Here is a 144,179-nt window from a genome sequence, read left to right as displayed (position 1 = left end):
CAAGGTCCTGAGAAATCAGATTATTATAAGATTATCAAGCCCCACAACACATGCGTCTTTCCTATGTTACAGAAGGTCTCCGAATGAACTCCCAGGAAGGAAAAAGCCAGGCAGGCTGAAGCCCACTCGACATTCTCTCTGTTGCCAAGGCCCCGGTCCCCACACCTTTAATTATGGAGGACTCTCACTCTGTCCTAGTAACAGGACAGGGGCCTCACCCTTGTCAGGGATGACTGTATTTATTAGCTACTGGGTGCCTCTCTGAGCCCTTCTTGCTGAAAGAATAATTATATTTGGTAACAACCAAGGAGACACTTTTGCCTTTCTCTTGTCATGAGGAACATTTTAAAAGAAACTTGCAATATCCATTCTTGTGTAAGATTCATGTACCAGCAGCTCTCAGAGGGGATGGTACTTCTTTCTATCTGCTTTGGCAACATTACAGAAATGTGAGGCCTCTTTTCTGCCTGAGAGAAGGCCACCTCCTCAAAACTTTGCTACATAAAAATAATCTCTTATTTAAATACTGACTCATGAAAGCTCAGAGTTCAGAAGGATAGCAGGAATCATCTAGTCAAACCCAACAGGGATCCATGACAAGTAGTCATCCAGAATCCAATAAAACTGAGAGTGATTTGTGGGTACCATTTTATGCCTCATCAATTTGATGGTTGGATTTTTCTAAACATACTTTAATTTTCATTACATTCACTGTTGCCTCCATGGATGAAATTGCTGTGCACCCCATACTGCTTCCATTTTATTGGAGGCTTCACCTTCCTTGGACAATGAAATTTTCAAACATCTCCTCATGATGTCAACATGATCATGAAACTAAAGTTGGAAACTTTCAGGAAAATTGGTTCTTAGACTAAGGACACTATAATATCTAGAGGTCAGACTTCTAATAACTCCACCTATGTGGACATAACCAAGAACCTAGAAGTAACTGAAAGAAGCCTCTCAGTGATTTGTGAACCACTAAAATGGTTATTTGTAGGAGATTGCCCACAACCCCAACTGCTTTGTTTTTCTGGTTTCTAAGTCCATAGAACCTTTAGAAGTGACCTATCAGGAAAATGTGGTGAGGACATTTGAGCACAATTGAGAATAAAAACTAATAACCTGATAGGAGAAAGAAAAACTACAAAAAAGCAAACTGAAGAATTCAAAATCATAGCAGTCTTCCAAGGGTCATGTATTGTAGGGCCAAAGAGACTTATTGTTCCTGAAGGCTCTACTCTACCATAATTGATGCTTAGTATAAGAACCAATGCTTATACAGAGTGGTTGTTGTTTCATTGTTTTTCAGTCATGTCCGACTCTTCATGATTCCATTGGGGTTTTCTTGGCAAAGATACTGGAGTGGTTTGCCATTTCCTTCTCCAGCTCACTTTATAGAGAAGGAAACTGAGCAAACAGGGTTAAGTGACTTGCCCAGAGTCACACAGCTAGTAAATTTCTGAGGCCAGATTTGAACTCAGAAAGATGAGTCTTCCTGACTCTGGGCAGGGCACTCTATCCACTGCACCACCTAGCTGCCACCTTATACAAAACAATAATTTAATAAAGCATAGCAAAATTTGATAATTGATGCTCATGACTGCCTTTAGTTGTCAAGCAGGAATTAAATTTTGGTGAGTATATTCCGTTAAAGGAAGCAGGAACATGTGTAATTTATATATGAAAGATGTCCATCCAAAATGGTTGCAATAAAATAAAAAACCTGAATTTTCAAAGGGTTCAATTTTCTGGATAATATCTATTTTGGGTACTCCAGCCCCCTAAGAGCATTAGATTCAAGTCAATTAATTGACTTGATACTTATTTAGTAATAATATTTAATTAATAAATATTATTAATTAATTTTACTTAATAAAATTAATAATAAATAATAATATTTATTAAGTATCTACTATGCCCTCAAGAAGTTTATGATCTAATGAGGGGCTAAGAGAGAATTCAAGTTATATAAGAGGCTAAGTGAACTGGAAAAGCCCAAACCTATTGTAAAAAAAATTTAGAAGGTCACTTATAGGTGGGTGGATCAATGAAGCTGGGCTTTAAAGAAGGGAATGATTTTAACAGACAAAAGTGTGTATGTGTGTGTTGGGGGACATAGGAGTAGGGATGAGGGTATTCTAGCCATAGGAAACAGCATACACAGAAGCACAAAATTGAGAAAAAAAGGTAAAATGAGATACAGGTAGAAAGTCATCTGGTTTGGATGAAATCTAGAATTCATGAAGCATGGGCAATGGCATAATAGCCAGTTACAGTACATTCATTTTTAACAATTAACCCTCCTTCCAATACTGCTTTGGATTTTTTGTAACTCACCACTTATTAAAAAGTAGCTTATACAGAAATAAACAGATCTAATGATTCCATTGATCCACTGGTACAGTTAGGTAGTGCAGTGGATAGAGCCCCCAGTTTGAAGTCAGGAAGACCTAAATTCAAATCTAGCCTCAAATGCTTATTAATTGTGTGACCATAGGGAAGTCACCTAACCCTGTTTGCCTCAGTTTCTTCATCTATAAAATGGGGATAATAATAACTCCTACCTCCCAAGGTTGTTATTAAGATCAAATGAGATAAAAATGATTAACATAGTGCCTGGCATATAGTAAGTGCCATATAAATAGTAAAGGTACAGCTATAGGTAAGTATAACATTTATCTAGCACATTTGTATCTACATATAGATATCCATTTAGATATCCATTAATCAAGAGTAGATTGGCTGAAACACCCCTGAACCCTGAGTCAGCTAGCAATTGCATGGTTATGGTGCTAGGTCTTTCCCTGTGACCTGAAAGTCAGGATTAGTCCTGACTGAATATAATTACAAAGTTCTAATGTGTTCTAGATGTAGGAGGAGGTGTGATAGAATATTCCAGGGCCAATCTGCCCCCAAATTGAGGGATGCTCCAAAATAGGCATGTCACTTAATCTATATTTGCCCCTGTTTCTCCATATGTACAATGAGGACATTAATAGCCCCTACCTCCCCAGTCATTGTGAGGATCAAAATGAGATATTTATAAAGCGCTTAGCACAGTGCCTGGCACACAGCAGGTGCTATATGTATGTTTGTTGACATCATCACCATCATTGCCATCTTCATCATTATCAGCCAATTCTTCATTTTGGAATGAGGGAGAAGGGACAAAATTTTAGGCCTTTTCTATAAAAACTCAGAGGCCACTAGATGGCTCAGTGGCTAGAGTAATGAGCACGGAGTCAGGAAAATGTGAGTTCAAATCCAGCCTCAGACACTCACTAGCTGTGTGACCCAGGGCAAGTCAGTTAACTTCTGTTTGCCTTAATCTGCTGCAGAAAGAAATGGCAAACTACTCCAGTATTTTTGCCAAGAAAACCCATGGATAGTCTTGGTGTGCTATGGTCCACAGGGTCACAAAAAGTTGGACATGACTGAACTATAATAATTCATAGTTTAAAAGCACTTTAAAATTGACAGAGTGCTGTGTGTCCCCAGAACAACCCCGAGAAGTAGATAGTACATGCATGGTTATCCATATTTGGCAGATGGGGAAACCAAGGTTGATACTAGTCAAGAAACTAGGAAATCTAAGGTATTTTCCAACTCTGGGTGTATGATTACATAATTTGCTCGAGGTCATATAGCTAGAAAGTGTTGGAGCCAGGACTCCTCACCCTTTCCACTCACTACCCCAGGAATGATATAGTGACAGCCACATGGAGTCAATTCTTCATAGTTTGGTTGATTTCTCATGTCCTTTCAAGAAGGCCTTAGGTTGGTAAGTCTCAAAGCCATTGGCCAGTGCCTGTTTTCTAGAAAGTAGGAACAGCGGGATTGCAGAAGGCCAGAACTTACAGTTGGGATGGGCCCCAGTGGCCCTCTAGGTCAGCTCTGTTATTTTGCTGTTGTTTGTCCATTTTCAAAGAGGGCCAATGACATTATTTTGTAGTGCAGAGGCCAATGTTATACAGGTTAGGAATCACAGCGTGTCTGGTCCTCAGACTCCTATCTCCTGCACTACATTTCCTCCGAAGAAGACTTCCCAAGAAGTCTATGGGAAGAGATGACTGAAGACTGGCAGTAGTAAATGGGGGAAGGTTAAGGAATATTCAAAATAGGCAAATATTTTGACAAATCTTTCATTTCAGGGACCCACTTTGCCAAGCCAGCGCTTTATGCTGCAATGAAAGCGTGACTGAATGGGCCGGGTAGTTGAATTCTTGAAAATACTGAGATGAAATAACAAATATATTTCTTGTGAGAGCCATTGTTGAACAAGTGTTTGGACCCAAGGGAATACAATGCCTCCTGCAAAACAGTAATTTCTATTCATAAAAGACACGTATAATGACAACTTGAAAAACGGAAATTAAAGCAACCATAACAAAGCTATTCTGTGCTTATTGAACTAAGAAATACATTCGAGGCTTTTGCTGGTTTCCAAATCTATTTTGGTCCCATGAGTGGAGAAGATACACGATTTGGTTGCTTTGTCGAGACTGTCCTCACAAGCGCCACGATCATAATGAAATTGATTGTTATTCATGTGCATGCCGTGTTTACGTCTGCTGCCTCCCCGTCTTATTCTGTGCCAGCTAATGGGCACTTACGGCTCTATTCATAAAGAAATTATGGGTGTGTATAGCAGGGTGGGGGGTGGAAGGGCGAGGGAGTTCCTGTGGAGTTTCCACAGGCCAGCAGACGATTGACATCTAAAAGAATAGTGTCTCCAATAAAAGATGGGGGCTACAAAAAGCCTGGTCAAAGGGTCCAGTCTTCACTCATCTTCCACGTTTTTGTAGGAGTTTGAAAATAGCAATTTCTCAGACTCTCCATCAGGTAACATCAGAAAAATAAGGATTATAAGGATTATGTTTATTTTGAACATGAAGGAACTTGAAGTAATCATCTAGTCTAAAGCTCAGGGCAGCTAGGTGGTACAGTGGATAGAGAGCTGGGCTTGGAATCAAGAAGACTCATATTTATGAGTTCAAATCAGGTCTTGGACTAGCTGTGCGACCCTGGACAAATCATTTAACTTTGTTTGCCTCAGTTCCTCATCTGTAAAATGAACTGGATAAGGAAATGGCAACCCACATGGTCCTTCTAGCTCATGGTGCACAGGTTCTAGACCTAGGAGCCAAGAGGCCTCAGTTCCAATCCCAGTTCTGCCACTAATAATGTATGTGATGCCTTAGGCCTCTATTTCTTCATCTGTCAAATGAGGATAATGCTTATCCTCTTTGTCATGATTGGGATGAAGATAACAGACTAGAGGACAAGTCCAGGCTTCTTTTTGGCCAATCCTGGGCCCTTCCTTGAAATGTCTTAGGTTACTTCTTCCTCCAAATGTTGGCTATGTTTAGCACTGTTGACTTGTTGAATTGACCCAGACCATATCTGATGATTCTTTCCTTCTGGGGCCTTTGGTTGTCCAAGGAACATATTTGGCAGATAGCAAGAGGAGCCTGACAGTACTTGGAAGCCTCACTATGATATATGTTCTAACTCTATTAAGCTGAACCTTGACCACAATCCTATTGTTTTGCTCTATCATAGTTTATAGGTAACTGCAGGTTCACAAAGGTCATCTCAATGAAGCTGGATCTCCAGAAGATCTTACTAAGCTAGAATAACTTTAAATATATGTGTATATATAACAATCCCATGGAACATGCATCTAGTTCCTAGGTCCTGGACGCTGATTTTCCTAGCACTTAGCACGTCTGGCCCAAAGTAAGTACTTAATAATTGATTGTTGACTGACATATATTTGCTCTCACTGGAGCACTTCCATAGGGTGCTGGGACTATCCCGAGGCTATTTCCATGATGGAAATTCTCCATGCTGATGGATTTGATGCTCTCAGATGGCACAGAGGGCTCTAGATGTTCCCTTCCAGACTGCAAGACCCACTGGACCAGGGGAAGTTGCCCACCTGGTGGTTCTGCTCTATGGGTCCTTTGATTGCCTATTATCTCTCTGGTATAGGCATTCTCAGCCTTTCTGTGTGTCATAGATACCTTTCAAAGTCTAGTGAAGCCTATGGACCACTTTCTCAGAATGTTAGATGCATAAAAATTTTTTAAAATAGGATTTTAAAGAAACCAATGATACTGAAATACAGGTATTAAAATATTATCTAAAACAAGGACACAGAAGCCAGGTTAAGCCTTGCTCTTGTCTAGAATGTGGCAAATTCTCTCTGGAATTCCTTTTGGGACCAGGATCTGGACCCAGTGATGGATAGGATCATATTCTTAGAGCTGAAAGATACTGAAAGGGACTTAGAGCTGAAAGAGAAGCAACCCCTTCATTTCAGAGAAAATTTTACTCAGAAAACTGAGGCTCAGAGAGATGCCATAGAGCTAAAAAGTGTGGTAACTGAAATTAGAAGCCTGGTCTTCTTGACTCCAAGGTTAGCCCTCTGTCCACTCTACCTTGCTGCCTTTCTAGTGAGACCCTGAAGAGCCAGAAACTGTCCTTTGCCTTTCTTTGTATCCACAGTACCTAGCATATACTGGGCACCTAATAAATGTTTATTGTCTAACTGACTAGCTAAGTTCAGGAAAAGCTCAGCCTCTAGGTGTTTAATCATTTTTTATTACAACAGGTCTTGAGCACTGTGTGCTAAGTATGTTTGGACCCAAATTCACACTTACCAGATCTTGAGATCAGACTTTGATCTGAAATAGAGTTCAGAACCCATTTAGTCCAATCCCCTCACTTTTCAGGTGTTGAAACTAAGACCCAAGAAAGTTAAGTGACTTTCCCAAGGTCAAATGGGCAGGAAGAGTCAGAAGTAGAATTTGAACCCAAGACCTCTGACTCCACAGCTAGTGTTCTGTACTGCGTTTCACTGGACTATGTTCTAAGTCCACTTATGCCCCACTCTCCTGGGTCCTGAACTTTCTTTTTCCTAGATAAAGACCACTGAGAATCAGAAATGTACCATTCATATATTCAATAACTATTCTAGATTCATCACTGCTCCCAGAATTCTGTTATGGCTGTGGAAACCTGAGGACCCAGCACACACACACACACACACATGCATGCACACACACACTTGCACACATGCATACAGAGACACACACACCAATCTCACCTGCTAGCTGCCAAAGTTGGTGCCCTAATCCTCACTGTCTGTATGCTTCTTAACCCAATGTTTACCCCAGGGCAATCCACCCAGACTGACTCAGAAACCTTCAAGGATGCATACTTAAACACAGACAGGATTCCTTATGCTAACTCAGTCCTGTTCAGCTTCCTAAGCTGTCCTGTTACTTGTGAATTCCCTCTGCCTCACAGAATAATGCTATGATTTGATCTCACCATCTCTCTCCCACCACTGACTTCTGAACAATTCAGTACCCCTCTGCACACCTCTACTCCATGCCACATGGGATTAACAATGGTAAGAGAATGACTTGATCCTCTTTTATAATCCAAGATGTAATTGATCACTAGAGACAGCTGCGGACTCCCTTCTTCTTCCATGCACAGCTGTCTGATTTTTAAATCAGTCATTCCCAGAGTCTAAGGTATGAAGAGATTACAACTTGTCAGTAGAGAGAACTCTCATAGATTAGATAAAGCATTTATGAAGCCCTCTATCCACTGGGCTATCTGGCTGCTAAGAAGGGTCACTTCTAATGAGATCCTCAAAGCATCTTGTCCCAGTAGCCTTCTCATATAGGCATAGCCTCAACTTCTATGACCTCCTCCTGGTTGATGAATTCCTCCCAAAAATCTCCATCTGAGAAAACGACCACCCCAGCCATGCTGATTTCTAACCCCAGATCCCCAGCTCCCCAGACTTCTTTCCATCTTGTTTCAGTAGGGTACTTTTTGCCCACCCCACCCCCAATATATAGCTTTCTGGTGTTGTTTACTCTCATTAGAATAGAAACATCTTGAGGGCATGAACTATTTTTCTTTCCACTTGTATTTATGCAGCACAGTGTCTGGCACATAGTAAGCACTTAATAAATGTTTGCTGTCTTGATTTGATCTCAAAAGGCTAGGGGTGTACCCTGATAGCCGTAATTTCACCACAGGGTAACCCATTATGGATCTATCCATCAGAAAATTAAACCAAATCAATGTTTACCAAGCTGTATTCTGTGCCCCTCCCCACTCTGATCTTCCATATGGTGTGAATGAGGACTCTGTGAGAAAAATTTGATACTACTGATGTATTTCTGCTCTAAAATATGAAATATAAAACTATGTATTCAAATATTTATTATGTAGAACAAATTTTCATTATTCTCTCTATTTTGCTTCAGAATTTCTCTGATCCTTTTTCTTCACATGCCCCTTAAGGCCTTTGGAATCAGTCAATCCAAAGATGCAAAAAAAGCAGAAAACAAAAACAAACAAAAACAACCAGTCCCTGCCCTCAGGGACCTTACATTCGAATGGGGGATAGCTTGCAATTAAATTGGAAATACAAGACACATGCTGAGGAGTAGATGGAAGGTAACCTTAAAAGGAAAGCACCAGGAAAGGCTTCCTGCAAACAGTGACATTTGAGCTGAGTCTTGAGGAAGATGAGGAATCTAAGAGGTGGAAGAGAGGAAGGGGAGGACATTGATGAATATGCGTTTCCACATTCCATCAAGAAAGTTTAAGCTCAAGTGCTCCATAGTCAAACTAATTTGGGAAACACTGATCTAAAACATTCCTGAACCTATTTTTATTTCATACCTGGCCACATGGTATCTAGAATATGGTACTGTGTTAACCTGGCATCTATTTCCACACAGACTCCTTTCTTTCCCTTCAGGGGACTGAGCACAGGGTGGACTCTCCACTTATCCTCTGTCTTTCATCATTCATAGCTTAGTTAATTCTAACTCAGGCAATTCTGTCTTGCAAATATACATATACACATCTCTTTAACCACCTACCTTGTAGACAGATAGATAGATTCCTATAAATGTACACCAATACCAAAAATATATCAGACCAACTTCCTACAAGAAATAAAATATATTTAGCAATCCTATATCTAGAGTTAGAAGGGATCCCATAGATCATCCAGTTCAGGGCTTCTTAAACTTTTTTCCACTTGTGATCTCTTTTTGGGTTTTGCCAGTGGCCTGAGAGCATGCACAGTGCAAAGTGTGCATGCTTTGTGTTCAGAACCAAGGCTGCAGTGAAGTTGCGTGATGTAACAGGGGCAAGTGCTGCCAGAAACACCTCGAATTCATAGCACATTTGATTTTTTATTAACTTTTGGTCATTGAGTGTTCAGAAACCTTTCACTGTTGTCAAATTTTTTGCCACCCCATATAAAGTTGTGATCCGCAGTTTAAGAAGCATTGATTCTAGTTCAACCCCCTCAGAATCCCCTGTATTGCTTCTAGTTTAACCAATCTTTTCAATGGCTCCAAAAATCTGAAGGGTAAGTATGCAATAGGAACCACTAAGGAGATCTTAATAGGCAAACTTACAAAGAAAGCTTAGGGATAAACCAGCCAACCAAATTAAAGGGAAAGGGCAGGTTACATAAGTAATAATAGAATTAGAAATCATTTAGGCTATGCTACCACTCAATTATTATAACATATTCTTGTGCTAAAACTACCCTTGCCCTTATCCCCCCTAATATCTATCATTGCCTTTAAGTATTTCCCAAGTTTGTTACAGAAAGGCAAGGAAATCTATCTATCTATCTGTCTATCTATCTATCTATCTATCTATCTATCTATCTATCTATCTATCTATCTACCTACCTACCTACCTACCTACCTATAATGATTTTAATGATAGAGGGGATATGATTCTTCTAAGGGTATGTAAGATAAAGAGTGGAGTGAAGGGTTGCTATACTGATCAACTTGGTAATGGAGATGAGTTACCAACAGATTAGCTATAATGTCCTAAATTTAATTATTCTTTCTTTTTGTTCCTCTTTTCTTTCATTTTTAGCATTTCCTGAAAATGAAATAGCCAAGAAATTATGTGTAGAATGGCACATAACTCTTATTATTATGGATAATTAAATAACACTCTCTGAGACATGTCATGGTAATTATCTCCTTTCTCCTCACTCTTCTTCTCCTGTTAATTTAGTCCTTAAATTTATTTCTGAACTGTGGACTTTAATAGATAGTTATTTTAATGAGTTTTTCAAAGCCTATGTTGTCGACAAGGTTTCACTTTGCTACTCTGTGTATGTGTGTGTGTGGAAAAACAAAACAGTCCTTGTCAGGTAATTTGAAGAAGGTTTTCAACATTTCTTGTAAAGCAAGACAAAAGAAATAGGAAGACAATGAATAGAAGACCTCAGAACATCCCTCTTAGACACGACTGGTGTTTTGTTCACCACCTATGATGCCGAACTCCATTCACATGCAAGTCTGATTCTTTCTAATCAGATTTCTTGGTCTCAGCCTGAGCCCCAAGTAGAGGCCCAAGGACCACAGAGCAAACTTCAAACCCATGCTCCATTCAGAATAAAAAAATATATATTAATTAGACACCAGTCCAATTTTGTCAATTAATTTTCTTTGGGTGCCCCCATCTTCCTCTTTTTGTGCCCTTTAGTACCTCCTCCCCATCACCTTCACATGTCCAGGCTGCCCTTGCTGTTTTCTTCTTGTCTTCCAACTGAATCAGAATCTGCCTTGAGGAAAAGACCCAAAACTCTCTGGTATAGTGACTTTGAACTGCTTAAAGTCTGAAGGACTTTGGATTTTCATAGAAATCTAACCCTTTCCTAAAAGAATGAAGCTTGAATGGTGGAATTTTGGGCACCAGTGAGAAAGTGAGGATGGTGTTTTGAGAGGGAAGGAACATGTGAATTACACATTATAGATAGCCATACACTTTGCCTATGAATGAGGCTGACCTTGATTCTTCTCCCCTCCAATTCTAAGCCAGTATAGAAAGAAAAAAAATGAATTGGGCTGCCCCAACCACTAAATTATTCTTTTATTAAAATTATTCTTAATTAAGAAATTTCTCATGGGGTACTCTTAGAAACATAATAAAAAAATCCATAGGTTAGCAGCCTTAAAAATGGGAAAGGCCTAAGGTTTGGGGGTTGACCATTAAACTAAGAGACATCGCATTATGTCAGATCTATGGCTCTGTTTCTGACAAAGAAACCAAGGAACACAGTCACAAGTGGGCCCAACATCCTTCTTACTGGTATAATAAAGTGTCTATTTATAGACTTTCCCATCAACGCAGAGTTTGACATGCAAAGCAAGCTGTAGATGAAAATGTTTGAGGTAATTTAAGGTTTAATAAAAAGAGGTTGAAAGTAAAGTTGAATTTAGTCTCAGAGCCTTAAACCTGCTCTCACAAATACTAATGAGAATGTTATAAAGTCCAACAAAGGGAAAACATAAATGTGAGAAAAAAGAGAGAGAGGAGTCTGTGGGAATTTTTCTGATGTCATCCACACGAAGGTCCCAGTCAGGTTAAAGGGTCAGGGGAAACATTATTGAACACAGATTCCATAGGCTCAGCTTTGCAAACTACAAATCACAAATATTGCTATGGCTATCCCAATGCCCTGGTTCCCTTGGGAGAGGGAAATTCCACACTCCAAATCAATGCCACTCCCCCAGCTTGAAATATATCCCTTTTTTGACTGGTTAATAACCAAGGTGTAGTGCTCTCAGCTTGCCCTCAGTGGATGACATCTGCTACATTTGCAACGTCTTGTTAACAGCTGGGCTTTCTCCCCTGAACATGTGAAAGATCTGTGATTTTCCATGTACGGGAACTCGTTCCTCTAACACAGATGATGACCTGGCTATGATTTAGTAGATAAGTCCTAGGAAGTTGTGTGAGGCTCATTGAGGGTTAAATGACTTGCCCCAGAGTTACTCAGTTGGTAAGTGTTAGAAACAAAGCTTGAACTGAAGAGTTCCTCACTATAAATTCAGCATTCTATGCTGTCTGGGTTGTATCAGAAAAATATAACTGAATTTCCTATGCCAATATTACGATCCCCCTTCTTGGACTGTCTTTCTCCATGTCCCCAAATGCTCTTTCCCTCCATGCTCTTCCTCTCAGATATCTTACCTGGTCTTATCGCTTACAACTTTTGTCCCAACGCAGATGACTTCCAACTTTATCTCAGTAATTCTGACCTCTTTCCCAAACTCTTATCCTAGGGTTCTGACTTGTCTTATGGATATTTCCATTAAGGTGCACTATAGTAACCAAAAACTCTAGTAGAGTCTAAGAAGGAAGTCATTATTTTCCTTTTTTCACCCAACCAGCTCCCCTCACATCTATCCCTATTCTTGTCAATGGCACCTTCATTCCCCAAGTCACCCAGGTTTGAAAGCTCAGAACCATATTTTGACTCATCTATCCCAGATTTTCTATGCCTAATCCATCACAAAGTGCTATTGATCTTTCTTGGTAATGGTTTTCACATCAGACCTTACTCCTGTGGTCACTATCCTTTCTACAGGCCCCTATTAACTCATACAGCTACCATGGCTGCTCAACTTCTATACTCTCTCCTTTCAATTCCATCCTGCATGGTGATGATACTACGTCATTCTTCATTGTGATGCTCCCTTTACCAAAAACCCTCAATGGAGTGAGAACTCTGGGAAAGTCTGTTTCCATGCCCCTATTGTTATGAGGGTATACTGGTACCTGTGAACCTATGCTGCTCTCAGAGGGACACCTGGAAGCATTTGACCACTCCCATACAGCAGAGGTGGGGGTTAGGGGGTGGGGCATTTGGGAATAAGACAAAAGCAAGCAGCCTTTGCCCTAGATCCAAGCTCCCATTCACTATGCAAGGCAATTCAATAAATATTTATCAAAGCATCTTACATGTGCCAAACAGTGTTCTACTAAAAAGATCTTATATTCTACTTGAGGGGTGGGAGATATATAACATGTTTATGTGCAATTAAGTACAAAGTATATACAGAATAATGGAGGAGAGAACTGATGACTAGAGGGACCAGGAAAGACTTTGTATGGGAGGTGCACCTGAGCTGTGCTTTGAAGGAAACTGAGGATCCCAGGGAGAAGAAATAGAGTGCCATATATGTGTATAGAGAGATATGGATAGATCTAGAGAGAGACAGGGATAGAGACAGACCTTTAGTTTTATTGGCATGTTTTGTTTTTACATTGCAGACATTTTCAGATTACTCCTATAATGGGATAGCTCTGATGTAAAAAAGTAAAATAATTAAGCAAAATTAACAATACAATGACCTCATCTGAAATTGTATACATTCCACATGTGAATGTGAAATTCCTCCCTCAACCTATTTTAAAGCTGTTTTAAAAAAAATAACAGAACTCGATGCCCCCTTCCTTCCATTCCCCATACCATTGAAAAAGAGAAAAAAACATATTCCTTATAACAAATATGCATAGTTGAGGAAAAAAAAATCCTTTGTTGGCTATATGCAACAATATTCATGTCTCATTCTGCATCCTAAATCTATCCATCACCTCTCTGCCTGGAGACAGAAAGTATGTTTCATCATTGGTCCTTTGGAATCATGGATGGCCATTGTATTAGTCATAGTTCTTGCAGCTTTCAAAGTTGTTTGTCTTTACATTGTTCTTATATAAATTTAAATAAATTGCTCTCCTGGTTTTGCTCACTTCATTCTTCATCCATTTATAAAAGACTTTGAAATTGTTCCTTTTTATAATATTAATGTCGTAGTATAAATTGACCTTCCAGGTCTGCTTTCTTCACTCTGCATCGATTCATTTAAATATTTCCACATCTCTTGGAAATCATCTATGTCTTCATTTCTTACAGCAGACCATCAAATTAATATCCTGCAATTTAGTTAGCATTTCCTCCACTGGGTAGAATACCTTTAGTTTGAAGGTGTGTTTGTTTGGGTTTTGCCACCATAGAAAGAGCTGCTGAAATATTTTTGTACCCACTGGACCTTTTCCTGTTTCTCTGATCTCTTTTAGGTAGAGTCTTAGCAGGCATAACTGAATCAAAGGGAATTCCCTGGTTAGTAATGTTTTGTGTATAATTTCAAATTATTTTATTCACAGTACATGGAAATGATTGTTTACCCATAGCCCCTCCAACATTTCTCCTTTCCCCTTTTTGTCATCTTTGTCAATGTGATGGGTATGAGGTAGAATATCTGCATTATTTTAATGTGTTTACTGCATTTGGGGAGCCACCTGTGCAAAATAAAGAGGTGAGGAAGATGGGAAGTATAGAGAACATTTAGTTCACCAGGTTGACCAGAATAGAACATATGTGAATGGGAGTAACATGAAATAAGACCAGAAAGGCAGGTGGGAGCCAGATTGTAAAGAGTTTAGAATGCCAAGCAAAGGAGCTTATATTTTATCTTAGAATAAAAAAGAAGCCAGTGAGGATTTTTGAGTAGAAGAGTCATATGATCAGATCTGTGTATTAGGAATATTGATTTGGCAGTTGTATGGAGGCTGGGTCAAAGAGGGGAGAAAATAGAAGCTGGTAGATCAATGAGGAGGCTATGGCAACAGGCCAGGTGAAAAATGATAAAATCTGGATTAAGAGACGTGTAAGTAGAGGAAAAGGGATAAATGTAAGATGTGGTGTGGAGGGAGTCAACTATGCTTGACAAATGATTGGATATGGGAGGGTAAGGGAAAGGGAAGAGTCACAGATGGCTCCAAAATTGTGAAGGTAGCTGTCTGGAGAGATAATGGCACTCTTGTCAATAGCAGAAAAGGTCCAAAGGCAAGTGGAATTGGGGAAAATAAGCAGCTGGTGACGTTGGGCTATAGCTCAAAAGAAAGGAAAAGGCTGGTTCTATAATTGACATCATTCTTGTAAGTCTTTATTTATTTTCCTTGACCTTGGACTCAGCTCACGTAGTGTATATTCCTGGGCCCAACTTTCTACTTTAACAGATGACAAAGCCTCCAAATTTTGCTTTCCTGTTTGTGTCTATATTACTCACTTGTTCTGTTTACTAACCCGCTCCCCGGCCTCAACTCCACTGTCAGCCTAGACCTGAGGTGCCATTATGATCCCTCTTGCTTACCTATATTCCTGCTTATGTCCCCTTGACCTGCCCCATTCCATCATCACTCATGCACAATAAATGAACATATGGCAGATTATTGTTTGTTGCCAAATCTAATAGTGTTCATCCTTCTCGACCTCCCTGAAGCCTTGGGAACCGTTGATTATTTTCACCATGTGGATAATTACTCTTCCCTAGGTTTTTGTGACACTCTTCTCCACATGTTCTTCTCCTATCTCTGTGACCACTCCTCAGTCTCCTTTGCTGGTTCTTCATTATATCACACTCATTAACTATGGGTATCCCCCACATCTCTGGTCTGGGCTCTGTTCTCTTTTCAATCTAAACCATCTCACTTGATGATCTCATTAGCTCCCATAGGTTTAATGATAATATCTATGCAAATGGTTCCCAGCTCTCTATATACATCCTTAATCTTTCTCCTGAGCTCCAGTCTTACATCACCTATTGGACATCTTCAATGGGATATACTGTAGGTACCTCAAAGTCAATATTTCCAAAACAGAACCCATTATTTTTCCTCAAAACAATCCACTCTTCCAAACCTCTGTTACTGTTACACCATTCTCTCAGCCATCAGCTTCACAATCTCAGTGTCATCTTCAACTCTGGACTTTCACTCTCCCCCCCCATATCCAATCTGTTGCTGAATCCTTTTATTTCCCAACATCTCTAAGATATGTTCCCTTTCCTCCATTCACACAGCCATAATCCTAGTTCAATCCCTCACAACTTTTCACCTGGACTATTGTGAGAGCCTTCTGATTAGTCTTCCTGCCTTAAAGTTCTTTCTATCCTAATCCATTGTCCTTACTTTTGCCAAGTTGATTTTTCTAAACTATAGATTTGAACATGTCCCCATCCCTATTCAATGAATTTCTAGAATCAAATATATCCTCCTGTGTTTGTTATTTGAAGATCTTCCCTACTCAGCCTCTTTCTACATTTCCAGTCTTTTTTTATGCTAATTTGCCTCCACTAACTCTACAATTTGCTTCTACTGATCTCCTTGAAATGACTCATTCACAGCACTCCATCTCCACCTCCATTTATATGCACTGACCCCACACCTGGAATGTTTTGCCCCTTATTTTTGCCTTTTAATTTCCCTGGATTCCTTCAAGATCCAGCTCACCTTCTGTAAGAGACCTTTCCCACACCCACCTCCCCAGTTGTTAGTGCTTTCCTTTCTCAGATGATCTTCCATCTATTCTGTATAGATCTTATATGTTACTTATATTCTGTCTCATCCTATAGGAATTGTGTTTGCCTTTGTATACCCAGCACTTAACACAGTAAATGTTTAATAAAGGCTTATTTATTGACTGAATGCCTGGTTCTGTACAACTTAGTCTCAAACATTAAATTGGGGCAAAGATTGCCTTTTGTCTCTTTTTGTATCCCTAGTGCTTAGCAGTGGCACATGGTAGGTGCTTAATAAATGTTTATTGATGGATTGAAACTACCTTCCTATACTGAGTTCCTATTTGCTCTACACAAACTCTCTACTTTAGCTAATCAGGTCTGCTCAGTATCCTGAACATGGCTTATTTTTCACTTTCTCCTTTCCTATGCCCCTTCCTCAGAAGACCCTTCTTCTTCCTCTCTGCCTACGTAAATCTTATCCACCCTTCAAAACCTAACTCAAATTCATGGAACGCTCTACCCCACCATAATCACATTTAGAAAATGCTCTGGCACTTTCTAAACCAGTTATTAGGCACTTAATAATGCACTGGCTTAGATTGTCATTTCACTTTTCATATGTGCTTTGTATAGAGTAGGTGTTTGATAGGTGATTGTTAGATTGGTTGTCTTAACAACAACCAATTAACTCAAGCTTTCCTGGTCTACATCAAAACATCTTGGCCTACAGCATCTCCCCACAATTTCAAGATGAAGCTTATTATTCCTCTCATGAACATCACTGTATCTTGTTCATTTATTACTGAGGGGAATGCCCTCTGATTGTAGACTTACAGTGTTGCCCTGTCCTTGCTAGGGTAGGCAAGCTTATATTACTAGCCATAATTCCCCAATATTTGTGGAATAACCTGCATTTAAAAAATGAGTACCTATACAGCTGAGTACGGAAGAGGGTGTAGCAGCAGTCTGCTACTCCTAGAATGATTCCCTACCTCCTAAACTTTGGAGGTCATTGAAGCAAGGTTGGAACACATGAGTGCTGTCATCTATATTGGACTAGCTCTTTACATTAGACAATCCCATATATGCTGTAGTTCATAGATTTTAAGATTAGAGACTGAAAGATCTTGAAGGAAGATCTAACCCAACCCTTTGATTTTATAGATGAGGAAGCTGAGGCTCAGAGAGTTTAAGTGCCTTGCCCAAGATCAAATAGCTAGTAAGTAGGCTACCAGAATTTAAACCCAACTCTTCTTAGCACAGTGCCAGGCATTTAGTGAGTACTTAATGAATGTTTAGTGCTCTTTCCACTGTTTCACTCAAGGCATTTCACAGTTTTATCTAAGGTCATTCCTTCCAAGAGAATTGCAAGCACGATTCAACAAAGGCAGAAAAACCATTTTTGGAACTGATTTTATGACCTCTTGAGGACAGAGCAGATACAGTTAGGTGGTCTGAAAGTCAAGAATATGGGAAAAGCATGGCTCTCTGAGCCAATGAGGGTTGCCAGAAAGTATAAGATTCCTTTCACAGTCAATTATTGTAGTGGTAATTGGAGAACTTTCCCTGGAGACTAAAAATCTTTTCAGAAGGTCAAGTCCATTTAGCAGAACAAAATTAAATTCAGAGTTTCAATACAGTTACATGACTCAGTCCAAATGGCTTCTCTGTGAAGTTGGTAGAAATGATAGAAATATCAATCTTCTGGCAAAGGCATCAACTCCAAAGTTATTCTTTGTAATGGCCATGGTTATCTTCCCATTACGAAAGGTTGGGAAGATCATTAGGGCAACCAAGCAGTTAAAGGAACCAGCAGGGCTTATCTTGCATGGTGCCATGTTTTCAGGTCTTCCAAAGCTTTCCAAAATAGAAACAAGAGCTTTTCTGTGCCTGATCCTAATTTTGCCTCCAAACACATATTTTACAACTACTTTAAGAGAACATTTTTCTGTCATGCATTTGGGGACATGACTTCCTATATCCACATCCATTAACAGTTTTGGTTATATGGACAGCACATGAATAAAGCAGGGCTTGTACAAAATCAGTTAGCCTAACTCTGTGGCTTTTCAACTTCTGGGAATGTTTGATTATCTGTGCTAATGGAAGGAAGCAATGGCATGGATAACTCTACACTTCAGATAATCCAAAAATCACTGATACTCAGCTTTGAAAAGCACTTTGGTATTTACATTTGAAAATGGGCGTCTGGTGTTCTGGGAATTCACAACTTATTATTATTATAATTATTATTATTGTATCTTTAAAAGTCAGATGGATCTGATATAAACTCATAATAACACCATGGGTCCTATTGGGATAGCGAATTATCATAATCTGTTGTGGGTATAGAAATCTCTTAGTGATAATAGCAAGTATCTGGCAGTGCCACTTTTTTTTTTTTAAGTGCCGTTGAGATGTGATGGATCCCAGTTTCATAAGACGTCTCACTAGTGTGCACGAAACCACCCCGGTTGCTGAGATGATAATTGGCTTTTCTTTGATGTTCATCAATTTCCATGTTTGCTTTAGATGATGTTCCAGAGAGACATACATACTGTGTATAAATGTCCAACTGGTAATTGTATGCTATTTCCACCAAGATGAAAAGTTATCTATCTAAATCAATTACATTATAATATTAATTGTTTCATATAATAGAAAAATAAGAAAAAGGTAGTTGATAATCAAGTATACATAGAGGACATTCTTGCTGGAGATGACATAATTGGGAGCAAATTCAAGTATGGGTTCACAAAACTTATAAGAAGGAGGAGATAACAAAGGTGTGAAAAATCATTGACTTTATTTATATAAAAAGGGCAAGTGAGAGAATATCGGCGACTACCAATCTATATGCCTATTTTCCCATGTATATAAATTTTTATGACAGTAACACCCACACATCAAGGGTACCCTTAATGAGCTTATTAGTAGGGAATAGACAGGCTTTCACAAGCAATATTACCCTATAGACCACACCTTTACCATCACACAATTGCCTGAAAGGCATAAAGGCTAAAAAACCATTCTCTGATTATTGTTTGTTTAAATTTTTTTTAAAAGCTTTTGATTTGTTAGAGCAAGACACCAGCTTAAAACCTCTCTTCCTGGGCGGAGCCAAGATGGCAGAGTAAAAGCAATGACTTGCTTGAGCTCTCCCCCAAACCCCTCCAAATACCTATAAAAAATGGCTATAAACAAATTCTAAAGCGGCAGAACCCACAAAAAGACAAAGTGAAACAAATTTCCAGCCCAAGACAACCTGGATGGCTGATCAGAAAGGTATATCGTACCATGTGGGTAGAGAGTGCAGTTCAGCGTGGGCGCACAGGCCACAGCGAACCTGGAACAGGCCTCAGAGGACTGAATCACAGGCAGCTATGGTGGTTTCCAGACTTCTCAACTCAGGAATGCCAAAGACAACCTAGAAGGTCAGTGTTTCTGCAGTGGTGATAGAGGAGTGTGGGATCTCAGCTCTATTCCCCAAGCGTGGCCCTAAGGCGGGGGGCTGCCTCCTGAGCTTCTGGCCCACACACTGAGGGGGAATCAAGTGGCTGACCAGAGGGGTATTGCAGGGATCTGTCTGCTGGTGCAGGGTTCTCTTGCTCTGTCCATGCTTGGATCTGGGTCACAGTACTTGGTGGCAGTCCTGGGGCGAGGAGGAGCATTGGCATGCTGGAGCTTGTAGTGGCTGTTGAGAGGAAACTCTCACAGTTCCAAGACAGAAAAGACTGCTTGTGGTCACTCATAGACCAGAGCACAGGCCAGGAAAGGAGTAAACACTTCACCCTTGATCATAGCACCTTGGAACAACTGAAAATTTACAGGTCCCTAGAAGTATCTCTGAAAACAGCTGCACAAAGTCCCTGAAGCTTGGGACAGTACGTTCTCCACACTGGAAACAGACTCCTACCTTAACAAAGAGTTTATAACTCACATAATTGTCCAGGATCATGAGCAAGCAGCACAAAAAGAGTCGGACTATATTATCTTACTTTGGTGACAAAGATCAAAATGTACAACCAGAAGAAGACAATGAAGCCAAAGCTCCTACATCCAAAGCCTCCAAGGAAAATATGAATTGGTCCCAGGCCAGGGGAGAGACCAGAAAGGATTTTGAGAAGCAAGTAAGAGAAGTAGAGGAAAAACTGAAAGTGATGCTAAAGGAGACCCAAAAAAATACTGAAGAAAATGACACCTTAAAAAATAGCCTAACCCAAATGGCAAAAGAGGTCCAAAAGCCAATGAGAAGAATGACCTAAAAAGCAAAATTGGCCAAATGGAAAAGGGAGTCCAAAAGCTTACTGAAGAAAATACTTCCTTAAAAATTAGAATGGAGAAATTGGAAGCTAGTGACAATTTGAGAAATAAAGGCACTGTAACACTAATCCAAAAGAATGAAAAAATAGAAGAGAATTTGAAACATCTCACTGGAAAAACAGCTGACCTGGAAAATAGATCCAGGAGAGAGAATTTAAAAATTATTGGACTATCTGAAAGCCATGATCAAAAAAAGAGCCTAGATATCATCTGATATTTTAGAACCAGAGGGCAAAATAGAAATTGAAAGAATCTATCAATCACCTCCTGAAAGAGATCTCCAAAGGAAAACTCCTAGGAATATTGTAGCCAAATTCCAGAGTTCCCAGGTCAAGGAGAAAATATTACAAGCAGCCAGAAAGCAACAATTCAAGTACTGTGGAAACACAATCAGGATAATACAATATCTAGCAGCTTTTACATTAAGGGACTGCAGGGCATGGAATATAATATTTTGGAGGGCAAAGGAGATAGGACTACAACCAAGAATCACCCACCCAGCAAAACTGAGTATAATCCTTCAGGGTAAAAAATGATGATTCAATGAAGCAGGGGACTTTCAAGCATTCCTGAGGAAAAGACCAGAGCTGAATATAAAATCTGACTTTCAAACACAAGACTCAAGTGAAACATGGAAGAGGTAAACAGGAAAAAGAAATCCTAAGAGACTTATTAAGGTTGAACTGTTTACATTCCTGCATGGAAAGATGATATTTGTAACTCATGAGTCCTTTGTCAATATTAGGGTAGTGGGAGGGAAAAAAATTTATGTATATACATAGATAGAGGGCACAGGGTGAGTTGAAGATGAAGGAGTGATATCTGGAAAATAAAATTAAGGGGTGAGAGAGGATTATACTGGGAGAAGGAGAAAGGGAGAAGTAGAATGCGGTAAATTATCTCACATGAAACAGACAAGAAAAGGCTTTTACAGTGGAGGGGAAATGGGGGATGGTGAGAGGGAATGAGTGAATCTTATTCTCATAGGATTTGGCTTAAGGAGGGAATAACACATACAATGGGGTATGGAAATCTATCTTACCCTACAGGAAAATAAGGGGGTAAGGGGACAAGAGAGCAGGGGGTTGATAGAGAGGAGGGCAGACTGGGGAGGGGATAATCAAAAGCAAACACTTCTAGAGAGGGACAGGGTCAAAAGAGAAAATAGAATAAATGGTTAGGATAGGATAAAGGGAAATATACTTAGTTTTTTACAACATGACTACTATGGAAGTGTTTTGCATGACTACACATCTATAACCTGCATCGAGATACTTGCCTTTTCAATGAGGGTGGGTGGGAGGGAGGAAGGGAGAAAATTTGAAACTCAAAGTTTTAAAAACATATGTTAAAAATTTTTTAAAAATTTTAAAAATCTCTCTTCCAACAAGCTGTCTCTTATACGTACATTAAAATTATTCAGTATCTCTTGAAAGATAACTGAGATATTCTTGTTTTGCAACCTTCTGATCATTAGTATCTGGTGAGGCAAAAAATGAGAAGATATGTCTTTACCAAAGGCATTCACCACTGTAATAGAAGAGTTCCAAGTTGAAGGTATGATCCTCCAGATACTCCTATTTACAAATGACATTGTGCTTCTTCTAGAAGCTTGCAGAACCTTCTGGAAGAGATGCACGACCATGCCAAAGAATCTATCCTAACAATCCACATAGGAAAAGTCAAGTGGATGACAAAAAGCTATTGTCCAGATTATGACATGCAATTAGATAAGCAGCCTATAGAGTTCATCCATGAATACAAATTATTTTTGGCAGACTCTGTAGATAGAGAACGGGTTGGGTGCAAAACTAAAACAAATGGAGGACTAAATTGCCTTTAGAAAATTGCAATGTTCCTCTAATGACCTGGAACATCTCCCTGAAACAAAGCTCCATATTTTTCATAGCAATATTCTGCTGGTTTTGCATGGCTGCATGCCATGGAACACTACAATTTCCAAAGAGTTAAAATTAAAAATTATTCAGAAGGCATTGGAGAAGTGCATGGTAGACATAAGTGGATTGCAGTGCTTAACAATTAAAGAACCAAGAACTGGCATGAAGATGTATACAGGGATGTGCTAAAGGAACAGCATGAATCAGCTCCAAGAGCCAATTGTTAAATTTCCATTTATACCCTTGTGTGTCACCAAAGAAATGTTTGATTTAAAAAAACAAAAACAAACAAAAAAAAAACAGATGAGCTGGTCACATGGCACAAGCAAGGATGGGAAATAATGGATGGGCAGCACATGTACTCCACTGGTATCCTCATAATGGCAATGGAGAGTAAAAAATGTGCCCAACCTGTTGGAGGAATACACTGTAGTGAACTTATGGAGAGATCCAGGCAATGGGCAGACATGAAAGGGCTGCACTGGGCTTTATTGGCAAAAACAGCCACCTCAATGAGATCACGGAACCATTTTAGTATTTGAGTATCATATGACAATGCGTAGTCTGTTGATTAAGAGCTAAAACTCTGTTATGGTTCTATCTTAGGACACCTTGTTTTAGTTATGAATTGAATTGGCATAGTCTTAGGTTCCTACTGGGATAGCTAAGTAGCACCACAGTGCATAGACACTGGGCCTGGAATCAGGAAGACTCATCTTCATGAGTTCAGATCCAGCCTCAGACACTTCCTAGCTATGTGACCCTGGGCAAGTCACTTAAGCTTGTTTGCCTCAGTTTCCTCATCTTCAAAGTGAGTTAGAGAATAAATGGCAAACCACTCCAGTATCTTTGCCAAGAAAACACAAATGGGGTCACAAAGAGTAAGACACAACTGAAAAATAAATGACTAGTTTCCTACTAACAGGACTATATTAATTCCTTCACCAACCATTCTTTTACCTACTCATTTATTGTTAATTGATGACATGCAATCCTAGCAACCACAGCAAGAAGAGTGGAATATATTCCAAATATAGAGTGGGTTTCAATAAAATGGATGATTGAAAATAATGATGATTGTTGGCATGTACATAACGGTTTAAACCTTACAATATATTTTACATCTTCTATTTCATTTGAGGCTTACAACAACGTTCTGAGATAGATACAGTGATTTTCATCTCTATTTTACAGATAAAGAAACCTTCAGGGAGGTGAAGTTATTTGCCTATGACTACACAGCTAGTAAGTGTCAGAGGCAGGATTTGGACCCAGGCCTTAATTACTTCAGGTGTAACAGTCTATCACCTTATCCTGCCACTTTCCAATAGTATCCAAAAATAATTATTTATAATGGAAATTATGCTATAATCTTACAGTATTCATTTTAAAGAACCCTTTGATAGAAGCAGCAAGGTGGAGAAGGTATAGTACTAGATTGGGAGTTAAGAGGACCTGGATTCAAATCTTACCTCTGACACTCATTAGCTGTGTGTAGGAACCTCCATAAACCACACCACTTAACCTTTCAATGTCTTAGTGGCTTATATGCTAAGTTAGAAGCAGAGTAATTCACTGTATTTGAAATTGGAGAATGTAGATCTCTAAAGCTAAAAGGTCACTTAGAGGGTATCAAGCCTAATCCTTTCACTTTACAGATAGGAAACCAAGGCCCAGACTGGCTAAGTGCCCAGAGTCACATAGCTAGAAACTATTTGAGGCAATATATGAAGCCAGGTCTTGCTGGCTTAAAGTCCAGTCCTCCAGCAACTATAATTCAAATCCATACCCTTCAAAGTCCCTATGGGACTTTGGAAATGTCGTTTCATCTCTATGGGTCTGTGTCATCCCCTGTAAAAAGAGAGCATCTAGGGAGTGACCAAAAGGGAGTAATTAGAATGGTGAAGAACTTTTGGCTACATGAGGATCAGTTCAAAGGAACTGGGATGCTTAGCCTGCAGAAGACTCAATGGACATGTAATTGTCTTTAGGTAGATTCCAGCTCTTTGGAGGATTTTAATAAGAAGCTGGGTAGATCTGTGAATACAGTGGCTAGATGAGATGGCCTCTGCACTTCCTTCCAGCTCTAGGTCTGCAGTCCATGAGCTAAAGGTTCAAAATGATCACTGTTGATTTCTTTAGATTTTTGAGAATAGCAGGCTCTCATCTCCAGTATAGACACTTTTTGCTTATCCTATCCATTTTCCAGGTGAATAAGCACGCAAGTATTGCAACTTCCAATATCATTTAACCTCAGAATGGTCACCTGAACTATGTTTCACTTCCCAATTCACGACTCTAAAGGAACATCTTCTGTTTTCCAGTGACACTTTAAAATCTATGTTGGGGAAACATCAGATGCAGGGAATTTTTATTCATTTCCTTTTTTACCCATGTTGCAATTAGGGTTGGGGTGATCCTATGAGATAAGCATTTAAGAATTCTAACCATTTATCCTATCATGCAAAACTATAAATAACTATATTTCTATTTATGTTTGTAACTGTCAACATCTAAACTGCATATTGATTTTTATTGGAATGCTCTGTATATTTCAAGTCACCTATACCCATAATCAACCAAGTTTTCCTGTGTACTTGCAATAACCTTCATCATGAATTAAATGTTCCTGACTTAACCATAGAACATAAGTGAACACCATAATGTAACTGACATAGCCTGCATTTTGAGTAAGAGGACCTGTATCAAAATCCAAATTCTATAATCTATATAACCTTGGGCAAGTCACTTCATCTCTGGACCTCACTCCTTTTGTAAAATGAGGAGTGTGGATGAAGTAATCTGTAAGGTTCTTTCCATCTCTAAGTCCTATGCTCTTCCTGTATTCTATAATATATAACCTTTCCATTTTAAACATGAAAATATCTTACCTGGCTTCAACCCAAAGTTAAAATGAGCTCTGTCAATACAGGGAGAACAGTGAGATTTATACTGGCCAAAAACTCAGCATGAAAGTCTTTAGAAGATATGAATAATAAAGGCAAGAATTCAAGGTGAGGTTTGCCCTATTTGCTTCACATTGTCTTTTCTATTTGTTCCTAGCTTAATCTGCATGTCAATCAAAGAGAATGTTGGGATTGAACAGAATCTTGTGCCCCAAACCCAAACACAACTTCTATGGGATTTGGGGGATAGAATCTCCAAAATGCATTTTTGGGAGGCAAACACAATCAAGAGTATAATAAAATTAAAAGGAATTTTCTAACTCAAAGTCAAATAGAAACTTGTGATCAAGGTCCCTGATTCTATACCAAAAGAAAGGCAATCAAAACAATGGAATTAATCTTGGTTTGGGGCATTTTAATGGCTCTTGTAGGTTGCCTGAATGAGTGTGATAACTCATATGGTCCTTGGCTATGGACAAAAAGAAAGTTAACTTGTCTCTGTCAGGAAGAGGCTTTCTAACTATTATATTCCCAAGAAGCAGCAGATAAATAATTGAGGCACAGCAGGTAATCTCATAGAATAGGCCAGTGACTATGAGACCAAGGGAGATACCCAGGGAAGATGGCACAATGGATTGCTTAGACATGATACCCAACAAAGATGACATGCCCAACAGAGAAAAGAAAACAGAAATGTCACACCTGGAAAAGAGAAACAGAAACCAGCTCAATGACCTTTTTACTTTTTTTTAACTTAATTTTAATATTCTTTTAAAAATTTTTGAATTCCAAATTATCTCCCTACCCAAAGCCATCTCAATGACATTTTTAAAAGGACTTTAGCAGCCATTCAATGTTGAAGATGTGAATTGCCATAGCAATATGTGTGCCCAGGTTGCATATGTTTCTACATATATGCCTGTCATGTGTATGCTATAACCCAGGGGTGGGAAACCTGTGCCTTTGAGGCCACACGTGGCCTTCCAGATCCTCAAGGGTGGCCCTTTGACTGAATCCAAACTTCACAGAACAAATCTCCTTAATAAAAGGATTTATTCTGTAAAACTTGGACTGAGTGGAAAGGCTGTACCCAAGGACCTAGAAGGCCACATGTAGCCTCAAGGCTACAGGTTCCCCACCCCTACCCTAGCCACATGGGTTCGTGGTGCATATTCCACCATAAAGTCCGCCATTCCCTGGCCACACATGTTTATCATGTGCATTCCTCTTCTGGTTTAATAGTAAGAGTAAATATATCCGTCAGAACTTGCATCCTGTGGGTTTAGGTGGATACTTACGTACAGAATGCTTTAAACCTAGAATAGTTTGGGGGGCATTATTAGGGAGGGGGTGTCCCAGGTACTTAGTCTATACAACTGAGAATGATATGATTTTGTATCATGAATCTTTTTTGTTTCCAGGTATGGCTTTTTCTAGATTTTCTACTGGATTATACTCTATATTCCCAAGCTTTAATGGCATAAAATTATGGTCAGATAAAGATTCTAAACAGATTTCCTAAAGAAATAATCACTTTTATATGATCAGTGAGCACTGGAAATTGTTGGTGTTAATTACTCTCCTGGTATATCCTTTGTGTAACTCAGTGGTCCTTTCAATCTTAGTTGCCAGGTAAGTGACCTATTTTTCCATGAACACTTAGATTATTTGAAGTAGTTGCAAAATCTGCATCTTTTAGACCATTTCATAATGTGTTTGGATAAAGTTTTTCCTGATCTTTTCTGGTCTTGTGGATTTTTCATCCCAGATTGTGGAAGTATTTGTTTTCCCTAATCAGATTCCAGTTTCTCCCTATTCATTTGTTTAGCTCTTTGCACTGAGACTATTTTGAATCCTATTTATGCTTTTCATTGTTGCTATTACCATGCAGTAAAGCTCATACAGTATGTTTTCCAACTTCTGTGTTTCTTTTAGATGTTGAGGTGAAGCAGGTTCTTTAAGCAGTTTGTATTGACAACCTTCCAATTAGAGGTATGGATCTTTGGGATATTGTCTCATTGTGTAGGGTCAGTGTCCCTAAAATGGTCTACTGGGATCTGAAGCATTTTTAGATCCTTTTCATCCCCAGCCACTGCTGACCCTCCCTTTGTTCTCTTCCTCTAGCATCCCAGGGCCAGCTCTCCATCTCCTGATTCATCATGAGTGGTGGCCTCTTCACGTGTTGTCTGCTTAGATCCTGATTCTTCTCTGACCTCATGTTTGATGGCATTATATTTGGTTTCATTTATCAGGTTTCCTTTCACAGAGGCCCTCATCCCATTCCCCCCATTTTGTTCACCCAAACTCCTTGTCAGCTCAGGGTGTATTGTGGTAAACCAGTGGCAGATTACTTGATTCTTATTTCTCCAGCTCTCCCATTCTGCCTCATCACTCCTCAGCTCTCAGCATCGAGGATGATCAGCATCACTTCAGACTCAGGAGGAAAAAAGGAACTTAGTTTAGGTTAGGTTAGTTTTGCTCTGTTTTCACATTTTTGTTGTAAAAACTCCATTTAAAAGAGTCAGAGAGTAGGTAAAGAATTCAGACTGAAATCATTTTCATTTCTGGCAGGACTATAATTCATAGTTAAGGCACTGAAGGAATAGAAAGTAAAGCCAGGTTGCCCAGTCTTTAAGTAGCAAATGCATTCAGTTCTATGCTCCAGCCAAACTGAACAGCTTACCATCATCCATACATGCCCCAAACTTTGCCACCTTTAGATCTTTGCTCACATTTATTCCCTGTGACTAGGGTCTCCTTTTTCTGCTTGCTTCCCACCTATAAAATTCTTCCCTATATTTTATGTAATTCAAGTGCTGATTATTCCATGAAAACTTCCCTGACTCCTGCAGTGATCAATAACATTACAGAGTACTTTGTACCTCTTCTGCACCTGTAGTATTTTGCATTTCCATTATCTTATCCTCTGACTAGGTTAGAAGCTCCATGGGGCAGAGGCTATATCTTAGTTAAGTTTTGGATATCTCTTGGTGCCTAGCATAAGTCTTTCCATATGGCAGTCAATTAATGTTTGGTGAATTAAATTGAAAAGAGTACATAATATAAAAATGCTACATTGCTGAATAGCTGTGGGATAACTTTAGGGGACAAGCCAAATCAATTGTATAGTCATCTAATGATGAAATTAAAGAAATTAGATAACAGTTGGATGATAGCCTATGGTTTGGTTGCACAAGCAACATGTGTGCCCAGGTCACATATGTTTCTACATATTTGCCTTGCATGTATATATCTTGGCCTCATGTGTTCCTGGCATATATTCAACCATGCATGTTCCCTGGCCACATTTATTCATTGTGTGAATTTCTCTTCCGGTTTTATAGCAAGAGTAAATACTTTCAGTTGGGACTTATATCCTGTGGGATGCCCAAGGAGGTAGGTCCTCTAATCTGGGGGGAAAGAGGGACTGCTATAACTACAGTTATATGATATTCTAATATTCATAGACATAAAGATAGTGAAACAAGATAAAACACAACTTACCTTCATAGAGTTTATAATCTAACAACATTCCACTATCATAGATTATTTATTGATACTGTTCAGGTTTACTTGGCTCTGAAATCTCTTCTAGTTATCTCTCTGTGACTTTCCTCACCACAACAGGACTATTTTACCATCTATAATCTAATTTCCTTTCTCACCACTCTCTGAAAGGAGCCCTTCTAAGATTACCAATCACCTCTTCATTGACAAATCTAGCATCCTATTTTCATTCTCTCCCACCTCTCAGCCCCATTTGATTCTGTTGGCCAACATGTCCTCAGCCCCACTCATCACTTTCTTGAAACTTTTCTTCCTTACCCTACGCTATTTTGCTCCTCTGACAATTATTTGTCTGTTGCTTCTGCTGGTTCTTTAAATATACCTAACTCACAATATTCAGTTTTTATTTTTATGCTCCTCTTTTTCCTTATACTTTTTGCCTTGGAGAGCATATCTACTTTCACAACTTCAATTATTATGTTTCTACTATGTCTTCCACATATACATAATATATTTTGCATAGAATATTATACACATATATATGCACACATGTATGTACAAACATGTGTGCAACTATACACAAACATATATTCATAAAAATCGCATGTGTAAAATATATGTATGTGCATGCATGTCTCCTGACCCTGTCCCTACTCCTAAGCACCAATTTCACATTTTCAGTTGCCTCCTGGACATGTCAGCATGAATGTTCTCCTAACAATTTAAACTCAACCTCTCTAAGCAAAACACTTAATCTTTACTATCATACACCCAAAACTACTCCCCTTTCCTAATTCCCCATTTTGGTCAACAATACTCTCATTTCCCCAATAACCCAGGCTGAAAACATCCATCCTTTTTTTTTCACTCGCCTCTCTCTCACCTTCCCCTTTATCCAATCAGTCACCAGGTCTTATTGATTTTTTTCTTGGCAATGTCTCTAGCATTTGACCTATTCCCACCATCATTACCTTGGATCAGACCCTCATCATCTCACACCTAGATTATTGCAATAGCCTCTTGACTTCTTTCCCTGTCCCTAGTCTCTCCCCACTTCAATCCAACCTTCACGCAGATGTCAGAATAGTGCTCTTAAAGCACAGCTCTGATCATAATCAGCTCAGGCTCCTCCTCAAAAACTTTCAATGGCTCCCTATTGCTTACTTTTCAGCCTTAGTACAAACCCTTCAGCCTTAGTGCTCCACAATATGGCCCCAACCTTGGGTTCCAACTTTAACTCCAGCTCTTCCCAACACACGCTCCAGTCTATGCTCCAGCCAGGGTGGTCTTAAATAGACATTGGTAGTATGTACCACATCTTGGGCATGTTATGCTGGTAGGCTTGCTTTTATTTGTGTGTGTATGGTGCTTTTTATCCAGACTTATGATTTCATTGGAAAGGGAACTCCCTATGTGGGAACACCTTCCACAGATGCAGAACAGTAGCTAGGCTGTCTAGGATACCGGAAACGGACCCAGGGTGTGTTAGGAGAGAACTTAAACCCAGCTTTAAAGTTAGTCCTCTTTTCATTACAATACATTGCTCATTATTGTTATGTAATAGGATTATAGAATCATAAGAGTTAAAGCTGGCATGGGCCATCTCGTCTGAGCCCCTCATTTGACAAATAAGGAATGGAACTCCAGAAAAGTGAGTAGATTTATTTGTGGTCACACATCTAGCTAGAAGATAGGAAAGTAGGGATTTGAACTCAGATCTTTCTGACTCCAAGATGTGTTCTCCATCCACAATGCCACAAGAACTCTTAATGTGTGTCTGGTCTTCCAAACTAGATCATGGGCGCTTTCAAGTCAAGAAGCATGTCCCATAGTTATAGCCTAGGCACATAATAGGTAGGGAAAGGAAGGGAATAATCATTTATTAAGCACCTACTGTTAGCTAGCAACTGGGCTAAGTGCTTTACAAATATTGTCTCATTTGAGCCTCACAACAATTCTGTGAGATAGGTATTGTTATTATCCCCATTTTACAGTCAAGGAAGCTGAGGTAAATGGAGGTAAAGTGACTTGCCCAGGATCACAGAGCTAATAAGTACCTAAGGCCAGATTTGAACTCAGGTCTTCCTCACTCAAGTCTCAACACTCTATTCACTGCACCATCAATAGTGCTCCACATATTGTTGAATGCACAAAATTAAAATTAATTCAACCCAACAAGACTATTTTCAGGAAATGCTATAATATTTAAAAAATAATTTGTTCTTTTTCCAATTGGCTTTGATATATATGTGTAAATGTGTGTGTGTGTAAATATATATATATATATATATACACATATATATATATGCACACACATTATGTGTGTTGTAATGTTGTTATGTATGTACATGTGTGTATATGTCCATTTTATAATTGGCATATATGTGTACATAAAATGTACTTATTTTCTAATTGGCTTATGTATGGTGTATATTTGTAAACATATGCATATTTATTTACACAGTGCTTTGAGGTTTGCAAAGTTCTTTCCTTATTGGCTAGCAATAGTGGCACATACCTGTAACCTCTCCTCTCAGGGAGGCTGAGGCTGAGGCTGAGGCTGATAGATTGCTTTATCTCTGGACTTCTGAGCTGCCATAGGGCTAAAGCAGACAAGATGACTGGACTAAATCTGGCACCAATGTAATGAGCCCCTGGAAAAAAGGGGCCACTAGGCTGCCATGGAAGAAGCAAACTGGATCAAGTTAGAAACAGAGAAGGTCAAAGCTTCTGTGGCAATCAGCAGCAAGATTAGGTTGTGAGTAGCCACTGTACTTCTAGCCTGGGGGAGATAGGGAGAGGAGAGGAGAGGAGAGAAGAGGAGAGAAGAGGAAAGAAAAGGAGAGTGGAGGGGAGGGGAGGGGAGAGGAGGAGAGGGGAGGGGAGGGGAGAAGATGAGAGGACAGGAGAGAACAGGAGGGGAGAGGAGACTTCTCTCCTTATATCAACCCTATGAAGCAGGGGGTACAAGTATGACTGTCCTAGTTTTACAGATAAAGGAACCAAGGCTATAGTTCAGTGAGTGGCTCCAACATGCTGTGGTCAATGTTCAAGGCAAACTTCTGATCTCAGTCCCCTGATGCCCATTCCAGCACAAGATTTTCTCTGTCATTCTACCATCCCTCCTTGAGTGTTCATTAAAACAGTGCCCTGAATAAAATGGTAGTTTGCTCTGATACAGAAACAAAGCTTTAATTGAATTCAATCTTATATGTGTTTGAAGTCTGGTGCATCTGTGCCCTGAAATATTGCTTTCTATGCCCTCTGTGGCCCAAACCTTATGAATGAGTCAGTTAAAGATGCAAATGAGATGCCTGCTACCCAAGAAATTACAGGTTGTGGAACTTAAGACTGATTATGGGCCCAGAGTTCCTGCGAATTCGGTCCATGAAGTGTCTACAATAGATTACATAATAATCAGGAGGCTTAAGAACTTGAATACATTATAGAATTTAATATTAATACAGCATAACCTAAAGCTGGTCACTAGACTATCATGTTTTCAAATGCCTTATACAGATTCATTTTTTTTTATTTTTGGAAACTGAGAAGTACATTATTGGGAGGAAGTATATTGCTCCCCAGGAACCAAGCAAATTCAATACAATTTAGAAACAATCATATGGTATGGTGCATTTGTGTATGTGTGTGCATTTGTGTTCATGGTTTAGTTCAGTTTGCATGGGACTTGCTAGATAACAAAGCGATTTAGAGAATCTTTAATTTCATATTCCCAACTAGTTTGTCCTATTTGTTTGCTTTGAATTACTCATTTCAATAAGGTGAAAACTTGGGCTAATCCCCCATTCATTCAGTTTTGTGGATGCGTGTGAAATGGATCGTGTGGACAAAATAAACCATCGCCAGGCGCCATATTCCATTGTCCTCTAAGCTTCTTCAAGGGGGCTCTTCACAGGTAACAAGAAGGCCACTCCATCCACTTCACATGTTTTTGAAGATTTTTTTTCACACTGTATTACTCATGCAAAGAAGAATAGCCAAAAGCAAGCACCGAATGAAGGAAAGGCCAAATTCATTTTCCATACACACACACACACGCACACACACAATTGGCATGGCAGTAATTTCAGAGGACTGAATTAAATGAATAAATAAATTGTGACATGGGAAAAGCTGAAAAGGACAGTAGTTTCCTGATTTACATGGAATCATTACCTTGTACAGGCATTTTTCACAAAGATCAATTGATAAATCAGGACAAAAATGTTTTTAGTTAATTGCTTTCAAGCATTGTCCTGCTAAATACCCAATTAAAAGGTAATAGCATGGTCCTCTGTTTGTCACTAATGACCATGTACTGCAGGGAGGTGGGGTGGGGATGCTTGGTAGAAGAAGTGGAGCTAAGGCATGATGAGAGAGGAAGGAGGGAAATCAATGACCTCATCTAGGATTTTCTTTTATGAGCTGTATAATTTTTTTTTAAAAAAAAAGATCAATAAAAAAGTTTTATACTAGAAAAGGTGTCTGAAAGACTAGGGCACTAGAAATAGAATACTGACTACCAAACTCCATCACTGAAAAAAAGAAAAAGAAAAAGAATGCTTTGTAACACACTAGAATCAACATGTCTATCTGCTCAGACGTTCTGATTCATGGACTCAACTCACATTTCTAAAGTTGCTTTAAACCTTACAAAGATTTTTTTTCCCATAAAACCCCTTGAGAGTAGAAAAATGAAAGGATGTTATCCCCATTTTACAGATGAGGAAACTGAGGAAAGCCTAAAAAGGGAAGTGATTTGCCCAAGTTCACCAACTAGTAAGTTAAGAATTTAGGGCCTCACACTCTGCCACAGGCTCTTTAAAGGAGAATTTAGCATCATTTTTTTTGTCTGAAATTGATCATCTTGGGGTTAGTTTTGCTTATCACTTTGTTACAAGAGGAGGTTCCAAGATGGGAATGGATATTAGGAAATAACTGGTATTAAAAATATTTTTAAACTTTTAAAGAAATAGGAAGATATTAACTAACAGCATGTTCCTTTTTATTAAAAAAATATATATCAATGTAACTAATGAGAAATTGATTATATTGGGTTTTATCAGCCTTAAGATACTGGTAGAATATCATGATCATAAGAAGAATCCAACTCCATAGATGTATTTCTCCTTATTTCTAACAAAATAATGCTAGAATCTTTGCTAGTGTTTGTGTAATTAGGACTCATTTCTGAATAGGAATTTATTTGAACCTCTATCATATGATTCACTTTTTACTTCAGGCTTTGATACGAAGGGAATTTGAGTATTTAAATATTCAGGGAATGACAGCAATGCCACATGCCAGTCTTGATAGTGATCTCTGACACTATTGGGGAAAGATGGGCAGAATGTGAGCAATTATACAATGAATTAGGGAAGTCTTGGCAGTTAAGCCTGGGCTAATTTGGGAAAAGCAGTAAGATCAAGGTTTTTGTTGTTGTTGTTGTTTTTCCCTTGAATTATTTGGATTCTTGTAGTGACATGTACCTGGCTTGAGAGATAGACAATATGACTTAGTGGGCTAAGTCAGGTAAACTCACTTAGTCTCAAAAGTTATCCAAATAATTAATTTTAGTCCCTTCCCTCCTTCCTTTTATCTCTGTCTTTCCTTTCTTCCTTAGATATTTGTTAAGCATCTTCTATAGGCAAGGCAACATGGCTTAGTGGAGAGAATATGATCTTGGAGACAGGAAGATAAGGATTTAAATCCTGCCTCTGGCCCTTACTAGCTATGTGACCCTGGACAAGTCACTTAATCTCCAAATCCCTCCAGCAGCTCTTGAGCACTTATCTACTAAGTTATTGACACCCAAGGAAAGAGTTTCCTCCCCACACTGATGAAATCATAGATTCTTCCCTGATTAATCAAACCAAGACAACCATGTTAGACACTATGGGAGTTACAGAGATGGGTAGGACATCATTGCTACCCTCAAAAACTTTCTAATTTAGTAGGAAAAATAAGATATATGCACAAAGTAAAGAAAGACTCAGCATCCCTATCTATTTCTTTTGCAAATATAATGTTAACATAGCCTTGATAATAAACTAATAAAATATCTGCTAGAGCAGCTGATCGTTGGCATGCATGACTCTGTGTTCTTGCTCAGGTTTGTCAAAAAGAAGGCACAACTATTACATACTCAGGGGTACAACATAAAGGGCTAGGATTCCCTGCAGCTACAATAAGTATGTGGGACATAAAACAAGAGACAAAGGAGATGTTCCCTCAGGAACTTGAAATGCAAGAATCCCATGCCTAAAGCCCTTCCCCCACTTTTATTCAATCACCAAAGGTTTTTGAAGCACCCACTAGCCACTGTTGCTTTGAATGGAGTAAATTCTTTGACCCTGAGCATTAAGATGTCCAATACTTTGTAAACTAGGTGGTATGATACTGACACTCTTTTATGAAACGACAGGCTTGGGGCTCTTCACAGGTAACAAGAAACCACTCCATCCACTTCACATGTTTTTGAAGATTTTTTTTCACACTCTGTATTACTCATGCAAAGAAGAATAGCCAAAAGCAAGCACCAAATGAAGGAAAGGCCAAACTCATCCTTTATTTAACAATCTGATAATGTGCTCTGGGCATCCCTAAAAGTGGCCTTCTCCCTCCCCTATTCCAGTCCATGCCATCTCTGTTTTCTGCTTGCTTGCAAGTGATGCTAGAAAATAACTAAGGTCATGACTCTATAGGGGGTTAAGAAAAATGATGATTTAATGTCCACACTGGAGAAGAACAATCTGTAAATTCATGAATTATCCATAAGCTGTGTGTTTTTTTAAAGCATAAATGGAGGATAATTTATGAGTAAATGGTTTTGCTGACAGATTCTACCTTGATTGGCCTCCATTAATAACCATTAATAAAAGCGTCTGTTAATATTTCACAAGTATATTTATATTTTAAAGGAAGCCAGGCTTGGTCAACTTATGACATTATAGAAAGAGCACTGGGTCCAGAGTCAAAAACCTGTGGTTCAACTGAATCTGACTCTTACTACCTGTCTGACCTTGGACAAATCAATGAACCCCACCATAGACTTCAGTTTTCCCTTCTAGAAAATAAGGGGGCTGCATTAGCTTTCCTCTGAGGTCCTTCCTGCTCTGTATCTACAATACCTTTGCAATAAGGCAACCCCCTCCCCTAAGGAGCATACTCAATAGCCATCTCTAGTTCTGGAAGCTTAGAACTGACCAACATCACTCTTAGCCAAAACGCTTGAACTGTGACATGATAAAAAAAAAAAAGTCTCCAGATTGGCTCCTGAGCATACCAGTTGATCGCTCAGGATGTACAAAAGGGATGAACTCTGCTACTCTCTTCCTTTCTAGCTACAAAGCTTGAGCACCATTTCAAGCCACATCATAAGAGTTAGGTAGGGGAAGGTTAAGTGCTCCTATCTCCCACCTAACCACCATGTGACTGTGAGCTCATGCCTGATAAAACACACATCCTTCCTACCCAAGATTTAGATATCACCCAAGTCCAAACTCAAGCCTGGGTTTAGGCTCTCTCATGAGTAGATTAAAAAGAAAAGCAACCTGGAGATGGACAGGTCCATCCCTGGAGGTGACTTTGAAAGTTTGGTCAAAGCAGTGTCTACTGGAGCAGTTATAACAGTAGTAGCAATGCTACTGATTAGGAGTTGATGGGAAAAACAGCTGAACTGAATTTCAGAAGAGATTCAGGTTCAGAGGAGAGTGACAGTGCAGAGCTGAGGTGAAATCAAAAATGCTTAATTAGCATTTCTTCAAACTTATGTTCTTATGAAATTTAAGTGTGACTGGTCCAGAAGGTTGTGAAAGTAATTATAAATTAAGTAACCTAATCCTATTTTAAGTATATTCTGTTTATGTTCAGGGGACATAATGTGCCAGCAAGTTGAAGGAGAGCCTAATCCCCCTAATTAGAAGCTGGCTGTCCCCCACCCCAAAACTGAACCCTATCCAAACCAAATAGTTGGGTGCAAAACAGGAAATGGCACAGTATTCCCTGAGGTCCACAACTAGACTGTGGACTCAGATGCAGCTTCTCAAAAAATTATGATCCTACAAACTTTCATATGATGACCTCCATAATCAGGCAGAAAGATAAATTCACAAATTGTCATTTAGCTTCTTTTTAATTTAATCATAAATTAAAGGCAAATTCACATATAAGATCTAGACAAAGAAAAACTCCAAATTGCAGACGCAGTGGGCTGGACTAGTTGTTAAAAAAGAATATGTGTTCTAGTCTTAATTCTGTCAGTCATGAGAAGTGTGAACTTGAATAACACACTTTTCTTCTCTCTACCTTATTTCCTTCATCTGAATATATGGGAGTTTAACTACCAAAGATTTTTTACCTACAGTTCATGAATTTGTTTAAAAATATTTTATATCTATTTCAATATAATCAGTTTCCTTTATAATCCTATGTATTTTATTTTATGAATATAAAAACATTATTCTGAGAAGGAGCTCTACCTAGGCTTCTGTTGACTGCCACAGCATTCCACAACACAAAATATTAAATAATCTTTGACTGATCTATAAGGTCACTTCTAGTTCTAATATCCCATGATTCTATGAAAATGGTGTCTTTGACTATCTTACATAAAAATTGATCTGAGCACATGGGCAATTTGAGCTAATATACAATCTCCCCCCACGCCCCACAAAAACAACCTCGGACCCCAAAATGGCCAGTTCTGTGATTAAAATATTTTTCACCTTAAGTATTGTTGACTTACTTTTGCTTAAATCTATCATGGATAACTCTAACTTGTATAGTCAGTTAAGAAGCAGAATGAAAATTTTGACCCTGGAACCAACTATAAAGGAGATTTCTAAGGAATAATGACCTCATTCAACAGTTCATAATCTCACCAAAGTACAATTTTGGGAACTAATATGAGAAACACCTTACTGACAGTAACCAGCTTAAGGTCAAAGGATACTAACATACTTCTTCACCCTCACCCATCCCCCACCCTGCCCCATGCCTCAATTGGTGGTCCTCCAGAGGAGAAGGGTACAACTGGTTTTCTAGTCCTTCTAATCCATACACATCTTATTATGTCTCCCTCACCCCCCACTCACAAATAGACTACCCTCTCCCCTACCTGGCAGCTGAACTTGCCCCATGAGTAGTTCCAATTAGTCATGGCCCTGTGAGTAGGGAAGAAGTAGGTGTTTTCTAGTGTGTCCATTGACAGAAAGAAAGATACTCTAGCTTTGGGCTGGATCTGGCCCTTAGTTTCATTTTTGAATAGTTTCCAGAGCCCAGATACATGTTTTTTTTTTCAAGAAAGAAAGAAGAAAGGAAGGAAGGAAGGAAGGAAGGAAGGAAGGAAGGAAGGAAGGAAGGAAGGAAGGAAGGCAGGCAGGAATGGAGTAAGGAAGGGAGGAAGGAAGGGAGGAAGGAAAGAGAAAGAAAAAATGGATTTAGAGTAATGAGGCTGAATTTCTAATCTTGGATTTACCTCTTGCTACCATAGTGAGATCTTTAAAATCCTCTTCAGTTGTCAAAATTCTATGATCCTATTGTTGTTTGTTGACTAACCCTCCAACATCAAGCTCAATTGATATAATTATGAATTATATGAATATAATTATGAATACCTTGTATTTGTTCAGGTTGATAACAAAGTAGTGAATTTTATGGCTATAGCATCAAATCTCCTACACTAAAGCACAGAGGGGTTATAGCCTATACTGGTGAAGAGACATTTAGAGCAATGAAATTATGGATGATTGAAGTAATCATTTAAGCAAGTTTTATACTTGTGTCAAAAAACAAAAAAGTACATCTGGAAGTCAGGAGACCTTTATTTCATCTCAGCTCTGATGTTTTCCTGATCTGTGGTTATCCCCATACTCTGATTTCCCAGTGTCTGCTACAAGGTTGCTGAATGTCAATGGAAAAAGTCACAAAATCAAGTTTATTTCAATTACTACAAATCCAAGGAACATGACCTCACCTGGGTCCTTATTACTGCTTAGCAATCCTTATACTTTCCTTTTATGAACCTTATCTCATTTCCCAGAGTCACTACTCCAAACCTTTTATTTTCTTATTCCCAACTATATGCCCAACCCTCAAACTTATAGTAGATGGTAGCCTCCTACTTCCCAAGAAAATATTGATACCACCCATCTCTTTTGGTACCCCTCTCCATTTTTTCAAAATTCTTAGTATCTTCACCCTTCTCTCCTCCTTCTTTTTGAGTAACAGTAAAAGTGGCATCCCTTCTTCTTTGTAAGGCTAGTCATTATGTCCTTAATCCCAGTGCTTCCTAATTCCTCCAAGATCTTGCCCCAGCAACTATCAAATCCCTCTCAGGCATCTCAGCATCCCAAACAGACTATTTATTAGACATTGCCATCAGGCTGTTCCATAAGCACTTCAAACTCCATATGTCCCAGATTGATCTTACTGTCTTTTCTCCTTGTATCTGCTCTTCCTTCTGGCTTCACTATTCCTGTCTGTGATCCCACCATTCCTTCTTCCCTTGGAGGTTTCTTTTGCCCTTCCCTCTCTTTTACCTCTTACATCCAGTTAGTTGCTGAGTTCTGTTAATTCCATCTCCACAACATCTCACGTCTGTGTCCTCACTGCTATCCCTACTGTCATCACCCTAGCAAAGGTTCTTATTACCTACCAACTGCCTGGATTATTACAAAAGCCAATTAATATAGCTTTCTACCTTCATCTTTTCCCGCCTCCACAACCCAGCTTTCATGATTCTGCTATAATAATGCATTTCTCTACTCAGAATTCTTCAGTAAGATCTTTGTTGTCTGCCAAATGAAGTCAGAACTTCTAAGAACCACAACTTGATGTTGATAGGGCTCTGGACTTGTAGTCAGGAAGTCACACATTTAAATCCTATCTCAGACACTTACGAGCTGTGTGATCTTGGGCAAATCACTTAAACACAAGAGTGGAATTTGGGAGGGGAGTCTTTAAAATGTCTCCAATGTTATGCTCCCAAGGAATCCACTGATTGAACCAGATGAATGTTTCCTCTTAGGTTTATGTTTGAGGCAAAGAGTGCAGTGCTCTAGCTCTGATTTGGGAAGTTTATGGTGATGTCTTCTTGTTTCTGAATATTAGTGAATACTTCCTGCTTGCCCCTCTAGAATCACACAATTTCAGAATCAGCAGGGATTTCATGGTGCAGTTCAACCTGTATTTGAACAGGAATTTACTCTCCAGTATCCCTGACAAGCCGTCATCTGGACTGCAAATGACTTCCAGAGATGGGGAACTCATTACCTCCTAAGGCATCCCATTCCATACTTAAGCACTTCTAATTCAGCAAGTTCAGTTCAGTTAAATTCAATGCAAATTTAGTACACACTAATGCCTACCATGTACAAAGCATTATGCAGGGTGCTTAGGATATAAGGTGTTCACTGTCTTTCTAATGGATCTGAGAAACAAATATAATAGGGATATACATGTATATAATAAATATGAACCAGGGTAGAATATGATGGGGGCAAGGAACTATGAGAAATTTGAGGACAGCATCACTTTTGTGAGAGGAGACAAGGGAAATTGTTCCTTATATCAAGCCTAAATCTGAGTCCCTAAAGTGATTAATCCATTGTTCCTAACTTTGTCCCCTAGAGTCAAGCAAAACAATTTCAGACTCTCTTATCTCAAATACTTAAAGACATAGATGGTAATTCTCCTCCCATCCCCAGGCTTCCCTTCTCCAGGTAAATATCCCCAGTTCTTTCAACTCATCATTTCCTATTTTGCCTCTTTTCTTTTCCCCACCCAGAGCTCCACATAGTGGGCATGTTTGGATTCGAAGTGAGAGGAGGGGACCATTGCAGTTCCTTTTTATCCTATCTGAAACCTTGTATTAGATGGCAACACCCAATGCTGGCTTCAAGGAACACATCTTTAAACAGACATTACGTGAACAGAAGAGTTCGGTGGGTGCTGATAAGGCCCTGGCCTTGATCCTACAGTAGCTGGAGCCAAGGCAAAATTATTGTTTATTCTGAATGTTTTCCCATCAACCCTTTAAATGTCTTCCCTCCCATTCCTGGCCTTTCCAAGAATATATTTTGTGTCCCATTCCAAGGGGTCTTGCTCAATAAGGGGCTTGTCAAGTTGGAAAGCAATCCACACTAAGGTATAAGTTAAGGCAGCCTCACCTCTTCCTAGCTAATAAGTATTAACTAACAACTAAGTGAGGGTGAGAGGAAGAGGGATGAAAATAAATTCTCAGTTCTCTCCTGCTTTGTTCTAGGTCTACTATGACATAAAGGACATGCCTTTGTTCCTACGAAGGAAATGTCACAGCTAAAAGTTGAGAAACAGCATGGTATAGTAAATAGAGCTTTGGGCTTGGAGTCAGGAACATATGGGTTTGAATTCTGCCTCAGGTTACCTATGTGATGCTTCATTTCACTAAGCCCATTTCTTCAGCCTGTAAAAGGGAGTTAATCATGGTAGTTCACTGGGTTGTTGTGAAGATAATAGGATATTATTATATCCTATATATAGGATAACATGTACAAAACAATGTGCAGACCTGAAAAGACTATGTTAATGTGAATGAGTATTACAAATACAAATATAAATCATTTGGGGTAGGGGAGAAGGCTACCACTGACAGATCTTCCTACTTACTTAATCTCTAATCTAGTGGTGGGTGTTAATGTTAAAATAGGCTAACTTTGGAGCCTTTGGAAGGAAAGTACCTTCTTTGTCTTCTTGTTCCAGCAGATATCATACGTGTCCAACTATAGGCTGAAATTTTACCAAAGTCATTAATTTGGTGAATATTTTGTAAGCTTATTCTTGGCCTAACTCCCAACAATGTATTCCCATATAAATGCCTGATGATTTACCATTTGAAACTATCCATACTGTATAGAAAACCATAAATCTTGAATCATTCATTATCCCATTTGAAAAAGATCTTTTGTGTTCAGCTCTTAACAATATGAAAACACAGTTCCAGAAGGCTCCTACTAATGGGGCCCAGGGAAGCTGGGCCTTTGAGAATCTTATTCTCCTTAGGTTGAGGTTATGGGGGTGTGAAGAGGAGGGATTTGTGTAAGGAAATATTAGCACATCTTTAAACAGTGTATTTTCAACATTTGTTGAAGGTGACAGTGGAATTTTCCACTCGTGGCAACCCAAGATAACCAAGTTACAAGAAATACTCTGATTTGGGGAGGGTCCTATTACCCAGATGTGTGTGATTTGTAACAATTTATGGTAATAAATAATCCATGACAGTATAATAATCCAATATGATATCAGGACAATAATCCAGTGGAATTACTTGGTTGGAGCCAAACAGTCTCTGGATCAACCCCAGTGTTAACTTTGGAGGAAGCCAAGAGCTGGATTTTCTCAACAGAAGTAGTTGTAGGGTTTCTCTGAGAAGAATAATAGCATTTATATAGTTTTTCAATGTTTGTAAAACTTTGTACATGTTATCTCAGTTGATTCACATAACAGTACCATGAAGTAAGTACTGCAGGTGCTATTATCATCTTTTTACAGATGAAAAAACTGATGCTCAGAGAGATTTGGTAATCACAAAGCTTGTAAATGTTGAATGAGGCTGAGCTGTCTTGATTGGTGAATTTGCAAGCTCAAATCCATCTAGTCCACTATACCTTCCATCTAGTCCACTATACCTCGTCAGGCCCAGAGCAGACCGTATTTTACATCCTTTCCAAAAGTCCATCATGGTCAAGTAGACATCTGCCAGGACTTTGAATCCCATATAATTTCCTTCCTCTCCTTGACTTCCCATCTGTTGCTTAGGAGAAAATAATTGAATCAACACTACCCTTGATCCTATAGGTCCTATAGGTAAACTCACCATCCCTCTGACTCTCCAATGGAAATTCTTTCCATGACTACCAGTCTCTTTCTATGTTGTTTCCCCCTATTAGAATGTCAGCCCTTTGGGGATAGGGACTATCTTCCTTTTGTATTACCATATACTACACACTTAATAAATGCTTGATTACCTTTTCTTTCATTTATTGAATACAACTAGCTCCCTAAATGCAGCTTGAGGGCTTTTTCTGCAAACATGCAAAAAAATTTCAGATTGAAGCTACATTTTTTTACCAAAAAAAAAAGAGAGAATGTGCTTTCCCTGTCATTTCTAGGGACTCTACAGAAAGTGCTGGTATATCCTTCTTCTGTAACTGGTTTTGTCCAGAGGGTTTCTGTTCTACCAGCTAGCATTCCAGAAGCTACCAAGCTAGCAGTTTTTCGGAGGTCCTTATGATATCTAGAGGTAAAGAGAGTTTTCTGATTTCTCTGCATCTCATAGATTCAGGCATGTGCCCTCATACTCTCAACTCCTATCCTCCAAACACCCACATTTCAAGGTTCAGAGCGAAGGTTCTTAAACTTAGTTTTTGTGTCCTGCACCCCTTTGGCTCTGGGAAAGCCTTTGGAGCCCTTCTTAGAATTATGTTTTTAAGGGCACAAAATAATACAAAAGATCCTTTATAGGATTAAGAAGGAAACCAATCAGACTGAAATGTAAGTTATTAATTTTTTTAAAAGCAAGTTCATGGACCCCAGGTTTAGAACAGATTATTTCTCTGAATATACATAACAATGGCTCCCTTGAATAATAAAGATGAGCCATTTTTATCAAACAGTCCCAAAAAATAGTCACAGCTCCCCTCACTGTATCTAACCTTTACAGTACTTTTCATCTTCCATAAAGAGCAAGGCCAGTAAATAGGTGATTGATCTATGTGGTATTATTTTAGGAAGTAACATTGCTCCTACTTGTGTTCTCTTAGAGTTCTCCCCCAGTTTTTCAAGAACTAAATTTGTAAGCTGATGTAGTGGAAAGAACACTGAATTTGGAAGTCAGAAAACCAGAGTTCAAATCCTAATTTTGCCACTTAACTACCTTGGGCACATCATTTAACCTTAATTTCATCTACAAAATGAGGTGCTTGGACAAGATCATCTCTTATGGTCCCTTCCAGCTCTAAATCCTGTGATTCTAGAAAACTGTGGGGCCCTTCAGACATTGAGTATACCGATTAGACCCCAATAAATCACACACACAGACTACTTACTGAAAACAGCCATGTGTATTTGTCAAATATAGAGAACTGAAATACACATTAATTGGTGTAAGGATCCATTCTGTGGATGGGTTTTGATCTATATCTGTAGAGGAAATAGCTACATTGATGAAATCAAGGATACATTGAAGTATCAAATAATAATAACATGGCATCTCTATGTGCCAGCATTGTTAGCTTTTCCGAGTACTTTTATATCTAGTCTCATATTTTATCTGTCTTTCAACAAAGCAAAACCTTTAGCTATATAAAATCTGAAACTTCACCCGTTTGCAAAGGTTTTTTTTAGCATTTCCATTATTGTTCTCCTGCTATCATTTGGCAATTCCTTTCCACCAACAATTTCTGGACTCATTTTTGGGTCAGTTTCATCCTTCATAATTAGAATGTCAGGCCCAGGGAAAAAAAAAAACAACATAGATAGAGGACTCATGCTGATTTACCAGCCTTCACAATGGTATATGTTAGAAAGTTGGGGGGAGGGCTGGGAAGTATTAGACCAAAGAACAGAACAAAGACACCCCCATCTATCCCCACCCCCTTTCCAACAGATTCAGGGACAGTAGAAGGTGACCAACCATGTCCCAGAAGGCAGATTAACACTGCTCCAGAAAGAAAGGGTGTTGACCTCCTGATAATAGCATGCCAAGAGCAGGAGAGAAGACTTCGGCAGCAAAGCAGTCAGCCTGAGAAGCTGCAGGTTTACTGTGTTCTTCCCATTGTCATCTGGCTTAGAAACCTGGAATAGGTTGGAAGAAGGCAGAATCTCATTACCATAGTGGAGGAGGAAACTGGGGTTACATGGGACATAGGCCAGTAACAATGATAGGGTGACTGAGATGAATTCAGAGATGAATGATGATGGATTCTCCTCATATTGGGAGCAATCAGCATAATTTATTTCCAAATCAGCAGTGAAACAGAGAGGCATGCATGCCTGAAGCGTGGGCCGGCTATGTGACAGAAATTGTTTTTTAAACGGTAGGCCCTTGAAAATATTATCCCCTCCCTGACACCCGGCATAATGCCCTTGATTATCTGTCAGGCTTGTAAAATCAGGAGTAGTTATTGAGGGGAACTTAGCCAGTTGAAACTAGCTCTTTCTAAAGTGCTCTCCATTTTTTTTCCACTGCAGAATTGTTCTTTGTTCTCTTTCTTAATCCCCTCTCCTACCTCAGCTCCCTTGGAATTCTGCTGTCTCCTGCCCCTTTGGGACTCTGTACACCCATTGCCTGTACCCACTGCCTAGTTGGCAAAGTATAGCTTCTCCAACAACTCAATAATCTCAACAGAGATTTCACCAACCTTGGGGGAAATATCTAATATACAGGGACTAGATTTGAGCAAGATGGCTTCCATCAGAGGCATATTGTTTCCACTGTGCAGACATCCATCTCCTTTCTGATATTACGCATATTGACAGAAGTGGTTAAAGTGGGGACAGCTCCAGGCCTTACTCTCTCTTTAGCTCTGTTTTCATGTGAGGAGAAAAACGTTAAAGTGAACAGGACAAAAAAAAAATTGGCTAGCACCTCCAGTCACTCAAATATGTCCATGATTTGAGGAATTGGGGATTGAGAAACCAAGAGAGGTAGTTTCACTGGCTGATCCTTCTCCTCCATACCCTACATTTAATCAGTTGTGATTTTACCTCAATAATAACAACTATAGCACCCTGTGCACCCATTGCATCCTAAAGAAAATAGCTCAGGAGCCCCCATTAATGTTTACTTTAGCCAGCCAACCAGAGGACCCACTAATTCAAAAGCAAAAGATTTCAGATTAAGAAAAAGATTTAGAAATTGATTTAATTAAACTGCACAGTAAGTAAAGTGATAAAAGTCCCCCACCCCAAACCCATGCAGATATGGGCTGCACCCTTCCCAGCATTGACTATACCACAACTAGGTAAGGAAATATATGCAGAGTACACAAATGACTGAGGAACACAGCTGGAGGGGCCATAGATAGGAAATGTGGGGAGTCAGGAAACATGAGCAAAGGGGGCACACTCCAGGAAGCTGTGTGGCTAGGGCAGGTGCATGAAAGGCCAATAGATAGTGTAAATGTTTGATTAAGGCATATGTATTGCCAAGATAACTCATGTCTCAGAGGCTACAGGGCTGCTGCTGCAGTCTTGTGATGTCATCACTCAGCTCTCTCCTGGGTATTTCTTCTCCACTCCTGAGGCTGAAAGGGTGTCACTAAAGAGCAGCTTCATGCTATCATTTACTGGGCTTCAGGGACATCCACCGGCTCATAGCTCCCATCTGCTAGGGTAAATTCCCCGACAAGTATAGGCTTGCCTATTATGATATTATGTTATTATAATATATTATTGTCTTATATTGGTTATTATATTATAATGTTTTATTGTAGATAACATTATATGATACATAACATATTAGTTAATGATATTATTCTAATACGCATGACATATATTAAGTATATAATGTAACATAATTAAATAATATATAATAAATAATGTAAAATATAACAAATAATAAATTACAAGATTTTTGCTGCTCAGTCACGTCCAACTCTTTGTGACCCCATTTGGCATTTTCTTGGCAAAGATACTGGAGTGGTTTGCCATTTCCTTCTCCAAAATTAATAGATATAATATATAACTATAATAATAATTGCTATTATTGTATCATAGTGACTCATATATTAAAGCAAACAAATAAATAAATCCATACATAAACCTGGGCCACATTCTCCCACTATTGTCCTCAGTTATCTGTGAGATAGAGTGGGCACGCACTGACTAGCAATCAAGGAAGTGAGGAAAAACACATATGTGCTCAGGGTAACTCATCACTCTGAAACTGAATGTTGACATCCTCTTTGTGTTTCAAGAACAATACAAAAAAATGCCTTGATAAATGTTGTTTCCTTTTGAGTAGATACTTCCACAGCTAACCTAACCTGATCCAGACTGCTCTTGACTAACTAACCCCTCACCAGATATATCTCTATTTATGTGTTGAGTGACATCTCTTAATCTCTGCTTTTGATCTGTTCTTCTGTCCAGTTATATTCTTCCATTCATTCTAGCTTTAAGCTTAGCTAATGCAGTTCTAAAGTCCATGCCTTCTCCTTCTCTCTCACTTCTTATATTTTGAGGTTTAGACTCTGCATCCTCTCTATAAACAACCATACCTTAGCCTATAACTAATAAACACATTCTCATCTCCTATATATATAATTAAATAAATTATATTGGTCCCTAAATAATACAACAGTTGCAATGTATATATCTCCCCAGTTTATCACATTCAAAACTCAGCAACAGCTTGCCTCAGAACTCTGAAACAGGCTCAGTCTCCAGAAACTGTCTCTAAGTCAGTTACTGTAGTATCTTTTCTTCTTTCCATCATAATGTCTTGCACAACACTTTGTATATAGTTGGTCCTTAGTAACTGTTGATTGAGGAGTTCTGACCTTAGTCAAAAGGTTAAAAATTTGTCATTGGAAAAAATGCATTTGCCTATGAGGATGAATTTTAAATCCTTTTAATCCTATACCAACAGTCCTACAGACTGAGCCTCAGAATTATTCCTCAGTTGTTTCCCAAAGCAGGCACATGGCATGGAGGGGCATCCTAGTATATTGCATCTGGACTTCGGATGGGTCTCCCATGGCAAAATTATATAAATATTTCAGGATAGTAAGCACCCAAGAAAGCTTCTCACAACAGCCCAGAATGATAGAATAGCCAAATCCTTGGTCTCAAAGAATGAAGGGCCTTAAGTAGCTTTACTCTTGTAATTGTTTTTAATTTCACTGATGAGGAATATCACCCTTCTTTCTCCTACTCTTGCCCTCATTTCTAAAACCTGACTTTATTGCTTTCAACTGATAGCTTATTCTAACCAACTTGGTACAGTGGAAAGAATATTGGGCTTCTAGTCAGAGGTGGGATGTTAAAGGTAAATTGGTTTAAAGCTGGAAGGAACCCTGAAGGTCATCTAGTCCATCTCCTTCCTTTTACAAGATGAAAAAACTAAGGAACTGATCACCAACTAAGATGGTCAATGAAAGGTGCTCTTTCTGTAACAGGTTACAAGCAAGGACTGAACCACTTAAGAGTCTGTTTCTCTAGAACCATAGAAACTGAAGTGACTATCCCAAGGTCACATAGGAAAAAAAATGACTGAGGTAGGATTAGAACTGGAGTTTCCTAACTCCCAAAGCAGCTCTCCTTTCAGTAAACCATGCTAACTCTAAAACTTGGGCAAATCATTAAACCTCCCCAGGCCTCAGTTTCCTCATTTTCAAATGAGAGGGTTGGCCTTGGTGACCTCTAAGTTCTCTCCCAGCTCTAAATGTATGACCCTATGATCTCACTCTGTATCAAGAGAACTATGAAATCGAGTCCACACAAGCCCAATTAAATAGCAAAGTTGATAACAAGACAGTTGGCTGTAACCTGATTATTTGGTTTAAATGACACAATAATGGGTCAGAAATTCCATCGCCCTCCAAGCCTCAACTGCTATGCAGGGAGATGGATGTGAAACCGCTCCTTTCATTAGGTTGATTGACATAAGGCTCGTCAATAGGTCTACAGCTGTTAGCTTTGCCTGGGAATGGGGGCCAAGGGGTGGGTTCATCCATTTCTTTCACTTCCTACAACTAGGGCTAATTTTAAAGTAGAACTCCTACAGCGAACTAGATCTTTTTTATGCATTGTGTGGATTAAAGCTTATCTTTTACAATGTCCCCATTTACTCTCATAAGGTAGAAAACAGAATTCATTTTTTACAACATGAATGTTATATATATATGTACATATGTAATTCTGGAATACATTTGGTCACGTGGCACATTACAGTGTCTGGTCTATGGGTTGATTCCAAATCATTTCTTCAGTCTTTATAACCACCCCAATGTTATCACTTCTGTACTCTCCAAATTGTATATTCCAGCTCCTCTAAGAATCTAATCAGAAAAAAAAAAATGACTGCAAATTAAGATGGTCAATAGAAGCATGCTATTTCTGTAACAAAGTACAAGCAAGAACTGAACCACTCAAAGCGAATGTTTCTCTGCCTCCGTAAAAGATAAGGGAGCTCTTAGGATTTCTAAATGGAAGATCAACTGAACTCTGATTTTGGAGTCGGGAAGGTTTTGAATCCCATCTTAGACCCTTACTAGATGTGTGCCTCTGGGAAAGGCATGTAGCTTCTCTGGGTATCAGTTTCCCTGTGTGTAAAATAAGAGACCCTGGATCCAATGATCATTAAGAGTCCTTCTCCCTTTTAAAACTATAATCCTGTGATAGTGATAGAACCATCTCTTAGGACACAGACTGGTCTAGTAGAAGAGGTGAAGGGCTAGGAATCAGAAGGAGAGCCAGAGGGGCAATTAGAAGAGGCCTGAATTTAGAAGCTGCTGAAATTAGGGAGCATTGGCAGCATTTGTAGTCTTCACACAGTAAAAACAACAGAGATTAGTATTCTGGTTAGCAAAGGTAAGTTCGCTAAAATAGGAGGCTACCAGTTAGCAGGTTGGGATGAGCTTCTCCCCAATACTACTGCACCAACAGCCTCATTTTGATGCTCTTCGGTCTCTGTCTCTACTCTCCCTGATCTCCTGCTCTATTGCCTTTGCCACTAAGAAGCTATTATGACCCTAAGTAACTCAATCAATCTTGCTGCATCTCTGTCTCCTCATTTGTCTAAAGGGATAATAATATCTATTCTACTTAACACTATAGAGCTATGAGAATAAAATAATGTGTTAATGTCCTTTGAAAAGGATAACATGCCAACACAAACATGTGACATAACTTTTATGAGAAGCAGTTTTTCTCCTATGCTTTGCTTGTTACACCTCAGTACAGAATGTCCCTCTTTCCTCACCCCAGTTACACATGTGGCTGGGAAGCAGCAGCTGAGTCACTGGGAGGGAGAGGAAAAGGAAGTCACAGTTCTACAAAAGGAAACTACAGTACAGCTTCCTTCTTTAAGTCGAGAGGTAGGGCAGCTGGCTGTATCTGTTGGCTTTGCTTAAAAGGTTTTTTTTTTGTTACAAGGAAAGATGGGGGCAGTTAAGAGGAAATGAGAATGAAGGGCAATAAGATAGATAGGAAGGAAGGAAGGAGAGAGAGAGAGGGAGGAAGGAAGAGAAGAGGGAGGAAGGAAGGGAGGGAAGGAGTGAAGAAAGGAGGAAGGAAGGAAGGGAGGAAAGGAAGGAAGGAAGAGAGAGGAAGGAAAGAGAAATAAAGAGACAGAAAAAAGACAGGTAGACAGATAGCTTAAGAAGGCTGGCAAGCAAGCAACTGTGGTCCATCTACATCTGTATTACCATGTGCCCCATAACCCTCACCTCAAGAAAGACATGACAGAGCTGGAGAAGGTCCAGAGAAGGATAATTAAATTGGTTAAAGGGAGGGGGAGGGGCCACCATATGAGGACAGACCAAAAAGGCTGGGATTCTTCCACCTGTAAATGCCAAGGCTTGAAGCGGAGATGTGATCAAAGCCCATGGGATAGGGAATATGAACTCCTTCACCAAATTCTAAGAAACAAAAACCCCAGGGGACTTTGCCCTTTGAAGATTTGGGAGAACTTAGTTTAGGAAAACTACAAGCAAGCAGAGTAGGTAATCATGGCTGTCATTTATTGCTTTACATGCAATTTTATTCTATCCTCAAAACAATTCCCAGAGATAGCTGTTACTACTATACCCATTTTACATATGAAGAAACTCCGCCTTAGAGAGAAAGGTTGAGTGACTTGTCCAGTGTCAGATAGCTAGAAAGTTTCTGAGGCTGGATTTGAAATCAGGCCTTCCTGACCTATTGCCTACACTACAGTACCTCTGATGCAGGGCAACAAGCATTATAGCCCTAAGAAATGCAGTCAACCTGAATTTTTGAGAGTCATGCTCCTAGGATTTTGTTTGCACTGGATGGACAGATGTCTGTTATGTAACATGACAAACCAAAGCAAATGAAATTAGAATGTCAAGATGAAAGAACTGTGAGTGGGAGAAATAAAAACAACTGGTTCAGCTCCCCATCCCTCCTCATCAGCCTAGACCCCAACATGGAAAGGTGATTCAAAATCAAATCTCTTCCTCTGCTCTCTCCCCTTCCCAATGACTGAATGATATTCATGACAAAGTCCTTTTATTTCCATCCACCCCAGTGCCATTTCATCATTGACCCTCCACCACCCTTCATTCACCAAGAGCCACATGACACAGACTTCCTGGGGACTTAATTTATCATGTGTCATCATGAGCTGCCATTTTCCCCATACACACACACACACACACACACACACACACACACACACACACACCCCCCTCTGACCTTTAATGTTTACTCTTTCTCCTCTGTGTTTAGTAGTAAGTTGGGTTTCTGGACAAGCAGGAAGAAGGAAGAGGAACGAGAGAAGAGATCTCCAGAACTTGTCTTGATGGAACCCCAAACTGTATCACTAGCTGCTCTTTTGTTTCCTCCTGGATCTGAGAAAGTACACTGTAGGCATAAGAGAAGTCTTGGTGACCTCCTGTAAGTCTACACAGCAAGCATTTGATTAGTCTGAATGGTGAGTGATGGCAGTGGTGACCACTTCTTCCAGTAAGTCAAGCAACTGCTCAGGACAGTCAGACAAGCACCATATTATCCCACTGGGTCCATACACTTAATTTCTCATGTTGCTCCATGCCCTCAGAATCTGCCTCTAGCACCTCGAAGATATTAGCTGGCTGTCTTGGCAAAGGTAGAAGACAGAACAGGCTTCTTCTTGGTGGGCAGCAAGCAGGCCACAGCAGTTGGGTTTTTTTCTGTTAGACTTGATAGGGGGACTACTGGGGGCCAGAAGTGCTTCTGCTCCTCTCAATCCTGATCCTTCTGCTCACTGCTGTAGCAGCACCCCCTGGACAGGGCCAACTCTGGGCACTCAGGCAGAGGGGGATAATGTCCAACAGGAACTCTATTCTATCCCATGACCCTGGAGCAGGGCCCCACTCCCTCTGGCCATCTCTGCTAATGCTACCAGAGCCACAACTGGACTCAGGCTGATCTATTTCCCTCACAGGATGTAAAGCTGGGAAGGCCTTTAGAACACATCTAGTCCAAAGCCTTTCTTTTACAGATAAGACATTTGAGGCACAGAGAGTTAATGTTGTTTCTGTTATGTTCCACTGTCTTTTGATAGCTTTAAGGCTGAACCAATCGACTGACTAGAGAAATTGGATATTGCAACAGTTTAAAAAAATCACTTGAGAAAATGTTGATTCAGTGGTCTTTGCAAAGGAATGTGAGGGTGGTGGAGCATATCGGTCATAACAGTGCAGAGAGATTGTGATTCATCATCCCCAGAGCTGTCCTCGTGACTTTTAGTTTCATTAAACAAATTTTTACAATCATTATTGCATCATTTTGGTGCAGTTTGGTAGTGCCTAGTTCAGGGGTGCATGTGGCCCTCTAGGTCCTCAAGTGCAACCCTTTGACTAAATCCAAACTTCACAGAACAAATCTCCTTAACAAAAAGTATTTTAGTTTGTAGCCTTGAGGCTGCAGGTTCCCCATCCTGGCCTAGCTTATAAAAGTCTGTCTGGCATTGTTACAGACCCACGTGTTTCATTTTGTGTTCATCAAAGAAAGACAATCATAATAATACTAGTCAGCATTTATGTAGTGCTTTGTGTACAATTTCTTATTTACACTACACAACAACTCTCTGAAATGAGGTTGTATTATTCTTCCATTTTACAGATGAAAAATTGCTCAGAGAGATTATGACTTGCCCAAGGTCTAACAGCTAGTAAATATCAGGGTCAATTTTCATAGGGTCATAGATTTATGTCTGGAAATGACCTTAAAGTCCATCTAGCCTAATGTCCTCATTTTACAGATAAAGAAACACAGATTAAAAGACTTACCCAAAGATCTACAGGCTATGAGTGACAGAGACAGGATTTCAGCTTGTACCACAGTGCCTCTCAAACTCAGATCTTCCCATTGCCAAAGCCAATACTTTTGCCCCTACAACAGATTTTTTGGTCTCAGCACTTCTTTACACTTTTAAAAATTATTGATGACCCCCTTCCCATCAACAGCTTTTGTTTGTATGGGATATATGTGTATACATATTTATAATATAGAAAATACATATATATGGACATTTACCATATTGGAAATTTCAATCTTAGTATTATCATAAAAATAGTTTTAACCTCGAGGGCTTCGTGAAAAAGTCTGAGGCATTACTAAAAGTCCTAGACCCCAGACTTGGAGAGGTGCTACCCCACACCACATTGTCTCTCAAGGTTCTTAGAGCTTGAGGGGAGATATTCTATAAATACTGGAATTCATAGGGTAAAATGGACATTTTTCTTTGGCAACTATACATGAAAGAATCTACAAAGGTAACCTGGGAACAGCTTTCCTATTCAGCCTTTTAATATGTGTTTTGAGGTCAAACTGCTGGGTTTTTAAAAAAATAATTATGTTTTCATTTTTGAGTTAGTCCTTGAGCATTATTCAATTTACTGTTAATAAAAGATTATCAAAAGAGAATCTACATCTGAGCCTGGTCCTGAGTGGGGATTTAACTGCTCGGTTTCTGAATGAGATCTATACAAAAGCTATACCCTTAGGTATATGTGTACATATAGACAAACATAAATACATATGGACTTGGGTTTTGTTCAGCCTGGTGCTATCATCTAACTTTTTAAAAAAGCACCTGCATGAAAGAAAAAGCTTAGAGAATGGGTCAATAGCAATTGAAAATAATGTTGGCACAGGTGCTGAGGCAGCATCTTTGATCTTGGGGACCCTTTTTAAAAGTGTCAAGGAGAATGCATGTATTTAAGTCAAAGGGAAGGAACCCACAACTATTGTTTTCTAAAGTAAGAGAGGTTTACATGTAGGGGTGTGTATGTGAGAGTGTGTGAGTGAGAGAGAGAGAGAGAGAGAGAGAGAGAGAGAGAGAGAGAGAGAGTGTGTGTGTGTGTGTGTGTGTGTGTGTGTGTGTGTGTGTGTGTCTGTAATGCCAGTTTTGCACCATGGCCTGCTACTTCACAGGCTAACCACACAGAGGATGAAAGCTGTGTGTATTTTTAATTTAATTTTTTTTCAATTAACAAAAATTAGTTCTCTCTTCCTCTCACCTACCCAACCCCCTTTTTTTATTGGAAAAAGAAAAAAAATGCTAAGAAAAACAAAGCCCTCATAACAAAGATGCGTAGTCAAGCAAAAACAAAAAAATTCCCACATTGACCATGTCCATAAAATACATCTCATTCTGCAATTTCAGTCCATTACTTCTATCAGGAGTTTAATGCCAGGTTTCATCATGAATCCTGTGGAATTGATTGGTCATTGCATTGATTGGAGCTATGAAGTCTTTCAAAGTTTGCCTTTACTATGTTGTCTTCAATGTATAAACTGTATTATACAAATATATTGTATAAATTCTGTTGTATAACTTCTCTTCCCACCTCTACTTCACTGCTTTCGACATCAGTCCATACAAATCTTTCCAGGTTTCATTGAAACCACCCCTCATCATTTCTTACAACACAAGAATATTCCAATATACTCATCTTGCACAATCTATCCAGCCATTCTGCAGTTGATGGGCGCTCTTTTTAGATGGACTATGTTTGCATTGCTCAAAAGAAGTATTGCCCCATACAACTTCCATCTCCGACATTGTCACAACACCACAAGTTGGAACATGCTGGAGGCAGCTCATTCTGGCTCAAGGGAAACAACTTTTAAGTGTGAACATTTACATCTCTGAAATCAACAAACTGCATCAGGGTTTGATATAGTGTTTTGCTGATTCTCTAAACAAGAAAATGATGGAGAAAATCTCAATAATATAGATTAAATTTTAAAATGTATCTTGCTTCAGAGTTGGTTGTTAAACATTTACCAGTACCCCCCGACACAAAAACTGACATAAAAGCAAGAAAGAATCTTAGTCACTTTTTCTGAGTTATCCTAACATTTCCTGTCTCCCCCTACCACTTACCAAATGACCTCATGGTGACTTTACTATTCTATTCTGTTGTAGCTTCATAAGGCTATGTCCATAAAACTCTAAGACTTTCCAAAGATAATTTGAAGAAAAAATTGATGTTTTGTTGTATAACAAAATACTCATAGCAACACTCGTGCATAGAAAAAAAAACAACCATAAACTAGAAATAAAGCAGATGGCCATTGACTGGGAATGGTTAAACAAATTGAATATAAATTTAACAATCAAACTATTAAAAAATTAGAAATATCAGAAATTCAGAGAAGTGTGGAAAGACATATGAATTGATACAGAGGAAAGTAAGTGGAACCAGGGGGGGAAAGCTTACACAATTAAAACGAAGCAAGACTGAATCCTATTCAGTTATAATCCTATCTGTTATAATGATCAAGAAGTTTGACCCTGAAGAAAAGCTGAGGAAAATGCACCTTCATTCCTCCTTTGCAAAAGGGAGGGATTATGGGTGTGGGATATTGCATTCACTGTTAGACTTGGTTGATTATGTTGGTTGATTTTGCTGAACTGCTCTCTCTCTCTCTCTCTCTCTCTCTCTCTCTCTCTCTCTCTCTCTCTCTCTCTCTCTCTCTCCCTCTCTTTCCCTCCTCTCCCCCCTTTTTCTGGTACAGAAAATGGCTTTCTTTGTAGGAAATAAGGGAAGGGTGATATTAACACAAAAGAGTGCTTTGGTACTTATAACCATATCACCAAAGTTAAGCTTCAACCTTAACCAAAACCACCAATTCCCATGATTTCCTTCCTAGAAATAGAGCATTGAGTTAACATGCAGATAACTAACTAGGCATGACAAGGGGTCAGCAAATTACAGCTTTAGTTTGTGTCTCATACAAAAATAGAGGTGGGCTACATTTGCCCACCCATGGGGTAAATTACTGTTATATTTTCTAGCTTTGGCTTGTTCCTGAAATGAAATCTGGTTGATGCTGATTGTACTGGATGACAGGAAAAGACAAACACCCTGAGACCTCACATGGAATGCTCAGGAAATGATGGCAACTGACCTTATGCTAAGTATTGGCATCTATGGACACAATTAAGCTCATAAGAGTTAGAGGTGGAAAGGATCTTAGGGATCATTTAGTCCCTCCCCTTCATTTTACAGATGATGTAACTGAGGCCCAGTTGGGTAAAGCAAATGACCCAGAGTCACACTGGTAAGAGCCAATGTCTGGACCTAGGTTGCCTAATTCCAGGTCCAACACTGTATTTTAGGTGAGCAGTGTTTTATCTGTATTTGAGCATGCATAATAAGATCTAAAAATTAAAAAAAATAGTTTTCCTTATGCTTAAGGCTCATGATTCAATCCATGATGTATCTGTATCAGTGTAATAACAATTATTATAGTGGTAGTCATTATCTCTGAGATGGATGTAGTTGCAAAAAATTCCTCCTGGGCTTCTAGCTCACTCTGACTGAGCTCCCACAATCCCTCAAACTCACAAGGTTGCCTCCAAGGCTAGAAATGTCCATCTCAGAATTCCTATTCAGTGACCGATGCTCAGAGAAACATACACAAAGCAGAAGTCAGAGTTTTGAGAGTCTGTCTCAAGTTCACCTAGACAAGTAAATGTTCTAGCTCCCATGTGTGAGCAGCTGTCATAAAGTGGGGGTGGAAGTGGAGAGAGAAAGAGCACCCTTCCCCCTGCTTCCAAAGAGAATTGAAGAGAGAACCTCCCAGAGTCTCCATACACTCAGGAGACAGGAACAGAGAAAGAGAAGATGCATGGAAGATGCTTCCCCTTTTAAAGTCTACTGGGTGGTCAGTTCTTCCCGACTCTGTCCATTTCTCTTTTTAATGCTTCCTCTTCCCTCTGCTTCTGCACCAGTGACCAAGGGTTTTCTGGGTCAAGGGCTCATCAGAAATGGTCAGGTGAGCCCAGCTCAGCTCCACATACACTCCATGGGATATGCTCTAGTCAGAGCACATGATGGGGACGGGTTCTGTGATTACCCATTAGGAATAGTCCCTGCCCTCACAAAACTTATAATCTAATAGGAGAGTTAAAATGTGTACAAATGGCTTTAATAAAAATTAGAAATTGACCAAGTTCAAGCATACGGGTATCACTTCCAGTTAGAGAGATCAGGGGAATCTTCATGGAGAAAGACAGTCTCGAGCTGGGCTTTTGCAAGAGTGAAATGATTTCAGCAGGAGGGGAAAAGATTTCAAAGGATGGAAAGGTGGATGCAGCCATTGTAGGTAAAAGGGAGAGGATGAGCAAAGGCATAGAAATGGAAGATAAAAGGGAGGGAATGGATGATGATAAGTAGTCTATTTCTGCTGAAACACAGAGCATGTGAAAGAGAACCAGATTGTGGAAGCTAGCGAATGTTAGACTGAGGAGCATGAACTTTATTTGGTAGACAATGGGGAGCCTCTGAAGATCAGAAGAAAGGAGTTACATGAGCAGAATATTTTTTAAAAGATTATTTAAGCAGGGTATTTTGCCTGCTTCTTGACTTTGCCTAGACCTAATCCTACAGATGCTATATGAAAAAGATTCTTGGTCCTGTATATGACTCTTTAATAACACCTCTATATTAAGCCATGTTATTAGGAACAGTAACCTAAATTCAAAAGTCAATGATATTCTAGACCCTGGGCAACATTTACAATCTCCATTTAAACAGATGATTTGGTTCAAGCATGGGCCAACTCCATTGATAGAAATTACGCTATTTCTATCAAAGACACACCTGTGAACCAAATGTTTGGTTAGTACATATTACACTGCTTCACACAGTCTATTGGTCCAGCCAACCAGCCTCCTTGCTCTTCTTGCACACATCACTCTATCTCCCACCTTTGCACAGGCTGTCCTCCATTCTTGGAACATCCTCCCTTCTCACCAACACTTAGTTTTTTCCCAAGCTAAGCTCAAGCACTACCTTCTCCTTGAGGCCTTGTTTGGTACCTTCAATTGCTAGTGCACTCCACCTCTCAATTATTTTGAATTTTATTTATTATTTAATTTTATTGAAAATTATTCTAATATTATTTGAATATTTGTAAGTATATGTGTATACATGTGTGGTCTCTTGACAAAACTGTAAGCCCCTTGAGGTCAGGAACTGATTCATTTTTGTCTTTTTGTCTTCTCCCCTTCATTCTGAGCATAGTGCCTGATAGTAGGTTCTTAACAAATGCTACTGGCTGGTTGATTGATTTCCCTATCATCTGAATGTTTTGCCTGTACATCTATGCTTAGTATCAAAATCCTTCCAACTGTAAGTTTCAGTCAAATCAATCAGCTTCCATCTTTCAAAACACAGATTCCAGCTTCCATGATAGCCAATATTGGTTTAGAGATCTTGGGCAGAATGCTGCTATTTCCCTTAACCCCACACTGATCCCTTTCTACCTTTGGCCTCCCTTCCACTTTTTGAGGTGCTTAGCTTCTTCAACCCAACAGCCAATCTGTCACTTTCTGCCTTTCTCATCTAGGCAAAAAATCCTACCTCACTCAGTACTACCCCAATCCCTTGCACTTCTGTAAGAAAAAGACTATTGACCCTTGTGATGGCCCACAAATCCTGCAACCTCTGAAACCTATGTCTAAAGCTGACCTTGACCATAGTAGCCAGACCAGTTGGCCTATGGCCCAATTGAGAAAGCATGTCTAGACACAGCTCTGAATTCCATGGAATAGTCTATAATAATTGCTTTTGCAAGAACAGGAATACACCAAATGTCCCTGACCTCTGAGAACCCTGATGAATCCTGAGTCTTCCAGCCAAAATGTCTTTCTGGAGGTTCACCTATCCTGACTTCATTCCATTGTAGAACTAATCCCTCGTGGTCAGAAAGGGGGAGGGGAGGGGAGAGTTTTTACAAGGCCAAATTTCCCCTTAAAACAAAGTGGCTAAAAGCTACCATGGCTGAACACATTCTCTGAGGTGTCTTGTGAAAACATTCAGAAGCTTAGCAGAGTACTTAGTTTTTAAAAAGGTTTGTCTCCCCAGCCTATGTCTGCAATAAAAAAAGGGGGGTGGGAGCCTTCAGCATCTCAGGATTACACAAGCAACAATGAAAGGCAAAGCCTAAAAGCTGACCCTTCCTTCTCTCTTTAGAGCTCTGAGCTCCTGCCTGCTCAGGAAGCCATTTTAGACTTAGGTGCCAATTTTTACATAAGCCCTAAGCCTCCCATAAGCAAACAAAGGCTAAAGGAAAATTCAGAAAAGGCCTCCCAGAATCGGTGGCAAACACAAAGGGGGAGGGCTATCTGGTGAGAGGGGGTCTGAGAAGTGGAACCATCATGCTCCTTGTCTGCAAGACTCCTCTGTTCTTTTCAGACAGAAGGGAGAAATATGAAGCTTGCTTTTCCTCCCAATCCCTTGGGTCAACTTGGGAAAGATGGCTGTTAGAAGACCTCCCTTTCGGCATATTCATGCTAGAAGCTTGACATGAAAGTCCTCTTTAATGTCTTGAATGGGAAAAGCAAATTGAAGAAATGGCTCAAGATGCTTTGATGAGTGGTTGGGGAGCTGGAAGGAGGTGTCAACTGGGGGCTTTGACAGCTCCCCTACAGTACAGCAAATAAAAAATGAAACCTTGTGTAGTCAGGTGGCTTCCTCAAACTGGAGGGTTGTGGTTCATCACATGTGCCAATGGAGGGAAGATTGAAGTGCCAAGGAGAGACCTCCCCCTTTAAAAAATGCAGCAGTTCTCTGGCATATCAGGCAAGGCAATTGGTTAAGGTCTAAATGGTTAGCAGGCTTTATGGATTAGCTTGTTTCTTCTTGCAATTTACCCAGGAAAGAGGGGAAAATGCTTTTCATCGTTGGTGGGATTTAATATTTCCCTTCTGACATCTTTCTCAGTTACGTCTGTACTAGTAAATAAAGATAATAAGATCACTGATTTGGAGCTGAAAGGGGCTCTAAAGGTCATTTAGTCCAGCATCCTTATTTTACAAATGAGGATACTGAGGCACAGACCTGACAAGTGACTTGCCCACAGCCACAAAGAAAGAAATTGGCAAAAAATAAGTTGCAGAACCTAGATTTGAGCTCATATCCAGCATGGCATAGTGAGTACTGTGTTGGGCTTGGAGCCCAAAAGACTTGGGTTCAAATTCTGCCTCTCATATTTTTGCTAGCTTTATGACCCTTGGCAACAATAGTAACAATAGTGAACATTTATATAGCACTTACTAATGCGAGGCAATGTGCTAAGGGCTTTATAATTAATAACTTATTTGATCCTCATAACAACCTCGGGAGGTAGGTGATGTTATTATTTTTATTTTACAGTTTAGGAAACTGAAGCCGGCAAGTTATGTGACTTACCCAGGGTCATACAGCTCTGAAGTGTCTGAGCTCACATTTGAACTCAGGTCTTCCTGATTCCAGGTCCAACACTCTATGCACTATGGTGCCCCCTAGCTGCCCTAGTTGGACAAGTCACTCTCAATCTTAGCTTCCTCATCTATAAAATGAAGAGGCGAGACTAAATGATCCTTGTGATCCATTCCATCTCTTAATCAATGACCTATGATCTTGACTCCAAAGCTGACAATCTTTCCACTAAACCACACATCCTCTAAAAAATGCCAGAAGAGGAAATACCCCCAAGAGGTATGTCCCAACATCCATGTTCTGATTTCTCCACCAAACATATGTGCATGCATGCATACACACACACACACACACACACACACACACACACACACACACATACTTTCATATCAACAAGTATTTATTAAGCAACTAATATGTGCAAAGTCACTGTGCTGGGTACTAGGGATATGAAACCAACAATAAAAAAATAGTACCTGACCTCAAAGAGCTTATATTCTACCCAGGGATACAACATATGGATAGGTAAATACCAGGTGATATGAAGAGAGAAAGGACACCTATAGCCAAGGGGATTAGGACAGGTTTCCCATAGGACACAGAACCTAAGCCTTGAAGAAAACTAAGAGATGGAGGTGAGAAGAGTGTATATTCCAAGCATGGGATGTGGCAGAAGCAAGAGATGGAGTGTTAAATTCTAGGATCAATGAGTAGACCAGCAGTTTGAGTAAAATACAAAATACGTGACATGGAGTAATGTGAAATACTCTGAAAAAGTCAGCTGGAGGCAGAGTGTGAAGAGGTTTGAGGGCCAAGCAGAGGAGATTGTATTCCATCTGAGGGATGAATGCCAAAAGACAGCACCAAGATGGTGCTTGTCATAGGCCATCTTACAATTATGACCCATGATCCATAAAGATACAATTTCCCATGGAGAAATTTTCAGCCATTTCAATGGTACTCATTATTCCTCCCCAATAAGAGAGGGGGCTGCAGCACAACCTTAGGAATCCTGAAGTATTTTAATACCCTAAGCAGAAGAGGCTTTTCATAATAAAACTAAAAAGTCTCTGGGCCCAGATCTTATTCTGACTCTATCTGAAGGGGAACCCAGGAAAGATTAAAAGGGAAAGTTCAGTGTGCCACAGAAAAGTGCATTTATAGGATGCTTTTCAAAATGCATATCTATCCTGTGATCATGCCGAACATGGCCCTAGCAAATCCAAGATTATTCATTATTCACATTTGACAGATGAGGAAACTAAGGGACAGTGAATTGGTAGGACTTGCCCAAGCTGTGTTAGTGGCAGAACTCACATTGGAAGTCAGGTGTCCTTGATTCCATCAAATGTTATCACAGAACCTCACCATCAATCACATTTTAGAAAAAATATTCCATAGGTTTGAGAGAAAAGAACACCATAATGGAATTCAAGCCTCATGCTTCATGCCCCCTGCAAAGAATATTTGTATAATTAACCTTAATTTTTCACTCAAGTAATATTTAAGATAATCAAAGTAAAATGTTGACAATAATGTAAAGAGAAAATTTATTTGATCATGAAAAGGCAGATTTTTCTGTGGGATGGAGTATTTCCACCTCCACTAGATCAAGGGTTCCCTACCAGTAACTTGAGATCTACCAGGATGTCTCAAAGTTATAAGATCACAGATATAGAGCTGGAAAAAACCTTAAACATCATTCAGGCCATCCATTCCATTTTTACAGATGAGATAATTAAGGTCCAGATAATTCAAATAGTTTTCCAAAATTTCCATGGATAGTTAAGTGATAAAGCCATGCTTTGATGACAAACCCAGGACTCTTTTCACTATTCCATGCAGGGATCATTCACAAATAAATACTAGTAGAGTTAAGGCAAGGAACCCTCTTTATCTGAGGATTTCATAGAATCTCAGACTAGAATGTTAGGAGAATCTCTGGGACTAAGTTAACCTCTTATATTAAGTCATTGACGATTGCTCCAAGTTACCTCCAACCACAGTTTGCCAGAATTCCCAGGGATGCCTAGCACTTTCACTCACCACCCACCCACCTCCTAGCTCAAGGACTCCACTATCTGAACTGTCCAACCTGGTCTGAGGGCTTCCTGGATTTTTTTAAAGTATCTTCTTAAAATTTGGAACTATGCCCAATGGGCTATAAAACTGTGCATACCTTTTGACGCAGTAATACCGCTACTAGGTGTATATCCCAGAAATCAAAGAAAAAAGAAAAGGACCAATTTGAACAATATTTATAGAAGCTCTTTTTGTGGTGGCAAAGAATTGGAAGTTGAGGGAATATCCATCAATTGGGGAATAACTAAACAAGCTGTGGCATGTGATTGTGATAGAACATTGTTGTGCTACAAGAAATGATGAGCAGGATGGTCTCAGAAAAACCTGGAAGACTTACATGAACTGAGAACTGATGCAAAGTGAAATGAGCAGAGCCAGGAGATCATCATGTGCAGTAACAGCAATATTGTAGGATGATCAACTGTGAATGACTTGACTATTTTCAGGAATACAATGATCTAAAATAATTCTGAATGATTTATAATGAAAAATGCTATCTATCTCCAGAGAAAGAACTAATGAAATCTGAATGCAGATTGAAGCATACTTTTTTTACTTTATTTTTCTTGGGAGTTTCTTGTTAGTGTTTTCTTTCACATGACTAACATGGAAATATATTTTGCATGACTGCACATATATAACCTATATCAAATTGCTTGCCTTCTCAAGGAGGAGGGAAGTGCAGAAGGGAGAGAGAGAGAATTTGGAACTCAAATTTTTTTTCTAAAAAAATGAATATTAAACATTGTTTTTGCATGATTACATTGATTACAATTATATGATTGGAAAAAAAATATTTTTTTAAATTTAAAGATACATACACAGAAAATAAAGTATCTTCTCCCTGATTTTCTTCCTGATTAAATGTTTGACAACCCTGACATGAATTTATAGGGTAGCAATCATTGTTAAGGATTATAAGGAGACCAAGCCAATGCCCCCGAAGAAATCAAGGAGGAAAAGGGCTCAGATGAACCGGTAACTAAGGTGGCGCCCATTAGGGGAGAATGGCTGGATGAATTATGGTATATGACTGTAATAGTTACTATGCCCTAATAAAATTTTTAAAAGGATAGTTTCAAGGAAACCTGGGAAGACTTGTATGAACTGATGCAGAGCAAAGTGAGCAGGAGAACAATTTATACAAAAACAACAACATTGTAGCATAGTGGATTGAGTGCTAAGTCTAGAGCCAGAAAAATAATTCAATCCATACTAGCTGTGTGTGTGTGTGTGTGTGTGTGTGTGTGTGTGTGTTGTGTGTGAGACCCTGGGCAAATTACTTAACTTGTTTCAGTTTCCCCATCTGTAACATGGAGCCAATAATGACATCTACCTCCCAGGAGTGCTGTAAAGATATAATGAGACGATATTTGTACAGAGCTTTGCGAACTTTAAAATACCATGTAAATGTTTGCTTATTGTTATTGTTATTATTATTGTAACAAGTTTGAAAGCCTTAAAATTCTGATCAGTGTAATTACCAGCTATGTTTCCAGAGAAGCCATGATGAAATACGCTACCCACCTCTTGCTAAGGAAGTGATGTACTTAAGATGTAGAATGAAATATATTTTTTGATATGATCAATGTGGCAATTTGTTTTGCTACACTATGTATATTTGTTAGAAGGTCTATTTTTCTTTTCAGTAGGAGGGGAATTGGGAGGGAGAGAAAATAAGTGCTTATGAATTAAAAAAATGATTTTTTTAAAGTTTCTTTAAAATGAGGCCAGCAAAGGCAGACACAGTAGACATTAGAGAACAAAGAGCCAAAAATAATCATTCAACAAAGCTAGAAATTGTCAAGAAATGAAAATTCTATTTAATATTAAAATGATATCTTTTGAAAGTAAAGAATTTTTTGTGACATTTAAAATATTTTAAAATTAAATTTCCTCTACCCCAAATATGGCCTTCTCTAAGACTTTATCAGGGTATGGAAATGACATCACTCTCAGAGATGGAAATCAGACTGTATCAGGTCTAGAAGTAGAGAGGCTGGGTAAATTCAAGGAAGGACATGCCTGGAAAAGGGTTATTAATCTTTCACCAAGGACTAACCTAAGATCAGAACACCTTAAAGGAACGCTAATACATTGTTGGTGGAGCTGTGAATTGGTTCAGCCATTATGGAATGCAATTTGGAACTATGCATGTACATACTCTTTGACATATCTATACCTCTACTAGGCCTATACCCCAAAGAGATCGAAGTAAAAGTGAAAGGACCCACATATACAAAACTTTATTGTAGCAGCCAAAATATTGAAACTAATGGGGACATCCATTTATAAGGAAATGGTCAAACAAATTGTATTATAGTGTATGAATGTAATAGAATACTACTGTGCCATAAGAAATGACAAATTGGAAAGTTTCAGGGGAAGACCTTTATTAGCTGCTGATGCAGAGCTGTGTAAACAGAACTAGAAGAACAATTTTGACAATAACCACAACATTGTAGAGAAAAACAACTTTGAAAAGTCTTAGAACTGTGATTAATGCAACGATAAACTACATATCCACAGAACTAAAGATGAATTGTGACACATAACCTCCTGCCTGACAGATTATAAATTTAAAACCCAGAATGAGACGTGTATTTTTGGACATGGCCAATGTGGGAATTTGCTTTGCTCAACTACGTGGCTTTGTTACAAGGACTATTTTTTTAATTGTTCATTTGAGGAGGAAGCAGTGGGAGGCAGAGACAATAAAGGCTCATAAAAATAAATTTAAAAATAAAGTTGGAGGGGGGAAGATGAGGACATCATGAGCAGAAGGTTGGCCATTGGGTGATGGATATTTTAGGCCACAACAATTCATGATGACTGCCCACAAAGGTTTGAAGAGATCATATTCTACACTAATGGAGGGGCTACCCATGCCAATGGTATCAAGCATCCTCAAAGTAAAGTTTTATTTTTGTGTTCATAAGTAAAAAGACAGACAAAACCAAATGAATTTAAAATATTGGCTAGAGTATAGGATGGGAAAAAAGAGATGTGTGCATGTGTCTGTGTTTTTGTCAGCTGTCTCAAAGGCCAAACATACCACAGCCAGGCTCTTGGGCTCCAAACTCTCTTCCCTCTAATTCATCCTACATACTCCTGGCAAGGTAATATTTCCATAAATATTGTCTTCATCAAGTCACTCTCCTACTTAAAAATTTCCGATCACTCTTTTCTCCCTACCACACCAAATCCAAAATCTTCTGCCTGTGTTTCAAGACCCTGTGTAATTAGGCCCTACTTGACCTCTCCAACCTTATCTTCTCTTACTCCCTACCATGTACTCTTGCCAATTCTTGAGCTGGACTTCTGGCCCAAGCTGGTCCATCTAGTAAACTTGCCATGATACATCTCACCCCTATGACTTTCCTCATATTTTCCCAATATCCTAAAATCTCCTTTCTACATTTTGTCCTTCTACATCCTTATTATCCTTCAAGATCTTGTTCAATAACTTCTCCAATCTAAATTGACTTCCTCCTCCTCAGAAATTCTATAGCACATAGAGTCTACAACACACAATTGCTCACTTGATTATAATGTTCCCTGAGTTGTCCTTGAATTGTATCATGATTGTCTTTGCAATGAGATTGTCAGATCTCTGAGGGCAAGATTCATGCCTCTGATTTCTTCTGTATCTCCCCTGGGTCTTAGCACAATGTTGAGTAGGTAGTAGGGGCTCAGAGCTACTTGAATATTTATGGCTACAAGGTTCCTGCACTGTAGGCTTATGTTCTGGGCATCTAAGATTTGCATGCTGGTCTAACCTACTGTTCAGATCTTCTTTTCTTAGTTTTGCATGTTATGACCATGTGATCTTTTAGTCTACCACCTCTTACAGGACCAGTCAGAAAGTTTTCCTGGGGATCCTGCAGGTTCTTTCTTTTTCCATCTTTAAGAAGTCATTCAGTTAGTGGTTTATCAAGGTAGAGGAAAAAGGCTTACTCTAGGCTAAAATAAAATAAAATAAAATAAAATAAAATAAAATAAAATAAAATAAAATAAAATAAAACAAAATAAAATAAAATAAAACGAAACGAAACGACATGAAACGACATGAAACGACATGAAACGACATGAAACGACACGAAACGAAATGAAACGAAATGAAACGAAATGAAGTGAAATGAAATGAAATGAAATGAAATGAAATGAAATGAAATGAAATGAAATTATGGAGCAGACATTTAGAGGATTTTGCTTTTCCTTTCCTCTTTTCTGTATTTTCCTCCCCTTCACTAAGACTTCTCTCCTCAGATCCGTCATTCACACTAAAGTGTACATGACTGACAAATAGTTTAAAAGGTTTGTCTCCCAGAAAGATTTATATTTTAATAGGAATAAAATGTTATTGCCCTAAAAGTATGATTTCATACTGTTAGTAATAAGTGGGAGAGGTCTGTGTGTGTGTGTGTGTGTGTGTCTAGGGGAGAAGAAAGGATTCTCCAAAATCATACCACTATTGTAATAGCTGTGATGAATCAAAAAAGTGAAGTAGAGAACACCTTTGGTGAGAACTGGGTTAGCTTAATGCCTGCAGCCATTGGGGAACATGGCGGGTTGAGGATGGAGTGTGGCAATGTTACCTGCTGGTCGTTTGACACTAAACATTGCCCAATTGTTTGTGTCTGCTCAAACCACCATTGGTTTCAGACAGTGCCCCCTAGCAGATTGAGCAGCGGAAGCCAAATGGTGATGTTCTTGGCAGGAGCAAGGACCAGCTGTGCTCTCATCTCACTTTCAGGGAGGATGTTTTCAAATGTCTCCAATACAACCAAACCTTACAGACAGAACAGCCAGGGCACAGAGAGGAGAATGTGCTTCCAGATGCTCCTACAAGACAGGTTTGGCAGGGACTCCCGGTGGTGCTGTCCAAAGCAACCCAAGTACAACCCCACCTGCAAATCTTCTCACATCTTTTTGGTAAACCCCAAGGCCTGCCTGCCCTCTAGCATACCACCACAGTCTGGGAGATAGGATAAAAAGGGGGGAAATGAACTAACAACAAAGACCCAAGAGTCTGGCTGCTGGGTGAGAGAAGCAGCTGAAAACGAGCCAAGACTTCTGAGGAATGACTTGATCAAGAAATAACTGTTATACTGAGTCTCCTTTGTGCCCAGCATGGCTTTAGGCCCTGGGAAATGATTAGCCCTAAGTGTCAGGGAGACTTTTCCATCTGACTTACCAGCCCAAGACTATCACATGACTTGTCTCTCCCATTAAAATGGGAACCCCTTGGGAACAGGGGGTATCCGACTGTTCTATTGCATCCTTGATGCTTATCACAGGGCTTTAAACACAGTAAGTGTTTAATAAATACTTTATTCATTTGGGAATGGATGGGAAGAAGAAAGGAAATAGAAGACAGGGATATTCCTCCTGGGGCTTATTTTCTTATTAAGGATAGAAGACATAAGTAAAGGAAAAATAAATAATAATATAAAATACAAATATAAGAAGGACCTCACCACTACCACCAAAGCAGTCCATGGTAAGTTTTCAAATAAGTGGTGTGAGCAGTTCGGTGATATGACTTCCGAGGTACACTTGGCTGAAGGAAGCTAAGAAGCTTTTTCATAGTCAGTCAACAAACATTTATTAAGTGCTTGACACATATTAAACTCTGGGGATATAAAGAAAGACAATAGGAGGTGGTGCTTTGTTGCTGTTCAGTCATTTTTCAGTTGTGTCCAACTCTTTGTGACCCCATTCAGGGTTTTCTTGGCAAAGATACTGGAGCAGTTTGCCATTTCCTTCTCCAGCTCATTTTACAGATGAGGAAACTGAGGCAGACAAGGTTAAGTACTAGCCCAAGGTCACACAACAAGTAAGTATCTGAGGCCACACTGGAACTCAGGTCCTTCTGACTCCAGGGCTCATGCTCTACACTCTGTGCCACCTAGCTGCTCCTAAGTAATGCTTTAGCTGAGCCCTTATGTAGAATTTGGATATTGAAGGAAGGAGGGAGAGAGGGCATTGTAATCCGGGGGAATGTAATGAGTATATGTATGTATGTGTGTACATGTGTGTATACACACATATATACATACACATATCTATATATATGCACATACCTATATACACAAATATAGAAAGAATATGTGGAAAGTATATACATAAGTGTACATACATGTATGTGTATATACACATACCTACATATATATATATATATATATACATAGAATAAGAATAGAGAGAGAAAATAGTGTTTATCTGTATATATACATACACATATACATGCATATATACATATACATAGAGAGAATAAGAATAGAGAATATATAGAGAGAGAAAATGGTATTTATATGTATGTATCTATACACATACATACACACACATGCATATATACATACAGAGAATGAGAATACATAGAGTATATATAGAAAATAGTATATATATGTATAGAATAGAGATAAAGTATATATAGAAAACGTAGAGAAATATGAAAAACACCTTAGAGACCATTTAATCCAACAAATGACATCAGTCATTTTGTTAACAATAATGATGATGATGATGATGATGATGATGATGTCGAATGAAGCCTGAAGAATCTAACTAACTTTTTCAAGGTAACTAGTGGTAGAATACAGAAGACTACTAGGTCTAGACTTCAAGCCCAATGTTTTCATCTCCATACTGTTTTCTCCTTTACGATGCAGGCTCTTTAGGTTTAGGCCATGTCTGTTCTATCCATTGTATTCACCCTCCACATCCATCTAAGGATTCTGCACCTAGTTGCAGGTCTCCTAAATGACCCCTCTTGCCTGGCTGACTCTGACGACTTTGCTTACCAACATGGGACATCTGAGCCAGTCCTGTTCTTAGCTAGAACAAATTTTAGAGATACAATAGAACACACACACACACACCCCATATATACATATTCCCGCACCCCAAAATATCTACTCTATTTGTTTACCACAGTCCTTGAAATTCCAAGGTGAAAGATTACTCTTTTGGGGTAAAGGTTTTGAGACCCTGTTTAAACACAAAAGCTTTGTGAGGTGGGTAACACTCCAAGGAATCATGTATTCACTTAGACATATTCACAGCATCCTAGATCAGCAAGAGACCTTTAGTAATACTCTTCATTTTACGAATAAAGAAACTGAGGTCAGGAAAAGAGAAAAGACTTGTCCAAGGTCCCAGACTTTGTGTATAGTCAAGCTGGGATTAGAATGTAGGATTCCTAATTGTAGTCTTCCTATCAGCTCATGTTAATCACCTCCATTCCAATTGACCCATAGGGGAGAGGAGACAGAGGAAGCCACACGATGGGGATGCTTTGAAGTGGAGACATTCATCAGGGAGGGGCAGGCGTGCCCAGTCAAGCATCACAGATTTGTAGGTACAGATCTGTGGATCTAGAGGGGAACTAGATGAGCAATGGAAGAAAGGTAGGAACTAGGAGGGAATGAGAAGCATTCAAAGGGAGGTGAGCAGGCCCCAAAAGATGGAGCTCACAAACTCACCAACGTTTCCCCAACTTAACAGCACATTAGAGGAAGTGTGAGCAACTTAGTGAAAGAATTATTGCTCCTCTTTAAGGCCATGTCAGGTTCGCCCTTCTGTCTTTCTTTCTTGGATACAGGAAGCCCCTAATAAGATGCCTGGAGGAAGGAGATCCTAATTGACACTGACTAAAAGATTTGGGTCTTCCAGGGCAAACACATATAATGAAAACCATTTAAATCTCTGTTCAGCAACCAGGCTGAAAATTCATTCCAAATGTTCTGGTCTATGGAAGGGCTATGGACTTTTTCTGAAAACAGTTTCCGAATGACTTTCTAACCAAGGCAGGCTGGGAAACCTGCAGATTTCTAAGTGCTCGAAGGCTAGTAGAGCTGACTGCCCATTTGCTAACTAAGAATTATACATAAATTCATTTAAACCAATTATATTTAGTTGGAGGTCGTCTCTCTGTCTCTGCCTGTCTCTCTGTGTCTCTCTTTTTCTCTCTCTGTCTCTTCTTTTCTTTTTCTTTTTTCAATTTCTTAGTGATAAAGTAGAAACTTATCTCTTGCTTGTGGCCCCAGAACTTAGTACAGTGTCTGACATAGGGTGAGCATTTAATAGCTGTTTGCTGACTGACTGACTGGGCAATAGATAGGGAGGGAGGAGCCGCATGTTCTGCTACTTAACTCCCTCTATAAACTTAGACATGTCATTTCATCTTTCTGAGTCTTAGTCTCTTCCTCTACAGACAGAACTGGGGGTTTGAAGTAAGTCATTTCTAAGGTACTTTCCAACTCAAAATCTATGATCCTATGATAATATCATTGGGAGCCCCCTCTAGCATCACATCACTTTATAGGGTATTTTTCTTTCTCTTATTTGCTATATGGAAGAAAGGAGAGAGGAAAGCTAGGAACAGGGAAGCAGAAAGTTTTCTACATCTTTTCTTTTTTTCCCACTGGAAATGTGTCCTTTGGTATCTGAGAAAGATAGAAGGAAGTAGTCTAAGAAGGAGCCCAAAGCTGAGCTCAGGCGACTTTCAAATCCATATAATAAATAACAAAGATGTTCAATAATATTTACTAAATTTATTAAATATAAATATGTATTTTATAAAATAATAATAAATAAATAAACTAAGGTTTGCAAAATGCTTTGCACATAATTTCTCTTTTGAATCTCACAACAATCTTGGAATATAGGTGGTATTATTATGTCCATTTTACAGATGAGGGAATTGAGGCTTAGAGAGGTAAGTGATTCCTAGAAAGTCGCACAGCTAGTAAATATCTGAGGCATGATTTGAACTCATGATTTTCTGATTCCACATCCAGTGGTCTCTATACTATGCTATATTAAGATAGGTTAATAATAAATTATGGGGCAGCTAGGAGGCACAGTAGATAGAGTGCTGGGCCTGAGGTCAGGAAGACTCAACTTCCTGAATTCAAATCTGGCCTCAGACACTAGCTGTGTGACCCTGGGCAAGTCACTTAACCCCTACTGCCTAAAAATAAAAATAAAATAAAATAAAATAAAATAAAATAAAATAAAATAATTCTAGACATTACTTTATACCATGGCAGCTCCATTAAAGTTACAAACTTAAGAATAGAAGACTTCTCAAGCAGAAAGAGAAAACAAATCAAAGGTGCAACATGTGATGTTGGTTCAAAACAATACATATCATGTAGCTTCAAAGACTTCCAGGATAAGATAAAGATATTACCATTCTCCGACTCAGTGTTCTCATCTGTAGATGAGGATAATAATGCCTGTACAACTTACCTCATAGGGCTGTGGTAAGGATAAAAGAATAACATATGCGAAGTTGTAAAATGCTCTGTGAAACCAGAAAGTACTATGTGAATGTCAGTGACTACCACCACCACCACCATCATCACTACTACTACCACTACTGCTGCTGCTGCTATTACTACTACCTTTATAACTACTACTACTACTACTACTACTACTACTACTACTACTACTACTACTACTACTACTACTACTACTACTACTATTGGTATCATCACACAATTGCACCATTTGTGGGGCATGGGTAGGAAAGATTTGATCCATCTTGATTAAGTTTCACTCATTTCCACAGTCCAGCTGGGATATGAAAGGGAAAGTACCTATATCCAGGGAATTTCCAAGGAGTACAATGAGCAAAAAGACCAAGTCTCTCTCACCAAAGTACTGGCCTGTCTCAGATTCTTCTTCCAGATAAAGATCTGAACTTTGGGGGGCTTGTCTGAACCCAACCTGAACTTGAGATTCCTATGTCTCTGATCTAGTCTTATCTAAATGTCCATCATTTTGTGAGCATGAACAAGAGTAAAGCAGATATTCCCAGGCATTGGGATGAAACTATGCTATTGTCTTACAAATTCTTTTGAAAATGACAGAGATGGTAGATGCTTGGTTAGTTCAGCCATATGCATAAAGTCAGGGTTTGTGGGTTCAATTAGTGTGTGGCCCAGATATCTCCTCTCTCTTCTGTAACCCTAAGCAGCTACCTTACAAAGAATGTGTACACTGTGAAAGAGTGTGTATGAGTCATCACAAATCTAGCTTCTGAACTTGAAAAATAAGTCCAAACATGTGATGAACGTACTATGGTGGGTTAGCCAGGTTGGTTTGGGTCATCTTTGATAAAGGACAGCTCGTATGAATTTCAGGATATGTAAAAGGCTATAAAATGCTCTGAGCAAATTAAAGTTTGTAAAGAATCTAAAAATGATGTGATTCTTAGGATCCTCTGCCCCATTGTCCACACCCTATCACCATTATTCCAGAGGTAGAAGGACATTCAGGATGAAGAGCCATCTGGTATGCTTTTCTTGTTTCATGAGTTTTCATGGCCAAAGATTTCATGAAACAAGTGGCCACGATGCTGGTAATAACCTCCACATTTGGTGAGGTTGATTCTCAAAAAGCCAGCTTAGTCTGATGTTTAAACTGTACTTGAAGCCTTTCCAGAATGGTGGAATCTTCCAGAGCTTGTGATCTATTAGGATAGAGTTCTGGAAGCCAAAGTCATCTCCAAATTCCCAGCAGGTGAGTTAGACCCTCTATAGAAAACATGTGGAGAATAGATGAACTCTGAGTGCAGAATGAAGCATGTTTTTTTTTTCACTTCATTTTCTTGCTTTTTTGTTACATGGTTCATATGTAAATATGTTTTTCATGACTTCAAATGTCTAGTGGTACCATATTGCTTTCCTTATCAATGGGTGAGGGAGGGATTGAAGGAAGGGAGAGAACATGGAACTCAACATTTTTAAAAATGAATGTTTAAAGATACTTATAGCCCCAGTCTTGCACATAGTAGACAATTAATAAAATAAATAAATCTGTTGATTGACATATTTTAAAAAAAATAAAATTTGTGTGAAAACATAAACAAGAGCTATATAAGATGAACCCACGAACCGTGATCTGTACCATTGGATGGAATATCTACATTAATGAGATCAGAGATCCATAGTCCTCGAGTTAAACTAGCATTTATATGGAGCAGAGGATAGAGAGCTGTGCCAAGAGTCAGGAAGACTTGAGTTCAAATCCAGCTTCAGACACTCTGGGAATGTCTGCCTTAGTTTCCTCAACTGTAAAGTGTGGATAGTGATAACAACTACTTCCCAGGATTGTTTTGAGGATCAAATGAGTTCTTATTTATAAAACACTTAGCACAGTGCCTGGCACACAGAAAGTGCAAAATCAATGCTTGTTTTCTCTCTTCCTACACATTCTAAAAAGTCACCATTGAGAACAATGTAATTTAAACATAGCTATCATGTTATCAAATATTCTTAGAAAAGATATTCCTCTCTGATTTTGTCTCTGTCTCTCTGTGTCTCTCTCTCTGTCTCTCTGTGTCTCTGTGTCTCTCTGTCTCTTTCTCTCTCTGTCTCTTTCTCTCTCTCTCTCTCTCTCTCTCTCTCTCTCTCTCTCTCTCTCTCTCTCTCTCTCTCTCTCTCTCTTTTTCTCTCTCTCTCTCACTTTCTCCCCCTCACCCTGTCTCTCTCAATATATCTCATATATTGGAAGGAAATCATGAAACCATGGGATAAATTCCATTTTTCCTGTTCTTTTTTGTGTCATTCTAGGAAAAGTAGAATTCAACATATAAAGACCAAGGAGCTATTCTCATTTTGAGGGATGCATTTGTTTTTCCTTATCTGTGTATGTGTTGTTTCTGCTCAATAGACTATAAGTTTCTTCAGGACAGGAAGTGTTTGATTTGGGTATTTTACCCCTAGTACCTCTCATAATGATTGACATCTGGTAGATACTTAATAAATCCTTGTTAAATCAATGAAAGAATGAATAAACAACAGTGAAAACACATCTCCTATACACACTTTTAAACCAATCCTAGACCACAAGTGCTATTTCTATAATAAACAGTGATGGGCAAACATTTTTCAAATACCTTTAAACCTAACTGAATTTCACAGGTAGCATTCAAATATTTGGAATCCTATAGCTACAGCCTGAGATGTTTGGTTTTAAGCATGTTTCAACCAAAGGCCAACCTTAATTAAGGCTTTGAGACAAAGTCTGATGGAGGAATGAGAAGTCAAGGGGAAAAAATGTAATCTGTAAGACTTCAGACAAAGTCTTCTTTAGAAGATAGTGAATTCACTGTCACTGGACATCTTCCAAGAAATGTTGGAAGGTCACTTGTTGGAGATGTAGAATAGATCCATGCTTCTAATGGAGAGTTGAATCAGATGACTGCTCTGATTCCTTCCAACTCTAAGATGATTCCAAAACTCAAAACTATTTGCTCTAATACATTAAGGCCTAAACCATAGGATATTTTCAGGAACATTTAAAAATATAAATAATAATAATAATGATAGGTAGTATTTATAGTGCTTTAAGGTTTGCAAAACACTTTACAAATATTATCTTATTTTGTCCTATAAGAAGCAGATGCTATTATTACTCCCACTTTATAGATGAGGGAACTAAGTTTGGTAGAGGTTAAATTACTTGCTCTGAGCAAATCACATAGCCAGTAAGTGTCTGAAGCTGTATTTGACCTCAGATCTCCCTGATTCCAGGTCCAGTGCTCCATAGTATGCTATCAAATGAGCACTATATAATGATATTATTATCCATACCACTTAGTTGCCTCATGAAACCACAGAAACTCAAAATCATTCTTGTATAAAAAATCCTTTAGAAGCTAGGATTGGAACAAAGTACCCAAAGCATTAAAAAAAACCTGGGTAAATAATTATTCATGATCAGTCGAGGCTGGGTATACAGTTTGGATGTCCTAAATCATATCTTAGATATCGACTGAGCACAAAGTCATATAAATACCCAGTCCCTGTCAACACTTGAAAAGTATGTGTTACAGTAATACCAACTAGTCTTTGGAATGGAACTGCAAGAGAGTGATTTGCAATAGACAATACAACTGACCCACAGCAGAACAGCTATAGCTAGAAATTCCAAGGTCTGAATTGATCTCGTCAGAAAATTCTGGGGCTTGTCACTTGGCCGACCCTTGCAGAAAAGAAAGAAAGAAAGAAATAAAAAAACCACTTAGCAAACTGGTTCCTTCTCCTGGCACCTCAGTTCACATTATGAAGGGTCTGGAAGGGGCCGAGGCTGGAGTACCCTGAGAGGCAGATGGAGGGAAATGTTTTCACCAGGAGCCAGCACACAGAGAATGGCTGCCCTTGTCCTCATTGTATCCACTCAGTAATTAGCAGTTTTCTACCCAATCATCGTGTCTGCCTTTTGGGCTTACAATGGGGTGAAACACAATCAAAGGCTCTAAGCCATGAATAGAAGCAGGGTGTTCTATGTGATTTCTCAAGAGAAGTTTATGAGCTAGTTCATAAGAAAAGAAAAAAAATCATTAGAACATAATAATAATGAGGCCATCAGCATTGCATCTAGTTCATCTTCCCAACAATTTGAAGGGGTTTGGGTAAGGTCTTATTGGTGCCCGTGTAATGTCCCAGTTCATCTCTAGAGTTACCAAGTAACTACTTTCAGCTTTGCCTTCCTAGGTCACCCCTAAAAATCAAGCACTCTTGCCTCAGTTGAATCACCATAGCTAGAAACCTGCACCATGAGATAGTCACTTCTCCAGAATCTTTCATTTTTTAAGGTGCCTACTATATGGTAGGCATCATCCTAGGTGGTAGGTATACAAAAACAAAAGTCAAGGAGTTGATGCTCTATTTGGGGGAAGATAACATGTATGTATATAAATAAACACAAAATAATAGAGTGAGAGCACTAGCAACTGGGGAAGCGCAATTGGAAAAATGGGGATTAGGAGACGCCCTCTATAGGTTGAAGCATGTAAACTGAGTTCTGAAGAAAGCTAGAAATACCAAGAGGTCTGGATCAGGACCGGGCATGGGGGCAATTTGGATGTGCAGCATCTCACAAAAAGCTAGAAAAGGATGAAGCTAGGACAAAACAGGTCACTCCATCTCAGAGGCAGCAGAGGCAAGCCGTCTAGAGACTGATCCATACTATCTGAAGCCATAAGCACCCTGCACGTTACCTTTCATAGGCTTATAGATTTAGAGTTGGGAAGGATCCTAGAAGGCTGTCTAGTTCAACTCCTGCCATTTTGTAGAAAAAATATTTAGTAACTTATCTAAGGTCACACATGTAGTAAATGGCAATAGTGGGACTGTGTTCTTACTCTGACCCCTTGCATGGCAACTACTGGGAAATAATTCTGTGCCCACTTTCAACAAGTTTCTACCATGCCCCCTTTCACCAAGTTTCTACCACCACCACATGATGCTAGCTGGCCCTGTGGCTTACAAGGAGTTGATTCCATTCCCATTTCCCCTGGGCTAAATTATAAGACAAGGAGGCCAGGCAGGAAGAGGTTAAAAGAATGCATCCTAGGGCCATCAACACTCCAGAGGGAACATAAAAAAGCTAGGGAAGCTGAGTCCCCAAGTTGGGCCAAGCTGGAGGAGCTGTCCAAGCTGGAGAAAACCCTGTCAAGGAAGCTTCTCTTTCATCCCAGACTTTGTTTAACCCTGGAGCAGAAGTCTTTGTTGGGACTTTCTTTAGGTTCAGGAGTGGGCGAGCCCAGAGAGCACCACCTGAACCATCTTGTACCGTACCAGGGCATACCTACCTCAAAGGGGTGCTGTGCGAAGCTTAATTAATTAATGTTTGCAAAGTGCTCTGGGCTCCTTGGATGAAAGGGCACTCAAAAAAAGTGCAACGTGTTATTATTATTAAAATGATCTTTAGGATTGGCAGCCAGGCCAGATGCTGAGCAGAGATAGACCTCGATAAAAGATGGACCACAAAAGAAGAAAAAGTTAATAAGGATGTTTCTGGCGGGCTGCTAATAGTCTTGTTGAAATTGCTTCTCTCTCCTATAATGATGATTTCTGCACAGAGATAGGATCTTAACTGCTTGGAGAACCGAGGGGTATTTCCACCGCTGGCATTTTGAGGGCCTCAGAGGCAGATGGGAATGCACAAGGCTAGCCTGCCCTGCTCCAAAGAAGGTGGGCCCCTAACTACCTCTGAGAAGAGACTGTAGTTTCACCTGTAGGTACCCCCAGACCAGGGCTCTCATTAAACGGATAGCCCCCTATAGTTATTTTTTTGTTTTTAAATTTCCTCCCATGCACTTTGTGGGTCTCCATATGGCAGTCTACATGCTAATGTTCGGATAGGATATTGCCAGCAGAGTGCAGAAAATGATTTTTTCCAGGCATCTCAACACATAAACAGTTAAACGTGTGGATAAAACAGGTAAGTAATTAAAATCCTTAACTCCAAAGTCAAAGGCACACATTGCTAACTACAGACAAAAGTGCGGGTGGTACAAGTCTGAACATGCACGTCTTTATTAAATCTTTATTTAAAATACTGACATTAAGTTGACTGTCTCCTGAAATATTGCGGGTGTTTAAACGTGCCACAGCTGACAGAAAGCAATTCTTTTTTAAAGTCCTGGTATGAGATTACACTGTGGGGTGTGTGTGTGTGTGTGTGTGTGTGTGTGTGTGTGTGTGTGTTTATTCCAAGAGTGGGGGTAGGGTGGAGAAAAAGACAAGGAAAGTGATTCAAACAGAATATATACATGCCAAACCTTTCTAATCTATGTAATCTCTTTATTTAATCTAGAGGAAACATTGCTTTTTTCCCCTTATCAAACTATAGAGTGAATGTTAGAATCAAGAGAGAGTATAGCAGCACTTAACCCTGCCTAAACCGCAGTCTCTTCACCTGAAAATGGCGATAATAACACCCAAGAACTGTGGCATTATGGATAGAAGGCCAACCTTAGAGTCAGGAAGATCTCAGCTCAAGACCTGACTCCAACAAACCAGTGCCATGACCATGGGCATGAAGAGCCAGAGCCAAAGATTCTGAGCTCAGAATAGGCTTTGTTGGGAAATCCCCAGGCCTGTCCTTCTGCCCTACCATCAAGGAATCCACAAAGTTACTCAGCAAACGCCTTCTCTTGGCACCTCCGCTTGTGAGAAGTCTAGAAGGGGCTTTGGCTAGAGCACCCTGGAGAGCAGACTAAGGGAAATGTTTTTACCAGGAGCCAACACCCAGAGAAGAGTGGTCCTTAACCTTCTTGTATCCACTTGGTACCCACTTAACCTGCCAGTGTCCCCAGGCAACTCTCTCTAAGTCCATTAGCTACAGACCGGAGGCTAATAGAAGGAGTTTCCATCTCAGCAGCTTCTTTTTGCTGATGGAATCACAGATCTAGACTTAAAAAGCAGTGCCTCCCTCACAGGGCTGTTGTGAGGATCAATGAGATCATCTGTAAAGTGCTTAGCACACAGTAGGTAGCATATAAATTAATTTTAGTAGCATTATGTAACTAGTGATTAGAAGAATGAGGGCTAGAAATGGTAACCTATTTCCATCGTGGGTTGAGGAACTCAGGAAAAGCCCTCATTGCCCTCTGCTAATTGCCAAATAAACAAAACTTCAGAAGAAGCCTTCTTTTCAATAGTCCTGGCTTGCAAGGCCTGCAAGTGCAGACCCACGTGAGCAGTGTTTCTAACTGCATGAAGGCATCATGCCTGCTTTCTCTGCACTCCTGTTGCTCTCATGGTCTAGGGAATACCTCTGTGCTTCTGCTGCCTTATGTGGTTCTCTAATTGTCTACTATATGTTATTCTCGTCTCTTCATATAGATTGTAAGCACCCTGAGAGAAAGTTTCTATCTAATCTATCTATATCTAATCCTTTCAGGATATCTAATACCTTTCTCATAGTCCCTTCCACACTGAGCACAATGCTGGGTACATATGCTGAGGAGAGGTGGCCAGGTCCTCGAATGCCATTTGGGGGAACAACCCCTGGAGAGACCAATGGCCATCCCAACTGCTTCCAGTACCATCCACTGGCCGGCTACCATAGACAAGTATTCCAGCCAGCTTAGCCAAAGCATCAGTGCAAGCTGATGGGCTAGGATAGGTCAGAACTACTGCCACCACCTCCACAAGTCAGTCAATGAGGATTTGCTGAGCACCTTCTGGTTACTGTGCTTCACTGGGGACACAATGAAAGGCAAAGGACAGTCTCTGCTCTCGAGTTCACAGTCACATGGGGGAAGCAACATACAAACACCTATGCACAAATGAGACATACACAAGATAAATGGGAGATAATCAATAGAAGGAAGACTCTAGCAATAAGGGGGATCTGGAAAGACTTCTTATAGAACACGGGATTTTAGCTGGGACTTGAAGGAAGCCAGAGAGGCTGGGAGGTGGAAATGAGGAAGTCAAATACCCCAGGCATGAAGAAGAGCCAGGGAAAATGCCAGAGTCTGGAGATGGAGGGGCTCATGTAAGGAAAAGGAAGAAGTGGTGTCACTAGATTTCAGAGGATGTGGGATTAAAGAAGGTATAATTGGAAAAATAGGAAGGGGCAGTTGTGAAGGGCTTTGAAAACCAAACAGAGGGTTTTGTATTTGGTCCTGGAGATAGCAGGGAGCCACTAGGATTTATTGAATATGGGGTGACATGGTCAGACCTGTGCTTTAGGAAGGTTAATTTGACTGAGAGCTGAGTGGAGGATGGACTGGACTAGTGACACTGACCAGTGCAATAGTCCAGGTGTGGGGTGATGAGGTCTTGCACGAGGGTAGTAGCAGTGTTCAGGACCTTGGACCCCAAAGACTCAGTCATTCCATTGTCCAGGGAAACAACCCCTATAAAGACAAGCCCTCATGTCTGCCACCACCAATGCCAACCACTAACCAAATATTACCAAAAGGGAAGAGATTCAAGAGTTCTAGGAACAGCAGTGCCACTCAGACCACAGGCCCTGCCTGGCCTTAGTCGTCACCCCGGGGAAGAACCCCAATGAAGACAGGACCTGTCAACTATCTCTGAAGATGTGCCTGCCCCAACCTCTTCAGGGGCCACAGATGCTCTAGAATTGGAAAGGAAAGTAAGAAAACGCTCACCCCAAAAACCTTAGCATTGTTCAACATTTCAATTCAATTCAATACACATTAAAGAGTCTACTATGTGCTGGGAACAGCAGAAACAGATTCCATTTGACCAATGGAAATGACACAAAAGAAGATGGAGTATCAGCTGCTTTGCTGCTGTGCCCCAAGAACCCATGGGCCTTTCCATCTGTCCTACAGCTGAGACTCTTCTCTTTCTCATCTCTCCCTAGTAGAATGTGAGCCCCTTGAGAGCGGGTCCTGGTTTGCTTTTCCAGTTGTAACACAATGTAAGTCCTTACTAAATGGTGTTTCATTTATTCATAGTCAATATTCCTGTTCATTTATTGCTTGATCAGAGAGACAACATGCCGCAATGGAAGGGGGCGCTTGAATTGAATGGGTGAATGACTCATTTATTCAGTGCTTACAAAGAGACAGGTAAGTTCGGTGCTGCTCTCAAGTCCCTGCTTGCGTTCTAAGGGGAGAGAGAACATATATGGAAGGTTTCAAGTCAGAGACATAGATCTTGTGATCTTCACGGTGCAGCAGAAAAGATGGTAATACTTCTTGAATGTCCTTTCCCCTGATAAGTGGGGTAGGTAGGTGGAGCCATAGTGCACAGAGCACCGGCCTGGAGTCAGGAAAACTTACCTTCTTGAGTTCCAATCTAGCCTCAGATACTTACTAGCTGTGTGACCCTGGGCAAATCACTTAACCCTGTTTGCCTCAGTTTCCTCATCTGTAAAATGAACTGGGGAAGGAAATGGCAAAACACTTCAATATCTTTTCCAAAATAACCCAAAACAAAGAGTCAGACATGACTGGAAAATGACTGAACGATAAATAACAACCACTGATAAAAACGATATCAGCAGTAACAGCCACATTGTGCAATGACTGACTTTGTTAGACTTAGCTCTTCTCAGCAATGCAAGGATATAAGACAACTCCAAAAAACTCACGATGGAAAATGCTATCCACATCCAGAGAAAGAACTATAGAGTCTGAATGCAGATCGAAGCATGCTATCTGCTCTTTTCTTTCCTTCTGTTTTGTTTTGTTTTGTTTCTTCTTGCTTGCGGTTCCTCCTATTGGTTCTTTACAAAATGACTAATGTGAAAATATGTTTAATAGGAATTTTTATGTAGAGCCTATATCAGATTGCACACCCTCTTGGAGAGTGAGGTGGGGAGGGAGGGGGACAAAATTTAAAACTTAAAAGCTTATGGAAGTGAATGTTGAAAACGACAAATAAATTAATAAAAATAAAATTTTTAAAAACTATATCAGCTTATGATGTAGAACCATTTGACAGTGGTAATGACCGTGATGGTAAGAGTTACTGTGGTTGAATCACTTTCAGAACCACTCTGTAGGCTACATCTCCACAGGGGCTGCTTCCCCGGATAATGGCTAAGGGCACTAGGCTGGAAGCATTGTTATTTCCAAAGCTCTTGGGTACAAAGTCTTGGGCTGTCTCCACTGGGGTCTGGGGAGAGATGGTGGTCCAGGAGATGCATAATGTGTGACACCTCTCCTCTCTCCCTCAGGGTACCTCTATGCTTGAACTAGCCTGGTTTGGTTACCCTGCTTGTGGCAGTTGGTGAAGACTGCTGGCCCCTTGTCCATGGGAGTGCTTTGCCCAGATGATGACTGGGAGGGCTGGGATGGAAGCAGGACCAGTGATCTGAGAGGATTTGTAGTCAGTAAGGTTCAATCAAATTCTGACTCTGATATTTACTAATTAGATGACATTAAACAAATTGATTCATTTCTCTGAGCCTCAGTTTCTTCATCTATAAAATGGGGGGATTGGATCTAACGACTGGTTAGGCAATTTTCAGCTCCAAATCTATAAACCTGTGATTAATTGCTTGCTTTTTCATCTCATTCTGAAAGACTTAAACGTTTTCTTTTTTTTTGTCTGTGTGTGTGCATATGCATGTGGTTGGGGAGGGGGAAGGGGAATCTGCGTGTGCATGTATGTGAGCATATATGTTTGCAGCAATTCATTTAAATGAAATTGTCATTCCAAGACTTTTTGATTCAGAAGAGACCTTAGAGTTCATGTTGGCTGACAATTAATTATAGCACAATTAAAGGCAACATAATAATTTGATATATTGTTGCATGAAATTTTACAAATAAGGAAACTGTATCGCACCAAGATGAAGAGAGTTGCCCAAGACCACACAGGCAGTTAGTAGTAACACTGGCAGTATTAGCACTCAGGTTGTCTAGTACACAGACCATGAGCTTTGCTTGCAGGGTATGGACTAGGTCAGTGACAAGATGTGAGTGCTACTTAAATTTAATACTAGAGATGTCTTTTATAAAGTCAGTGTCTGGTGATGGTTTTTTTTTTAAATTTTCTTCTCTACTAGCAGTATTAAGCTGTCCTGTTTCGCTGCTTTGCAAACTCCTTCTATTTCAGATGTTCAGATTGTTATATTCTGTTGAGATTAAAGTTACTTTTCTTGGTTCTTTCATCTTTATGCCCTCAGATCTTGGATAAGTTTTCAATACTTGTGCCTCAGTTTCTCCACCTCTCAAATGAAGTGATGTTTGTTTGCTAATTACTTCCTAGGGAGGATACAAGAAAGCTCTCACTAAGATAAAAGGTCTTCCCCTCAAATGTCCTGTAGGCTGAATTCCTGCATGCTACATCCCATTTTTCCTATTGACTTGGAAGGAAGGGAAAAAAAAATTCACTCCCAAGAAATAATAAAATCACACTTAGGAATCTGGAACTCCTTTAAAGAAATGTACTTAAATGCTACAACAATCTTTAAAAAAGAATAATAATACTCAAAATTAGTTTAAAAATATCATTGGCAAAAATTAGACTTAGACCCACATCTCACAATGGATATATGATCTTAAAATTAAAGATCATTCCAAAAAATAATCAGAAGAGATATAGATCATATGCTTTTCACAGCTATGCCTAAGAGATAAATTCTTAACCAAACAAGGGATTGAGGTAATACAAAACATAAAATAATTTTGAAATAATAATAATAACACTATTATCATGCTTACTACGTGCCAGGTACTATGCTAAGTGTTTTACAATTATTATGTCATTTGGCCCTCACAACAATCCTGGGAGATAGGTGCTATTATTATCTCCATTTTACAGATGAGAAAACTGAGGCACAAAAGTTAAGTGACTTGCCCAGGATTACACATCTAGTAAATGGCTGAGGCTGGATATGAACTCAGATCTTCCTGACCTCAGGCCCAGAGCTCTATCTACTGTGCCACCTAACTTCCTCTGTGAAACTGAAAACATCTGCACAAACAAAATAAATGCATCTTGGTTAAGCCACTCTCAAAAAAATGAGTCATCAAAGAATATGAGCAAACAGTTCTCAAAAGAATTGCAAATGATTAATAACCACAGGAAAGAGTGTTACAAATCACTAATAATAAGAGGAATGCAAATCAAAGCAACGGTAACATTTTACCTCATGCCTAGAAAATTGACAAAGAGGACAAAAGATGGGAATAATAATTGTTGGAGAGATAATGAAAAGATAGCTACACTAGTACATTATTGGTGGAATTGTTGATGAGTGCAACCATCTCAGAAAGCAAGTTGGAGTTATACAAATAAAATTTGTTTTTTTTTAAAGGTCCATTGCTGTTGACCCAAAGATTCAACTACTAGGAGAACATCTCATGGACTTCATCGATAAGATACACACAATAATATTTATAATAGCCCTTTTTATGCTAGCAAAGATCTTGAAAAAAAAGTAGATGTCTATTGATTGGAAAATGGCTAAACTAATTATGGTACATGAATGTAATGGAATATTATTGTGCTATAAGAAATGATGACAATGATGAATGCAGAGAAGCATGGGAAAGCTTACATGAATTGATATGGAGTGACATAAAAAAACAACATATACAATGACAACAACAATTAAATGGAAGTAGCAACCACAACACAACTGAAAGTGAATGTTATAGAATCATAAACAACAAGCATGGCGCCCAAAAAGACATATGAGAAGACATTCCCCCCTCCCCCACTTCTTTGCAGAGGTGGGAGGTCCACAAGCATGGAACATTACATATATTTTTAGACCTTTTCTGACATATTAATATATTTTGTTGATCTTCTCTTTTTTTCCTTTTTCCTTTAAAATATTCTTTGTGCTATGAGATAGCTCTAGGATAGGAGAGGGAAAGGATGTTGGGAGAAATTTAGGTGATGTATAGACAAAAAATATCAATACAATTTATTTTAAAAATATTCACTGCAAAATAGCTAACATTATTCTTGTGTTTGGTACAAATAAAAGTTCTGTGTGGGACCACTACAATCAACTTAAAAGCCCCTTAGCTACTAAAAATCCTTCTCAACATCTGAAAGTAATATAGTTTTCACCTTTCTTTGGTTGTGTAGACTTCGGGGTTTCATTTGTTTGTTTCTTTGTTTTGGCACTTGGTCGAGGGAACAGGTTTTTAGAAATGAACAGGTTAATTTGGACTGAAAGGAAAGACTGAAAGACAGTAATAAAAATAACTCACACTTGTATAGTACTGTAAGAATCTCAAAGTCCCTTCTCTCAAGAGCTGTATGAGGTAGGGGGTGTGGTATGCTAGAAAGAGTACTAGATTTGGAGTAAGAGAAAGTGGGTTTGAATCCCAGTTCTGCCATGTGGTGCCCATGGGATCATGGCCAATTTTTTAACCCCTGTTGCCTCCATTTTCTCATCTGTCAAAGTATTGAACTATATAAAGTCCCTTTTATGTCTACAGCAATTGTGCTAATGCAATTATTACACTTCTCATTTCAAAGACAATAGCACGCATTTATAAGGCACTTTATGGTTTGCAAAGAAAGCACTGTATAAATACTATGTCATGTTAACCTCACAACAACTCTGGGAAATAATCATTATTATTGTTCTCTCATGAGAAAACTGAGGTAAACAGAGGTTAAGTGACTTGCCCAGAATCACACAGCTAGTAAATATCTGAGGCCAGATTTGAACTCAGTTCTTCTTGAATCCAGGTCCAGTGTTGTATCTAGCGGGCCACCTAGCTAACTCTGAAAGTTAGTTATAATTACTAGTAAGAGTGGGGTACAGGAAAGTGAAGTGACTTCCCTAGGGTCATAGGCCTAGCCCTACATAGACCTTAGGCTGTGCTGCTCCTCAGGGAGCATGAGTTAATGAGTCAAATGATAATCTGATGCTAATGAAATTGAAGACCAAAGGATCCCAAAAAGTTTGACAGGAAAATGCCAGATTCCATATATCAAACTGTTTCTATAAATTTCTTAAAATGGAATTTCAGTACGTCACATTGTTTTCGTAATAGAGGTGGGGAGGATTTAGTTCCAATTTGCAAAATGCCGTTAGAATTTAAAGGAACAATGTAAGACATCTGGACAATAAACACGGATTTGGGCCTACATGGAGTTAGGTTTCATGTAAAAGAAACCAAGCTGTAATCAAGCAAGTATTTCTACCAAAAAAAAATTTTTTTTTTAAGTAGGACCTACAGAGTAAATAAACACATTATTTCTTCAAGGCTTAATAATATCTCCTGACAAGAGGAAAGAACTGGTGAACCATAAACCAATAAAAATATTTAAAACCTGAAAAATTTGGGGAAACTTATTTACCAAGCAAATCTATATAAAAGTTATGTTATTAATTATTAATACTAATGCCCTTTGACTCGATACGCTACTACTAGGCCTATACCCAAAAGAAACCAAAGAAAGAGGAGAGCATATTTATATAGAAATATTGGTAGCAGTTCTTTTTTCAGTGACAAAAAAAGCCTAAAGTCTAAAGAAACCTCCATCAATTCAGGAATGAGTGAACAAGTTATAGTATATGAATGCGTTGGCATACTATTACTGTACCAGAAGAAATAAGGAAATAAATGATTTCAAAGAGATATGGAAAAACTTGTATGAATTGATGTAGAGTGAAGTGGGCAGACCCAGAAGAAGAATTTACATGATAACATCAATGTTGTAGAAACAATTTAGAGAGCTTCTGTAAACTAATGAGAATGAAATGAACAAAACCAGTAGAACAATTTATGTGACAAGAACACTGTTAAAAAGCCGTTTGAAAGTTGTATGTATTCTGATCAATGCACTGACAATGATTCCACAGGGTTAATCACGAAGCATTCTATTCACCACCTGTCAGAGAGGCGATGGATTCAGATGGTAGGAAAAAATATTTTTTGAACATGGCCAAGGAAGAAATTTGTTTTATTTTACTGTGCCTATTTGTTCCAAGGAATTTATTTTTCTTTTCCCCCCAAAGGTAGTAGGAAGAGAAGATAGATTGCTCTTAATTAAAAAACTGAAGTTGAACTTACAAAAGAAAGGCAATATTACGTGATCCAGTGGCTAGTCTAAACACTTTCCCTAACATCTATGCTTACTCCAGCTGTCCAATGGGCAGTTGGTGATGCATTAGTGGAGCTTTGGAGAGAGACTAGGGCTGGATGTACGAATTGGGGAATTATCTACATAGAGATAATGGCTAACCCTACGATTGCTAAATTGTCATCAATCTGTAAAATACAGACGTGCAAAGTAATCTGCTGAGATGAATGTACTTTGACATTTGATGTTTTCAAAGTTGTTTCGCTTCAGTAAAATGACATTTGGGTTTTTGCCACAAATTCTCACACTGATTCACTGGTAGATATACCCCCCTACCCTGAATATTTTAGGGTTGGAAATACCAACAACACTTCTTTTGATTATTTTGGAAGTATTTCTCTTGATTTTTGTTACCCTGGATTTTTCTTTAATATCTTTGCAATTGCTTGGCCTGTATGATGAATTTTTGTCTGCATGTGTCAGTTATTTCCATCCATTTATCTTCACTGAAGCCATTCAGTACAAATGGGATTAATCAGTTCCGACACTTTGTGGTTTAATTTGTTTGATCAGTTTTCCCTTTGGTTAGATTCAAATTCTTCTGAGTTTACCATTTCTATCTCCCAGACCTCTGCTCTATGCAAACTCAAAATTTATCCAACTGCTCTGTTCACCTTTATGCAATTTTATCACCACATAGTTTCATTATTGCTGTATTTGCAATAAAATGCGTACTTTACAAATTCTAGATCTGATATTCTAGACAACCCTGGGTTCCAGAACACTATACTGGCAGAACATAGTCCCTGACCAGGCCTACCAAGCTAAAAGGGTTTCAAATACAGGTCTGACAATAGACTGACTCTTTCTCCTCTCTCTTCTCTTTCTCTCCCTCTTTCATCGCATATGCTCATATATACATATGTATATGTATTTACATATGTATATATGTGCATACGTACACATGCATGTCAATGCCTATGACATGAGAGACTCATCACATTAGCTTGCAAGTGATGATTTTTTTGGCCATAGAACCTCACAAAACCATCTGCTGAGGAACAAAGAGATTGCAGTTTGGGAAGGTGGAGAGAAAACCCACACAGTTACAATCACAGACACAGAATATGAAAGCTGGAACAGAATCTATAGATCATCTGGTCTATATACTCCATTTTACAGATGAAGAAACTGAGGCCCAGAGGACAATAATAGTAATAATAATAATAGATGATAGATAATACAGAGAGAGAGGGGAGAGAGAGAGAGAGAGAGAGAGAGAGAGAGAGAGAGAGAGAGAGAGAGAGAGAGGGAGGGGGGAGAGAGGGAGTTATATAGTGTTTTAAGGCAATGGTAGAAAGGAGCCAGTAAACCTTACATAATGACTCCTGCAGGGAACACATTGACTCAGAAAACTACATTATCTTTGTTTATCTAACATCATCTATATTCTATTATATTTTCACTTTTTTGTTAAATATTCCCTAATTACATTTTTATCTGGTTCAGCTGTATTCCAAGACTGTTGCCTACTAGTGTTTCATGCCTCTTATTTAAGATACTCAAAGCACTTTATAAATACTACCACATTTTATTCTCATAACAACCCTGGAAGGTAGATAATGTTAGTATCCTCATTTTACAGATGAGGAAAATGAGGTAGCTAGAGAGTTAAAGATTTGTCCTTTGTTACATACAACGTCTCAAAGGGGATTTGAACTTAGGTCTCCCTGACTCAAGATTCAGAGCCCTATCTACTGTGAGAAGGGAAGTGACCAGACCAAGGTCACAGAGCTAATACATGGCAAAACCAAGACTTAAACTCAGTGGTCTGATTCCAAAGCTAATATTCTTTCCCTTCCACCGCAGGATCGTTCAAGTAGTATTGAAGTATAACTGGGTACTTGAAGAGCATCTTTTCAAAGGCATAGATCTTTGAGAGACTGTGTCCTTAGGCAGGGTAAGTGTCCTTAAACAGGGTCATGGAAGAGTTGAACTGGTTCTCCCTTCTGTGAAATGTTTTCTTTCATTACCAGCCCCTGCCAGCAGGCCCTTCTTTCTTCTTCTCTCATCAGCCCCAGGGGTAGTTCTACAGCTTCTGATTCAGCAGCTGCAGGGGTCTCTTCTTTGGATGTATGCTTAAATCTCTGCTGTTCTGCAGCCTCATGTCAGAGAGTGAATATTTCAGGGTCATTTAGCAGGTTTTCTTGCACAGTGGCCTACCTCCAACTGGTGACACGTTGGTCCTTTAATCAAATTGTCAACTCAGGGTAGATTGTGATAAATCACTGATACATTTCCTGCTCTTACCTTGTCACAGCACTTTCTAATTGGGTGACTTCAAAACCATAGCATATTATATGCCTGTTCATTTCTGCTGTCCATTTTTTGTGCTTCCTGGACCTGTTCCACTGTAGTGGCTGGCTGGCCCATAGAACCCCAAATACCAGAAGTGTCACTCTTGTTCCACCACGGTGAACCAGCCTTCCTAGGAGTTTTCATTTTATATGACTCTCACCTTGTCTGATGAAATGTATTTGAGTCTATGTATATTCCTAGGTCCTTAAGTATTATATAATATCATTCCCATTATCACTGTAACCATCATTATGATGATTTGCCCCCTTTTCTATTCAAATAGAGTCCTTTAAGCTTTACAAGGTACTTTTCTCAAAACAATCGTATAAGGGAAACAGTATAAATAATATTGGCCCCATTGTATAGATGAAGAAACTGAGATTTAGAAAGGTTTGAGTAACTTATGGTTAATAAACTGATAAGTAAAAGAACTAGGACTTAACCCCAGATCTTCTTTCCCAAGGCCAGATATATATCTTCCACCATGCCATGCTATATCTTGATGAATATTTGTACCCTAATTCAATTAATACCTTTGAAACAATCAAAACCAAAAAGAAGTATGCAATCAAGATAACTTCAAATGCTGTGAGGCGAAGCTCTTTGGTCTACAATCAAAGGCAAAATCAAGTACTTTGAGGAACTGAGTAGTTTTTGTGAGGGGAGAGTTGTTTTTGTTTTTGTTCTTAATGTTACTATCACAACTGCCTGCCGTTGACTTTGAGTATGTTCTCATCTGGTTTGCTTTTTGGACCTCTCTCCCAGAATAATCAAAGCACTTGGTAGTGTGGCTTGTAATATGAGACCTCATTCAGCCCTCTCCATGTTAGCAGCCACAGCAAAGATGCACTCTAAGTACACGCTAAATGGGCATCTTGGCCCAGGAATTGGTAACATCAGCAGCAAAGGCAGCATCTTTGACTATGAAGGGCACTGATACAAATGGGTGTGCACACAGGGGAGTAAAGCAAACTTTACTCATCTTCTCCCAGCATGCCGTAGGGGAAAGCTGTTTACTTAATGTCCATTCCATCCTAATTCTGTGATTTTTCTTCCACATGGCCTCTTTGCATTCATCTCCTTGGGAGCCATTTGGGTATCCCACCCCTGATGTCACTCTGTTTTGGATGATGATTACCCACGAATGTCTTGCAAATAAATATTAGTGCAAGTTGATTTGAGAATCAGGTCATTCTCTCAAATAATCGATTTAGCGTCAGGACCTGGATCTCAGTTTCTTTATCTATAAAATGATGGCATTGTAACCACTAGATCTAAAATTCCTTAGATGAAAAAAGATTCCAAAAGGTTTCAAGATGAAATTAGAAGAAGAAATCTCAGGTCCTGCATTTAGGTGGAGAATATGGAGAAGAGGGTATGACCTGGCTTTGCAGAGTCTGTGTACATGCCATGTAGGACAGGGGACTAGCTATAAGGAAGCTCAATACGAGCCAGTAGCATGATGTGGCTGCTAAACAATATAAATTAAGCTGTGTTAGTAGGAGTATAATGCCCAGATCAGGCAAGATAACTGTCCAAATGGATGCTGCCCTGTTAAGACCATATCTGGAATGTTATGTTTAGTCCTAAATCTATATTAAGAGGGGAAGTCCCTGAAGGCTTAAAGTTGAGGATCACTAGAAAGAAAGAAGGAAGGAAGGAAGGAAGGAAGGAAGGAAGGAAGGAAGGAAGGAAGGAAGGAAGGAAGGAAGGAAGGAAGGAAGGAAGGAAGGAAGGAAGGAAGAAGGAGGGAGGGAGGGAGGGAGGAAGGGAGAGGAAGGGAGGAAGGAAGGGAGGAAGGGAGGGAGGAAGGGAGGGAGGAAGGGAGGAAGGAAGGGAGGAAGGAAGGAGGAAGGAAGAAGGAAGGGAGGAAGGAAGGAAGGAAGGAAGGAAGGAAGGAAGGAAGGAAGGAAGGAAGGAAGGAAGGAAGGAAGGAAAGGAGGGAGGGAGGGAGGGAGGAAGGGAGGAAGGAAGGAAGGGGGAAAATAAAGTATTAACAAATTAGAATATATCCACAGAAAAGGATCCCAAATGATGAAGACTATGAAAACTACCCTATAGGAATAATGGTTGAAGGACCTGGGAACATTTGGCCTGGAAAAGAGAAGATTTTAGAAAGACAATCTTGTATTAAAATATTTGAAGGATTGTCATATGAAGTAATGATTAGATTAGTAGCTCCACAGGCCAGAGCAAGGATCAATAGCTGTAAGTCATAAGCAGATTTCAGTTTAATATCAAGAAGAACTTAATAACTATTAAAAATGTTCATAAATGAAATTGGATGCCTTGGAAAAATGTCAGTGAAAAATGGAAATGTTCAAACAAAGCTGAGCAACTTTCTACTAGGGAGTTATGGAAGGAAACCCTACTTTGGATGGAAGGATCAACTAGATTTCTTTTTAGATTACTTCAGGTCTAAGGTTCAGTGATCCCAGAGGCAATTAGGCGGTAGAGAGGGTACAGCACTAGAAAGTTGGAGTCTAGAAGAATTGAGTACAAATCCAGCCTCAGACAGTTCCTAGATGTGACTCTGAGCAAGTTCCTTAACCTTTGCTGGTCTTGGTTTCCTCATTTGTAAAATGGGGATAATAATAGCACCTACTTCCCAAGGTTGTTGTGAGGACCAAATGAGATCATATTTGTAAAATGCATTACAAATCTTAAAGCTCTATGAAAAACCTATTCTTTTAATTATTATCCTGTGATGCGATCTCCCTCTGATTTTCCATTTTGCATTGTCTGATCAGAAATATGAGCATTTTGCCTAAATCTTAACCAGGGCAAACATTATGTATAAAGAGTAGACATTTCCTTATGTGGAATAACTGAGGGAGTTCTAAATATCTCCTCCACTTGGCTCTGCCATACTATCTAAATTCCACCATTGGAAACACATTCCTATAAAATGAAAACACATTCCTATATTATAGGGTGAGGACATTTCTGTCTCCTCATTAAAATGCTAATACCCTTAGGAGGGATGGCATCTTAAGCTAGTATACTCTACTAACACCTTAATATGAATCAGTTTATCAGCTATGAGCTTGAAAAGAAGAGAGAAGAACTCTGAGAGAACAGAATAGTGAGAAATAAGTTTTAATGCCTGAAAAAAGTGAGAGATGGACGTGGAACATAGGATATTTCTTGGAAGAGCAAGCAAGCCCACAGTGAGAAACCTGTCATAGTATTCGGGAAGAAGGAGTATCTGTTTTATTCTGGAGAGTAGGGACCACAGGGAACATTACAAGAAAAGGAGGTGAGGGGCCACCAATACCCACTTCACAGCCATGTTTCTTGGTTTGTTCTATTTTGTAAAGAAGCTGTAAGTGCTCATTGGTCCTTCATTTCATTCTAATTCCCTCTTTTCCCTCCCAAGCATGATGAGGTATAACCCATTGTGATACAGTCACACAGTCCATGAGACACAGCTCTCAAGGCGAAAGAAAATCCAAATTTGCCTTGTTCTATTCTTCCTCATGTTGTCTATCACTCAGGCCTGGTTGTTCTCCAGAACTCTTGGGGGAAGAGAAGGGGTCCCTTTAATCATATTAAAATATTGTTATGAGACATGTTTAATAACCAGCAAATGTAATGAGTTCTTAGATCTGAAAATGGAGGGTTTAGTGCCATTTAAATGGCTGCTCATTATCCATCCCTACATTTTAATGATAGATGTGTCTATTACTTTAAAAGTAGAGGTTATGCACAGGAATGCTGAGAGAATAAATGATGGGGGCAACATGCAAAGGTTACAGACAACGTTCTTTCATTGGAAGTTGAGATTCCATGCCAAAATTTCCCAGGAGGAGACACTCCCTTGAAACAAAGGGTAGAAAACTGGAGGAGTACTTGGAGGCCTCCCTTCCCATCAGGAGAAGGAAGCTGAGAAGATACCAGTCACCAGAATAAATAGATCACTGGGGCAATGGGTGTATTATCCATCCGTTCCATCAAAATGGCAGTCGGCCTAAGGGAATCCAATTTGTTAGCAGGAAGGAGTCTTAGAGACTGTTTCTTCCAATCTCTTCATATTCAAAATGAAGAAACTAAAGTCCAGAAAAGGGAAGGTCCAGATTTTCTCAAGATCACATAGCTAGTATGTTTCAGTACTGTACCTAAAATCCAGTTCTCCTACTTCCCAGTCCAGTGGGCTTTCCAGAGAAAAGCCATATCATTTGTGTACATACTGTCAAGTGTTATAGATGTGGGGTGTGGACAGGGCAGCACCTACAGGGAAAACTTATATGAATATTTTTCACTGCATATTAAGAGTGTGTAAAAAGAAACATTTACTGTGTAATGGGAATAGTAATATGGCTCCCCAGGGTTCAAAATTTACTCATAACAAAAGATTAATATTTATTAACATTTTATTTGATTTTATTTCATTCTATCTGAAAAGATATGTGGATGATTCCTGCTTTAAGAAAACCTATTGCCAAAAAAAAAAATCTGACACTTCACCAAAAATAAAAGTCTTTGCAGAAGAGTTTCCTGAAAGGCCCCTTTAAATAACAGTCCCCCCAGGAACAATTAAGCAGGTGGTAAGAGCTCAAGAACTGTGTGACAAAAAAATGGAGAGGGGGGAAGGAGTAGAGAAATTTTAAAATCAAAGTATTAAGACTGATGTGGATTAAAGATCAATCAATAATGAAGACATGAAGAAAAAGGAATTTCAGCAATGATAATGGGAGTCAATTGGAAAATCATTTTCAAATTGCAAAGATTCATTTTGGTACTCCGTAGATTACATAAAGTGAGGTCCACCTGTAAAATGTACCATTATCTCTCCTTAAGGACAGAAGGCTCTTAACAAAGGTGTCTAGTCTGATTTCTAAAGCAGGTTTTTGTTTTTGGTTTCATTTTTGTCGGCAGGAAAATGGCAAGGATAGCTTAGAGCTTAAAACTGTACTAAGGATTTTAGGACACCCTGTATTTTCAAAGTGGCCAGATGTCCCTGACAATAAAAATAAGATATGGCACCCGAAAAGAGCCGTGGAAGTGACATTCAATTTTTGACTCTGTTCCTCACACACTATATGACTTTGGACAAGTTACTTTACTTTTCCTGGTTTCAGTTTCTTCCTCTGCAAAATGGGTTAGAGTAAAGGATGCCAATCAACTAATCCATAAATCAATCAAGTTCCCTTCAAATTCCAAATCTATTATTTAAACAGCATTAGAAATCCCTCTCAGCAACATTGCCTATGACTTGCCATCTTTGTGAATGATCTTTCAACCCAAGGCTGATAGAAAACCAAGCCCAGCATTTAGAAAGGGTGATTCTGGGAAGAGATCCTCTGATAATTAAAGAAATTCATGGGGTGACCCACCCCAAAGTCAAACTATAACAAAAGCCAATTCTTAGCCCTACTGGTAACCCAGGGGATTTTAGGTAACCCTTGTGGACTATTGCCAACAGTGACAAGGGATTGCTTCTCCTTCCACTGTCCTAGCATTTCTGCCTCCTACCACTGCCCCTCAAGATATCCCAGGAGTAAGCAAAGCACAGAGAAAACCCTTGGTCTAATTACAAAATAATGGTATTTGGAACAGGAAAAGAACTTAGAAATCACCTAGTTCAGTGGTTCTTAAGCTATTTTGTGATCCTCTGGTTTAGAATCACTGAATTAGATGATTTCTAAGTCTCATTTCATATCTTTCCATCTATCTACCTACTATATATCTATCTAGATAAATAGGTAGATATCTCTATATGTATATGTTTATTATTTTGTGTGTTTATTATATATGTATATATAATTGGTTTATTGTAGATTTATTTTTTGCATTTAAAAACATTATTCTGAGGAGTCCATTGGTTTCACCATCTTTGCCACATTCTAACTCTCACTTTTCTCTTCTTTTTCTTTCCAGAAATAAGAGAGATGTTGACCTGGGGCCATCTCTAGATGAGACAGCTAATCAATGGGGGAGCACTGGCTATACACAATGCCCTGTGAGAGATAACAGGAGGCATTAGTCATAAGTCCTGCCCTCTAGGAGCTTATGGCCTAGTTAGAGAGGAAATCAGCATAAATGAAATGTTACAACTCAGTTGTTTTCAGTTGTGTCTGACCCTTGGTGGCCCCATTTGAGGTTTTCTTGGCAGATACTAGAGTGGTCTGCCATTTCCTTCTCCAGAGTGCTCAATGTCAAACAAGGGGTACAAGCTTTAAGTGCCTTAAGAGTTTGGAAGAGAGGTCAAAGATATGGAGAGGGCAGTGAAGAACTCGACATCTGGCCACCAAGGCTGGGTGGGATTTTAATAGTCAGGGAACAAGAGGCAAGAAAGCATTTCTACTGAGGTTAAAAGCAAAGGCACTGTGAGCCAAGAAAGGACAAAGCCATCATATGAATGGGATAGGACAATCCAGCAGCATGTGGGTAATGTGGACTGAGTGATAAATTGGGAGTCAGGAAGAAGATCTGGGCTTGAATTCCATTCCATAAACTGAACAAAAGAGACTGGGCAAGTCATTTAACTGCTCTGAGCCTCAGTTTCCTTATCCGTAAAACTAGTATAATAAGAGCACCTACCATAAAGGATTGTTTTGAGGGCCAGATATAACAGATCTAAAGTGCTCTGCAAATCTTAAAGCACTATATATAAATGTCAGCTATTATTATTTTTCAAAGAGTTATTATTATTGTTACTATTAATAATAATAAAAGTAATAATAATCCTACATATCACTGCCTCCTTTGGTCTTTCCAGTGACTACTGACAGACAGGAGAAGAAGGGGGAAGTCATACACACCAAGAGTTTCAAGCCTGAGCAGAACTTAGCAGCTCAAAGTTTCGTGTTTTCATTTTGTAGCTCAGGATACTCACAAATAATGAAATGTCCAAGAACCGAGCATTCAAAGGAAGCACAGGGCATACAAGGCCTGGGTACTCTAAAAGCTGAATAAGTAGCTTCAGAATCATAGGATCACATACACAGGCCACATATGGCCTCTAGGTCCTCAAGTGCAGCCCCTTTGACTGAATTCAAGTTGTAAGATCCATTCCATTGCCACCATAATTGCCAATTCAATTAATTCAATTTAATTAATTCTTAGTGTGCTAAGAAATAACTATTGCAAGGTACAGAGAATTCAGATACACACACACAAAAAAGCAGTGAAACAGCTCCTGCCTTCAAGAAGCTTACATTTTATTGTGGAGGAGTATACAACTCATACACAGATAAATAAATACAACGCAATTTGAGGTGGAATCAGGGAAGGTGGAAAGTTGAGCTTGAAGGAAAAGAAGGCTTCTGAAAGGCAGAGCTGAGGAGAGAATCCATTCTAGGCAAGGGGAGATAGACTGAATCGAAACTCAGTCAAAGGGCCACACTTGAGGAACTAGAGTGCCACGTGTGGCCTCGAGGCTGCAGGTTTCCAACTCAATTAAATTATTTGCCCAATGTCAAGCAGTTAATAATAATAGCTAGCATTTATATAATGTCTTAAAGTTTGCAAAGCACTTTACAAATACTATTTCATTTGTTCCTAGCAACCCTAGGAGGTAGATGCTATCATTATCATCCCCATTTTACAGATGAGGAAACTGAAGCAGAAAAAGTTAAGTGGCTTGCACAGGGTCACACATCCAGTTAAGTGTCTGAGGCCGGATTTGAACTCAAGTCTTCCTGGCTCTGGGTGCAGGGCTATATCTACCATACTGCTGAGCTAGTAAGTGGCAGGGCCAGGATTTTACTTTCTACTGTACCTTTGGCCTTGTTTTCTATCCCAAAGAGCAATCTCATGGAAGCACACACAGGTGCATGCTGGAAGGTCTCCAGTCCTCACCACATTACTGGGTGTGTAGATCACGAGAGCCACTTAGTTTCTTGATTGGGCTGGATTTATCTCTGAAGGAGTCCGTCAGAAAGAAAAGTGATACACCCCACTGCAGAGATGTCAAATAGCATCAGAGAAAGGATCCATCATGGGAATTACTTTTTGGCCTCCATGTTTATGGCCCAGCAAGGACCACAAAAGCTGCCTTTGAGCACAAAGTGGCTGTCCCACTTCTCTGGGCTGTCCTAATAGACTCCGCCTGGGTGTATGTTCCATCCACTGAGCACAAGTTAGAAAAATGATGTGCTTCACTTACAGTTTGGGATCTCATGCATCATTTTAGGGGCCCTCGCCACAACATAATATTAATATTGGTTTGTCCAAACAACAACAACAGAGAATACAGATGTGTTTCTGTCATTCCTGACTCAGAAGCAGAGGCTGGATTGTTGGGGAAATAAAGAACTGAGCGACTGGGAATGAGGGTAACTATGAGTACACCTTCACTGTGTATCACTGCATTCTTCAGGCTACCATTAAGGACAACTCATTTCCGATTTTTTTTTTCAGAAAGAAGGAGAAATATCTTAGAGAGCAGCACAGAGCCAACAATTGTCATTTGATTAAAGACTTGGTTTAGAGTATCTGGGCACCTTTGGCCAGACAGATTTCTTAAACTAAATATTAGGATGCATTTTTAAAACTCATATTATTAAGGAAATTTGACAAAGAAGTGATGGGCTCAGGGTGCAGAGTGAGATACATTTTTTGGACATGGCCAATGCAGAAATTCGTTTTGTTCTACTATGCATATTTATTACAAGGGTTTTCTTTTTTCTTTTTTTCCCCCCTTTATTTTACTGAGAGAGTAAAGGAAGTAGGAGGGAGAGATGTTTTGTTATTTGAAAAAATAAAATTTGAGCAATTATTAAGTAATATTCCAATCTGTTGCCAGTCTTTACCTTCAAAAGTCTCTGGTATTCACCCTCATCTCTCCTCTGACCCTGTGACCACTCTGGTGTAGGCCCTTAGCACCTCAGGCCTGGCCTATTACAATTGGCTTTTGCTTCTCTCTGCCTCGTCTCCCCTCGATGCAGTCCATCTTCCACTCAGCTGTCAAATTAATCATCCTGAAGGGCATATCTGACTATGTTCACACCACTAGCAGCAACACCACCTCATTCAGTAAATCCAGTAATTCCCTATAACATCCAGGATCAAAAATAAGATTCTGTTTGACATTCCAAGCCCATCATAACCTGCCCTCCTCCTATTTGTCCAGTCTTACATCTCAGGTACCCCCAAATACTCTCCTGTCTATCTACCATATCACATTGGTTCCAGCCTTGCAAAGATGGCAGTGATTTACCCTAGATAAGCCCTTAGCTAGGTCAGTTAAAAGATTTCACTTGGGTGTAGAAACCCATGGACACAGTAAGCCTCACTAGAAGCCGTTCCTGCATGATATTCAATTGAATTCAGCAAATATTTATTAAGCTCCTACTATGTTCCAGGCACTGTGCTAAGTGCTGGGGATACAAAAAGAGGCAAAAGACAGTCCCTGCCCTCAAGGGGCTTATAATCTAATGGAGGAGAAAACATGTAAACCAATATAAACAAAACAAGCTGTATTAAGATTAATAGAAAATAATTAAGAGGGGAGGTACTGGAATTAAGAGAGGTTAGGGAAGGCTTCCTATAGAAGGGGGATTTTAGTTGGGACTTGAAGGAAGCCCAAGATGTCAACAGTTGGAGGAGAGGAGGAAGAGTTTTCTAGGCATGAGGGACAGCCAGAGAAAATGCTTAAAGCAAAAAGATGGAGCATCTTGTTTGTAAACAGCCAGAAGGCTATGTCATTGGATAGAAGAATATCTGTCATGGTATAAGAAGACTGGAAAGGTAGGAGGGGGCTGGGTTATGAGGGGCTTTGACTGCCAAGCAAAGAATTTTATATTTGCTGCTAAAGGAAACAGTGGGTAGATTGACAGGCTTGTCATCAAGGGGACTTGGGTTTGAATCCTGCTATGTGATAATACGAAAGTCACTTGGCTTTCTCTGAGCATCAATTTCTTCCTCTGTAAAATAGGAATAATAATACCAGTATTACCTAACTCAACGAGTTGTTATATGGATCAAAGGAGCCAAATATGTGAAATGTTTTGTAAACTTTTATACTATACATAAGTGCCAAATACCTGAATATTTGCTATAAAATATTTGCTATAAATGCTATATAGATGCCAAATATCTGAATATGACTCCAGGACTGTTTCATTTTCTTTGTATCTCTAGCTTCTAGAGCAAGGCCTGGAACACAGGAGGTAGTCAATAAACTTATCGAGTGAATGAATAAATCCCAGCTGCTGTCTCATATTCTAGTGTCAACTTCTACTTCTGTTTCTGGTCTCGACCCCAATGCATCAGCCCCATTGCATCCTGCCCATCCCAGCCCCTCAGATCTTTCTCCAGCTTCTGATGCTACCTCAGCCTGACCTGGTGACGAGCCCCTGACAGTCTGCCAGCCCACTTGTAATTTCCTGGTTTTGAGGCAGTGGTCTTTGTCTAACCCCATACCACTTGTGATTACTCAGATCTAAAAACTGTCTATATCCACTACCCACCAGTTCTCACTATGCTAGTGACCTCTAAGCTGCCTCCCACCTATGAGTCATGGTCCACTTCTTACTGAACAGAAGCAGGAAATCCTTATTCCTCATCAGAAACAAAGCAAACAATTGGCCTGTCATACACATGAATACTCTCATGGCTGGGGGTAGGGAAGTGGGGAGAAAGAAAGGGAATAAGTATTTTTTTTATTTTTAGGCAATTGGGGTTAAGTGACTTGCCCAGGGTCACACAGCTAATAAGTGTTTGGTCTGAGGTCAGATTTGATCTCAGGTCCTCCTGACTTCAGGGCTGGTGCTCTACCCACTGCGCCACCTAGCTGCCCCGAAATAAACATTTAGATAGTGCCTAGTATCTGCCAGGCACTGGGCTAAATCCTGGGGGAAAACATATAGGAAAAAGAAAGACAATCTTTGCCCTTAAGGAGCTTACAATATAATGGGAGAAGACAGACACAGACATACACACACAAAAAAAAAAGTTGGAAGGGGAGGAGAGGGAAGGGAAGGAAAGGAAAGAAGAGGGAAGGAAGGGAAGGCAAGAGCTTAGCACAGTACCTGGTACATAGTAGATGCTTACAAATGTTTATTGATTGATTGATTGATTGTAAGCAGACACTTAAAGGAAAAATGAATTTCACACAAGAACTATATAAGTACTCGGAAGAAATTACAAGAAATTTTTTAATAAAATGAAAGCTCTTAAGAAATAAATGTAAGGAGAATTAATATCTTAGAAGAAAAGTAGTTAAGTCTTACCCAACTAACAGAATCCCTAAAAATCAGAACAGACAAAACAGAAATCAATGACTCCATGAGGCAGGAAGAAATATAAGAACAATAGAAAGATTTTTAAAAATAAGAAAATGTAAGAAATCTGATACTAAAAATAATTGAACTGAAAGGCAGGTCAGGGAGAAATAATTTAAGAATCATTGTCTAATGAGAAGAAGAATCACTCTCTAAAATCTATGAAAAAAAAATCTGGATATTAGAATAAGAAGGCAAAGTAAAGATAGAATCTACTGGTTATTTCTGAAAGAAACCCCAAAAGGGACTGTCCTAGGAAGGGCAGAGCTAAAATTCAGATCTTACTTGTCTAAGAAAGTTTTACTTCAATCATTCAGAAAGCAGTTTAAGTATCATGGATTCACAGTCAAGACCACCTAAGATTTGGCAGCTTCTACTGTAAACTGGAGCAAATCTTGGATTGCGAGATTACAAAAGGCAAAATATAAGGCATTTCAAACAAAAAAAAACTTGCCCTGCCAAGCTGAGTATAGCTCTCTAGGAGGGAAGATAAACATTTAATGGAATAGGGCACATCCACGAATTTCTGATGAAAAGAACAGAGCTGAGTAAACCTAAAGTTACAAAGACCAGAGTCAAGGGAAACCCACAGAGGTCAATTTATGAGCAGATTGGAAGGGGCTACATGACGATGCAACACTAAGGTTCAAATAGGGGAGAAGAAACAAGTGTCCCTTCAGAACCTTAATTTATTCAAATGATATTGAGGGAAATAAAGGAAAAAAACACAGCAGGCCCTCTATGGGATTGCTTCTATTCCAAGAGTTTTAGGAGAAGGAAAAAAAGGTAGAGCAAAAAGGAGGAAAAGAATGAAATTTACTATTATTTGTGGGATGTATGCAAAGAATCTACAAACAAAGGAGAAGAAGAAGAAGAAGAAGAAGAAGAAGAGAAGAAGAAGAAGAAGAAGAAGAAGAAGAAGAAGAAGAAGAAGAGAAGGAGGAGGAGGAGAAAAAGAAGGAAGAGGAGAAGGAGGAGGAGGAGGAGGAGGAGGAGGGAGTAAACGTCAGATGATCCTTACTTTTATCTGAAACAGATGAAGGAGAGGTGAACACACAAACATACACAGCCATACACACAGTTTGGTGTAGAAATATATGAAACTCAGCCATTCTCACAATACAATGATCCAAGACAATACCAAAGGACTTATGATGAAAAATGCTATCTACCTCCAGAGAAACTGATGGAGTCTGAATGCAGATTGAAGCATACTTTTATTTAACTTTATTATTCTTAGTTTTTTTTTTCTTTCTGGTTTTATTTTTTTTGCAACATGGCTAATATGGAAATGTTTTGCATGGCTGCACATGTATAGTCTATATCAAATTGCTTGCCTTCTCAAGGAAAGGGGGAGGGGAAAGAGGGAGAGAATATGGAACTCAAAAACTTTTTTAATAAATGTTTAAAAAATTGTTTACATGTCATTAAGAAAAAATAAAATTAAAATTAAATGTAATATATAAGTATAGGTATACATACATGTTTTCCTGTTGAGTGCCATGTGTATATGTATATATACATATATACATGTGTGGTATATGTGTGTGCTTATTTATTTATACATGGAACTCAACAGGAAAACAAGTAAGGATAAAGAGAGGGGAGATTAAAAGGAAGTTTTACACTAGGGAGGAAATATTCCCAAGCAAAAACAACTACCTGATTCCAAAGAAGGGATTAAAAGGAAAAAAAGAAAAAAGGGAAGAAAGGGAATTCCTATTAAAATGGGTAATGACTGAACAAATTGTGATATATTATAATAAATATTATTGTTCTGTAATAAATGATAATATTTCAAAGAATCTTGGGAGTTACTAACTGATGCAGAGTGAAATGAATAGAGCCAGGAAAAGAGTTTGTACAATAAAAAACTTATAAAGAAAAACAACCTTTGAAGAGTTCTGATCAAAGCAATGACTAACCAATGTATTGAGAAGACTTATGACGAAGCATGCTATTTATCTCTTGACATAGAAGAGGGGTATAGAAAGAGACATGCAATTTGGATAAAACCACTGGGTTGATTTGTTTTGCTTGATTATTCTTATTATATTACAAAGTTTCCTCCCTGCCCCACCCCTTTTTTTAATTGGTGGAAGGAAGGTGGAGTTTGAAGGAGGTAGGGCTAGCAATCGTGATGAAAAAAAAGAGGGCCATTGACACTTTAAAAAAATGAACAGAAGAAAACTGAAGTGAATTCAGAAGGAAGCATGAATAAACAGGGCAGTTGAAAGTAACATGTGAAATATACCATATACTTTTTAAAAGCAAGCAAAGATTCACATTGTCATATACATACCATCCTCTTTTGTGCTCTGCTTTTTATATGGAAATGTTCTTGCTGAAGTTTAAATTCAAAATATAAAACTAAAACTAAAAAAGGCAACTGAATGCTATGAAATTATAATGATTAAGGTTGATTCCACTTCTTTAGATGAGAAGATATGAGGTGGGGGACTGTAGATGTGGAACACTGTATACAATGTTAGAATACAAAGTGTTGGTCAGTTTTGCTGAATGTATTTTTCTTCTCTCTATTCTCTGTTATAAGGGATAGCTCTGTGGGAAGGAGAGTAAGGAATAATATGTTGAGAATTGTAGGTGATGTTAAAAACAAAGCATAACAGCATTTTGTTAAATCCACTTTGTCTTTTATGGAGGCAGGGAAGAACCTTATGTAGGAAAACCAATCTTTTGTTCCAGTCTTGTCTATGAGGATAGTTTCTTGTTAATATCATTAGGGAATGAAACCAACCCCAGAGTTCTAAGTTCTAATTCTGGTCAAAGCAATGTGTGTGATGTGGAAGCAAAAATGAGGGAGATTGGCATGCTGAGAAGATGGCAAAATCAAAGGGAAGTTAAGGACCAGCTATCCCATCAGGGGACAAGAAGCACAGCATTGGTTACAGTGATTTAATATTGTACGGGAGGAAATAGACAACTATTAGAAGTGAGAGAAAGATAGAGAAAGGATCCAATTACAGATCATCAAAGATATCCCATAGTAGGGTCCAGGGAAACTTTCTCCAACTCCATTTAGTGAGCTCAGAATCATCCTATGGACTAAAGAAGGCAAATGACAAAAAATAATAAGATGGAGGCTTAAAAAATGGAACTAGGAAAGGGGGAGAATAGGTCCACCAATAGTGGCCTTTCAGTCTCCTTGTGGTAGTATCCCGCTTAGCCACCCTCACCCCTTGAGGATCACAGAACTTGTCCAAACAGTGATCTGAGAGAACAGAGAAAAGAAATCTTGAAAAGGGGCACAGCAATAATGGATGTACAAAAGAGAAAAAAATTAAGGTTAGAAGTGTGTTTATAGCAAGGACACCAAGGAAAAGTAAACAGAGTGATTGATAAAGGCATATAAAATCTGATTTAAGAGCAGAAATTCACAAAGAAAAAAAAACATATTGATTAACAAGTATTTTATAGCAAAGGAAACTGAATCAAAATCTCCTGAGAAAAGCAAGTTATTAAAACAAAATTTTCCCAGTCCCCAGAAATGACAATGGAGAAATTCCAAGAAAATCCAGAATGTTTCAGGAAAACAGAATAAAGTGAAAATATCAGAGAAATAAGAACAGAAATTATAACTATTTAAACAAATCAACAAGCCAAACAAGAGGGTAAATAATTTAGCAAAAGATAGAGATAATGTTTAAAAGTATTTTTTTCAGAAAAAGTCATGCAAAATTTAAGAGACAGAAGGAAAAATAATAGATCAAAGTTAAAAAGCAAAGCTGGAAGCATACAGGAGAACTTTACAAGAATACAGAAGAGCTCTACTAAACAAGAACACTGAAGGCAAAATGCAAAGAGATCTCTAAAGATCATAGATCTTTCAGAAAAACATCATAAACAAGAAAAGCTAAATACCATATTTCAGTAACTCATCCAGGAAAATTGCCCAGAACTATCAGAGGCAGACGAGAAAGTACAAAGTGAAGGAATACACACTTCAACAAAAACAAATTCCAAATTTAACTCACCAACAAACTTCATAGCCAAAATTCAGAATCATAACATCAAACAACAACTTTTTTTCAGGCAGGAAGGAGAAAAAAACTTTCCCATTTTCAGATGAATCCAACAGAATAACACAGGATTACTTGATGGTTAAAAAAAATCAAAAGAATTGAAATATGGTATTCTGAAAAGCATATCCTACAAAGGTAAATATAAGCATAAAAGAAAATAATTGAATATTCAGTAAAAGCATGGATTCAAGTCATTCAGAAGAACTCAAAGATGAGAAAGATTTTCAACATGCAAAATGATTAAATGAAACAAACTTAAACATTTTCATGTTAACAATGAAAGACTAAGAAACAAAAAGTCTTTGTGTAGGCAATGCCAGACACTGCGGAATCTTTTTGTTTATTGTTTGGTTTTTCTTTAAAAGAACTCATATATCATCTGACAGATATTGAGAGGCAATGTGAACATCACTGGGCTAAAGAACTTAAGAAAGAAAACCACAATGGGAAAAATCCATTGTAGAGTAGAAGTAAATTCGTATTAGAGTAAAAAACAATCTCATCAACATAGTGACAGGTAGCAGGACAATGAAAGGAATTTCAGGAGAGAAGAGGATAGGATGAGAGTGCCCAGGATAAGACTAGTCAGAACATAGTAAGAGAGGTAGATAAGAGGCTTTCAGTTTCTCCCTGTTTTATAGTGGAGGGAGAGTAGAGTTAGAACATTGGGGGACAGGTTACAGAAAAGGGAATGGGAATTGGATCTTACCAGCAATATAAGGGAAAACTCTAATAGCAACAAAAAGCCATCACACAGAATCTGGAGAGGGTGAAGCAGGAGACTTTCAATGAATTCTGCTGAGAGTGTTTGGATACTACAGGAGGTCAACTTCTCCAAGATGGGCCTATACATATAGGTACTATGGTACTCTCATCAGGTAGTGATAAAGGTAGAAACCCTGGAGGGGCACAACTAATAAAGGTTTAAAAGAGAACATTCATGACAGTAGAAGGGACAAGTGACAGGAGTTACAAACCCCTTCCCCCTGAATCCTGCTGCCTCCGTCAAGAATTAACTCTCTGCTTCCAGGAGCCAAGATGGTGGAGTGGTAGTCGCTCTCACTCTTCCCTATCAACCTCTGAAAACCCAGAAAATATCACCCCAGGAACAGCTGAACTGGAAGAAAGACGGGGAGCAGCAACGCAGCAGCCCAGGAAACCGGTCTGCCAGTGCCTCAACAAAAATAGGGGAAGCAGCACTGCAGGGGGCCCCGGGCGGATAAGCACCCTGCAGCATTCATCTGAAAGGAGCTGAAGAAAGCAACCTAGAGTCTTCATAATGCCCCAGCCTTGCTGATTCCAGCCCAGCACCGGGTAAGCTATCAGAACCCCAGGAAGAGATCCTGAAGCAGGTGCCTAGGTGAGGGCGGGAAATGGGGGAGGCCGGCTCAGAAAACCACTAAATGCCTCGGCATTCTGCCTCAAAGGCATCTCCCGGTGCATTAGCAGAAACAAGGGAGGCAGCACTGCAAGGGGTCCCAGGCAGATAAACACCCATCTAAAAGGACCTGAAGAAAGCTAAAAGAAAGGAAAAGCGGGCAACCTAGAATTGCCTGAAAGTTCCAGCCTTGCTGATTCCAGCCCAACTTGAGGTAAGCTGCCAGAAACCTCCAGCCTCCAATTGCCAACATAAGAGGCCTTAGTACACACAGCCAGTGACCAAGACCTAGGCTCCCAACACAAGAAGCTTGGGTCAGTACCCTCTGCTCCCCAGCAGAGCTCAATCTCTTTAAAGGCCAAGGAATAAAGAAACACTATGAGTAAAAAGAAACTCACCATAGATTCATATTGTGAGAAGAGTGAAGATCAAGACAGAAATTCTGAAGAGGACGACATTGTCAACAAACCCACATCTGCAACATCGAAAGGCACTATGAACTGGTCTGAAGCCCAAAAAGCCTTCTTAGAAGAGCTCAAGAAGGATTTTAATAGTCAAATGAGAGAGGTAGAAGAGTCCTTCAAAAATACAATTGGCCAATTGGAAAAAAATACACTGAAGAAAACAAGTCCCTAAAAAACAACTTCACTAATGTGAAAATATGTTTACTAGGAATGTAAATGTAAAGCCTATGTCAGATTGTGCTCTGTCTTGGGGAGGGTGGTGGGGAGGAAGGGGGAGGAAAATTTTCAACTCAAAAGAATATGGAAGTGATTGTTGATAAATCAAAATAAATTAATAAAAAAAAAAGAATTAATTCTCCCGGGAATAGATTCTAGGGTATTTAGAATAGTAAATGAGGAAAAAAAGGTGGGCTGAAAACAACATTTCTTAGAATGGGATGTTACAAATTAATATCACCATAGTGAAAGAATGAATGAGATGGCTGTGGGAGGGCAGGGACATGGAGAATTAGGCATTTTGGCTTTATTCCTTTTTTATCATTTATCACTATACCCATATTTAACTAGAAAAAGGAAAGGTAAAATGAGAGAAAGACAGAGGTAGAGTCAAATTGGTGTAGCGAATAGAGAGCCAGCCTTGAAACCAAAAGAATGTTGGTTAAAGTCCTGACCCTAACACAAACAGGCAGTGTGACTGTGAACAAGTCACTTAACCTCTCAATACTTTAGGCAACTCTCTAAAACTATATTTTGCAGAGGATACATCTACCTGCACCATTAGAAAGAGAAATCAGAAGTCCAGTCCATATATATATATATATATATATATATATATATATATATATATATATATATATATACATATATATATATATATGTACATATAGAACATGTAAAATTGCACAAAATACTTATATGTGATGTTAAAGTATCTATTATGCATACTATATTATTGTATCTATTATATTATATATATATATAATTTGTATATTGCATTTTTCAGTTGTTTCAGTCATGTCTGACTCTTTGTGACAGTTTTCTTGACAAAGATACTGCAGTGGTTTGCCATTTCCTTCTCCAGCTCATCTTACAGATAAGGAAACTGAGGCAACCAGAGTTATGTGACTTGCCCAAGGTCACACAGCCAGTGTCTGAGGCCAGATTTTAACTCAGGAAGATGAGTCTCCCTGACTCCAGGCCCAGAGCTCTATCCCCTGTACCATTTAGCTCCGTATATTGCATATATAATATCTATATCATTCAGACACCTACGATACTGATTTACTAACAAGGAGATGAGATTGTTTTGCCTCTAAAACACCAATTCACTTCTTGTTTCTACTTTCCTATAGATTTTTCTTATTAGATCTTTTGCTTCTTAGACTAGTTAACCCATTAATGTTTTCATTGCCCTCTCTCAAGTAATGTATGGCTTTTTTAGGAAAAAAATCAAACAGCAAATAAAAGGTCTTCCCAAATCCATTGCCTTGTCTAGTTCTTCCTCTATGCAAATAAACATTTCACTTCTTAATATTTAAACTGGGAAGGTAGCATACAATGGGAAGAGCACTGGCTCTATAGTCAGGGGAGTGGAATGGAATCCCACCCCTCATGCTTACTACCTATATGACCTTGGACAAGTCATCTAACCTCCTAAGGCCTCAGTTTAGCCTTCTGTAAAATGAGATGGCTGAAATATAAGGCCTTTGAAGATTCTTATAGCTCCAGCTCTAGGATCTTATTATACAGCAATTAACAAAGGAAAATGAAGAAATGAGATAGCCCAAAACAGAGACTACATGATGATGTCATGAATGTCACAGAACAACTCAGAAACGGCAAATAATTATGTTCAAAATAAAAATAAGAATACAACTAAGGTGGTCATTAGAGGAATTTTTTTCTTTGAAAATTTATATTAATGTTATTATAGTAATAAAATAGAAAAAGTTAGGATGAACTGACCATGCATTTATAAGGAATAAAAAAGTAATACCTTATAACAAATACAAAAGAAGATATCTTTAAAATTAGAACATAAATAAAACAACTTGAAAAATAAAGATTATAGGGCTGATACTATTAAAATCAGATTTTAAAAGGGCAACCAAATCTAAAAAAGAATTAAATGACCAAAATTGAAAATTAACATGAATTCACAACAAAGAAGAGATAAAATAATGATCACAATTAAATGCCAGCAAAACTGAGAAGTGAAAGATAGTAGATGAGAATCTACAAAAATATAAAATAAAAGAAGGAAAACATTTTAAAAAAAATAAAGAAAGCAAAATAAAACTAGGAATCCTAAATGACATAATTTGTGGAAAAACAAATCAAGAAAACCATAAGTCTGTGTGTGTGTGTGTGTGTGTGTGTGTGTGTGTGTGTGTGTGTGTGTGTGTTAGGGGTGAGGAGGACACTTGAACCAGATGGATTCACAAGTGTATTCTATAAGATATTTAAAGAATATTTAAGCTACAAAAATTAATTCTCAAAAAATATAGACACAAGATAACTATCTCTTTTTATGAGTAAAATATTGTTCTGACACCCAAACTAGGGAGAAGCAAAGTAAGGAATGAGAATTATAGATCCATTTCATTAAGGAATATTGACACAGAATTTTTAAATAAACCCTTGTAAGACTTCAGCAATATATTCAGAAAATAATTCACTATGACCAAGATAGATTTATACCAAGGATTCAGGGATTGTTCAAAATGAAGCAAACAACGAGTATCCCTAATCATATCAACAACATTAAAAAAAAAACCTGATTATTTCAACAGATGCAGAAAAGGTCCTTCACAAAACTCATCCCCATCCCCATTGATTCTTGTGCTGTCTTTAGGGACCAGGTTAAACAAAAATAATCCTTCTTCCATGTAACAACCTGTCATACGTTTTAAAAAGAGCCACCATACTCTCTGCAAGTCCATTCTTTTCCAGGCTAAAGACTCACAGTTTCTTCAACTAACCCTTGTCATAATGATCACAGCATGGTGATCAGTCCCTTGACCATCCTGGGCACTTTCTTTTGAATATGCTCCAGTTTTTCAATATCTCTCCTGAAATGAAGGACCCCACATGAAGCACAATATTCCAGTTCTAGGCTCATCAGTACAATGGGACCATTACATTCAATGTGCTGGCTGTTATTCTTCTCATACTGTTGACACAAATTAGCCTTTCAGTCCTCTAAAACCTACAGATATTTTTTCTCCTCACCTTCCCTAACCTGTGTGCATACAATGTTTTGGAAGCTATGTCACATTTTATATTTTGTTCTATTGTTTAATGAGCCTAATGAATTGTTGTTGTCGTTGTGTTTGTCCTTTGTTCTCAAAGAGGACCGTGACATCAGGGAGGTGATGCCATGACTTGCAAGTGAATTGGATTTAAGAGAGGAACCCTCACTCTCTCCTCCAGAGCCATCTGGGTGCAGTGGCAAGATACAGATCAGGATGCCTGGATATGGCCCCAAATTGAATTATATACTGACAGTTTGAAAAACTATGCCCTCTTTTTCACTGCTAAGGACTTAACATTTTCTTTGCACTCATTTTCTTTTTTCTTTTTCAAAAATTTGCTTATTTTTATTTTTCTCAATTACATGTAAACAAAATTTTTAATATTCATTTTTTTATTTTGAGTTCTGAATTCTCTTTCTCCACTTCCCCTTTCTTCAGAAGGCAAGCAATTTGATATAGATATGTATAACCGTTCAGTCATGTAAAACGTACTTCCAAATTAGCCATGTTTTGCACTAGTTTTCTAAACAATCTCTATGTATCATCTAATCATGATGTCCCTATTGTCTTAAAGCAAGTTTGTTTTGAGAGGACCAGAATGGGCTTCAGTTGTTCTTATCAACATAGTTATAGGGAAGCTGGGCTATTGTTGTTATTATTATTATTACTGTATTATTTATTTCTGAATCAATATTATTCTACCACATTGTCACAAATAAGATTTATCATGAAGAATAATAATAGCTAACATTTAGATAAAGCTTTGGAATCTGCAAAGCACTTTATGCATATTATCTCTTTTTATTTAAAAAAAAAACCTTGGGAAAGAGGTGCTATTATTATCCCCATTTTGCAGATTAGGAAACTGAAATACAGGTTAAATGAGTTAACCAAGGTCATACATCTAAGTGTGTCTGCGTCCATATTTGAACTCAGGTCTTCCTGACTACAAATCTATCACTTTATCCATTGTGCTACCCAGATGCCTATCAATAAAAAGGGATAACAACAGAGCACTTTTAGTTCACAGCATCTTTCTTTTGTCCTTGGAACCACTGTCTACCAATGTGCTGGGATATAGCCAAATTTCCTCCTTCCTACTCCTTTAAGACAACCCCTTTTTATTGTGACACATGACTACACAGAGGGAATTTCCCTGCTTCCAAGGGGATCCCTTTACCACTAAAAGGGATTATAGGAGGAGTCAGAGCCCCAGCACAATGCAATTCAGCACTCTTGTGGAAGTTTTAATTCCTAGTGGCTAATTGCCACCTGGCATCCATTCACTAACATGACACCAGGTCACTCTAAACATTATGCTTTCAAAGCCAGTGTATTTTTTTTTGAAAAATCTATTAAATTAGAACACATCTCCTAAATGTATTCCAGAGCAATAATTATAACAACAATCATAAATATACCAGAGGCATGGTAGGTAAAAAGGTTTCTCTTCATATAAGAAGGAGAGGGAATATTACTACAGTCCTTTTCTCAAAATCCTTTTTAGACCTTGTAGTTATTCATATGTATGTGAATATGTATATAATGTATACATTTGTTTGTGGTATGTTTTAGAGATAGAGAGAGACAGAGACAGAGACAGAGAATCAGTTAAGTGCCTGATCCAGCAACAAAGATAACACAAATAATTGATGGTAGAGGAACCCAAGTCTGTTGATTCCCACTCAAAAGCTTTCCCCATTACACCTCTGTTCCCTGCAAAAATCAAATAGGTCCCATTAAGGTGGACTTGCTGATCAAATTGTAGCTTATGAATGAAATATGATTGCATCATAAAAATGAAAAATTCAGAGAAACTCAGGAAGACTTGTATGAACTGATGCAGAGAAGAGAAAGAAGAACCGGGATGATGATATTCAAAATTATTATAATAATATAAACAAAAATCAATTATAAAAGGCAGCTGAGCTCAGATTAATCACAATGGCAAAAAAAACATTCTCCTTCTCAAGGTCAGGGGGTAGGGGGGAGGACCATGGTGACAGAATGTTATACAATGTAATATGTGGTTGTTTTATGAATTAGAAGCTGTTTAATTGTATTTAAATTATAATGTGTGTGACTATGATGTACAAAACAAAAGAAATCCATAAAACCTTTTTTAAAGATAAGCTAGCAGGCAAGGGAACAATACAACATCTTTAATTTTAAAATGGGGAAGCAGAGGGAAAGAGTACCTTGTAATTCATTAATCCAGACTGACTGCAATGTGATAACCTACACACGTATTTGTAATAGAGTACCTCCTAAAAAGTCTCCTGAGCCTAGGTATGAGCAGCCCTGCCTATTTTACTAAAAAAGACTTCACTATATCTAGCCCTCAGGCAGCTAGTTGGTGCAGCAGATAGAATGTTGTGCCTGTAGTCAGAAAGAGGAGTCTTTCTGAGTTCAAATCTGGCCTCAGACACTAGCTAGGTGACCCTGGGGAAGTCACCTTATCTTTTCCCCTCAGTTTTCTCATCTCTAAAATGAGCTGGAGAAGGGAATGGCAAATCACGCCAGTATCTTTGCCAAGAAAACAGATGGGGTCACAAACAGTCAGATACAATTGAAACAACTGAACAACAACAAATACCTAGCCCTGTGTTGGGCCTTTAGAGAGTATTTTTTAAAAAAGACCTCATGCCTACCTTCACGGAGATTACAATATGATGGGGATTGCCAGACAAACAGACTTGAAACAATTAGAGAACCATATAAGGCAGTCATCATGGAAATCAAGTCCTAAAAAAAAAGATGATATAGACAATAAATGTCTCCCTGGGTCAGGAAGGGTTAGAATATTATCTATTGACTGGAACTATGTTAACAAACTTAGGTAACATGATAAAAATAGTAAAACTCATTTCAGCTCTTTGGGCCTCAGTTTCCTCATCTATAAAATGAGGAGGGTAGACTAGATGATCTTCTAGCTCTAATATATCTCCTATAGCCTATAGGGGAAAGTGGTTTAGGAGAAGGAAGATTTGAAGGGGACCTTTAAGGATTGAAGAAAGATGCGGGTGTTAGTGGAGGCAGTAGGGTCACCAAGACCTTTCTTAAAATCTCATATTGGATGAGGCAGCTAGGTGACGCAGTGGATAGAGCGCCAGTTCTGGAGTCAGGAGGACCTGAGTTCAAATGTGACCTCAGACACATGACACTCACTAGCTGTGTGACTCTGGACAAGTCACTTAACCCCAACTGCCCTCACCAAAAATAAATAAATAAATAAATGCCGTGTTGGAGTCAGTTCTGTGCTTCCCTAAAGAGGTAAGAATTATTTCTGATTTTTCCTCTAAAAAAAACCCTATACTAAATTATAACCAAAAAACCTCTCTTGTCTTGGGATTGGCAAGGGATGGTGCCCAATGGAGAAACTAATATGTTAGGAGCTATCCAAAAATAGAATAGGCTGTCCCTGGAGTTAGAGGACCTGTGTTCAAATTCTGCATCTGTGTGACCTTAAACAAAGCCCCTTAACTCTTCTAGCCCTTATTTCTCTCCTTTGATCTCCACCTAGAGGAGGACCTCCTATAGAATGCTCCTTAAAAACTTTCACATAACATTTTTATATGTATAAATATATATTACATATATATGTGTGTGTATGTACATGTAATAAATATAAGTATATATAAAATAAATATACTTTATCTCAAATCAAACCTCAAATTGCGAGGAGGGCACTAAGCATCTGATGAGGGAGTTCAAGAAAGGCATCACATAGAAGATGGTGCTTGAGCTGTGTCTAGAGGGAAGTAATGGGATTCTATGAGACAGAGGTGAGTTGTTAGTGGCTTCTAGGGGTGAATGGGGGGACAGTTAACATTTGTTGCTGAATGCTCCCTATTCCCTCCCCCACCCCAACATACACATATATCCACACTCAGTTTCTTTTCTTGTAGCTCACCAGAGAAGGCTGATTCAGGCAACAATGTTTAAAAAAAGACCTCCTTTTTTCTTAAGAAAGCATCTCTTTCTTCAGTCTAGATGCACTGCCAAAAAGCAATGTTCTTGGAAGAGTGAAATCATTGAGTATTATGGACAATAGAAGTGTGGTTGTAAAAGTGACTCCTTATTTCTCAGGGCTGGGCTTCCTGAAGAATCATCACAATTGCCTTTGCCAAAGGCCTACAAAGTCAGCTCTGTTTTCACCTTTGCAGCAATTATTAATCTACTACTGCTCAAGTTTCCTTCCCTTCTAAATTGGCAACTTTTTGACCTAGCCATCTCCCAAATCAAATCGGGATCAATTAGAGTCATTTAGGAAAACTATACATAGCAGAAAATGTTCAGTAGCTGAAATATAATTAGGTATAATTGAGTACAAGTATTATGTAGTAAAATATAGCTGATCAGCTACACAGGCTTTCCCTTATGTTTTTATTTAAAATTTCACCTAACAAACCAATAGTAATGTTTAAAAATGAAAAACCTATAGGTGGATATAGAACAGGGGAGGCTTGGGAAGGGGTTTAACATGACATAGTGGAGAGAAAGTCAGCCTCAAAGCCAGAAAGATCTGGGTTCAAAACCTGCCTCTGTGTGACCCTGGACAAATCGGTTAACCTTTCAGTTCTCTAGATAATTATCCAAGAATTCTCCAAGGATTTGGAGCAGGTGCCAAGTTGTACTGGTCAGGAGGGTTGGTCTTGTCACCTGGGAACTCCCTATGATTTCATAGCAATGAATTCACAGGTCTAGTCTCTATTTCCATAGCACAGTGCTAGGTGCATCTCCTTAAACCAAGATATCCAAAGGTCCCTTTTGAGCATCTCTTGTCTGTGTTGGGCAATGTGGGGAATATAAAGAAAATATCACACCCAGTTTCTGCACTCAAGGAGTTTTGTGGGAAGACAATAGAAGACAGCGAGGTGGTATAGGAGACCAAGTGCTACTTCTAGAGTCAGGAAGAGCTGCTTCAGGCATTTACTACCTGTGTGACCCAAGGCAAGTCACCAAAACCTCTCATCCTCCATTTCTTTAACAGTAAAATGGCAATAATAAGGTACCTACCTGCCAGGGTTGTAAAGTGCTTTGTAAACCTTGGAGCACTATTTTAAACATTAGTTACCATTATTATGATTAGCATTATTTTATTGTAAGAAACAAGGTGGAAGGAATGGTACAGTAGAAAGAACACTGGTTCTATAGTCAGAGAACCTGGATTCAAATATTACATCTGATGCTTACAACCAATGTGACCTTGGGCAAATCATTTCACTCCCCTGAGCCTTGGTTTCTTCATCTCTAAAATGAGGGTATTGGACTAGTTGGTTTCTCTGGTCCCTCCTAACTCTGAAGTTATGACTCTAGGATTCTATGAACCAGGGAGCATAGTATAAAGTGAATCATGTCCACCACCAATGCCCTAATTGAGGGCCAAACTGGTGTTGCTATTTGTCCTTTGATTTTGAATAGGACCAATGATATCACAGGCGGTGTGATTCATGAGCAAATTGGATTTAAATGAGTCGGAGTTGCACAAAGTTATCAGCCTCACCCACTCTTCCAGAGTCATCAAAGTCCAGTGGCAAGACAAAAGTTAAAATGACTGGTAGATAGCCCAGGATGCAGTGAATGACCTTGGGGTCTTCAATGACTGACCAAGCTCTAAGTGCTCCACAGTGCCTACTTCAGCCACCTTCATGGCTATTGGAACAAATTGTTCTCATCTACCCATTCCACCAAGGGAAATCTTCACGTGCTTAGGGTAAGACATCCCCCCTAACTGATCAACAGGTAAGTTACCCTCTGCCTGCTTTACCCTTTCTGCCTAAAGGATTCACCAGGGTGTGGCTACTGGGCATGGGATAGCTTCTTGGACCCACAGGTGAGAGCTGACAGCCAGGTAGATACCAAAGTTGGATGAGCAGCCCTGAAGAGGACTTGGGAAGTCCTCACACCAGAGGTGCTAGTCCTCCTTGAACATCTCAAATACCTGAATTACCTGTTCACTGGACCGCTGGACTAGCCTCCTTCCTGGTTTCCCTGCCTCCATTCCTTCCCCAACTCCATTCGTTCCTGAAAGCCACTGCAGAAACATCTTCCTAAGGCGCAGGTCCGACCACATCACTCCCCATTCCATAGGCTCTCCATTGTCTGCTAACACCCAATCCAAATTCCTTAGCCTGGCATTCAAGTCGAATCTCGTCTCCGACACTTACTCCAACTACGGGACACTAGCCAAGTCAATTTTGTTCGCTAAGCTTCACTTGGTTCTCTGGCGTCATGGAAATAATACAGAGCTTGCAGTAAGGAAAACTGGCTTCAAATCCACTCCAGGTCCTACTGTAAAATCATGGCCAAAGCCAGTTGTGAAGATTCTTTAAGGCACAATCCTGTTACAAAGAGTATAAACTCAGTCCCTACCCTCAATCAACATAAAATCTAATTGGAGAGATAAGATTTACACACTTGAAAAAGCTAAAATAAGAGTCAATATTTGCTAAACACCAAATGAGTTGTTGTTTCAGTCATGTCCAACTCATCATAAATCCACTTGGGGTTTGCTTGGCAAACATACTGGAGTGGTTTGTAATTTCCTTCTTCCATTTCATTTTATAGATGAGGAAACTGAGGCAAACAGGGTGAAGTGATTTGCCCAGAGTAACACAGCTAGTATGTCTCTGATTTGAACTCAGGTCTTCCTGACTCCAGGCTTGGCACTCTATCCAGTGCACTACCCTAATGAGTGGAATGTATCAAATAAGTGTGATAGGAATTGACAGAAGGAAGAGGAATGAGGCATCAAGGAGGAGGAGAAATTTGAGGTAGGCCCTCGAAAACTGGGTAGAGTTGAAATAAATGTCAAGGGGTGAGGAGAGAATCCTAAAAGGTGGACGTATTAAATAGTAAATGCACACAGTTGGAAGGGCACTAGAGAAGAGGGGATTAATAAAACGTGTCAATAAGTAAGCCAACCCGGCTAGACTAAAGGGTTCATATTGAGAAGACAATGTTGAGAAGGTAGGTTGGGATCCTTTAGTAAAGGGCCTTGAATGTCAGGTTAAGGAAAAGAGACCTCCTCCAAAGCTCATAGTCCTCCTCCTCTTTCTTTCCCTGGGTTATTTTATCCTTCCTTAGGCAGACTGGGGCCCTGCTCCTGGAGGCTTACTATATTGGTACTAGACTTAGTGTGGATGCCTGATCAGCTTTAGCCCTACTGCAGCTTAGACCTCCCCAAGTTCAAGCTCAGCTTTCTTGATAGCAAGGGATGTGGTGTGAGCCTTATAAATATGAGCCACCTTGACTGGTCTTTCTAATTTTAATGGAGTGAGGAGGATGCTAGTTCAAATGTGGCCTTAGATATTTACTAGCTGTGCAACACTGGGCAAGTCACTTAGGCTCTGCCTCAGTTTCCTCATCTGGAAAATGAGAGTAATAAGAGTACCCACATCCTAGCATTGTTGAGAAGATAAAATGAGAAAATATTCATAAAATTCTTTGTAAAATTTAAAGCACTAAATAAATGCTAGTTATCATTATTGTTATTTTACCCCATTTTAGGTAAATTAGCATTTTCCAATCGAGATAAAAGCAAACTAAGGCAATTTTTTAAATTTAAATTTTACTTTTTTCAATGAACAATTTTTTTTCTCTTCTATCCACCTCCCAACCACCACCCCTCACCATGATTTAAAAAAAAAGAAAATTATAACCCTTGTAGCAAAGATGCATAATGGAGCAAAACAAATTCTCTTCATTAGCCATGTTCAAAAACATACATATCTCATTCTGTACTTTGAGTTCATCTCCTCTCTGAGGATGGTGAGGAGGTGGGTAGCATGCCTCCTCCTCAGTCCTCTGGACCAAGGCACATTCATAATTCTCAAGCCACTTACACAAGGTCACCCAACAGCATCTCAGTAATCTGGGAAGCAAAATCCCAAGCTTCTGATTTTCTCCCTGCTGGCACTCATTCTGCCAGGCCATACGTATCTCATAAATAATTAATAATGGGAAATGCACAACTCCATTTCCTTTCATTTATGATTCCCAGATGGCTTAGAGAGTGAATTTTCTTATCCAGGGAATCTCTGAGAAATGTGTTACCCAAAACGCTCAACTGCTACTGTTTAGCTCCATATGAAAACAAAGCAGTGATTTCACTACCTCAAGAAAAAAGCGTTCTTACATAAGGAAATGGTAAGAAGTGATAGTTTGTGCTGGAGCAGGGTTTTCTTTGATTAAACTCTGTGGCCCTGGGTCCTGTACTTTAACTAGAGGGTCAACTGTTGATGATGAGGCTGATGATGAAAAGAGAATGATGACAAAACCAAGACTCTTGACCTCTATATCCCCTCACATACTGGCTACCAATTATCATTCATCTGTCCTCTATTTGACTCATTCCCTAGGAAGAAATAGTAATATCTTAACTAACACCAGGGAACTTGGGGACTCAAGGCCACATGTGGCCATCTAGGTCCTCAAGTGTGGCCTTTTGACTGAGTCCAAGTTTTACAGAACAAATCCTTTTATTAAGGGAATTTGTTCTGTGAAGTTTGAACTCAATCAAAGGGACATACTTGAGGACCTAGAAGGTCACATACGGCTTCAAGGCTGCATGTTCCCCACCACTGCCTTAGACAAAGGCTTGCAGAATTCATCTTAACTGTATCTATTACAAATGTGATAGCCTTAAGTGTTCAAACTGAATCAGTGGAGGCAGAGCCAAGATGGTATAATAAAGGCAGTGTCTTGCCTGAGTTCTCCCCAAAACCTTTTTGAACATATTTAAATAATGCCAGAAAATACTTCTTGGAATAGTAGAACCTACAAAAGAAGCCAAAGACAACTTAAAAGGTCGGCAGGAAAGGTCTGTCACACCTGTCACAATCCAGTGCAGTCTGCACCAACACAGATTAGGCCCCAGCAAACCAGGAACAAGCCTTGGGAACCACTGAATCTGCAGCTGCAGAGGCTGCTTCTAGAGCTCTCAGCCCACAGACAATAAGGGGGTCAAGCAACTGATCAGAAGAATATTACAGGGGTGTCTTTGCTGGCACTGGGGGCAAGCCTCTGTTCTGTTGCTTTGCCTGTACTGAGATCTGGGTTACAATCCTTGGTGAAAGTCCCAGGGCAAGGAGGAGCACTAGCGCACACACTAGAGCTTTCAGGCTGCAGTGAAGTAGGGACCCTCCTCACAGTTCCAATGCAGAAAAGAGTGCTTGTAGCCACTCACAGGCCAGAGCACAGGCCAGGAGAGTAGTAAACACCTCATATCATCTTATGAGAACTGAAAACCTACAGGTCCCTGGAAGTATCTCTGAAAATCTGCACAAAACTTCTGAAGCTTGGGACAGTGTGCCCTCCACCCTGGAAGCAGAGCCCCACTTTAACAAAGAGTTGAAAGTCAAGAAATACATTGGAAAACAAGCAAACAACGGAAAAAATTCTGACCATAGAAAGTTACTATGGTGACAAGGAAGATCAAAACACACACACTCAGAAAAAGATAACAAAGTGAAAGATCCTATATCCAAAGCCTCCAAGAAAAAAAAAAATGTGAATTGGTCTCTTTCCATGGCAGACGTCAAAAAGGATTTTGAAAATCAAGCCACAGAGGTAGATGAAAAGTTGGGAAGAGAAATGAGTGATACAAGGAAATCATAAAAAGAGTCAACAGCTTAGTAAAGGAGACACAAAAATTACTGAAGAAAATAACACCTTATAAAACAGACTAGGTCAAATACTTAAAGAGGTACAAAAAATCAATAAGGAGAAGAATGCATTGAAAAGCAGAACTGGCCAAATGCAAAAAGCACAAAAATTCACTGAGGGAAAAAAAATTCTTGAAAAGTAGAATTGAACAAATGGAAAAGAGGGTACAAAAGCTCAGGGAAGAAAACAATTCCTTGAAAAAAAGAATTGGGCAAATGGAAGCTAATGACTCTATGAGAGATCAAGAAACAATAAGATAAAAACAAAAGAATGAAAAAATAGAAGACAATGTGAAATGTCTCATTGTAAAAACAACTGATCTAGAAAACAGATCCAGGAGAGATCATTTAAAAATTATTGGACTACTTGAAAGCCATGATCAAATAAAAAGAGCCTAGACACCATCTTTCAAGAAAGTATTAAGGAAAACTGCTGTGCTATCCTAGAACCAGAGGGTAAAATAGAAATTGAAAGAATCCACAGATCACTTCCTGAAAGGAATACCAAAATGAAAACTCCCAGGAACACTATAGCCAAACTCCAGAGTTCCCAGGTCAAAGAGAAAATATTGCAAGCAGCCAGAAAAAAAAATCAAGTATCATGGAGCCACAGTCAAGATAATACAAGATTTAGCAGCTTCTACATTAAAGGATAGGAAGGCGTAAAATATAATATTCTGGAGGGCAAAGTAGCTAGGATTACAACCAAGAATAACCTCCCAGCAAAACTGTGTAGAATTCATCAAGGGAAAAATGGACATTCAATAAAGTAGAAGACTTTTAAGCATTCTTGATTAAAAGACCAGCACTGAATAGAAAAATCTTACTTTCAAATGTAAGCCTCCAAGAAGCATAGAAAGGTAAACAGGCAAGGGAAATCATAAGGGACTTAATAATGTTAAACTGTTTACATTCCTACCAGAGAAGATGATACCTGTAACTCATAAAAAAAACTTTCTCATTATTAGGGCAGTTAGGAGTATTTGTAGATAGAAGGCACAGGTATGAGTTGAATGTGAAGGGATGATAGCTAAAAAAATAAAATTAAGGGGTGAGAGAGGAATGCACTGGGAGAAAGGAAAAGGGAAAGGCAGAATAGAGGCAAATTTTCTCACATAAAAGAGGCAAGAAAAAGCTTTTAGAGTGGAGGGGAAGACCAAGGAGGTGAAAGAGAGTGAGTGAACCTTCCTCTCATAGGAATTCGCTCAAAGAGGGAATAACATACACACTCAATTGGGTATAGAAATCTATCTTACCCTACAGATAGGGAATAAAAGAAATGGGGGGAGGTGATAGAAGGGAGCACAGATTCAGGGAAGCAGTAATCAGAAGCAAAACATTTTTGAGGAGAGACAGAGTGAAAGGAGAGAGAGAATAGAATATACAGAGGGGGAAATAGGATGGAGGGAAATACAGTTAGCAATCATAACTGTGAAAAAATTTTGAAGCAAGTTTCTCCAATAAAGGCCTCATCTCAAACATATAGAGAACTGAGTTATATTTATAAAAATAAGAGCCATTCTCCAACTGATAAATAATAAAAAGATAGGAAGTTTTCAGTTAAAGCAATCAAAGCTATGTATAGCTATATGAAAAAATGCTCTAACTCATTATTAATTGGAAAAATGCAAATTAAAACAATCCTGAGATTCTACTTCATACCTATTAGATTGGCTAATAGGACAGAAAAGGAAAATGACAAATGTTGGAGGAGATGTGGGAAAAATGAAATATTAATGCAGTGTTGCTGGAGTTGTGACCTGATTCAACCATTCTGTAGCGCAATTTGGAATTACACCCAAAGGTCTATAAAACCATGCATATCCTTTGACCTAGCAATACCAGTACTAGGCTTGTATCTAAAAAGAGATAAAAACAAAAAGGAAAAGGACCTATATGTACAAAAATATTTATAAAAGCTATTTTCTAGTGGCAAAGATTTGGAAATTGAAAGGATGCCCATCAATTGGGGAATGACTGATCAAACTGTGTTATGTGATTATGATAGAATATTATTGTGCTATAAAAAATGATGAGCAAGATGCTCTCAGAAAAACCTGGAAAGACTTATATGAGTGATGCAAAGTGATATGTACCGTGTACAAAGTAACATCAATATTTTAAGATGACCAGCTGTGAATGACTTAACTATTCTTGGCAATACAGTGATCCAAGACAACTCTGAAGGACTTAACAACGAAAAATGCTATCCATCCCCAGAGAAAGAACTGATGGTGTCTGAATACAGATTGAAGCATACTTTTTTAAAATGTATTTTTCTTAAGGTTTTTTTCTCTGTTTTCTTTCACAACATGACTAATATGGAAATATATTTTGCATGACTACACATGCCTTCTCCATGGGGGGAGTAGGGAAGGAGGAAGGGAGAGAATTTTGAACTCAAAGTTTTAAAAATGAATGTTTAAAATTGTTTTTACATGTAATTGGAGAAAAATAAAATGCTAAACAAGATGAATCAGTTACCAAGTTTCTGCAGAAACAACCTTTTTAAATCAGTCATATGAGTGACAGAGAACAAATGATACAGTGGCTACAAGTATTTTCATTCATACATTAAAGATAATCCATAAATAACTTAAGAAGACACTAAGATACCAACACCATGAAATACCATTTAATGAACTCTCTCAGAATTCTATTGCACTAACCAATGGGGAACATACAAAACCAGCTTTTTAAAGGTGAATTTTATTTAATAAGTAAAAATTCTATGAAAAAGACAAAATAAATAAAACCCGGCCAAAACTGAACACAACAGCCAAGTGTTCAAGGAAATCTAAGAACACAAACTACTAGAGAGAAGGATTCCTTCCCCTCCCCCACGTTTTGCTAGAAAAAACATTCTGAAGTCTGGCAAGAAATAGGTTTAGAATACCAAGTTATACCACGTGCCACAGTAAATTCCAAATAGATGTGACCTAAATTTAAAGGGTCACATCATTTAAAAATTAAATAGGAATAGATAGCAGAGAGAATTCTTAAGCAAAAAAGGGGATAAAGTTTGATCATGAAAATGAAGTGGACAATTTTGATGACTTAAAATTCAAACTAATGTATCTATAAAAGAACTTTCAAATGGTAAAATAATCTTCACATCAAATATTGATGATAAAAGTCTGATATTCAAGACATATAGAGAATTGATGCAAAAATATGAGTCATTCCCTAACAGATAAAATGTTCAAAAGACATAAAAAAATATTTTTTTCCTTTTTCCCTATAAGTTAACCCATTTATTGTTGGACTATAGGCTACAGATATTTGATAAAGTGAAGGTTTTACTGGTCTTTTAATTCCTTCAGTCATCTGAAGAGATCAGCTACTGTTTTCATACAGGATCCATAGTGCTAGATACTTACAGTTCATTTCTTCATTTTGGTCTTGCCAAGGGAGAAGTTATATTTGCTTTGATGGGTAATTTAAATTTCTTCACCACTTTTCTGATGGATACTCTGTAATAGGTTCCATATTTGCCAACAATTCTGATATTTCTTGATACTTTTAGCCATGTCAGCAGTTGTAGGACCCAAGCTTAGAGAAAGTAAATTTTTTTCAAAATAAAAACTACCAAGAATGCTACAAAACGTCTCCAAATTACCAACAATAGAGTAAATGCAAATTAAAACAACCCTGAAGTTTCACCTCACATCCAACAAATTGACGTAACAAAGATGATGATGTCATCAATGCAGGAGAATCTGTGAGAAGACAGTCACATCAATGCACTGTTGGTAAAGTTGTGAATTGTTCTAATTGTTTTGGAAAACAATTTGGAAATATATGGCAAAAATCATTAAACTGTTCATATTCCTTAATCCAGCTATCCCACAGTCACACATACAATTCAAAGAAGTTAAAGATAGAGGGATAAGTCCCATATATACCAAAATATTCATAGTAGCATTTTTTTGTGGCAGCAAAAAAACAAAAACAAAACTTGAAAAAAGTAGCTAGCCATGGATTGATGCATTTCTAAACAAATTGTGGCATGCTAAAGTTACGGAATATTTTCAAGTCATAGAAAATAAATATAAAGAATTCAGAAAAAAGATTTGTGCATACTTATACAGGGTAAAATCATTAGAATAAGAAGAACAATATACACGAAACTAAAATAATATAAATAAAAACACTGCTAAAGAGCAGCTGATCTTTCATTAATTTTAATGACCTAACTTCATTGTGGTGCTTTAACAAATTTTATTTAAAAAAATTAATAATCAGCAAATATAAATGAAAATTTATAAAAACTTAACATTTCTGCTTTCAGGTCTCCACTCATGGGAATTTCCTTAAGCTTATAGTAGAATACTGGAGGAATTATATGGTAGATCCTCCTATCTCTGCCATGGATTAGAAGTAGCTGGGCTTCAGTGTTCTTACCTATTTTTAAAAAACTAAGAATTTGAGATGATCTCTAAGGGATCTTCTAGCTCTGAAATTTCCTAATGTTAGAATTCTTCCATTTCCCAAGGGCAAAGGAAACACAACCTCAGATTAGGGCTAGCCTTTGTACTGAATCTCACACAAAGGGGACAAAGTCATGCTTTTCCTTTGGAAAGTCACACCACTGGAAGTCCCTGCCCACCACGGGCTAAGCCAGGAAGAGGATGTACATTGTCAACAGAGTAGCACCCATCCTGCATCAGGCGCAGGGGGAATGATCCAGCCCTCCTGAGAAGTAGCCCTTTGTTCAATCTCTTCCTGGCATAATCTGAAAGTCAAAGAAGTACCCCCTCTTGTGATTAAAGGATCTAGGAAGATTCATGGGTTTAAAATTTTTTTTAAATAAAATTTAATTACCCATGGTTTTCTAAAGACCAGCTAGTCTATTCTCAATGTAATCTCCCAATAAGCACCAGAGTCTGGGCTCTGCACTGGAGTTTTTGACATAAATTATTTGAGGCCATGTGTATTTCATCTTGGTTGATTCAAGAAATTACCAGTGTCCTAAGCCTTAGTGACAGAAGCTGACATATCAAAGGATCCATAGGAACATAAACAAAAAATAAATCGCCATTCCACTGCCCCTCCCCAAAACTAAATTCCTCATTTTACAAAGACCATATAATCCTTTCATTTTCAAACAAACACCACTGCATCATTGTTATTCTAGTGTAAGCTAGCGTAAATCTTACAACGAGGAGCGTGTTTAATGTGCTTTTTAATCGCCCTGTTTGAAGGGCTCCTAACTGACATCATCTCATTGAGGAATCCAAGGGGGATTATGCGTGTCAGTCCAATCAGTCGGTGGTAATGGTAGCACAAAAGATATATCTAAGTACTCACCACAGTAAACTAGGCACTATATTTGCCTACCTTGTAAAAAGAAAAAAACTCAGAGCTATTACATTAATTGGCACTAAAAGCATGTAATAGCTATCTAATCTATTAATTTTCCATTTAATATTAACTTGAGGGGCTGCAATGGCATGGTTTTGACCCAAGGAAGGAACCAGCTCCCCTTTGCATTGCCTCAAGGGAGAGAAATGCTTGGGAGAAGACAGGCCGCCATGACATTTGTTTGCCCTGACCTTGTATTGGAAGATTTTGTTTTCATACAAGTATTGACTTTCTGTGAGGCCAGCCTGGCTGAGCCTGATGTAGCTTGTTCCTTTGGAAATTGTAAAGGCTCACAGGTTCAAGAAGTAGTTCTTTACTCTCAGGCACTGGGGGAGTATGAGATACATTGTTGGTCTTGAAACGGAGAGAAAACATGAGCAATACAGCATTTAGAACCCTTGGGTTCTCTTTATGTGTCCCCAATACCTATTGCACTAACTGTAGTGCTACTTTGGAGATAGAAGACCTGGGTTCAAGTACTAGTTCTGCTACTCAATACCTCTTGGGCAAGTCACTTCACACCTCTCTGGACCTCAGTTTTCTTACCTGTAAAATGGAAAAATAAAGCTAGATTCTTAACCTGGGGTCTGTGAACTTGTAAAAAATAGATATTTTGGTAAGTGTATTTCAATATAATTGGTTTCCTTTGTAGTTCTATGTAATTGTTTTGTCCATTTAATACACATTATTCTGAAAAAGAAATGTCCATGGACTTCACCAGATCAGTAGAAGGGCCCATGATCCCAAAAAAAGTGAAGAACCCCTGGCCTAGAGCATCTCTAAGGTCACTTCCAGGTCTAAATCCTATGAAAAAGCTTAGTAATCATCAGAAAGTCACCCAATTTTTCTGTGCTATATTCATCCAAATGCAGGCTTTATCTCAAAAATGAGATCTTTTCTAAAAGAAAAAATACAGATTTTGGGGGGTTAGTTTTTGGTCAGACCTATGATTTCACTAAGACAGGGAATTCCCTCTACCAGTTTAGAGCGACACCTTTTATGAAATTTTTAATCTTAGAGAGTTTTCCAGGGTCACATAGCCAGTGTTCATTAGAGAGAGGACATGAGCCCAGGTCTTCCTGACTTTCAACTCTTTTTACACCATGCCACATTTGCCACTGTCTGAACACATACAGACACAGGGAAGAAAATCTCCAAAAGTTTTATACACAGAAGATTTGGTGTGAGAAGATTGCAGCCTCGGTTGCGGCTAATATGTGAGAGGTAGATTGGTGCCAACACTGGAGGTGGAAAGTCTACATTCAAATCCTGACTTTGGCCCATACTCACTGTGTAACATCTGGCAAGTCACTTAACCTGCCAGAGGCCCAGGTCACTCTCTAAGACTAAATGTTTCAGAAGTTTTCCATAGTAAATAGTAATATCATGTTGCCGTGAGAGGGTAAGGGCAAATGAGCCTACTAAGAATAATTAAGCAATTTAAACTTTGTTAAAAGTTTAACACAGATACTCTTAAATCTACTAATAAGCTTCAGAAAGAGACAGGTTAAAAATCTCTAAAATGCCAAGAATACAGTTTCATTATCTGAAATAAAGTAGGGGAAACAAGAGAGGGCAATACCTCAAAGCATGTGTTCCCACCAAAAAACAAGACAAGACCTCTTCACACAGTACACCTTTTTTAGATGAATAGGCCCGATGACGGATGGCATAATGAATTCTCTTAATGTTCCCATACTCTTTCACTATGTAACTTTGGTATTTTGGGCAACTGAGATAGAACCCCTAAGTGGCTCTCCTCACTAACCAATTGTCTTGCTCTGGCTCACCTCTCACTCATTACAAATTTTATCTAAGTGATGCTCACCTGCCAAGGATATTGTGAAATACTTCTAAGAACAAATAGAAAATTTTTCAATTAATCAGGGTGATATCATGGCACAACTTCAAGAAGAAGAGAAAAGGAGGAGGGGAATATTGGTACCTCATTCCCTGGAGAGAGGTACTAAGTTGTCTTCTGAAAGCAGAATCAGGAAACTTGGGCACCCAATAAGGTTGTTCTCCTCAGTTGGTCATTTCTGAAAAAAAGCATCTCAGAGGCAGAAGGTAAGGGATAGGGGGAGTTGTATTCTTGGCTTCCCGAAGTGGAACTTGAAATGCATTTTCCTAGATAAGCAATATGATAAGGGGTGGTTAGTTGTGGTTGAATTCTCAATACTACACTCCAGGAACATTATCTATTCAACTGATTTTACTCATCATTGATTTTATGGGCTGGTCTGGGAACCCAACCAACACATATAACATGGCTTCTATAAGAAGGCATGCCCCAGGTTCTACACAACTAAACTACAAATGAGCTTTGGAAATGTGTGCAAGTTGGGGCCTGATGGATTTAATTCATGAGTTCAGGGCATGCAACAGGGCATTCAACCAGTGATGCTTTGATAACAAAATTCTGATGGCAGTTCTCTGAGTACTTGACTATGCTTGTGGTCAGACATTTATAGCCCCTTATGAAAACAATGTAGGGCCGTTATTGGATGGACCCAATTGTGTCTGATCTGACTATTGGTGCCACATGTATTATGGGCCTCCTCTTAGGCCCCATATTCTCTTCAAATCTAGCCTCAGACACTTACTAGCTGTGTGACCCTGGGCAGGTCACTTAACTTCTGTCTGCCTCCATTTCCTCAACTATAAAATGGGCATAATAATTGCATTCACCTCCCAGGGTTGTTGTGAGAAAAAAATGAGATAATATTGCTGAGGAGCTTAGTACAATTCCTGGCATATAGTAGGTGCTTAATGCCACTGCTTGTTTCCTTTCTTCTCTTACACCCAGACTCTGGGTATGTTGGTTTCTTCCCAGGTATTCTCTTTTATCTGCAAAGGCAACAGGGGGTTTGGAATCTCCTTTTTCTGATAAGTGGTGTAAGACCAAATCTGAAAAAAAGAACCAGGAGAGGAATTTACACAGTAAAAACAATTATAGAAATGAAAATAATTCAACAAGGATTTGTCAAAGTGCTTATTTTGTGTCAGGCACTGTGCTAGACACTGGGAATGCAAAGACAAAAACAGCAGCTCTTGCCCTCAAGGAGCTTACACTTTACTGAAAACCACACTGAAAGGTATCTGAACTATGATTAACTGTAGGAACCAGTCTTGGTTCCTGGAGCTTTATGGAGCAGCAAGGTGGCACAGTGGATAGAGCATTGGGCCTGGAGTCAGGAAGACCTGTGTTCAAATCCAGCCTCAGATACTTATTAGCTGTGTGACCCTGGGCAAGTCGCTTAACCCTCTTTGCCTCAGTTTCCTCATCTATAAAATGAATTGGAGAAAGAAATGGCAAATCACTCTAGTATTTCTGCCAAGAAAACCCCAAATGGGGTCACAAAGAGTCAGACATGAGTGGAATGACTGAACAACAAAAAGTTTGTTATATAATGTATATATAATGTTGTATATATAATAAAGTTTGTTATATAATGTTGTATATATAATGATGAATATACTTTTCTCTTGTAAGTAAAGAGTTGGGGGAAGGGAAAACTATGGGTATGGAATGCTGCCTGCACTGTCAGAGGTGGTCATTATATTATTTGATTTTGCCTAACTGCTTTTCCTTTTTTGTATTTAAACAATGAAAGGCTCTATGCAGAAAAAGGCATATTAGGAATTGTCTGTTGTATAAAAAGGCATTAATAAAGCTTTTAGACATGTGGTTCTCAGCGCCTCAAGCCTGGACTATTTATTGCAACAGTCTTCAGGTTGGTCTCCCTGCCCCAAGTCTCTTCTCACTCCAATGTATCCTCCATTCAGCTGCAAGGTGCTCTTCCTAAAGTGCAGGTGACCATGTCACCTCCCTACTCATTAAACTCCAGTGGCTCCCCATTACATCCAGGACCAAATAGAAAGTATTCTGTTTGTTATTTAAAGGCATTCACAATCTAACCCATTCCTACCTTTCCATTTTTCTTACCCTTTACTTCCTTCCACCTGTTATAATCTAGCAATATGGGCCTTCTTACTGTTTCTCCAACACGACAACCTATTTCTTCATACCATACCTTTTTCACTGGTTGTTCCCAATGTCTAGAATGTACTCCTTTCCTTACCTCTCTCTAATGGTTTCCCTGACTTCCTTCTAGACTCAACTAAGATTATACTTTCTGCAAGACACCTTTCCAGGCTCCTCCCTAGAGATCACACCCATCTACTCTGATTATATGTGGCGTGCATATAGTTGTTTACACGTTGTTTCTCCCACTAGAAAATGAGCTCCTTGAGGGCAGGGACTGTGTTTTGGCCTTTTGTACCTCTAGTGCTCAACACAGTGCCTGGCACATGGTAAGTGTTTAATAAAGATTTGTTGACTGATTGACTAAAAATACAATAAAACCAATTGAATGCAAAAAATAAATCTGACTAGAGGCCACTTAGACTTGCTCAAGGCACTCAAATTCAGGGTTTGTGCCCAATCTCTATAGCTAGCTACAAAGCAGGAAACACTTGCCTCCCAAGCCTTCCCAAACACATACACACACACACACACACACACACACACACACACACACACACACACACGCTCTTCAGACTTCTACAGTTCTAAGCACCAGCAGGATACCCTAGAGCAGCAGTTATTGATTTTTTTGGTCTCAGAACCCATTTAACTCTTAAAAATTATTGAGTCTTTCCCCCAAAAAAGAGTTTTGTTCAGGTGTGTTATATCTACTGATATTTACTATATTAGACATTAAAATATCTTAGTATTATTACAAAAATAGTTTCACCTTGTGGACCACCTAAAAGGGTCTCAGAGACCTCCAGAGGTCCCAGATCACACTTTGAAAACTGCTGGTCTACAGTCTCCCAAACCTCTAGTTCCCCAGTGGTTACAACAGTCATATCGAGGTAGTCTTCCTCCCTCACTAACACTCCCTCACCTTTTAGATAAGTCATCTTACTAATATCACACACTCTCACTCCCACCGTTATCTTCACTTATTCAATAGCCACCACACACCTGTGAGTCCAGCTCTCACTAACTCTAAAAGGAACAACCTCCAAGGAATTTACTAAAACTATGAGGAACAATCAGGGATTGTGGCCATCTATGTGAGCCCTGAAAATTTCCTATACATTTGTATATGTATTGGTATGTGTATGTATATATGTGTGTGTTTGTCTGCTTCTTGGCTTCCCATTCTCTTCCCATCGCACCTCCCAAGACACACACAAACTCTGATTTTCAACCTTATCACCAGGGCTGCCAGTATAATACCTGCTCTCTGCCTATAAGAATCATATTCTTAAATCTAGACTGATCTAGAGTCAGAAGACCAAGATTCAAGTTCTGGCTCTTGAGCTCACTAGCTGTGCAACTCTGGCCATTAGGATAATAATATTTGTGCTATCTGTCATGTAAAGCAGTGTAGCACTGTGGCCTCTGAGTTAAAAAGACTCAGTCAGAAAGACGATGGTCAAGTCCTGGTCCTGACTATGTGATCCCAGCCAAGTCACTTAATATCTTAGTGTTCTACGTAACTAATTTGCAAAGAAAATGCCATTCTGCATTGAAAGAGGGAATTTCTTCTTCTGCAAGTCCTTTCTTCAAATAAAATTACAGATTCAGTCCCTACCCCCATCCATCTAGCTCTTGAGGTTGTAAGAAAAACACTTGAGAAATTTTAACTTGTTATATAAATGTCCATGTGCCCTGAACAGCCTCTCCTTTTTCATCCAGCCCCCTTTCCTCTCCTCTAAGTGCTTCCTCAGTCCTCATTTCTGGAAGTTTGTCCTAAGTGAATTTAAAAAAAAAAGTATAAACAAGAATTCAGTAACTTCTAGGATGTTATATTCTCCAGCACTCTCTCTCTGTCTCTGTGTCTGTCTCTGTCTGTGTGTGTGTGTGTCTCTCTTTTTCTCTCTCTGTCTCTCTTCTTCCCTCCCTTTCTCTCTCTTCTCTTTCTCTCTGTCTCCTCTCCCTTTCTTTCTCTCTGTCTCTCTCTCCCTCTCTGTCTCTCTCCTTCCCTCCCTTTCTCTCACTCTCCTTCCCTCTCTGTCTCTGCCGCTCTGTCTCTGTCTCTCTCTCTCTCTCTCTCTCTCTCTCTCTCTCTCTCTCTCTCTCTCTCTCTCTCTCTCTCTCTCTCTCCCTCTCATCTTTCTCCTAAGTTTACTCTACCCACTACCACTCCCTGCCAGCACTTCCCTGTGTTTATGTTTTGTCTGGCATCCTACTTTAGATTGTGAAAAATACCTTACACTCCATACACTGGAAATTTTAAATAAAGGATGAGATTAGAACAAACACAGCAAGTATACGTCTCAGAATGAGTCTGAAGACAACTGGCATTCTGGGTGTGCATGTTATGACACTGCTTTCCATACTCAGAGTTGAACCTGCTGAAGATGCTGCTCTCTATGGGTGAGAATCTGGTCAAGCTACCAGCCAGTGGACTCACAGAACAAAGTTTGTGACCGTGATCCCTACCAAAGCCAATAAACCTGTCTTGTCCATGGCCATGGACCTGGATTTCAGCCATATAGACAGTCCTCCTAACATTGAGCACGGTGCAATAACTTGGAAAGGGAATAGGGCAAGAGAGAACAAACAATTCAATGGAAACCTGTCCCCATGGTTGAAAACACAAACTCAAACGTTCATTTCTACCAATGGTGGGTCAGATAGTTCTCTCCATTTAAAGCATATCAGACACTTGTATTGCCTGGGCTACAGAGATCAATGTGACTACATTATTGAGGTGGTAAAGTATTTTACCACCTTTGTAAACTTTGGTTTACTGTTTGTGAACCTATCTCTTTGTCTCCTGAGTTACATGACACCTAATTCCCCCCAAAATGTCACTGGTAGCTCTGGCACGTAGCTAGGTGGCTTACTTGATAGAGCTCCGGATCTGAAGTCAGGAAGACCTGAGTTCAAATCCAGCCTCAGCCACTGACTAGCAACATGATCCTAGGTAGATCACTTAAACTCTGTTTGCTTCAGTTTCCTCAACTGTAAAATGGAGATAATAATATCACCTACCTTCCAGAGTTGTTGTGAAGATCAAACAAGATATTTGTAAAGCACTTAGCACAGTGCCCAAAACATAGTAGGTGCTTAATAAATGTTTGTTTCCTTCTGAGTTACAATGGCCATCTTGCTACTGTTACTCCCCCAACCACTGCCATGTTATATAGAAGTTGGTGGCCTTCAGTGTGTTATTTTTTAACATTTCAAGTTCCAAATTCTCTTCCTCCCTGCAGCCCCTCCCCTACCCATTGAAAAGGCAAGTAATATGATATCCATTATACATATGAAGTCATATGAAACATATTTTCATCTTAGCCATGTTATTAAAAATAAAAAAAGCAAGAAAAATAAAGGGAAAAAATATGCTTCAATCTGCACTCAAAGTTCATCAGTTCTCTCTCTGGAGGTTGACAGTACCTTTAGTGTGTTCTAAAGTACTTCTTCCTCCATGGCTTGTATGGACCTCAGGTCAGCTTAGGATCATGTGATCCTAAGATCTAAGCCATGAAGGGACCTTAGAGATCATGTGGTCCAATGACCTTATTTTGTAGATAAGGAAACTGAAATGAAATGTTAAGTAGCCTACCCAAATTCACAGAGGTGGTGAGTAATAAAGCTTTCTATGCAACCCCAGCCTGGAAGGGAGTCTATTGTCCATCTTCCGTACATATCTTGCCAAAGACATCATTTCTACATTGGTAATAACATACTGCAGCAGATTACAGTATGCCATACCATAATGTCCATTATTAGACTCTGAGCTTCAGAGCATAGACTGTCTTTTACATTTCTTTGTACATGTAGAGTTTGGCACAGAGCCAAGCACATAGTGACTAAGTTCTAAGTACCCCACAGTGCCTGCTTCAGTCACCTTCAGTCACCAAATTGTTCTCATCTACCTATTCCGCTGGGGGAAGTCTTCATGTTATTAGAGTAGATATCTTCCTATGGACTCACCAACAGGTTTGAAGCCTGTCAGTTACTCTCAACCTGGTTTAAACCATGTGCCAAGATGTTGCTGCTGTATATGCTAAAGCTTCTTGGAACCACAGGTGAGAGTTGGGTGACAGGTCAGACATCAAAAATGCCAAAGTCATCCACTGCATCCCAGACCATCGCCAGTCATCTTGACTTTTATCTTGCCACTGGACTTCAATGACTCTGGAAGAGAGAGTGAGACTGACAACTTTGTGTAACTCTACCTCATTGAAATCCAGTTCACACATGTCAAGACACCACCCCATGAGGTCATTGGTCCTCTTTGAAAACAAAGGACAAACAACAACAGCAATAACAGCACACAGTAGGTGCTTAATAAATATTGATCAATTGACCAACTGACTATACTTTATGTAGCTATGTGATTTGTCGAAGAATTTAACTCCTCTGAGCGTCAATTTTTTCATAATAATATTTTAGATTTAGATGGTGTTTTAAAATGTATAAAATGTACTTCTCGTGACTTAATGTGATTAGATATTGCAAGTATTGTTATTATTCCCATTTTACAGAGAAAAAAATTGAGGCCAGGGATATTTCAGTGACTTTGTCCTTAGTCACATGTTAGAATCAGGACTTGATTCCGGTCTTCTGACTCCAAGTCCTGTGATCTTTAGCTATAAAAAGAGACGGTAGAGCTATGTTACCTTGAAGTACCTTTTCCATCTCTAAGATTCTGGACCTATTCATGACTATGGTACTACTCACTTCTCCATGTCATACAGATGAGCTAGTCCTTGATGTAGTTTTGTAGGAACAACCCTAGCTGTTAGCTCCTCATTGGCTAATATGTTGGCATGATGATAGAATATTGACACGAATTACCAAAAGACATACCTGCAAAGAAAATATGTCCTCTACCAGGTTCAAAGGGGAAATTCTCCAAACATCCAAGCTTTGCCACCAGCCTAGGACTGAATTTCAGAGAATGACCAAGATCTAATATTAGATGTTCTTCTGAATGCATCTCAGGAAAGGATGCTTTGTTCTGTTTAACAGTAGGGAAGCATTTACACTCATTATGCCCATACTTTTGCTAGGTGCTCCTTGCATAGTGTGTGGTCTAAGTCAGTCGACTACAGGGAAGGGTACAGTTTGGTGATTATGGGATAAGAAGAACCAAACCTACAAACTATATCCCAATGCTTGAAGGTAGCTATCTGTATACTAGAGGGTCTTTATTAGGGAGTCCATCTTACTAATCAGCATAAAGGTGTGGCTAACAGAATCACTCAAGGAGGTCAGTGCCTCACCAAAAGCAAGCCCTCCCCATCCCTACAGCAAGTGAATACTGCACTGGCCTGGAGGAGAAAAGTAATTCTCTGAAAATTACCAAGGAAGGTTATTTTTCCAATTGTTCCCTCCCTAAGTAATGGGGCATCGTGAGTAGAGTATAAATTTCCCTATCTGTAAAATGGGGAGAATAATAGTCTTCTACCCACAAAGTTTTTTTGAGGATCACTCGAGGTAATGCATGTAAAGTGCATTGAAAATCTTAAAGCACTATACAAATGTAACCTGTGATTATTTTACCTCAGTTTCCTCATCTATTTTTTTTTTTTTTGGCTAGGCAACGGGGTTAAGTGACTTGCCGAGGGTCACACAGCTAGTAAGTGTTATGTGTCTGAGTCTGGATTTGAACTCAGGTCTTCCTGAATCCAGGGCCGGTGCTCTATCCACTGTGCCACCTAGCTGCCCCCAGTTTCCTCATCTATTAAATGGGAATGACGATAATGATACCTGTAATTCCTACCTAACAAGATTGTTTTGAAGCTCGGATGAGATGTATGCAATGCATGTTGCAAACTTGTAAGCACTACTTAAATGTCAGTTATTATTATTATCATCAATTTCTTCTTTCCTGGTCCTAACTGTATTGATCCTACCAGAATACATCAACCCATACAACACTGTAACAGAGTAAAAAGCACGGGAGACATTCATTAGGGGAGCCTTACAGACATGGCAGCTACTTCATCCATCCCCTCATGTTAGGTTAGACCAGAGGTGTCAAATATGTGGCCCACAACACTCCTGAGTATAGCCCTGACTACATTAAATTACATAAAATGCAATGGGAAATATTTAACAAAATAAGGCAAAATACAATAAAACATAGATAATATTATACATTTTAGAACTAAGTCAATATGCATCCCATAGAGATTCACCTGCACAGTCTATGTTGTATCATTTTAGTCATATCTAACTACATGACCTGTGATTCGAGATTTTCTTGGCAAAGATACCAGAGTAGCTTGCCATTTATTCTCCAGCTCATTTCACAGATGAGGAAACTGAGGCAAAGTTAAGTGCCTTGCCCAGGGTCACACAGCTGGGAAGTGTCTGAAGCCAGATTTGAACTCATGAAGGTGAGTGTCCCTGATTCCAAGCCCAGTGCTCTATCCACTGCACCATCTAGTTGCTCACCGGTACAGTTTACCAGCTCTTCTTTTTGTCTGAGTTTGACAACACTGGTTTAGACCAATGTGGTACATTTTCAGCTTACATGCTACCAGGAAGTAAAAACATTCAAGCAGCACACTTTGGGGACTGAAATTCAAGGTATTTGTTTCATTCATTTTTCTTATTCTGCAAACAAAAAAAAAAAAATTGTACCTTACAAATCAAATAAGGCATCCCCCTTCCTTAGGAGTACTGCCTATATCCCTTTGGTTTCCAATGGGGAAGCTAGGTGGTACAGTGTCTAGAATGCTGGGCCTACAATCAGGACATCCCGAGTTCAAATCTAGAGTCAGATACTTCTTAGCTGTGTGACCCTGAGCAAGTCACTTAACCTCTGCTTGCCTCAGTTCTCCCAATTTGTTGTGAGGATGAAATGAGATATCTTTAAAGTGCTTAGCACAGTGCCTGGCACATAGTAGGTGTTATATAAATGCTTATTCCCTTCCCCCATACCCCCCACTTTTGACCAACACTAAAGTGCCACCTCAGGCTATGGTCTGACTTTCTCACATTCCTGCCTGATGGCTTGTTAATGCACTTCAGTGATAAGAACCATGAATTTCAGAAGACATAGAGATTTGAAAATATGTTTGGAATTCAAGAGAACTATAGAAATCCCTGCATGCGTCTCATTCCAACCCCAGAGCCCTTTACAATGGAATGAAATGCTAAAATGCAGGGCACAAATTGCTACCTTTCTTTTCTTCATGTAGGAGGGAAAAAACATTAAAGCATTTTTGACAGGTCCTTCAAAGAACATGACCCATCATTATATATGTTGCTTATTCCATCCAGTGTGAAACTGTACTTGGAACTTACAATGCTACCTTACAACCTTATAGGGACCAAGTGGCCAATTTTTTTAATCACAGGCATTTAAAAAGTAGGGAAGATAACAAAATATTCAGTTTTATTCCTATCACCTCCCTTTATAGAAAAGGTCACTGGGCTATTTTAAGGGAAATTAGGGTATTCTTAAATTTTCCTGACCAAAAGTGTTTACTATGCATCTCATTCAGAGATGCCTATCCTCTAAGCAGGGCCCCATGTCCCCATCAAAGCCAGAGCTAAATGGAGGGCCAGAGATGGGGGAAGATAAAGCCAGTCATTGTGATGCATCCAAAGAAAAGATGCTGGGCTTCCCCGTCATAGATAATCAAAGTCAGTGTCATTTCCCTATCACAAAGTACCCAAGCTGTTCTATATGCCTGGGTATCTCTTCTATCCCACTATGGTCTTATATGAATTTAAGAGCACAAGAGGGGAAAGGAGATCAGGAATTGCATTATTCATAAGTGAAAATGTGGCTGCCTACATTTGTGGATATGGTCAAATATGAGATGTATTGAAAACAACCTCTTCCCTTCCCTTTCCATAAGGTGGCATTGGCAATAGGCATAAATTTCCCTTCAGAAGCAGTCCTTTGAATTAACAGAGTGGTAAATGGTAATTAGCTTACCCCAAAAATCCAGTGGATCTATGATTTCATCAATATGAGTAATCCCCAAATGGTGTAGATTGAAACCCATCCATTTTTCCCATTCTGTGCAATTCTCATCCATGTCATCCCCTAGGTTTATCCAACATGTTGCAGGCTACCTCACCTTCTCTTGAAATTGGAAGGAGACCAACAGAGCATGTAAACAATCAATTAGCCAGCCTTCACACTCACTATGTGTGCAGCTCATTTTCTTTTGTAATAATACATTTTATTGAGGACATCTTCTTACACCACTTTTCCTACCCAAACAATTCCTTGTCTGTAATGTGTCTCAGGTGGCCCCTATCCACCATATGCCTCTCCACTGCCTTTGCGATGATCCTTACCTGTAATTCTTTGGATGCCATAAACTTCATTGATTTACAGCCATACGATATCATCAGAAGAATGCTGGTGGGCATTCTAGGCATTATTATTCCCATCTTACAAAAGAGGAAACTGAGACTCAGTGAGGTGAGATTTGCCCAAAGTATGCACTTAGTAGATATCAGAGGAAGTATTCAAATATAAGTCTTTCCTAATTCTGAGTGCAGTCCTCTTCCTACTCAAATATACTGCTTCTAGTCAAGCTAATTGAATCTCTCTTCATTTCTGGAGCCAGCTCATGTTTTATCTATAGTATTTTTCCTAGATAAATGCACTATTGGACCAAATCAAAGGACTGCCATCCAACATCATACCATATACTAGAAAACAGACATTTGTTCATAGGTTTTACTTGCATTTATTATTATGGTGATTTCCTTTGAGTGATATTGGATCTCATGGAGAGAAATTCAAGGTTAATAACGGGTTAATGTTAATAAATATGTAGATATAAAATAATAATACTTAATTTATCAATGAACTTTTATCATGCATCCAAAAGTAACAAGGAATATTATTTCATGGGACATTGTCTCTTGTCGCAATGTTAATGTTAATTGTCTGCAAAAAGACCACCATGAAAATAAGTGGAGTTTATGCACCAATAATTGCAGAGGATGAAGAAGAAGAAGAATTCTAGGAAGGATAGAATAAACTCTCCAGATTATAGCAACATATATTTCCATGCTCAAAAATGAAAGCTAGAAATAGATGAGGAAGGTAAAAATATGTTGGAAAATGTGGTTCAGAAGCAAGTAATAAGATAGGTCAAAGACTTCTAGACGACATGGGAGCATCAAGGCTACATAGCATGAATATTTTCTTAGAGGAAAATAGTAGGAAAGTACAAGATATGGTGAATACCGAATATAATTACAAAAAAATGAAGTTGATTGATTCTATTTTAAAAGATAGAATAGGACTCATTAATGATATGGGAGCCATTCTTGAATCAACTATCTGTGTACAGTCAGACCACTGATGTGTTAGAGTTAAGATATAAATTAATACAAAACTAGAAAAAAATAAGAAAAAGGTATGGCATGTAATTAAACCAACTCAGTCTGACCTAATTAAACAAGTTATTGATGTCAAAAATGGAAAATATTGAGAGGCAAGGACATCAATAATAATTATAATAATTGCCAGAAGGAGACCAAAATGGTCTAAAAATCCACTTTAATAAGCAAAGCACTTGATGTACTGAGAGATGTGGCAACTATAACTGCACTCCCCAAATTAACCAATGATTTCTTAATTACTAAATCCAGTGGCTTTTTCTCAATCTCTTTTAAATTACCTTTCAACTACCTGAATGCTCTCCCTTTCCCCAGTTTCTAAGACATATATCTCTTGGCTATCTTCCTTCTTATATTATCACTCCTCAGTGTCCTTGGCTGCATCATTATCCTACATCCCAGTAAATGTCATCTACAATCCTGCCGTGGGCCCTCTTTTCTTCTATTCTCTCTAATTATTTCTATTTCTTCTTCTTCTTCTTCTTCTTCTTCTTCTTCTCTTCTTCTTCTTCTTCTTCTTCTTCTTCTTCTTCTCCTTCTTCTTCTCCTTCTCTTTCTCCTCCTTCTTCTTCTCCTCCTCCTCCTTCTCCTTTTTCTTCTTCTCCTCCTTTTTCTCCTACTCTTCCTCCTCTTCATCCTTCTTGTCTCTTTTTCTCTACCTTGGCCTCTCTCTGTCTCTGTCTGCCTTTCTCTCTATTTCACTCTTTCTTTTTTTCATAGTAACCTCTTCTGCTTCAACTATCCTGTCTTCCAGAGGACTCTTAAATCTATATATATATATATGCAACCTAAATCTCTGTCTTGAATTCTAGTTATCATTTGTCTCCTTGGCATCTCCACCAGACTTTCCCATTAGAATCTCAAATTTAACATGTCCAAAATGGAATTCATTACTCACCACCTCCCCTCAAAAAAATTTATTCTCCAAAATCCCCTATTTCCATTAAAAGTATCACCATTGGGGCAGCTAGGTGGCGCAGTGGATAGAGCACCAGCCCTGAAGTCAGGAGGACCTGAGTTCAAATCCGGCCTCAGACCAAACACTTAACATTTACTAGCTGTGTGACCTTGGGCTTAACCCCAATTGCCCTAAAAAAAAAGTATCACCATATACTACCTCATACTGATTAGATTACTAATCAGATAGAAAAGGAAAAAGACAAATGTTGAAATGTTGGAGGGGATGGGGCAAAATTGAGACACTAATGCACTGTTAGTGGAATTGTGAACTGAGTCAACCATTATGTAGAGCAAATTGGAACTATGCCCAAAGGGCTATAAAATCGTACATGCCTTTTGACCCAGCAGTACCACTACTAGGTCTCTATCCCCAAAGAGATTAAAAACAAAAACAATAAGGAAAAGGACTTGTTTACAAAAATATTTATAGTGCCTCTTTTCTGGTGGCAAAAATTGGAAATTAAGAGGATGCCCATCAATTGGGAGATGGCTAAATAAGTTGCGATATGTGATCATGATTGTGCTGTAAGAAATGTTAAGCAGGAGGGGCAGCTAGGTGGTGCAGTGGATAGAGCACCGGCCCTGGATTCAGGAGGACCTGAGTTCAAATCTGGGCTCAGACACATAACACCTACTAGCTGTGTGACCCTGGGCAAGTCACTTAACCCCATTGCCTAACCAAAAAAAAAAAAAGAAAAGAAAAGAAAAGAAAAAAAAGAAATGTTAAGCAGGATGCTTTCAGAAAAACCTGTAAAGATTTACATGAACTGATGCAAAGTAAAATGAATAGAAGCAGGAGAACATTGTACACAGTAATATTGTAAAATTATGTGACTTAGCTATTCTTAGCAATACAATGATCCAAGATAACTCTGAAGGACGTAAGATGAAAAAGGTGATTCATTCCCAGAGAAAGAACTCATGGAGTCTGAATAGAGATTGAAGCATATTTTTTTACTTCCTTTATTTTTCTTGGATTTTTTTGGTCTATGTTTTCTTTTACAACATGACTAATATGGAAATATGTTTTGCACGACTGCATATGTATAATCCATATCAAATTGCTTACCTTCTCAATGGGGGAGGGGAAAGAGAGAATTGGGGAAAATGAAATACTAAATAAATAATTTTTAAAAAATTAAAGAGTATCACCATCCTTCCAGTCACTCAATGTCTCAATTTTATATTCATCTTTAATCATCCCTTTTTCTCACCTCCTCTTATATTCCAATCAGTTACCAAGTCCTGAGAATCTATCTCTGCAATATCTCCTCCATCCATCTCTTCTCCACTCCCATGGCCATCACCCTAGGGCAAGTGCTCATCATCTCATTTAACAATTTTGGTGACCTTCCAATAAGTCTTCAGTTCATCCTTCACACAACTACCAAATTAACATCCTTAAAAACACAGATAAAATACATCTAAGGTGTTGGTATTCTTTTATTTTCAAAAATCTTCACTAGCTCCTCATTGCCTCTGGGACAGTCTGACATTTAAAGCATGCTATCATCTGGCTCCCACCTATCTTCCCAGTCTTCTTTCATTACTTCCCTTCACATATCCTCTATTTTAGTGATACTTTCCTATCAGCTGTAACCCATAGAGGGTTATGGCTAAGAGAGTCCTTTCCTTTCTGATTGTGTACAAGTGACCTCCCTATATCTGAAATATACTCCCTCCTCACCTGTGCCTCATAAAATGCATAACTTCTTTCAAGGCACAGCTTAAATGCTAAATCTCATATCAGTGTTTTCCCGATCTCTCCTCCCAGTTGTTAGTGTTCATACTCTCCTGAAATAATTTCATATGTATGTTTTGTTTCTCTCTCTCTCTCTCTCTCTCTCTCTCTCTCTCTCTCTCTCTCTCTCTCTCTCTTCTCTCTCTCTCTCTCTCTCTTCCTTATTGTATCTCTTCCCTCACCCCAGAATTTAGGACCATTTTTTTGTCTTTGTATTCTTGGTGCCTTGCACATAGTAGAGAGCTAGAGGTGCTTGACGTATTGGAGGGAAGTGCAATCACTGATGCAGGAAGGCCAAGTTGCCTCTAACACTTAAAATGCACATCTAACAATATAGCTGATTCCCTTTAGCACATCAAAAGCAATTCATTTGTTAGAGTCCAATGGTATCTCTCACTATTGTCTTACTCAGAACATTCATACCAATTAAGTTGTTCTGCTCAGTGAACCTTGCATATGCCTTGTGCTTCCCCAATTTCCTCGTTCTGGAATGCCCTTCTTCTAGAAATTCTCTGAATCCTAGCCATCCTTCAAAGCCCAATCCAAGACCTTGCTTCTCTACGAAGCCTTCCCTGAGTATCCCCACCTAAAAAAAAAAATCCTTTCTCTGAATTCCTTTAGGATGTATTATCCTTTACTACTCATTTGACTTTTATCATTTACTATAACATATAGGAAAATACTTATCATCTTTTATGTGTAGATGTCATCTCTAAGATAGAGTATAAACACCTGGGGAAAGGGAACAGAAATGGTATCAAGATGTGGGAACAGGCTAGGCAGGTATCCACTAATGGGGAGAGAGGCCAAGAATGCATACCAGAGGTGGTCACAGCTTGAGGAGAAGGGAACCTTAACAAAAGAAGGATATACCAATCCAAATTTTGTCTATTCACCGTTCCATCTAGAGTCAATCCTTTCAATGCCTGGCCCATAATAAGTGCTTAACAAATGCTTGTTCGTTGATTATCAATTATTATGTGCTAATCATAACAGCTAATATGCATGTTATATTTTAAGATTCACAAAGCTCTTTGTTATATTATTTCATATGATCCCCACAACAACCCTTTGAGGTAGGTGCTATTATAATCCCCATTTTTCCAAATGAGGAAGTGGAGACTCAGAAGTGTAAGTTACTTGCCTGGGATCTCACTAGTAAGTGTCTAAAGCAAAGTTTGAACTCAAGTCTTCCTCACTCCAAATCTAATACTGTATTCACCATACCACCTAGCTCCCTCTATCATTGAAAAAAGTTGTTAGTGTAGCCTGGGATTAGACAGACTTAGACCCCAAAATGAACTTATCAGTTTTTGGGTGTTAGGGAAAAGGAAGGGATTTGAATGGTATGAAAGAGGTCTCTTGTTATCATAGAAAGAGTACTAAATTAGTAGCCACAAGACCTGGGTTGGCATTCCAGCTCTGATACATTAGCTGTGTGACCATGGAGAAGTCACCGAACATCAGTTTCCTCATGCATAAAACAGTAGAAAGAGTGCTTAGCCCACAAAGGGTTATTTTGAGAAAGGATTTTGCAAGCCATAAAGTACCATATACATATGAGCTATTCTAGCCATTATTTTACACAGAGATCAATAATCAAAATATCTTCTGACCAGACCTGATCCTGTGAGGGACAGAAGGAGTTTAATCCCACCCTACTTAGAGTCTCTATGATTCTTTCTTTGCACTAGGATCTCTCAACTGCAAACCATGGTGGGCACATGACAAGATGGTGCTTGATGCGTCTTAGACCGGAGGAGATTAAAGCAGCATAGGTGCTTCTAGAAATGCAGGTCAGCTGACAGCAGAGTGTTTGGCAGGAAACCAGATAAAGATAAGATTCCACTATGTGCATTTTACATTCAATCAACAAGCTTTTATTAAGTACCTGCTGTATTCCAGGTACTGTGCTGGGCACTGAGGACAGAAGGCTAAAATAAAAGTCTATGCTTTCAATGAACTTTCATTCTATCAGGGGAAACAACAAGTATACATATAAGCATATATAAAATATAGGAAATAAATACAAGATAATTTGGTGAAGCACTATTAATGGGGGAATCAGGAATGAAAGGCCTCTTGTAGGCCTAAAGGTCCTGGATTAATAATAGTAATAATAATAATAATAATAATAATACTAACAATAGCAACAACTGAAAATCAATAGCACTTAGAAATTTTCAAAGTACTTTACATTATCTCATTTGAACCTGACAGTAATACCTTCAGGTGAGTACCCTTTGGGATACTGGACTAGATAATCTCTATTTATCTTCCGTTGCTGTTGTTGTTATTGTTGTTCAGTCATGTCATACTCTTCATGAACCCATTTGGGGTTTTCTTGGTAAAGATACTGGACTGGTTTGCCATTTCCTTCTCCAGCTCATTTTACAGATGAGGAAACTGAGGCTAACAGAGTTAAGTGACTTGCTCAGGGTTAGACAGCTAGTCAGCGTCTGAGGTTGAATTTGAACTCAGGAAGATGAGTCTTCTTGACTCCAAGCCTGGAGCCACCTAGCTACCCAAGTACCCTTACAGTACTTTGATTCTTTTCATTGAGATTTTTACCAAGTTGGCTTATCAGACAGTATAATTTCAGTACCACTTGTTATTACTAAAATGTCAATGAACATCTAAGAGAAGATAGATATAATTTATTTACTGGAAGTAACCACATTGATCATTTTTAATTCTTTCTTTCCTACCCTCTCCTGAACATGAGGAAACTGCCTACAGACCACCCTATACATACAGATAAGCTTCCTTTTAAGTACACTTGATGTCTCTTCTTCTTCACTCACATACTTGCCTACTGACATCCTTCACTCCAGTTCTTTGAGGTTCCTCTTTGGTTACACGTTACATACAACCCACTCTGATCCACCAAGAGCTTCTCCATTGTCCTTTTCCCAAGAACGCTTGTTCTAAATCTTTCCTTCTCCTCCCCCATCAAAACTTAGAGTACGCACATAAAAACACATATAAATATACTTGGAGTAAAAATTATTTATGGTGAGTAACTATTGAACCTTTTTAAACATCACTTGGTAAAATAGCTATTAGGATAATTTTCAAGCACTGCCTTACAGGTAATAACTGTACTTTTTATGAGTCAACCCAAATGATAGGGCTCAGAAATTACCCCAAATGTTGCTAAGTCCCTTCATGACCCACAGAAGGCTAGTCAGTCACTCAAGGCCAAAGGTGCTAAGGTTTTTCATCCTCAAGTGCCAGGGTTCCCTGTAGAGTCAACCCAAGCCCCTCCAAGCTCATTATATTAAGGAAGGAATTTACCCAGTAGACAAACAGCCTATTTTAAGGTGTGGATATGGATGGTGGGAGGGAGAGGGTTGGCAAGAAGGTAACAGATGAACTTTGCAAAATATAGGAGTTGTTGGAACCTAGTAAAAGTACTTTTGATCTCAAATTAACTAGGAAGTCAGTTTGATAGAGCTGAAAAAGCCCTATTCATCTTATAAGTCAAGAGAGAACCATATTTAATCTACATTTAATACCTATTACCTGTGTGACCATAGGCAAATCACTTGACCTCTCTGAACTCAGCTTCCTCATCTATAAAATGGGCATCACAACTATAGTCAATGAAATAATGTATGTAAAATGCTTGGTAGACTTGGAAGCTCTATACTAAATGTCACTAGCATTATTTTCAGTGGGAACTCACTCAAGGAGAAAGAGTAGTATGGTGGAAAGACTGTTGACTCTGGAGTCAGAGAACTTGGGTTCAGATTCCCCTCTTTA

General features: G+C 39.0%; 1 pseudogene; it reads right to left on the bottom strand.

Moving 5' to 3' along the window:
- Window positions 1-51,257: 51,257 nt before the first annotated feature.
- On the bottom strand, window positions 51,258-129,234 carry LOC144455835 (ragulator complex protein LAMTOR1-like; annotated as a pseudogene).
- Window positions 129,235-144,179: the final 14,945 nt, after the last annotated feature.

The sequence above is a fragment of the Phascolarctos cinereus genome, unplaced genomic scaffold, assembly GCF_003287225.1.
Source record: "Phascolarctos cinereus isolate Bilbo 61053 unplaced genomic scaffold, phaCin_HiC Scaffold_1;HRSCAF=81, whole genome shotgun sequence".
NCBI lineage: Eukaryota > Metazoa > Chordata > Mammalia > Diprotodontia > Phascolarctidae > Phascolarctos > Phascolarctos cinereus.
This window is presented reverse-complemented; position numbering and strand designations above follow the sequence as displayed.